At 50.6% G+C, this 144,179-nt stretch overlaps 2 protein-coding genes across 3 annotated transcripts; one reads left to right on the forward strand and one right to left on the reverse strand.

The window, feature by feature from the left end:
* Window positions 1-6,843: 6,843 nt before the first annotated feature.
* LOC144733352 (metalloprotease TIKI1-like) lies at window positions 6,844-94,496 on the forward strand. Of its 2 annotated transcripts, none has more exons than XM_078615213.1 (9): window positions 6,844-9,483; window positions 12,327-12,590; window positions 15,289-15,472; window positions 16,312-16,451; window positions 37,425-37,604; window positions 63,996-64,179; window positions 89,676-89,766; window positions 91,938-92,327; window positions 92,759-94,496. In XM_078615213.1, the coding sequence occupies exons 1-9, from the start codon at window positions 9,397-9,399 to the stop codon at window positions 93,003-93,005; spliced, it is 1,767 nt and encodes a 588-aa protein (XP_078471339.1). In that variant the 5' UTR covers window positions 6,844-9,396; the 3' UTR covers window positions 93,006-94,496. The 2 variants fall into 2 exon arrangements, with proteins under 2 accessions (XP_078471339.1, XP_078471340.1); XM_078615214.1 differs by having other exon boundaries at window positions 63,999-64,179.
* Window positions 94,497-107,921: 13,425 nt separating this feature from the next.
* On the reverse strand, window positions 107,922-120,354 carry LOC144733412 (sphingosine 1-phosphate receptor 5-like). The gene is made up of 4 exons (XM_078615322.1): window positions 119,817-120,354; window positions 110,220-111,051; window positions 109,971-110,071; window positions 107,922-108,342 (listed from the first exon to the last, which is right to left on the reverse strand). Exons 2-4 carry the CDS (start codon window positions 111,039-111,041, stop codon window positions 107,922-107,924), a joined length of 1,344 nt encoding a protein of 447 aa, XP_078471448.1. The 5' UTR covers window positions 111,042-111,051; window positions 119,817-120,354.
* Window positions 120,355-144,179: the final 23,825 nt, after the last annotated feature.

The following is a 144,179-nucleotide window of genomic DNA, read 5'->3' on the forward strand; positions in this document are numbered from 1 at the left end:
CACCGCCACTTAGTGGCGAATGGCGGTTGTTGTTGTTGTTGGTGAAGGCGAGTGGTGGCATTGTCCATTCACGTGGCACTCTCAGTACTCGCCTGATAACATTCACCTTCCACCGACAGTGGCGTGAGCAGGCAATTGCAGGGCTGCGCCTCTATCTGCATCACGTGCTGAGGCTGAGACGAAAATCCCGCTGAGCGGTGCAAAGCGCTCGCGTCCAAAGAGAACGGCCCGCGAAAGTGGATGTCACAGAGCGGCATCTGAGATATTCTCGGTTGCCCTATGCGTCACACAAAACAAAACATAGAACCCCCGTATAGCCTGCAATAGACAGCTGGGGCAAGTGCTGTTATCGAGCACCTCTGAAAGCCGGCACGGCTCAAGAAGGGGTGGGTGGCCATCAACACGCCCGGCCGCCTTTATCTCCCCAGTGACGATGTTTACACACCGCACCAGGTACTCATTTGAGCCTGAGTCGACCTAGGGGAGGCCCAGGACCGGATTAGGTAATCGTAACTGGCAGTGTCCGTGAGCCGGAATCGAACTCGTGTCGCAAGGTTCGTAGCGCAGCGCGCTAACAGCGACACTACCGCTCCCCACAATATGCACCACACAACAACAACCACCCTTCGACACAAAGTGGCGGTGACGTCACCACGACGACTGTGCCAGGCTAGGGACACGTTGAGGCCACGTGAAGTGTCGAACGCCCGCCGGCAGGAGGTCACGGGGCAGACCCAGGTGCCATGGGTTGCCTGACTGAGATGACCGGCTGATGCACCACCTGTGCCCCTACACACAGAGGAAAGCAAGCGTTGTTCGAGAGAAGCGAGCTCATTGTGAGCACGCACCTTTACGTAATGTTTTGCATCAATAAACACGCAACAACAACAACCAAATAACTGATGAGCTGTATTCCTCCGTGTCAATGCAAAACGATATTCCCTCTGCGCGTATCGCGTTCTTACCCCAGGCTATCAACACACACGCGGACCTTTCTGGAGACAAAGACAACAGCAAAACCGCTCACTAAATTGATGGTGGCGGTGATAACTTCATTGCCTTTGGGAGGGGGTGGGGGGTGAGTTTGAGTGTCTGCCCGACTGATGGATTGATACGCGAGACACACTACACTACACCTCCCAGGTGAAACGTTACGCTCAGTAAGAGAACAAGGGGGGTGGGTGGGGGGGCTGGTGGGTTGGGTGGGGAGGTGAACAAAGATTAAACACGCGACATTCCACCTGGGCGAGGCCGAGCCACCTCGTAGCCGGGGTTGATGGTGGTGGTGGCTGTTTGCTGTACGTGGTGTGGAGCGGTAGCGTAGTGGTCAGCGCCAAGGGTGGCAGAGTCGGGTTTTTTACAATCGGGTTTAATTGTCTTCTTATTTTAAACCCGATCATCTGAGATTGGGAGAAATCCGGTTTAATTGGTTCTAATTGCAGAACCGCACTTCGCCAACTTCTCAACGATGGGCTTCATCCATTCCAAGCTAAGAACTCACTGGCGCCCACGATCGTGGAGGAGAAGCTCGTGTTCATCAAGACCAACCTGCCCGCCGCATTCTACGATTACCCCGTGCCCGACGCCCCCCCCCCCCCCCCGAGTACGATAGCAGCACCGACGAGGAAGCAGCCTAAGCCTTGGATCAGAGTTTCGTATTCATTAAACCAGGTTTTAATTCCCCGAAATCGGGTTTAATTGTATTAAAGAAGAAACCCGATGCCTGCCGCTGGAAAAATCGGGTTTTTTACACCCATGGTCAGCGCGCTTGGCGCTGTGAACCCGGCGACCCGAGTGAACGTCGCCGCTAGAGAGACAAAGGCGCTCGGGTGTGGTGTGACGTCACTGGCCTGCATTAGTACTCATCGCTAACAGCACTTGCCCCAAACAAAGGTTAAAGGCTATACGGGGGATATTTGTCTTTGCCTGTCTGTGGGAGCGGCAGTGCAGTGGTTATCGCGCTGCGCTACGAACCCGGCGACCCGAGCTCGACGATTATCTGAACCGGTGCTGGGCCTCCCCTAGATCGACTCAGCCTAAAATGAGCACCTGGTTCAGCGTGTAAAAAGATTTCCACTGGGGAGACAAAGGCGGTCGGGTGTGGTGCTGGCCACCCACCCCTCGTGTGCCGTGGCGGCCTTCATAGGTGCTGCTCGCTAACAGCACTTGCCCCTACAGTCTGTTAAGGTTATAGGGGGGATCTTTGTCTTTGTTGTGTGTGTGGGGGGGGGGGTAGTGGCGCAGCGGTTAGCGCTGTGCTGCGCTACGAACTCGATTACCTCTCACTACCAACCATCGGCGACCGATACACGGGAGATCTTTGATCACCACACGAATGTCCAGAAACTCTTCCCGTGTGGAGTGAAGGGGGTGCCCATATCGCTGCCTCGCCAGGAGAAGGCGGCACAGCAAAGTGTGGACTAATCTCCATCTGTTCAACACTCCCTCTCTTCATGTAGGCGTCAAGGAAAATTCAAAACCATTTCCATTGCCCCACTAATATTCTTGGATCTTTCGGTAAAGTCACGTAGAAGGGAAATAATAAAATAATAAAAATACAAAAAAATGAAATGTTTAATTATTTTATTATTTCCCTTCTACGTGACTTTACCGAAAGATCCAAGAACATGAATCCCTGCAGTCACGAAAGCTTTAAATCGAAACCCCACTAATGTCAAATAGTTCATCGTTGGAAATTCACTGTTTGTTGGGCCACGTAAAGAAATTGGATTCGCTGAATGTTACGCCAACGTCAAACGATACGTCTCGCGTGGGCTCATGGTCTAACAAACGACAGATGCGTTCTTGTTGTTGTTGTTGCTGATGACGTTACGTTGTTGCTGATGTTACAGAGACGCGGTGAGAGACACGGACAGAGAGACACACACACACGGGGAGACAGGGACACGGGCAGACACAGACAGACGGAGACAGAGACACGGAGAGATGGAGGCAGTTGTGCCACGTGGTATAGGCGAGTGGTCACATTGACCAATGACACCCTCACCACTCACCTGACACCCTCACCACTCACCTGACACTCTCAACACTCACCCGCCACTCACCTGGCACTCGCCGAATTAATTTTAAAACTAAGCTTCATTTTAAACTGAAATGAATCATGCAAAGAAAAACGATTGTTAGCGATCAATTAATTTGGGGGGGGGGGGGGATCACAAGACACCTGGACTACCCTGTAGATTTTCATCCACCGTGATCTATCCAGACAGACGCCTCCCCAAGCCACTGCCACCCATCCCTCGGCTCGTGCGCACGAGCCGATCTTACGGTTCCATCTCCGCGGAGGACGTCCCACCCAGGGAGCGTTCTCTCCGTTGACTGTCAATCCGTCGCCGGGCTTGACCAGCGGCCGTGATCCTCATGGGGTCCACGCAATACAGGAGGCAAGGAGACCCGTCAAGCCACGCAGACTGATGGGGCAAGTGTTGGTGTGAACCGCACCGTGCCCGGCCGCCTTTGTCTCCCCCAGTGCTGTGGTTTAACACCGTAACCAGTTACTCATTTAAGGCTGAGTTGACATCGATGAAGGCCTAAGGGGCAGATTCAAGTTATGATTCGCCGCTGATGATGACCGCGGGCGTGCTAACGAAGCAGAGCCGTCTCTAGGCGACAGCGAATTCGAGGCGTTCGCCCTGGGCCCCGCACCCGGCGGCCCTGCGAACAACAACAACAACAACTGCGCCACCGCTCCCCCGACACACACACATCAAACGCACACAGAGACGTCTGTTCTGATTGTGTGCTGGACTTCATCAGAGGCGCGGGGCAAGGATAGCAAGACGGCTTCCTGAACGAGCGGTGGACTTTCGACGTTATCATGACGGGGAGCGCGCTGTCCGTAAAGCAGCATCAGCAAACGAGTGATGTCAGGGCCGGTACTGGGCCTCCCCTAGATCCACTCAGCCTCAAATTAGTACCTTGGTGTGATGTGTAAACAATCGCTACTCGGGAGACAAAGGCGGTCGGGCGTGGCGCTGGCCACCCACCCCTTCGTATGTGCCGTGCCGGCCTTCATAGGTGCTGCTCGCTAACAGCACTTGCCCCAACAGTCTGTTAAGGCTACACGGGGGATCTTCGTCTTTGTGTGTTTGTATATCATTGCGTGGGCGTGCGTTCGTGGGAGTGGATAGGAGTGTGTGAATGTGTCTCATTTCGTGTGTGTGTATGTGTGTGTATGTGTGTCTCTATGTGTGTGTCTCATTTCGTGTGTGTGTATGTGTGTGTATGTATGTCATTTTTTTCATCTTTGTATGTGTGTCATTGCGTGTGTGTGTATGTGTGTCTGTAAGTGTGTGTGTGTATGTCTGTATGTATGTGTATGTGTGTGTCATTGCGTGTGTGTGTGTATGTGTGTCTCTATGTGTGTGTGTGTATGTGTGTATGTGTGTGCATGTGTGTGTATGTGTGTATGTGTGTGTCTGTATGTGTGTCTGTATGTGTGTGTATGTCTCTATGTGTGTGTGTGTATGTGTGTGTGTCTGTGTGTGTGTGTCTGTATGTGTATGTGTGTATGTGTGTATGTGTGTGTCTGTATGTGTGTCTGTATGTGTGTGTATGTCTCTATGTGTGTGTGTGTGTATGTTCTGTATGTGTGTATGTGTGTCTGTATGTGTGTGTATGTCTCTATGTGTGTGTGTGTATGTGTGTGTGTCTGTGTGTGTGTGTATGTATGTATGTATGTGTGTATGTATGTATGTATGTGTGTATGTGTATGTGTGTGTGTCTGTGTGTGTGTGTCTGTATGTGTATGCGTGTATGTCTGTGTGTGTGTGTCTGTATGTGTATGTGTGTATGTGTGTGTATGTCTCTATGTGTGTATGTGTGTGTGTCTGTGTGTGTGTGTCTGTGTGTGTATGTGTGTATGTGTGTGTGTGCCGTGCGGGCATTCATCGGTGCTCGCTCAAACCACTTTCGCCGAGATTCTTTGAAGGCTATACGGGGGTCTTTGTCTTTGTGTGCTCGTACTTGTATCTGCATGGAGAGCGGTGGTGCAGTGGTGAGCGCGCTGCGCTACGAATCCGCAAGACCCGAAATTGAGTCCCGCTCACGGCCAATACGAGCGACGATTATCTGCACCGGTCCTGGGCCTCCCCTGGGTAGCCTCAGCCTCAAATGAGTACCTGGTGCGGTGTGTAGCAAACATCGCCACTGGGGAGACAAAAGCGGTGGGGCGTGGTGCTGGCCACCCATCCCGTCTGGTGCCGTGACGGCCTTCATGAGGTGCTCCCTAAGAGCACTTGCCCTCACAGTCTGTCGAGGCTACACGGGGCATCTTTGTCTTTGTCCTCGTGTGTCAACGAGGAGCGGCGGCGTCGTGGTCAGCGCACTGGGCGAGGAGCCCTTCGACCCGAATCTGATTCCCGCTCACGATTATTCGAACCGATCCTTTAGGTCAACTCAGCCCTGAACGAGTACCAGGAGAAACATGTTGCGTAACTTCAGCACTAGGGGGGGGGGGGAGACAAAGGCGGCCGGGCGTGGTGACTGTGCCCCCCCCGCCCCTCGTCCGCCGTGTCGGCCTTCACGGGGTTGCTCACTAACAGCACTTGCCCCGATCACCCGTTCAGGCTACACGGGGTGATCGATGTCTTTTGTCAGTGGTATGTCGGTGTGTCAGTGTGTCGTTGTGTTAGTGTGTCAGTGTGTCAGTGTGTCGGTGTGTCGGTGTGTCAGTGTGTCGTTGTGTTAGTGTGTCAGTGTGTCAGTGTGTCGGTGTGTGTGTCAGTGTGTCGTTGTGTTAGTGTGTCAGTGTGTGTGTCAGTGTGTCAGTGTGTCGGTGTGTGTGTCGGTGTGTCAGTGTGTCGGTGTGTCAGTGTGTCAGTGTGTGTGTCAGTGTGTCAGTGTGTGTGTCGGTGTGTCAGTGTGTCGGTGTGTGTGTCAGTGTGTGTGTCGGTGTGTCAGTGTGTCAGTGTGTGTGTCAGTGTGTGTGTCGGTGTGTCAGTGTCGTTGTGTTAGTGTGTCAGTGTGTGTGTCAGTGTGTGTGTCAGTGTGTCAGTGTGTCGGTGTGTCAGTGTGTCAGTGTGTCGGTGTGTCAGTGTGTGTGTCAGTGTGTGTGTCAGTGTGTCAGTGTGTCGGTGTGTCAGTGTGTCGGTGTGTGTGTCAGTGTGTCAGTGTGTCGGTGTGTCAGTGTGTCAGTGTGTGTCAGTGTGTCAGTGTGTCGGTGTGTCAGTGTGTCAGTGTGTGTGTGTCAGTGTGTGTGTCGGTGTGTCGGTGTCAGTGTGTCAGTGTGTCGGTGTGTGTGTCAGTGTGTGTGTCGGTGTGTCAGTGTGTCAGTGTGTGTCAGTGTGTCAGTGTGTGTATCAGTGTGTGTGTTGGTGTGTCGGTGTGTCAGTGTGTCAGTGTGTCGGTGTGTCGGTGTGTGTGTCAGTGTGTGTGTGGGTGTGTCAGTGTGTCAGTGTGTGTGTCGGTGTGTCAGTGTGTGTGTCAGTGTGTGTGTTAGTGTGTCAGTGTGTCGGTGTGTCAGTGTGTCGGTGTGTGTGTCAGTGTGTCGGTGTGTCGGTGTGTCAGTGTGTGTGTCAGTGTGTGTGTCGGTGTGTCAGTGTGTGTCAGTGTGTCAGTGTGTGTGTCAGTGTGTGTGTTGGTGTGTCGGTGTGTGTGTTGGTGTGTGTGTTGGTGTGTCGGTGTGTCAGTGTGTCGGTGTGTGTGTCAGTGTGTGTGTCGGTGTGTGTGTCGGTGTGTCAGTGTGTGTGTCAGTGTGTGTGTCAGTTTGTTAGTGTGTCGGTGTGTCAGTGTGCCAGTGTGTGTGTCAGTGTGTGTGTCAGTGTGTCAGTGTGTCGGCGGGCGTGTGGGAGTGGGAGTGTCGGTGTGTCAGTGCGCGCGCGTGCGTCCGTGCGTCTCATTCACAGCGCGCTCCGAGAGCACGCAGCCACTTGCGTGCTTGTTGCACCCTGCGTGTCCGTCTGTCCGTCTGCCTGCGTGTGTGTGTGTGTCTATCGTTGTGCATGTGCTTGATGTGTGTGTGTGTCCATCGTTGTGTATGTGCGTGTGTGTGTCCATCAGGCCGTTGCGTGTCTCTGTACAAGACGCACCGTGAAGCTGGCTGACTGGTTGAGCTGCTGCTGCTGTTGCTGCGGCTGCTGTGGTTGCCGGCGATAAGTTGCAAACGCGAGACGCGGAAAAACTCAGAAGAGCAGCAAGTCCAACAAGAACTACAACAACGACAACAACAACAACACAAATATCCTGACAGCAAGCCACCGTCGGCGACAAGACGAAGACAAACTGGGACGAGAGAGGCGAGATGATCAAACTCTGAGCCACAGCAGCGAAGAAACTGATGACGAGACGGCGATAGGAGAAAGGAAACGAGACGCAGGGAAGTGGATCTTGTGTTGCTACACGCGTGTGTATTCAGTGTAACATTAAGGGAATACAATTTTTACTCGCTTTTTTTGTTATTCTTCCGGCACGCTGCGATGAGTAGGTAGGGCTGGCTTGGAGGTACGTTTGGGATTTGTCGGCGTAAGGCACTACCACTGCGACCGTGCCAATATAATTCCCGGAACGCACTTTTCCAGGTGCAATTGAGCAACTGTGTATTATAATTGAAGGGTAAATGACTCACGGCGAGACCACTGATGGATAGCGACAGTGGTTGAATGAATGAATGAGTGGTCAGAATCAGTGTGATTGTCAACATAGATCGTTTTTTGACAGATTGAATGGTATTTTTCGTTCTCCACTATCGGATGCTTTGTTATCGATGTTATATACATTATAAAATAGTTTTTTTTCTAAAGACAAGTCTTCGGGATATTTAATAACAGTGAACGCTCAAATGAAACACGTGTCCACTTTGCAGTAGATGGCGCATTTGATGAGCAGTCGTATTAATGATGACGATGACGGCGACGATTCGAATTGATGTGGTGCCCGTTAGTTATTAGCGTACGAAAGTAACTTTTGGTCTCGAACTTCTGCGTCTGTGCGATGCGGCCTTCTCGTTCCGGCCTTCGCTGGGGGGTAGGCTTCAGATGACGTTCAGCAATCGAACCCGCGGAAGGCGTCAACAGCAAGCACACACGTTGAACTTCTTTCACACCGTACTTAGGCAATCGTGCAAATCGGAGGTGCGGGACCTCTCTGCTGCAGCGAAGTCTCGAGAGCGATATCTGCTCGAGTGCGTGGTGGGGTCTTCTCCGTGAACATCAAGGACCGATATCATTGGCTCTCGTTGAAACGTGTCCGACCGAACGGGTTTTGCCCGAGGTGTATACGCATTGCGAAGATTGCCATCGTGCCTCGAAGAGGATGGAGTTCGAGTCACACGCTGATAACAAACTCATCTGTCGATTGATCCATCTATCTATCTAATCCTCCATCGATAATAACATCGATCTCGCTATCCATTCATTCATATAGCCAGCCCTTTATCCAGCCATATATAATATACATATCACCATCCAACTATCGTTTTATCCATATAGCTATCTCAATAGACACCTATTCATTTATCTAGCCATCTATCTATCTATCTGTCTAATCCTCCATCCATAATAACATCGATCTCGCAATCCATCCATTAATTCATATCGCCAGACATCTATCCAGCCATATATAATATGCATATCGCCATCCAACGATCGAGTTATCCATCTATCTAGCCATCCATTATTTCATCTCGCCATCCATCCATTCATCCATACATACTTCTGTCGACAATTCAACCATCCTTGTTTCCTCCATTCAAATCCTCTGACTTCACCTGCGACTCAAGTGCAGCTCCGAGATTTTTTTTTGTTCATGAAAACAAAACGCACACGACTGGACACAGCACTGCGTGTTGAGCACGCATACACACGCACACACACGCACGCACACGCACACACACGCACACACACACGCACGCACACGCACGCGCACACACACACACACGCGCGCACACACAGCCACAAACCCACACACCCACACGCACACACACACGCACACACACACACGCGCACACACAGCCACACAGCCACACTCCCACACATACACACGTACACACACACACACGCACGTGCGTCCGAAGAAGTTGAATGAAGAGCCAAAGTGCGCGGAATGAATTAACACGAGCGGGCAGGCGCTGCGTGTAAAACTCTGGAATACTTCACGTGACCGGCGAGACGTGCCATGAACCTATAATCGAATCTACGATGGATAACAAATATAATTAGCGGTTAAAATACACATATATATAATATATATGAAGAACCAGTAATTTACTGGAGAAGACCACATTTGGAAGATTTCAATGCATGGACATTTCATTCATGTAAATCTCACTGAACATTTGCGATAGATACGTTCATATTTCGTCGTCCTTGCTGTTGAGCAGATGATAGACTTCGGTTGACATCGCCACACCTACAGCCAAGCGAGTGTGAGACGTGAGAAATGAGCACGTTACTCCTCGTACTCATCGCCTCGTGGGCCTGCGTCCTGGTGCCAACCGTGCAAGACTCATGCCCGGCGCCGTCGAATGTAAGTTTGTGTGTGTGCGTGGTCGGTAGCGTAGTGTGTGTGTGCGGGGTGGAAACATCGCCACTGGGGAGACAAAGGCGGTCGGGCGTGGTGCTGGCTACCCACCCCCTCCTGTACCGTTCCGGCCGTAATGGGTGCTGCTCGCTAACAGCACTTGCCCCAACAGTCTGTTAAGACTATACGGGGGATCTTTGTCTCTTTGTAGTGTGTGTGTGTGTGCGGTAGTATAGTGGTTGGCGCGCTGCGCTACGAACCCGGCGACCCGAGTTCGATTCCCGCTCACGGCCAACACCCAGTGACGATTATTTGAACCGGTCCTTGGCCTCGCCTACGTCGACTCAGCCAAAAAATGAGTACCTGGTGCGGTATGTAAACATCGCCACTGGGGAGACAAAGGCGGTCGGGCGTGGTGCTGGTCACCCACCGCCTCGTGTGCCGTGCCGGCCTTAATAGGTGCTCGCTAGCAGCACTTGCCCCAACAGTCTGTTAAGGCTACACGGGGGATCTTTGCTGTAGCACAGGGTCCGGATTACACCGACAGGCGATTACTAAGGCACTTCGTATTTTCTAAGGCCCTCCTTGAGATCCGTCGCTTCACGTTGGAGTGCCAGCTTCTCTTCATCTTCTTGTTGTTTCGTACGGCTGCCGACGTAGATGCAGGCCAAGCAACGACGACACTTTCACGTGCAGGTGGTCAAGCCAGACAACCGCGTCGTCACAGCGGTGATGTCTCCACTTGTGCGGGTCGGGGCATTGCGTCGTTAGCATTTGTTCGAGTGTGTTCTGGATGGGCGACGGTAACGTGGTCATCGAGAATTTATTCGCCTGTGAATTAGGACGACAACATTCACGCCTTTGCTTCAGATCAGGAGATCTTTTTATTACGTACCTAAGAAATAGTTGTAGCGAGTGCGTTATGTTTGATGAGCGTACGGCGCGAAAGAAGTTCTACATACATAATCTTGAGTCGAATACATTTGTTAATTTTACGTAGGTTAATGGATAAATGTTTGATGAGTTATTTTTTGTTTGTTTACACCACTCTGCTGTATGTAGTGAATACTTAGATCCCTCTCTTCCATTAGCCTTAGGCCTCTCATACAACCTTAACCTGGCCCTGACCCCCACATGAGCCCTTTCATCATCAATCCACTGCTGGATGAGAGCCTCCCCGTGCCGTGAGAATTGTGGGTGCGGTGGGGGATTATTTTTTATCTAAAAAAATAATATTATTATATTATCACGCTTATCAAGGGAACGCCTGAGTCTCAAGACGTTTTCAGGAGCAAACAACTGATGTGCTCATGGTCGTTGCTACGTTGGCAGTGGTGCACGAGGCACCGATAACGCGACACATTCGTCTGTAACATTGATTTAAAGATTAAATAAATAAATACAGGAACAGACGGAAAATTGGGCAATATGCTTCATTATTCGTAGTGATATTTCTAGTGAGGTGAAGAAGGGTCATTGCCCGAAACGTCGTTCCTGTTGAGTCTATGTTCCTCTATTCCAGGGAAGGTCCTGGCAAGGTTTTAGTAGTAGCAGCGGAGCGATGTTGCTGCTGCGTCTTATCTCAATTGAGTAGTGTACAGTGTCAATTCTCGACATTAGTATGTCTTGCCCATGAACCAGTTACGCGTTGAGTAATGTATTTGTTTTTTTATCATCCGGGGTTATTTGACCATACTTCACCACGCTGGTCAGTGCGGTGTGGCATCGCGTGCTTTCAGATGCGCATCTGCGGCCGTCTGGAACGCTCTTCCGATATCAGGAAGCCACTGGAGCGATGCACTTTTAAATCATCAGCGAGATTGAGAAACTCATTTCTTGAGAACTGATTTCTGTGTTTGGTTTGTTGTCCACCCCCTACACCTCCGATTACCACGGTTTAGCTACGTACGTACGGGTAAGATCGCGTAGAAGATTCGTCATGAGACCCGGGGAGGCGTTCCTTATAAAATAAATAGAGTTTAGTTGCTGAATATGGGATGCCACGGTGGCGAGATTATAACAACCTCGCCTGGGATACAGGAGGTCGTTGGTTCGATCCCGACGCTGACGCTTGTTTCTTTTGGGAGTTTGCGTGTCTCTCTCTCCACGTGGTCGCATGGATGTTTTCCTCGGGACCTCCGGTTTTTCCCTTCCACGTGAAGAATCAATGTGCGTTCAGAGCATTTGGCTGCTATACATTTCCACACAATGACAAACCTACTTTGTTGAGCTATCATTAGTGATAGTCAGCTCGCTTCTGAAAAAAAGCTACAAAGCTCAGGGGGCCTTACCTTGTAAAATAAATATAGTTTAGTTGATAACTTAAATAGGCTATTGGCATGCACGCATACGATGTTAAAGATGATTTAGCCACCCGCTGCGACGATCTAATAGATGCTTGCACCACACACTGCTACTATCTACCGCTGCTTCCGCCACGCACACTACCATCTTAAAGACGTGTTTGCCACGGTCGTACTACTGCTGGCATCTAACAGGTTTGATCGTATGTTGAACTTCTTTCGCACCGCACATAGTCAACCGTGGATCTAATCGGACGTGCGGAGTGTCAGTGCGTGTCAAACGCGCGAGAGCAGAAATGCTCGACACGCAGCCCGACAGCTTCCGAAAATCCGCTCTCGGAGAATATTTTCGTACTTTGCCCACGGGGCTCAGCCCCGTCCAACGTCTGTTTCACCTCTGTTCCATCTCCGTCCCACCCTCCGTTCAATCTCCATCCCACCCTCCGTTCCACCTCCATTTACCTCCGTTCAACCTCCGTCCACCTCCATCCACCTCCGTTCCACCCTCCACTCTGTCGCGCCCACCGCCGCCGCCGCCTCCGCCAGGTGTCGCGGATGAACTCGTACCTGTGGAGCGTGTCACGGCACCCGCCCGCGTACCTCTTCGGCACCATCCACGTTCCCTACACGCGCGTCTGGGACTACGTGGCGCTTAATGCCAAGCGCGCCTTCTCCTCCAGCGAGCGCGTCTATCTTGAGCTCGACCTCTCCGACCCTCACACCGTCTCCGAGCTGGGCCGCTGCCAGCTGCTGCCCCGCGGGCAGAGCCTGCCCTCCCTGCTGCCCCGGGAGCTCTACCTGCGTCTGAAGGTGACGGCCGCCGCCGGGTAGTTACTGGGCAACGTCGTGTGACACGCGCGTTCTTGTTGTCGTTGTTGTCGTCGTTGCTAAATTGTGCCCGTTGAGGTTTTGTCTGCAGCGTCGGCATTGAAATCGTTGCAAATCGCATCGCTCGCAATCGCCGAGGTACATCGAATGATCTGGAAAGCAGCAGCCGGTGAGCCGGTTGCTACCAACAATTTCCCAAGCTCTGCAGTCCTCTATCTCTATATGAAAGTGTTATCGGCCAATTGTATGTATGTATGTATGTTGAACTTCTTTTGCACCGTACGTAGCCAACTGCGCTAATCGGAGGTGTGGGGGAAGGACAACAACAAACTAAACACAACGATTAGTTCTAAAGAGACGAGTTTTCAATCTAGATTTAAAAGTGCACAGCTCCAGTGGCTTCGTAATCTCGGGAGGGAGAGCGCGTTCCAGACGGCCGCAGAAGCGCATCCGACAGCGGGTGATGCGGCGACCGTCTTTGTTCGATGGCCAGACAAAAGCCGCTGCTGCTGTAAGGATGGCCGGAGTTTGCGTGATGGTTGATGTTCCACTGGTACATCCGAGCCATGCCACCACAGGGCCAGCACGGGACCAGTTTTTTCTTCCACTGGAAATTTCACCGAGCCGAGCTGGAAATACATTAAAACCTGTCTCGGGGGGGGGGGGGGGGGGGGGGGGGTGGCAAGCTGGGCTAGGCTCAGGGATAATGACGCGTTGGTCACGTGTGAAGAGTTGGGGCAGTACGCAACTCGAGACGCAGACTCACCGCGTCATTATGCATGCGTTGTGACAGCATGAGCTAGCACTTGCAGGGCTGCCCCTTCACCTCTTATTAAGGTGGGGGGGGGGGGCAGTTGGCGTTCAGGAGGGGAGGGGTGGGGGCCAGTTGGGCTGCTGCCTTAAACCCTCCACTGCTTGGCAGACTCGGGTGAGCGGGGAAGGGACATCAGTTAACTTTGCCCCCTACTGAGCTCTATAGCTTTTTTTCACAAGCGACCTGGCCACAAATGATTGCTCAGCCAAGTGGCTCATCATCGTGTGGGAATTTAGAGCAGCCGAACACTCGAAACGCGTAATGCCGATTCTTAAATGTGGAGAGAAAAACCAGAGGGCCTCGAGAAAAATCCACGCGACCACGGCGAGAGAGAGAGAGACACGCAAACTCCAAATATACAGCAGGCGTCAGGTTCGGGATTGAACCCACGACCTCCTGCATACCAGGCGAGGTAGTTAACATCTCGTCACCGTGGATAGGTAGGGGCGGGGGAAAGATTCAATAGACGTAGTGTTTCGATTGAAAGCTTTCGTGACTGCAGGGATCCATAGTCTTGGTTCTTTCGGTAAAGTCACGTAGAAGGGAAATATTTAAATAATAAAAACAAAACAATAAAATTCTCACGACGTTTCGATTGCAACAGAAGCAATCATCATCAGGTGTGAAAACCACTTTTTATAATTTTCTTGCCGTGGTTTTCACACCTGATTAATCGTAAAAAGTTTTACGATTTACTATCGTGAATCTATACCTCTTGAAACTGACACAACATCGATTTTACGTGAAAAGGGTCGGACAGACAAATTTTGGGAGGGACACTGGTGCAGGGGGTGAGGAGGCTGCATTGTCGACCAGGGTGGCTTTGGATAAGTTTACACTCAGCCGATGAGAGGACGGGTTATGTAGCCCGACCATGGCTATGTTACAAGGGGGATCCGTGGTGTGCGTTTGTTACCTTGACCCTCCACCGTAACGTTGTTGTTGCGTTATCGTTGTCAGTTTAACGCATAGGCGTTTGACGACCAACAATAATCCATACTCGCCTGATGAAGCTGGTTGCAATAGTCAGGAAAACGTCGTACTTTAATTGTAAATGTTGTGATGGTTTACTCTCCAGCACACCGGTGTCAGGAAGTAGTAACTAACGTTTTGTTTACGTGACAAACCTTTAACTGTATCTAACTATTTTATTTTAGCAGGTAAGGCCCACTGAGCTATATAGCTCTTATTCAGAAGCGACCTGGCCACAGATGATAGCTCAACGAAGTGGCTTATCACGTGGACATGTATTGCAGCCAAATGATCTAAATGCGTGGATGTTGATGCTAAATGTGGAGTGAAAACCGGAGGACCCGGAGAAAAATCCACGCGACCACGCGGAGAGAGAGACACACAACCTTCAAATATACAGCAGGCGTAAAGGTTGGGATCGTACCCACGACCTCCTGCGTACCAGGCGAGGTAGTTAACATCTCCCAGCCACCGCGGCTCCCTTACTAATTGGCTGTGCCGGGTGCTGGCGGGTGTAACGACGCAACTCTATTCACGCGATCTCTAAACGAACAACACAAACACTTCACAATGCTTATTGTTACTCTTTGTTTTTTTCGGTAAAGTCACGTAGGTAAAAAATAAAATAAATGAAAACTCAATTTATTTCATTTCTTTTTTTACCTACGTGACTTCACCGAAAAAACCAAAGAGTATGAATCCTTGCAGTCACGAAAGCTTCAAATCTAGAATGAATGGTTATTGTTGTTGTCGCCATTGTTGTTGTCGCCATTGTTGTTGTCGCCATTGTTGTTGTCGCCATTGTTGTTGTCGCCATTGTTGTTGTCGCCATTGTTGTTGTCGCCATTGTTGTTGTCGCCATTGTTGTTGTCGCCATTGTTGTTGTCGTCATAGCGTCACCTGGCGTACGTGAGACGGCGGCTGCTGGGATGGGGGTCTCGGGAGGGGGGCAGTCGCAGGAGGGACCCCCTCCTCGTGAGCCTCTCGGGCGGCGAGTGGCGTCGCAAGCGCCCCATCTGGCTCCTCCTGCTGCTGCCCTGGCTCAGTGAGGCGGCCCTCAGAGCCTCGGCACGGGAAGGTGAGGCGGTGGACATTCCACATTGCTGTGGTGGGGCCAGCGCAGGCGAGGGGAGGGGGTGGGGAGTGGGGTGGGGGGCGCCGTTTGAATCGACACGTTGGCGCGTGACGTCAGCGGCGCGGTTCGGCTGTTGCAGTGGAAAAAACAACAGTTTGACACCGTGCTGTGCTGGCACGCCACGGCCCCTGGCACAGTTCAGTGGAAAAGAGGTATTCAAGGCCATCGCGGGGGGAATTTTTGTGGTTGTGTCTGTGTGTGTGTCTGTGTGTGTGTGTCTGTGTGTGTGTGTCTGTGTGTGTGTCTGTGTGTCTGTGTGTGTGTGTCTGTGTGTGTGTCTGTGTGTGTGCGTGTGTGTCTGTGTGTCTGTGTGTCTGTGTGTGTGTCTGTGTGTGTGTGTCTGTGTGTGTGTGTCTGCGTGTGTGTTTGTGTGTGTGTGTCTGTGTGTGTGTCTGTGTGTGTGTCTGTGTGTCTGTGTGTGTGTGTCTGTGTGTGTCTGTGTGTGTCTGTGTGTCTGTGTGTGTGTGTCTGTGTGTGTGTCTGTGTGTCTGTTTGTGTGGGGAACGGTGGGGTAGTGGTTAACGCGCTGCGTTACCAACCCGCCAGCCCGAGTTTGATTCCCGCTCACGGCCAACACCGGTGACGATTATCTGAATCGGTCCTGGGCCTCCCCAAGGTCGACTCAGCCTAAAAAAATAGTACCTGAGACAAAGGCGACGCGGGCGTGGTGCTGGCCACCCACCCCCTGCCGGCCTTTATAGGTGCTGCCCACGAACAGCACTTGCCCCGACACTCTCTCGTTTAAGGCTATACGGGGGATCTTTGTCTTTGTGGATGAGGAGGAGGTGGAGGAGGGAGTCACTCGCCCCCTCTGCTGGACGTGCACCTGGCGCGCGAGGCCGCGCGCGCGCGCAAACACCTGGGCGCCGTGGAGCTCGTCCACGAGCAGTGCGCGCCGCTCAACCGCCTGAGCACCGCGCAGGTGAGCGGTGACGCACACACACACACAGGTGACACACACACACAGGTGACACACACAGGTGACACACACACACAGGTGACACACACAGGTGACACACACACACACAGGTGACACACGCACACAGGTGACACACACACACACAGGTGACACACACACAGGTGACACACGCAGGTGACACACACACATAGGGAACACACACACACACACAGGTGACACACACACAGGTGACACACACACACAGGTGACACACACAGGTGACGCACACACACACACAGGTGACACACGCACACAGGTGACACACACACACGCAGGTGACACACACACACAGGTGACACACGCAGGTGACACACACACAGGTGACACACACACACACAGGTGACACACACACACAGGTGACACACACATACAGGTGACAAACACACAGGTGACACACACACACAGGTGACACACACACAGGTGACACACGCAGGTGACACACACACACAGGTGACACACACACACACAGGTGACACACACACAGGTGACACACACAGGTGACACACACACACAGGTGACACACACAGGTGACACACACACACACACAGGTGACACACACACACAGGTGACACACACACAGGTGACACACACACAGGTGACACACAGGTGACACACACACAGGTGACACACACACACACAGGTGACACACACACACATACACACACAGGTGACACACACAGATACACACACAGGTGACACAGACACACAGGTGGGCAGTGACACACACACACACAGGTGATACACACACACACAGGTGATACACACACACACACAGGTAACACACACACACGCAGGTGACACACACACACATACACACACAGGTGACACACACAGATACACACACAGGTGACACAGACACACAGGTGGGCAGTGACACACACACACACAGGTGATACACACACACAGGTAACACACACACACGCAGGTGACACACACACACATACACACACAGGTGACACACACACACAGGTGGGCGTGGTGACACACACACACTCACACACACAGGTGACACACACACACACAGGTGACACACACACAGGTGACACACACACACAGGTGAAACACACACACACAGGTGACACACACACAGGTGACACACACACACACACAGGTGAAACACACACACACAGGTGACACACACACAGGTGACACACACACAGGTGGGCAGTGACACACACACACACAGGTGAGCAGTGACACACACACAGGTGAGGGTGGTGACACACACACAGCAGAGATCGTGACATGCACACAGAGGCGAGAAGTGACACACACAGGAGGGAGAGTGACTTATGAGGAGCAAGATAAACAACGAGTTTTTTGTGTTCTGAATTTCAGACATTTGCATCATCTGTCTTTGTGCCAACAAAATTACCTCACCCGACAGCACGTGACGCACACTTTTGGCGGGAAAACCACGGCAGCGACGTCACACTGTCGATAGAATCCGAACAACAACAACAACACGCAATCCAAGATCATCCGTGCCCGTGCCAGATTTGTTTTTTATTTGTTTCAGAGTAGTCTCGATTCAGAATATCAGAATCGGAATATTGATTTATACTTGAGAAATCCGATGAGCTATGAAGCGCTTTTTTTTACAGATGCCCAGATGGCATCCCTGTCAACCCCTTATCAGTGCCCTACTTTATTACAGACCAATTCATACCTCATTGGCCACCCCGTGCCCCTTATGAATCTCAACGTTCACCCTACAAAGTCTCCATCACAGGGGAGAAACACAAACAAATAGACAACAAAAATGTTGCCATATTGAAACGGCTGTACGCCGTGTGGAGCTGAAAACTCAATTTCCCTGTACTAAGAATACGCGGTAAAGCGTGTGGGTTGACAAGTATGATAGTGTAGTGTGTAGTGTAGTGTAGGGTAAACCGTGATGGGTTGACACGGTATGATAGTGTAGTGTGTAGTGTAGGGTAGACCGTGTGGGTTGACACGGTATGATAGTGTAGTGTGTAGTGTAGGGTAGACAGTGTGGGTTGACACGGTATGGTAGTGTAGTGTATAGTGTAGGGTAAACCGTGATGGGTTGACACGGTATGATAGTGTAGTGTGTAGTGTAGGGTAGACCGTGATGGGTTGACACGGTATGATAGTGTAGTGTGTAGTGTAGGGTAGACCGTGATGGGTTGACACGGTATGGTAGTGTAGTGTGTAGTGTAGGGTAAACCGTGATGGGTTGACACGGTATGATAGTGTAGTGTGTAGTGTAGGGTAGACCGTGTGGGTTGACACGGTATGATAGTGTAGTGTGTAGTGTAGGGTAGACAGTGTGGGTTGACACGGTATGGTAGTGTAGTGTATAGTGTAGGGTAGACCGTGATGGGTTGACACGGTATGATAGTGTAGTGTGTAGTGTAGGGTAGACAGTGTGGGTTGACACGGTATGGTAGTGTAGTGTATAGTGTAGGGTAGACCGTGTGGGTTGACACGGTATGATAGTGTAGTGTATAGTGTAGGGTAAACCGTGATGGGTTGACACGGTATGATAGTGTAGTATGTAGTGTAGGGTAGACCGTGTGGGTTGACACGGTATGATAGTGTAGTGTATAGTGTAGGGTAAACCGTGATGGGTTGACACGTTATGGTAGTGTAGTGTATAGTGTAGGGTAAACCGTGATGGGTTGACACGGTATGGTAGTGTAGTGTATAGTGTAGGGTAGACCGTGTGGGTTGACACGGTATGGTAGTGTAGTGTATAGTGTAGGGTAGACCGTGATGGGTTTACACGGTATGGTAGTGTAGTGTATAGTGTAGGGTAGACCGTGTGGGTTGACACGGTATGGTAGTGTAGTGTATAGTGTAGGGTAGACCGTGTGGGTTGACACGGTATGGTAGTGTAGTGTATAGTGTAGGGTAAACCGTGATGGGTTTACACGGTATGATAGTGTAGTGTATAGTGTAGGGTAGACCGTGTGGGTTGACATGGTATGATAGTGTAGTGTGTCAGTGGCGGCTCCTGCAAAATCTCTCAGGGGGGGCAAATGTCTGGATGATTGATAAGGATAAAGTTCACCCATGCAATGGATAAATTAACAGCTTAAGCATGTAAAGGCAACTTCACTTCTTTAATATTAATGACAAATAACGTGAATCTTGCAATACATCTTGTTTGTTTCTATACTCACTATTATTACAATCCACTCAGTTTCTTTTTTTAAAGATTCCACTAGATGGCGACAAGTAATTTTGTTGACTGAAACGTGCTTACGTATGATGACGTAAGCACGTTAGTGCGAGCCCTCCCGGAAGCCATAGAGATTGCATTGCAGCGCCCGCCCTTCGAAAAAAAACATATTTGAATGTAAGTCTATGGGACCACATGGGGCGATTCTCAACCGGAGTGAAATCGCCCAAAAAGAGGCGGTACTCCACAGAACGTGACATGACGCTGATTGGACTATATCCAGAGGCACAGTAACGGCTAGCATAGCTCTGTGGTTGAATGAGATTGTTAATGTGATTGAAAAAGTCCCTTTCACACATTGGTGGTGCGTCACCCAATCGCCCTAATGAAGAAACCGCCCCTGTAGTGTGTAGTGTAGGGTAGACCGTGCTGGGTTGACATGGTATGGTAGTGTAGTGTATAGTGTAGGTTAAACCGTGGTGGGTTGACACGGTATGATGGTGTAGTGTATAGTGTAGGGTAAACCGTGATGGGTTGACACGGTATGGTAGTGAGTGTATAGTGTAGGGTAGACCGTGATGGGTTGACACGGTATGATGGTGTAGTGTATAGTGTAGAGTAAACCGTGATGGGTTGACACGGTATGATGGTGTAGTGTATAGTGTAGGGTAAACCGTGATGGGTTGACACGGTATGATATTATAGTGTATAGTGTAGGGTAAACCATGATGGGTTGACACGGTATGATAGTGAGTGTATAGTGTAGGGTAAACCGTGATGGGTTGACACGGTATGATAGTGTAGTGTATAGTGTAGGGTAAACCGTGATGGGTTGACACGGTATGAAATTATAGTGTATAGTGTAGGGTACACCGTGATGGGTTGACACGGTATGGTAGTGTAGTGTGTAGTGTAGGGTAAACCGTGATGGGTTGACACGGTATGGTAGTGTAGTGTATAGTGTAGGGTAATCCGTGATGGGTTGGCACGGTATGATAGTGTAGTGTATAGTGTAGGGTAAACCTTGATGGGTTGACACGGTATGGTAGTGTAGTGTGTAGTGTAGGGTAGACCGTGATGGGTTGACACGGTATGGTAGTGAGTGTATAGTGTAGGGTAGACCGAGATGGGTTGACACGGTATGGTAGTGTAGTGTGTAGTGCAGGGCAAACCGTGATGGGTTGACACGGTATGGTAGTGTAGTGTGTAGTGTAGGGTAAACCGTGATGGGTTGACACGGTATGGTAGTGTAGTGTGTAGTGCAGGGCAAACCGTGATGGGTTGACACGGTATGGTAGTGTAGTGTATAGTGTAGGGTAAACTTTGATGGGTTGACACGGTTTGATAGTGTAGTGTGTAGTGTAGGGTAAACCGTGATGGGTTGACACGGTATGGTAGTGTAGTGTGTAGTGCAGGGCAAACCATCATGGGTTGGCACGGTATGGTAGTGTAGTGTGTAGTGCAGGGCAAACCATCATGGGTTGGCACGGTATGGTAGTGTAGTGTGTAGTGTAGGGCAAACCATGATGGGTTGGCACGGTATGGTAGTGTAGTGTGTAGTGTAGGGTAAACCATGATGGGTTGACACGGTATGGTAGTGTAGTGTGTAGTGCAGGGTAAACCGTGATGGGTTGACACGGTATGATAGTGTAGTGTGTAGTGTAGGGTAAACCGTGATGGGTTGGCACGGTATGGTAGTGTAGTGTATAGTGTCGGGTAAACCGTGATGGGTTGACACGGTATGATAGTGTAGTGTATAGTGTAGGGTAAACCGTGATGGGTTGACACGGTATGATAGTGTAGTGTATAGTGTAGGGTAAACCGTGATGGGTTGACACGTTATGGTAGTGTAGTGTGTAGTGTAGGGTAACCCGTGATGGGTTGACACGGTATGATAGTGTAGTGTGTAGTGTAGGGTAAACCGTGATGGGGTGACACGGTATGATAGTGTAGTGTATAGTGTAGGGTAAACCGTGATGGGTTGACACGGTATGGTAGTGTAGTGTGTAGTGTAGGGTAAACCGTGTTGGGTTGACACGGTATGATAGTGTAGTGTGTAGTGTAGGGTAAACCGTGATGGGTTGACACGGTATGGTAGTGTAGTGTGTAGTGTAGGGTAAACCGTGATGGGTTGACACGGTATGATAGTGTAGTGTATAGTGTAGGGTAAACCGTGATGGGTTGACACGGTATGATAGTGTGGTGTGTAGTGTAGGGTAAACCGTGATGGGTTGACACGGTATGGTAGTGTAGTGTGTAGTGCAGGGTAAACCGTGATGGGTTGACACGGTATGATAGTGTAGTGTGTAGTGTAGGGTAAACCGTGATGGGTTGGCACGGTATGGTAGTGTAGTGTATAGTGTCGGGTAAACCGTGATGGGTTGACACGGTATGATAGTGTAGTGTAGAGTGTAGGGTAAACCGTGATGGGTTGACACGGTATGATAGTGTAGTGTATAGTGTAGGGTAAACCGTGATGGGTTGACACGGTATGGTAGTGTAGTGTGTAGTGTAGGGTAACCCGTGATGGGTTGACACGGTATGATAGTGTAGTGTGTAGTGTAGGGTAAACCGTGATGGGTTGACACGGTATGATAGTGTAGTGTATAGTGTAGGGTAAACCGTGATGGGTTGACACGGTATGGTAGTGTAGTGTGTAGTGTAGGGTAAACCGTGATGGGTTGACACGGTATGATAGTGTAGTGTGTAGTGTAGGGTAAACCGTGATGGGTTGACACGGTATGGTAGTGTAGTGTGTAGTGTAGGGTAAACCGTGATGGGTTGACACGGTATGATAGTGTAGTGTATAGTGTAGGGTAAACCGTGATGGGTTGACACGGTATGATAGTGTGGTGTGTAGTGTAGGGTAAACCGTGATGGGTTGACACGGTATGATAGTGCAGTGTGTAGTGTAGGGTAAACCGTGATGGGTTGACACGGTATGATAGTGTAGTGTGTAGTGTAGGGTAAACCGTGATGGGTTGACACGGTATGATAGTGTAGTGTATAGTGTAGGGTAAACCGTGATGGGTTGGCACGGTATGATAGTGTAGTTTATAGTGTAGGGTAAACCGTGATGGGTTGACACGGTATGATAGTGTAGTGTATAGTGTAGGGTAAACCGTGATGGGTTGACACGGTATGATAGTGTAGTGTATTGTGCAGGGTAAACCGTGATGGGTTGAAACGGTATGATAGTGTAGTGTATAGTGTAGGGTAAACTGTGATGGGTTGGCACGGTATGATAGTGTAGTGTGTAGTGTAGGGTAAACCGTGATGGGTTGACACGGTATGATAGTGTAGTGTATAGTGTAGGGTAAACCGTGATGGGTTGGCACGGTATGATAGTGTAGTGTATAGTGTAGGGTAAAGCGTAATGGGTTGACACGGTATGGTAGTGTAGTGTGTAGTGTAGGGTAAACCGTGATGGGTTGGCACGGTATGATAGTGTAGTGTATAGTGTAGGGTAAACCGTGATGGGTTGACACGGTATGATAGTGTAGTGTATAGTGTAGGGTAAACCGTGATGGGTTGACACGGTATGATATTGTAGTGTATAGTGTAGGGTAAACCGTGATGGGTTGACACGGTATGATAGTGTAGTGTATAGTGTAGGGTAAACCGTGATGGGTTGACACGGTATGATAGTGTAGTGTATAGTGTAGGGTAAACCGTGATGGGTTTGCACGGTATGATAGTGTAGTGTATAGTGTAGGGTAAAGCGTGATGGGTTGACACGGTATGGTAGTGTAGTGTATAGTGTAGGGTAAACCGTGATGGGTTGACACGGTATGATAGTGCAGTGTATAGTGTAGGGTAAACCGTGATGGGTTGACACGGTATGATAGTGTAGTGTATAGTGTAGGTTAAACCGTGATGGGTTGACATGGTATGGTAGTGTAGTGTATAGTGTAGGTTAAACCGTGATGGGTTGACACGGTATGATAGTGTAGTTTATAGTGTAGGGTAAACCGTGATGGGTTGACACGGTATGGTAGTGTAGTGTGTAGTGTAGGGTAAACCGTGATGGGTTGACACGGTATGATAGTGTAGTGTATAGTGTAGGGTAAACCGTGTGGGTTAACACGTATGATAGTGTAGTGTGTAGTGTAGGGTAAACCGTGATGGGTTGACACGGTATGGTAGTGTAGTGTATAGTGTAGGGTAAACCGTGATGGGTTGACACGGTATGGTAGTGTAGTGTATAGTGTAGGTTAAACCGTGATGGGTTGACACGGTGTGGTAGTGTAGTGTATAGTGTAGGGTAAACCGTGTGGGTTGACACGGTATGATAGTGTAGTGTGTAGTGTAGGGTAAACCGTGATGGGTTGACACGGTATGGTAGTGTCGTGTATAGTGTAGGGTAAACCGTGATGGGTTGACACGGTATGGTAGTGTAGTGTATAGTGTAGGTTAAACCATGATGGGTTGACACGGTATGATAGTGAGTGTATAGTGTAGGGTAAACCGTGATGGGTTGACACGGTATGGTAGTGTAGTGTATAGTGTAGGGTAAACCGTGATGGGTTGACACGGTATGGTAGTGTAGTGTATAGTGTAGGGTAAACCGTGTGGGTTGACAGGGTATGATAGTGTAGTGCATAGTGTAGGGTAAAGCGTGATGGGTTGACAGCTATGAGATGAATCAGGTGTGTGTGTGTCTGGGTGTGTCAGTGAGGTGACAGCGTGCTTTTGTGACGAAGAGTCTGTTCCGTGCGACGATGGTTGTAAGGATTACCATTTAGATATGAATATAATATTAAATAAAATAAAAATCCCACTGTAAATATTTTGAAATAAATTTGCATTCGTTTACTATTTTTACATTTCTGACATTTTTTTAAAATCGAATATTTATTTTGAGAGCAAGTTTTGAAATAAAATAGTTTTGACTTGGTTAGAATACCAAAGCGATTTTGGCCGTGCGCGAATATGTGTGTGTGTGCTCGTGTGAGTGTGTGTGAATGTGCGTTAGTGTGTGTGTGAGTGTTTGTTCGTGTGAGTGTGTGAATCTGTGTGTGTGTTAGTGTCGTTGCGTGTGCTCGCTAACAGCACCAGTGGCGATTATCAAACACCAGTGACGATTATCTGAACCGGTCCCGGGGCCTCCCCTAGGTCGACTCAGCCTCAAATGAGTACCTGGTGCGGTGTGTAAACATCGCCACTGGGGAGACAAATGCGGCCGGGCGTGGTGCTGGCCACCCACTCGCTCATGTGCCGTGCCGGCCTTGAATAGGTGCTCGCGAACAACACTTGCCCCTACAGTCTTTTAAGGCTACACGGGGGATTTGTGTCTTTGTGTATTTAGGTGAATCAGTGTGGATGTGTATACATGTTGCCTGTGTGTTTATGTGCGCATGTCTGTGTGTTTATGCGCACGGGCTCGCGCGTGTTTGTGTGTGTACGTCTTCGTTTGTATAAACGTAGCGAAATGGTTGGCGCACTGCACCGCCAATCTCGTGACGCGAGTTGGATTCCTGCTCGTGATCAATGTCAGTGACGAATATCTCTGCCGGTCCTGAGTCTCCCAGAACTGCATGGCCTAAGGTGTTAACATCATCACTGGGGAGACAAAGGCGGCCAGGCAGGGTGCTGGCCACTAACCCCCCCCCCCACCGCGTGCGTCATTCCGGCCTTGAAATTGCTGGCCGAACAGCACTTTGCCCCAACTCTGTTGAAGTCTATCTGGGGGTTCTTTGCCTTTTCATTTGCGCGTGCATATAAGTGCGTGCATGTGCTTGTGAGTGCGTACACAGTGGGGAGCGGTAGTGCCGCTGCGATACGAATCCGGTGACCAGAGTTCGATTCCCGCTCACGGCCAACACCGGTGACGATGATCTGAACCGCCGGTCACGGGCCTCTCCTAGGTCGACTCAGCCTCAAATGAGTACCTGGTGCGCTGTGTAAACATCGCCATTTGTGGTGTGGTGCTGGCCACCCCACATCCTCACGTGCTCGCTAACGGCACTTGCCCCAGCAGTCCGTTCAGGCTATACGGGGCATCTTTGTCTCGTTGTGTATATACAGCGTGTGTACGCATGTAAGGACGTGTGTGCGCATATATGGATTGGGCGTGCACGGCGTGATTGCGCGTACGCGTGTGTTTGTGTTCTGTGTAGAGTCAGCGTGCGTGTGTGTTTGTCTAGCATGTGCCTCATGGCTAGACGTGTCAAGAAACGTGTGTCGACAAAATCTGTCACTCGACGTACAAACACGCGCTCGTTCACCGTGCGATTCCAAGATCCGCTGCGCCAACCGGTGTAAATATTCGTATTCTTCTTCGACTAAGCCAGAAGCCTCATGGCTGCACGTGGTCCGAATAGAGATTCGTAGACTTCCACATAGAACGCGCAGATTTCAGAATCAGAATATGTATTTGTACCGGAGGAATCCGATGAGCTATGAAGCTCTTTTTTGCACGGGGTCGACCGTGACGTTTGGTCGAGCACCAATTGAGACGAGGCTCAAAAGAAAGCTGCTTCTGGTGTGGACCAATCAGCTTCAAGGACAATGCATATATATTATCAGTGTGTTTTTGTTTGCATTTTGACTGCAAGTATTGTGCTTAATGCAGACATTAATCCTCGTAAAAAAGTTTCAGTTTTGTTGCCAGAAAAAGGGGAAAAACCGTATTATTATATTTTGGTACTGGCAAAGGAGGTCTAATGATGATGAACTGGCTTGTCTTGTGGAAATGTATAAGCCCATAGCCTCACATAGAGGCATGTGCATCATATGCGCGTTTATGATCCACAGACTTTCAAAGAGACCCATAGATCCATTTATTGAATGGGGTTCACTGCTCAGATTTTCCCTGAACATTGCACGTCTATTCTGTGCCTCTTCTCGAGCCACGCACAATTATCCTTAAGAAAGAGATGCAAAGACTGCCACGCAGAACCCACAGACGTACACAGATACCTATTGACTCACAGAGATGCCCATAGACTCACATTCACTTACATGGTCCATAAACTCACGAAGAGGCCCATATACCTACATAGACTCACGCTGAGACCCACACACTCATAAGTCATGTTACTGCATCTTGTAGAAATGGCCAGTGCTGTAGGGTGGACACGTCTTGAGATTAAAAAAATAGAATTGGGACATGTCGTGGGAAGAACAATATCTCACCATAGCGGAAGAGGAAAGCAGCACTTTTAAACGCAACCTGCAGTATTAGTATTATTACTGCTACTGCTGCTACTACAGGTGCCCCCTTTCTCCGTGTGCGGCAGTAGTAGATGCGTTCCAAAAAGAGGGGCGCACAAAGCGAAAGCGCGTGAGACAGCTGTTTGCCGAGTAGCGCCTTCAAGACAAAGACAAATGTCCCCCAGACTGTTGGGGAAAGTGCTGTTAGCGAGCAGCGCCTATGAAGGGCGGCACAATGGGGCGGGTGTCCAGCACCACGCCCGGCCGCCTTTGTCTTCCCAGTGGCGACCTAGGGGATGCCCCAGGGCCGGTTCGGATAATTGTCAATGGTGTTGGCTGTGAGCGGGAATCGAAATCGGATCGCCAGGTTCGTAGCGCAGCACGCTAACCGCTACACACACGACCGCATAGCTGCATACAGGTATAGTGAATGCTGGGTAGAAATAGATCTGCCGCATTTACGCGAAATCACACAAACCAAACCCGCATAAAGCGAGGGAAAACCTGCATTGCGTAACGCGCAGCAACAATGGAATTGTAAAGACTTAGGGACTTCCTTCCCTGGACAACAGATGCCTCCTCAACAAGAGGACGATCCTGGGGAAAAAAACCAGGACAGGCGGTAATTGTTTTCACGCGAAGTGGCGAAGGGTGTGTGTGGGGGGGAGGTGCAGCCGGAACCATGCATCACCGCCTTTGTCTCCCCCAATGCTGATGTTCACACACACAGCATCGGGGAGACACAGGACATACATAGAGAAGCCCACGGAAAATATGTGTTGTTGTTGTTGTCATTTGCGCTCCTGCACCGCTGCCAATGCAGCGTGGGCCAAATCAACTGTTCGAGAGAGGAGACGCAGGGGAAGTTGTTGTTCGGATCGAGCACTCGGCGGCGATGTTGACCGTGACCGGCAAATTGAACTAAGTTCACCGGGTTCATCGTCGTGGTGCGCTAACCGCGGCCCGACCAAGGGCGTGGTGCCGGCCACACCACCCCCTCGTGTGCCGCGCCGGCCTTCATCGGTGCGACTCGCTAACAGCACTTGCCCCAACAGTCTGTTGAGGCTATACGGGGGACCTCTGTCTCGTCTTTGTATTAGTGTGTACATGCGTGCACGTGCGTGTGTGTGTGTGTTTATATTAGTATGTGGGGAGCGGTGGTGTAGTGGTTAGCGCAGTCCGAGTTCGATTCCCGCTCAAGGCCAACACCAATGACGATTATTTGAACCGGTCCTGGGCCTCCTCTAGGTCGACTCAGCCCCAAATGACTACCTGGTGTGATGTGTACACATCGCGACTAGGGAGACAAAGGCGGTCGGGCGTGGTGCTGGCCACCCACCCCCCTGTACACCGTTCCGGTCTTCATAGGTGCTACTCGCAAACAGCACTTGCCCAACAGTATGTTAAGGCTTTACGGGGGACCTTTGTCTTTGTTTACATGAGTATGTATGCAGAGTATGCGTATGCGTGTGTGCGCCGTCTCTACAGACTGTCTGTTTTTTTGTGGTAATTTTTTGTGTGTTACCTCCTCCGTCTTTTTTGGACCCAGAAGCAGTTTGGTCCCAGCCCCTCTCTCTCTCTCTCTCCATGCTTTCATTTCCTGCGTTTCCCAAACTTCGCTAACTGGATACATCCACAGTCAACGCACGTGCACGCACACAACGACCACCCATTATAATTACAGTGCAGCAGCGTAAAGGCTGAGGCGACCTGGGGGTGGCCCAGGACAGTTTGGGACCCATACTCTTAGGTTTTTTCGGTAAAGTCACGTAGGTAAAAAATAAATAATAAAAATAATAGAAAAAATAGCATTTTATTTCTATTATATATATTTTTTATTTCTATTATTTCTTCTATTTTTATTATTATTTATTTGTATTATTTATTTTTTACCTACGTGACTTTACCGAATAAAACCTAACAGTATGAATCCTTGCAGTCACGAAAGCTTCAAATCTAGTTTGGGACCCGTCCTTTGCCGGTCCGATTTCTAAAGTTTTTGGCCGACACTTTGACCAATTTGTCCGGTTATCATTATGGCAAGTAACTCATTCTCATTTCTATATTTAAAAAAAATACATTTTATCCCAATTGTGCTTTGTTTCGAGACTACGCATCTCCTAGGATCTCTCACAGTTCACTGCAACCCTTCGACCCCACGGAAGCATATGTCACAGAGTGACCTCTGAGACCACTTCACATGACCTCTAGCAAGCACTTTTCTCTACTCGCTCTGCACGCGACAGTAATCTTCGTCGCGTCACAGTCAGAGCAACGTTTGAACATCCCAGAGCTGAGATTAAGAGAAATTAACTAGAGAACCAGATTTTTTGTTGTTGTTGTTAAAGTTATTGATGACTCGGCTTAATTTCGAACTCTGGGTTTTCGGGAAAGCGTCGCACCTCGGCATTTGACGTCGCAGTCATCTGCGTGTCCTCATCAAAGATGGGTTAGCTTACAAACACACAATGTGACCGGTATTGGGCAAATATCCCAATGCTAAAACATGTTATCTGCAAATTTCTCGATTGGGATCACACAGCAGCATCGCCTCCGATTGTGAAAACCTGGCAGGATCCTCTTGAACAAGAGTATTGAGACTCACTGAGGCTTTCCTGGATTAAATACGCTAAATAATGATTACAATTAATGAAATACTCTCAATATAAATATATCTGATAACCGTAAGTTTAGTCACACGGTTGTTTGCACCACAATCACACACACCAACAAGAACCGCCATTCGCAACTAAGTGGCGGTGACTTAACTACGGCGCTTGTGCCAGGCTACGTGCACTTTAAGGTCACGTGAAGTGTCGAACACCCGCTTGGCAGTAGGTCTTGGGACAGACCCAGGTGCCATGGGTCGACTGACTGAGATGACTCGCAGATGCACCAGCTGTGCCCCGACACACCACCACCGCACACACCACTACTGCACACGCACACACCACTACCGTACAAACAAACAACCACCACGCACATACCAAAGACAAAGATCACCCGTCTAGCCTTAACATACTTTTAGGGCAAGTGCTGTCAGCGAAGAACCTATTATATTAACACAGCTCACAAAGAACTAATTTCAGGCTGAGTCGACTTAGGTGAGGCCCAGGACTGGGTAATATAATCGTCATTGGTGTTGGTCGTGAATGAGAATCGAACTCGGGTCACCGGGGTTCGTAGCGAAGCGTGCGCCACCGCTGCCCACAGACAGATAGACAGACAAAGATCCCCCGCGTAGCCTTTCACGGGCTGTTGGGCAAAGTTCCGTTAGCGAGCACCTATTAAGCCCGGCGTGGCACGCGAAGGGGTGGTGTGGCCAATACTTTACTGGGCTGCCTTAAGTGTCTGCAGTTGCCGATGCTTGCACAACATACCACGGTACTAATTTAAGGCCAAGTTGACCTAGAGGGGACCTATGGCAGTCTCAGATACTTGGTGATGCGGCATTGGCAGTGGTCCATTAACACATAACAGAAGTCTCGGCATATTCGTCAGTAACCACCGTGGCCTTAAAAGGACATTACATCAAAGGCGAAGTTTCAGGCAAGGCCCCTTTAATGCACATTACACGCAACGTTTCGGGCAATTGCCCTTATTTTCACTGATATTTTAAACAATTATTTTTACGAGGTAAGGCCCACTGAGCTATGTAGCTCTTTTTTCACCTGGTCACAAATGATAAGCTCCATAAAGTAGCTTATTATCGTGTGGAAAAAATGTGTATAGCAGCCAAATTCTTTAAACGCACGTTGATTAAAAGTGTGGAGGGGAAAAACAAGGAGGACTTCGAGAAAAATCCACGCGACCACGAGGAGAACACACAAACTCAAAATATACAGGCGTTAAGGTCGACCTCCTGTATACCTGGCGAGGTAGTTAACATTTCACCACACTGGCATATACACATTGATGTGCATCATGGCCAGGAATCGAACTCAGGTGGCCTGCATCGTAGTGCAATGTGTTGAGGCAATGGCACCGCTAACGCATGCACACGTATGCACGTCCACGCGCGCGTAAAACTATTTTCACGCGTGGACGAACGCACTGTTGTTTTTATAGTGTTCCTGGACTTGTGACTAAAGTCGGCAGTTAAATCCATGCGTGCGCGTGTATGTGTGTCCTCACACTTTTGAAAAGTCAATGTTATTGGAAAAAGATTTAAGCAACTGTAAATCTAATGCCTCCTCCTCCTCATGCCCTCCCAGTCATTTCCAAAACCACGTAATTCCCACTCTCCCAACCAACCCCCCCTCCCCCAGCTCTTCCCACAAACCTTCCACGCACCCAAGCCCAGCAAAGCCACCATCGCCATCAGCCAATGGTCAATCCGGCCACGAAGCTCTGCCCGAGCCACCACGCTCCCATCTCCGTGCTATACTGAACCCTCATTTGACTGCCACTCCGTCGCTAGCCTCACCCAAGCGACTATCATCCCGTTTTAGCCATGACGTGTCCTATCCAAGCGCGCGCAAATTTTTTTTTAGTAACAGTCAATAAATTATACTCACGTCTCCGAACTCGTATTTGTTCTATAATCCAAGCGCTCATCTCCCTGTCTCTCCGTGTCCTTCCCAGCGTGCATCCCTCCACGCTTCTTTGCCCATTTTCCAGTTTTTGTTCCATTCATCAATGACCCTGTTCACAGGGGGGGGGGGGGGGGGGGGAGCGGGGGGGGGGGGGGGCTTGAGCCCCCCCCTTCCCCTCTTATTATTGGAAAGTAAAAAAAACCCACAGGTGCATTAGTCAATACCAAAAGCGAGAATGCGTCGTTACTCATTCTCATTCGCGTTAAACATTTGCTTTACGTTTGTGTAACATTGACTGCGCCACACTCCCTCCAGCCCCACCCACGATGTTTCTGTATTTAATTTAGCCCCCCCCCCCGCTTCTGTTAAACAACATCGCACTCCGGCGATGCTTAATAGGCGCTCGCTAACGTCTCCTTTCTTACCCAAGGACAAACGTCAAAGTCTTCGTCTATTCTCCGTGTCCATGCGTACCGTGTCCATGGGTACAATGTCCACGCGTATCGTGCCGTGTCCATGCGTACCGTGTCCTTGCCTACCGTGTCTATGCGTACGTGCCGTGCCCGCACGCCCTCATCGATAAAACACCAACGCATACCTAACAAACAAAAAAACCATGCAAGTTACGAATTCGTTTGTCGAGAAAAGAAGATAGTTTTATACCCCCCCCCTTCTTTAAACAAGATCACACTCCCGGGATGCTTCATAGGGCGCTCGCTAAAGCCCCCCTCCTTTCCCAAGGACGCGCGTCAACTCTTCGCCTGTTCCAGATTTGAAGCTTTCGTGACTGCAAAGATTCATACTCTTTAGTTTTTTCGGTAAAGTCACGTAGGTAAAAAAAAATCAATAATAAAAATGAAAATAACTAAATTAAATCACGACGTTTCGGGCGCATGGCCTACTGCTGATGCAAACAGTCTGCTGATTAGCAGTAGGCCATGCTTTACCACCAGATGACGGACGCTTGTGTTGCGCCTTCATCGATAAAATACAAACGTATGGCCACCGTACCTGAACAAACAAAAAAAAGAACGACCCATAACAAAAACCAACCCCACATGTAACGGATTCAGTTGTATCTTGATTTGAAGCTTTCGTGACTGCAAGAATCCATGCTCTTTGGTTCTTTCGGTAAAGTCACGTGGGTAGAAGAAAAAAAAACAATAGATCACGACGTTTCGATCGCAACACAAGCGACCGTAACGAATTCAGTCGGTCGCTTGCTGTTGCGATCGAAACTTCGTGATCTATTTTTTTTCTACCTACGCGACTTTTCCGAAAGAACCAGAACTAACTTTGTCTCTAAAAAAAACGCATTTTGGTTGAGGTTGCGCTCACGCGTTGGAGTGAGCGGGTCGATTGAGGGTCATGGCGAAGCGCTGTGAATCTCGACGCATCGTGGCATTGTGTGCGTGGGGGGGTCTCGCATCGAGGCGCCGTTTAGACGTTGTTTAGACATCGTTTAGGTGTTAATCTTGCCCAAGTTGTACCGCGCGTCTCCCACTCTCGCTCTCTCTCTCTCTGTATCTCTCTCACGCGCGCACCCCGAGTGTGTGTGTCCCCATATCTCTCTGACATTCTCTGTAACCCTTGACACTGCTGCTCTCTCTCTCTCTCTCGTGCGCTATCGCTCCCAGGCTCGTCATTCTTCCTGTCCAATTATTCTTGTATTTATTGTCGCTTTCATGTAAGTGTGTGCATGTGTGTTTGTCTATACTTCCACGTCCATCTATCCAGCTACCTTTCCACTCAATTGTCCATCAATGTATTCTGTGTGTGCATGCACGTTTTTCCTACCTGTTTATCTATCTGACCGTAAAGCCATCAATCAGTTAATACATCCGTGTTTCTGCAAGTCTGTCCGTTGATACGTTTGTCCACACCGGCTTGTTGCGTGTGTCTGCCTGATCATCAACCTTTCCTCCATCCCTCTGTTGGAATGTCTGTCTGTCGTCTGTCCATTTGTCTCTTGCTCTGTCCGCCTGCGCGTCCGTCCGTCTGCTCATCCGTAGCCCTCGTCCATTCCATTTGCCCACGTGCGTGTCCATCTCTCCGGCCCCGCGCGTCCGCCCCATCCGCCCCTGCGGGCTCTCCCAACGTGTCGCGCGCCGCTACCCGCCGCCTCTCCCGTTGCCTCTCTCCCTTTCTCTCCCTTTCTCTCCCCTCCCTTTGAGCTCCATAGTAACCGCACTCAAAGGCTTCGAAGAGCCATCTGCTCCCGACTTCAAACGCGCAACCCTGACCTCCAGCCTGCCCTGCCTCTCCTTTCAATCTCCCTCTCTCTCCCCACCCCACCGCCGGCCTCCCCCTTTCGCCCCTTCGCCTCACTCCCCATGCGCCCCCCTCCCGTCCTACAGGGAGCCGTTCCGCCTGGAGTGTTACAACAAAGCGATTGCCTATCAAGTTCCAGCCATTTCCCATCACGTCCCATAAATTTCCCGTGCGGTTCCACGCATTAGCCTTAAAGTTCCATAAATTATCGCTCAAGTTCCCGAGGTGCCCGGCGGTCACGTGCCAAGCGGATTGTCACATCCGCAGGATCGCGAGAGGTAGTGGGGCGGCTTGCGGAAGGCCTTCATCCAGCAGTGGATTGGCCATGGCTGATGATGATGATAATTAACTATCTGTAAATTAGGCGTTCAATTTTAGAAATGATGCATCTCTTTTCCCATATATCACTTGTGAATTTTCAGAAGTTACTCCACGAATTCTACAAATTGCTGATCAGATTTAAGAAATTAATGATCACACCATTAAAAAACTGGTCATTAAAGTCCATATTTTTTCCGCCAAGTTGGGTGGATTATTCATCGTACCCAATACATTATTGATTATGCTTCGGATATCATCATCATTCGGCAAGTAAAAAAAACAATCTCAGCAAGTTTCAGATATTATCGATCAAATTCACGAAAATACCTTTGGTGGCTATTCACTTGGCCGGTAACCCAGCGCTGCCGAGGCAGCGAGAGTTGATGGATTACCGCACACAAATGTTGTGAAACTCCCTTCTACGCGTGGGCATCGAGGAGGAGCCATACCCTGGCATGGAACGGACGAAATAGCGAGTGTGGCTTAATATCATCTGCCCCCATCTCAATTGGATAAAAGTGCTGCCCCTGTGGGTTATTTCCATGCCCTCTGATTCTCTCCCACATGTATAAACACTCATTAACCCTTTCCCGTTTCCAAGACGACTGCAAGTTGCAGGGTGGCGTCTCGTTCACCGCTGAATCTCAAGCGGGTTCAGTGTTAAATGTATTGAGAGAGAAGCTTAGCGGCGTTGTTTTTAAATATGTTGTACTCACCGCAGAGAACTGTAGCGGCACGACCGCACTCTACGATAGCTGGCACCAAACTGTGCCACATGCCCTCCCGCGTGGCCTTGTGGAAGCCTTGGTACCAATAAAGTGATTCTACTTGAGTTTTTCTTCTGGTTCCGTTCTGATGACTTACACGTACGTCATCACAAAGGCTTAGGCGGATAACACCTTCATATATAGAAAACCGTAGAGCTTGGGCAATTGCTGGTATCAGCTTTTCGTGTGGCTGCCTTCCCACTTGCATGTGGTTCATCGCGGCTCTGAGTCGTACTCTCTCTCTTCGAAAGAACGCTTTCCAGTGAATATTTTAAATTATTATAAGACAACTTCATAAAAGAGTGTATATAGTTGCGTGTTTAAACACTCATGAATTGGCTGAAAAGGTCTTAATATGAAAACATACAACGCAGAACTTGAAATTATTCTAAAATTAGTCTGTGGTAGTAATAATACTAATTATTATTTGACTTCTATACATCACCCATTACATTTAATAAAATTGCCGACCATGTAGTGCACATTACCGACGATGTTTCAGACATTATCTGTTCGCCGAGAAAAAAATTGGCGACGCATATGCAGAAACTAAGGATCGCATCAAGAATTCACAGCTTGAAATTTGGTGGTTCACTAAAGTTGGCCAAATGTCATCTCTGAGAATAAAAACATATTTTATTGACGACGAACATTCGTAGCCAGAACATATTTGTTCAAGGTCGTACCCGGAGCGCGGACGAAGAGGCCAACCTAAGGCACTCGCAAGTGATTCAGTGACGTCATCGTCCGAGGTGGCCACGTGACACGGCGTGGTGCACCGTGAGCTGCAGCGATTGGAGCGGAGCTATCTTCGTCACGTGGCATGACACAATTGGAACGTAATTTAGAAACAGAATCCCCCCCCCAAAAGTTCCATAAACTACTTAGAAAGTTCCATAAAAAATATCTAAGTTATATATAAAATATATATGAATGCCTTTTGGATTGTAAACATGTTTCCGAAATTAATAGGCAAGGCGTTTGGTTAAATACTGGCTTTTGATTGAAAGCTTTCGTGACTGCAAGGATTCATATTCTTGGTTCGTTCGGTAAAGTCACGTAGAAGGGAAATAATAAAATAATATAAATATAAAGCATTGTTTTATATTTGTATTATTGTTTTATATTTGTATTATTTTATTATTTCCCTTCTACGTGACTTTACCGAAAGAACCAAGAATATAAATACTGGCTGACAAAATCGGTCCAGAGTTTAACGTCTTTTGCACCAACTCTGCAGATATTGTGCACTTCCCCGAAGGCATTGTGACTGATGTGATGTGTCAAGAAATACTCTTATGTTGTGTGGAGGAACATATTTTAAGTTTAATGAATCCCCAATGAGGTATCGAAATGTATCCATCAGTCTCCACGAGTTCGTGACAAAGCTGCAGAAACTAGCCATTAGGTTTAAAATAATTGCCAATCAAGTTCCAGATATTAATGATCCACGTGAAAAATTGTCCGTTGAGTTCAGGAGATGTACGATCTGATCCTTAAACGGAATCATTCGTTCTCTAAATTGCCCGTTTATTTATCAAAAAAAATTCCATTAATTTATATAGAGGTTAATCAAGTTCCATGCACGAACCATCATGTTTAAAAAAGTAACATTGTTTTGTTCAGAATATGCAGTACCTTCACATTTCAGAATAATGCTGGTCACTTCACCCACTTGGAGAGCTTCAGAGCCTCAAGACTCATTTCCAGGAGGGTGCTGCTACGTTGCGATGTCTGGCCATGAATGCCATGATATTGTCAGGTCGGCTTCTCGTTGTAGGAAACCAGAGAAAGCCCACCACGGCATAGCAGGGGGTGACACTCACCCCCCACATCTACAACACCTGGCAAAGCCATGGTGGTCGCTCACATACAAAGTCACACATCGGCTCAGTCAAGCAGGGGCATATTGCAGTTCGTCAAGATCCCTCGCTGAGGTATCGAGAATTTTGTCACGAGGGTCCCGCCAAGTTTTCGCCCTAGGGGAGAGGGGGCCATGATTGCTCTGTGTTCGATAGTTTTTCATATTGAGGGGATGATTTTGTTTTTCGAATTTGGCCAATATTGGACCGCGACGCAGGCACGCTCATGGCCCAACTCTCGCCAATGACGTCACGGTAATCTATCAACGCCCGCCGTGCAGTATTAACTATGGCGGCCGCTGGCTTCTAATTCGTGAACCTCTCTGCAAGACCACTGTGTGCCCTACGCGGCACACATGTCATTAAAATGTGTAAGCTAAAACTATTTCAAACGTAAGTGTTTTATTATATTTGACCAGCTAAGGCCAACAATTGATAGCTCAATGAAGTCGTTCACAAAGTGGAAATGTATAGCAGCCAAATACTCTAAACGCGTGATGTTGATTCTAAACCTGGAGGGGGGGGGGGAAACCGCAGGAGCCGGAGAAAAATCGACGCGACCACGGGGAGAACGTCCAAACTCCAAATATACAGCAGCAGGCGTCAGGGTCGGGATCGAACCCACGACCTCCTGTATACCAGGCGAGGGAGTTAACATCTAGCCACCGTGGCGCACATTCACATACCAACGTACACATTACAAATGTAATTACGTTTGTTTAAATGTAAATGGGAGCCAGAATTGCGAGATGTTAACTCCCTCGCCCGGTATCCAGCACCTCGTGGGTTCGATCCCGACCAAGGCAATTGCTGTAAAACAAAAAGCAAAGTTGTTGTTTTTGTCATTTGCGTTTTGCCCCACCTCTCCGCGTGAGCAGGTGGTGTTTGCACTCAATCAGTCGCTGTCGCAACACGAGAGCGTACGGGGCCTTTGGGAAGCGCGGGGAGGAGTGGGGGGCCCCTGGGAGGAGCCCCCCACTCCGAGCACGGAGCAGCTCATCCAGCACTACAACTGCGGTGACCTCACGGCTTTCGTGTTCGGGCAAAACGCCTCGCAGGTACCGAGATACACACACGCACGCGCACTAAAGACAAAGACCCCCCGTATAGCCTTGAACACCACACTGTTGGGGCAAGTGATGTTAGCGAGCACTTCTGAAGGCCTGCACGGCACACGAGGGGGTGGGTGGCCAGCACCACGCCCGACCGCCTTTGTCTCCCCAGTGGCGATGTTTACACACCGCACCAGGTGCTAATTTGAGGCTGAGTCGACCTTGGGGAGGCCCAGGACCGGTTCAGATAATCGTCACCGCTTCTCACACACGACGCGTGCGCGTGTGTGTGTGACAACTACATACACACACGTACACACACGTACACACAGACGCAGATACGCATTTAGACACACTCCATTATCAATACCCAGCCATTCGCCACAAAGTGACGGTGACGTCACCACGGCGCCTGTGCCAGGCCAGGTGCACTTTGAGGCCACCACGTGAAGTGTCGAAGACTCGCTGCTGACAGGAAGGCCCAGCAGGTGCCATGGGTTGGCTGACTCAGATGACCGCTAGATGCACCAGCAGCTGTATCCCCCCTACTGTGCCAACTCGCTGCATTTGAAGCATGCACGCACGCCCATCGAGAGATGAAAGCCGGTGACAATCGGATGACTTTGCCGGTTATGAAAGCGTGCTTTTCACAGCCAGGGCTCGAACCCAGGCTCCCTCGGCAGCGTTGGCTCGGTTGCTCCAACGCGGGCCATCACGAGCCCTCCGAACCAATAGGCCGTGTCCCTCTCCCCCCCTCCTCTACTTGGCTCGTATTCAAAATCGCACACCGCTGGGAGGAACATTTTTGAGTCACCTTTGGGGGCCTTGTTATTGTTTCGCTTTGGGCGTTTTATTGCTCGGGCCTCCGAAGTGCCTCGTCGCGGCTCTCAGGCGCACGCGGTCGTGACGCGCCGTGGACGTGCGATGATGGTCGCGATCGTGCGAGCAGATGCGATGGTCGGTGCAGGCGATGGATGGGGGGGGGGGGGTCAGGAAATCCAGTGGTTTTATATGAAGTGAGCTTTGAGCCAAGTGGATGATGGTGGGATCCCGGGCACCTGAGTTCGATTCCAGGCCACGGCTTATGGCAGCGGCGAGCGGTATCTGAACCGGTTATTCGTCGCCCTTGTTCGCCGATCCGGCGTTGACCAGCGTGGGGAAGTATGGTCAAGCACCCCCTCACCCCCCGCCCCTCCCCATTACTGTTATGGTACGGAAATGTGTTTATTCAGAAGTTGCTTCACATTCGGCTCATTATTCTTTTCATCCACATTTTCGTTTTTTTACTCGGGATAGTTTCAAGTTTATTTTGTTTAAGCAGGCGGTGAGAATGTAGGAGGCTTCATTTGCGAGAGTCACTTAGGTCACTGAAACGACAAAAGACAAAACGAACCAAATGAAACACAGCAATGAAGCAAAGAAAAAAAAAGTGAGAACACTCGCAGCGACCCACTTGCTGTGCTGCCATCTCCTGCCGCGTCAGGCGCCACGTGGTGAGATGTGGTGAGATGTTGACTCGCTCGCCTGGTGTGCAGGAGGTCGTGGGGGTACAGGTGGCAGGGGGTTGAGAGACAGGGGGCGGGGGGTGGGGGACAGGGGGTGAGGGGACAGGGCGGTGGGGGGACAGGGGGTGGGGGACAGGGGGTGAGAGGACAGGGGGTGGGGAATAGGGGGGTGGGGGGACAGGGGGTGGGGGGTGGGGCACAGGGCGGTGGGGGGACAGGGGGTGGGGGACAGGGGGGTGGGGGACAGGGGGGTGGGGGGACCGGGGGTGGGGGACAGGGGGGTGGGTGGGGGCTTCCACAGGCTTGGGCCCAGATATCCACAAGAGATGCCCCCCCCCGGGGTGAGTTGGCTGGGGGAAGCCGCGCGCTGCGCAGTGCCGTGTTTGTTTGGGACTCTGTCCTGGCGCCGACGCAACACAAGCAAACATCGCAGGGAGACAGACGGGCGGTGGGCGACAGGGTGACGGGAAGACATAAAACACACATGACGTTCACACGCAGCAGCGTGTGTGCGATGCTGCGTGTGTCTGTGTCCACTAGGCAGTTGGAGGCAGTCGCCGTCCAACAACACCGATCGGAGCCCCGCGGGCGGATAAAACACGGCGAGTTGGCACAGTGGGGGGGTCACGGCCGGTCCATCTGCCGGTCATCTCAGTCAGTCAAGCCCATGGCACCTGGGTCCATCCCGTGACCTCCTGCCAGGGAGCCTTGCACACGTCACGTGGCCTCAAAGTGCACAGGTGCCTTGGTGACGTCACCTTCATTTAGTGGCGAATTGTCGGTGTTGTTGTTGTCGTTGTGTGTGTGTGTAAGGGTGGTGGGGCGGTGGCGTAGTGGTTCGGGCACTGCGATACGAACCCGGCTACCATCGTTCGATTCCCGCTCACAGTCAAATACAGCGGCGAATGTTTGGTGTGTAAACGTCAGAACTGGGGGAGACAAAGGCGGCCGGGAGTGGTGTTGGCCACCCATCCCTCGTGTGCCAAGCCAGCCTTCATTGGTGCTGGCTAGCAGCACTTGCCCCAATGGTCCGTTGATGGTTACAAGGGGGATCTTTGCTTTTGTATTTGTATGCCTGTGTGTCAATGAGGAGCGGTGGTGCAGTGGTCAGCGCACCGCGCTACGAACCCACCCGCCCACCCGAATCTGATTCCCGTTCACGGCGCAGCATCGGCGACGAAAATCTGAACCGATCCTCTTGGTCAACTCCGCCTTAAGACGGGTACAAGGTGTGGCGTGAGAAAAGAACAACCTCCCGCGTTGTGCGTGTGCGTGTTGATGCGTGTGAGAAGTGAGCACGCCGATTTCAGATATATGGAACCGGTCCTGGGGCCTCCTCTAGGTTAACTCAACCGTACAAATTAATCACACTTTGTGCGGTGTGCTAACATCGACAACATAGGGGCATGAACGCAGCAGGCATGGTGCCTGCCCCAAACACTTTCCCGATCTTAAATTTCGATTTAAAGCTTTCGTGACTGCAGGGATTCATCTTCTTGGTTCTTTCGGTAAAGTCACGTAGAAGGGAAATAATAAAATAATAAAAAACATGATAAAATAATTCTCACGACGTTTCGGCCACAACGCAAGCAGCCGTCCTCAGGTGAAGAAACAGGTCTGTCAGAAAGACAGCGTCTGAATGCTGTCTTTCTTATTTTATTATTTCCCTTCTACGTGACTTTACCGAAAGAACCAAGAAGAGGACCTTCCCGATCCTCTGTTGCGGCCTTCATAGGTGATCGCTGACAGTACTTGCCCGACCAGCGTGCGTGGGCTCCAGGGGGTTTTCTGTCTTTAGTTTGGATGCGTGTGTGGGGTGGCCATCGTTCCATTTTTGCCGGATCCTTCACTGAATGGTCAATTATATGTCTGTGACTGGCATATGTGCTCGTCTAGTCCAGTGTTTATCGAGTCCATTAGTTTTCTAGTCCAGTGTTGACGTCTGATACTGGTAGGAACCTCCTGGTTACACCAGCCCACAGGGGATTATTGTGTCCGTCCGTCCGTCGTGCATCCAAAAATGGGAGGGGTGGGGCTGGGTGGGGAGGGTGGGGAGGGGCTGGGTGGGGAGGGTGGGGCTGGGTGGGGGTGGGAGGGGTGGGGCCGGGTGGGGAGGGGCTGGTCACCCCGTGGTGTCCTTATAAAACTGAACGTTTAACCTACTCACGCCGGCTTGTGCCCGCCCTCACAGTCGGCCATATTTGCGGAATACACCACGCCGCCGTTGACCCTGGCCATTGACCGAGCAACTCAACGTTCCTACCAGCTCCCTCCGCAGGAATGTGTTAACTGCGGTGTAGCGCGTTTTATCCTTTCTCTCAGTCCGTCCATTGGTCCGTTCTTTCATCTCTCCATCCGTGCTTCGTATTTGCTCCTCCATCCATTCGTTGAACCGGTTATCCGTACGTCTCTCTTATGTTTATTTCCGAGCGCTTGTCCCACGAAGTGGGGTGGGGGTCCTTTTTGGGGAGCGGCGGTGCAGCGGTTAGCGCGCGGCGCTACGAACCCTTAAACCCCAGTTTGATTCCCCCTTTGCGGCCAACACCAGTGACGATTATCTGAACCAGTCCTGGTCCTCCCCTAAGTGGACTCAGCCTCTAAATGAGCACCTGGTTTGGTGTGTAAAGACAACCGCGTGTGGCGTTGGCCGCACTTTTCCTGACTTACCTTTCCTACACTTTACAACTCCGATCGTGTTCTTGTATTCTTGTTGTTGCTGTAACTTTCTGAGCCACCCCAACTAAACATCCGTGGAAAAAGAGCTTCACAGACCGTCGGATTTCTCCACGATAAATAGACAACTCCGACTCTGAGGTACTGCGCCGCATGTCTCGATCCCAAGTAACTGAACTCTTGTGCTGGACGCCAATCGGTGTGTCGTATCTGTCCATCCATAAATCCGTCCAGTTATTCACCTGGCTCCCGTCCCGTCCACACACCCAATCGTCTGTTCCATCTGCCTGCGTCTTCCTGTTCATCTCTTGCCGTGAGATTTATCTCCTGTCACGAACGGCGAGCGGGTTAGTGATGGGGTTTCACGCATTGCGCGCCGTTTATTAAATCCATGCACAAAGTATGTTCGAACACATTTTTCACGTTAACACATAAACGCTTGTATATGTGCCCTGTGTGTGTATGACGCGCGCGTGTGTGTGTGTGTGAGGAGCGGCGGTGCAGCGGTTAGCGCACAGCGATAAAAACCTGGCGACCTCGGTTCGATTCCCAACATCTCTGGGCAGTGATGTCTCAAACAGAACCTTCGCCCCCCTAAGGTCTGAGTAGTTTGTGCAGCGTGCAAACAGCGGCACTGGGGATATAAAGGTGGTCAGGTACGGGCCTACTGACAACGCCACAATCGTGTCGGCTTCAATAGGTGCTCGCTAACAGCACTTGCCCCTACGGTCTATGCAACTTTTCGCGGGGATACCTTGTGTCTTGTGCGTGTATGTGCGTGTATGTGCATGTGTGTGCGTGTGCGTGCGTGTATGTGCGTGTGTGTGTGCGTGTGTGTATGTGAGTGTGCGTGTGTGTGCGTGTGTGTGCGTGCGTGTGCGTGCGTGTATGTGCGTGTGTGTGCGCGTGCGTTCTTGGGAGTGGTTCACGCACTGCGCTACGAATCCCGACTTATCCCGGGATCGACTACCGTCCCAGGTGAACAACGCGATATGAGAATCTTTCCTTAGTTTGACTCGGCCGAAAATGATTGCACGGTTGGATGTTCATGGACAACATTACCAAGTTGGGGGGCGGGCGGGGCGGGGGGGGACAAAGGGCCCCGTGGCATCTCTGCCATTTGGCACGCACCATCACGCCCCCCCCCCCCAACCCTTAATAGGTGCTCGCAAACAGCACGCGGTTGCCAGCGCGCCAGCGCCCGGCGAGCGAGGCTATCGTCAGTGGGTGGATGTGTCCGTGGGAGTGCCGGCGTGCTGTGTATCATTACAGCAGCGTTACGACGCGGCGAATTCCATTCCTGCGTAGCATCACGGGGGGGGGTGGGTCGCGGCGGGGGAGAGGGGTGATCTCTGTATCAGGCAGGGGGCCGCGCCAAGGTCAACTTGGCGTCCAAAAAAATTAGTACCTTTCTCGAGTCGAGTGGAACTAAACTATGACAAACTAGCAACAAAACTGACACCTTTTTTTACAAGGAGTCATGTTTGCATAGACCACAATACCTGCAGTCATAATGCAAACAAAAACATAGCTCTGATAATGTATGCATTGTCCTTATCAGAGTTATGTTTTTTTGCATTATGACTGCAGGTATTGTGGTCTATGCAAACATGACTCCTTGTAAAAAAAGGTGTCAGTTTTGTTGCCAGATAAAAGTGTAAAAAAACAATTATCACATTTTTTATTGGCAAATGAGGTTCCATTGGTATGACAAACTAAACACTTTTAAAAAAATGTTGTTACCAGGGTAAGTCCCACTGAGCTCCACAGCTCGTTTTCTCAGAAGCAGCGACCTGGGCTGCCACACGTGACAGAGCCCATCCGAGTGGCTCGTCACCACGTGGACATTGACAGCAGCCGCGTGCTCCAAACGCGTGACGTCGATCGTGAATGTTGACCGGCTCAGCCAGGTGGCCAATCACAGCACGGCGACAAACCGATGACGTTAGGCAGCAGGGTGGTGGTGGTGGTGGTGGCGCAGTGGCAATGGGGCCGTCCATAAATGACGTCACGCACCTGGGGGGGGGGGGGGGTCAGGCATTTGTGACGATGTGTGACGAAGGGGGGGGGGGGGGGTTGAGAAATGTGACGTCACATCAAAATGCGCAACTTTAAATAAATATAGACAACACGTTCTACTTAATTAAATTAACTTTAAAATACATATTTTTCCTACAACATCAGAGTGCGGCGCCACATTAAATACGCACTACAATGACAATAGTTTAAAGTGATTTGAAGCATTTGAAGCATGTTTTTTTTTTGGGGGGGGGGGCAGAGCTTTGTGACGTCATATTTGAGGGGGGGGGGTCTGACTTTTTGTGACGTCGTGTGATGATGGGGAGGGGGGGGGGGTCAAAAATCGCGTGACGTCATTTATGGACGGCCCCAATGCTTGTGCATCACACAGCAAGAAGCGTCGGGGTTTTGGTACCACACTCAGGCGCTGTTCTGTGCGCGTTTTGTGTGTTCCTCCAACTCATCTGCATAGGGATTTTTTTCCCGCATTCTTCACGTTTTTTTTTTCACCCTTAAATAAAAAAAACCAAACGGAGTATAAACTCGCATCGGCCAAACATCTCAATGTAAAAGCAGCGTGTCAATTGGGATGACGCACGTGGGGGGGGGGAACAACATCGCTCCGGATTGACGTAACTTGGCAGGAGCCGGCAAGAAAACGGCGTTTTCAGCCTTTCCTGGGTAAATAAGCGAACTAATTATATAATAATTATTATTATTATCACTTTTTAATGGATAAGCACCCTAACCTGCTCTCCTCCATAATGCAGGTTTTTTTGGGGTTAGATCGCGTAAATATATCAATGTGTCGTTAAACCCGCCACCACCCGACACAGCCAATTAGTAAGGGTTGTCACGTAAACAGAACGTGGCCAATTCGTCACGAGTACAGCACTAGTGTGTAGTGTAGTGTATAGTGTAGTGTATAGTAGTGTAGTTTATAGTGTAGTGTATAGTAGTGTAGTGTATAATGTAGTGTATAGTGTAGTGTATAGTATTGTAGTGTATAATGTAGTGTATAGTGTAGTGTATAGTATTGTAGTGTATAATGTAGTGTATAGTGTAGTATACTAGTACAGCAAACCGGTGTGTTGGAGAACCAAGCCACAACCATTTACAATCTGAGTACGACGTTTCGTCAGTAATTACAACTACCTTCATCAGGCGACAGCCTGTATTATGGATGATAAACTGCTCTCCTCTGCCGTGTTTATTTCATAACTTGAGTCCCGGTTCCACGCGCGGTTCACGCAACTCGGCTGCGCCTCCCAGCCGGGTCCCTTGCCGACAGACGTCTTACATCGGGGTCGGCGCGACTTGTCGGGCGAGTCTCCTCGTTGAAGCGAGGGCGCAAAGAAGGTCGAATGACGTTGACTTGTAACGCGGAGAGCGAGAGAGAGCGAGAGAGAGACGTTTGACCTTTAAACAACTTTTATTGCCGCCAGCAGTAACAGCACTGGAGGCGATTCTGATACGAAATACACAAAGTCACCAGCAACACAAATAACAAACGCACAACACGAAATAAAAGTCACGTGGTGGTGATGGTGGTGTTCATCGCGCGCGCCACGGCGACGAGCGAGCGCTACAGAAGGTGAACACGAGGGTGCCGTCCACGCTGGTACAGAGGGCTTTTCCGCCCCTCCCCCCAACGTTCGAAGAAGACGCGCACATCACCGACATGTGTGTGGTACATGGCGTGCTCCAGCCAGAGCCGCGCCTTGAGCAGGCCCCTGAACACCGGAAAAGCACAGAGCCGTCAGTGTCACCTTGCAGCATCTTTTCATCGTTCAGATCACAGACGAATTTGTGGGTGTACAGAACGAGCAGAGAGCGAGAGAGCGAGCGAGACTCGGAGGCACGACGAGGGTACGACAGACGAGCAGCAAGGCAGCAGCATTCATGCAGCGAGCCGGTGCCAACAATTCCTCAAGCTCTGCTGTCCCCTATATATACATTCGGATGTTCTCATCAAACACACAACCGGTGTGCTGAAGTGGTCACTAATTGCCACGTTTTGTTTTAGGTGCTCGCTAACAGCAATTGATATAATCCGACCACACACATGCACACACACACACCTTGGAAGGTTGCATCACCGGCTTACATTGCTCATAAGTTATTGTTTGCGAGTTTGTAAGTGAACCCAGTGATCTCAGTTAAATTCCCGGCCACGGCTAACATCGGCGGCGAGTGATATCCCAACCGGTCTTGCCCGCCCCCAAATCATCGACCCGCACTGACCAGCGTGAAGAGGTATTGCAAAACAACCCACCATCGCCCGGCGGGTTAGCATGGAGAGTCCGTCCTCATCCAGCAGTGGAGTAACTCAGAGACAATTAATAACGACGGCAATGGTGATCATCACGTGCCATTCGAGGCTGCCAAAGTGGCGGTGTTAACCGCCGGACTTGCGATCCGGAGGGTCGCCGATTCGATTCGATCTCCCCCCGGCACGGAAGTTGAAACAACGGCGGAGGGGGGGGGGGAGTTTTTTTTCATCCCACAGCCTCTGTACACCCCAGCGGTGTAAAACATGTTTCAGCAGGTCGCGTGCAATGCAGTAAAGTGTGGGTGCTGCTGCCTTTTTCAAAGGGTGTCTGGCCAGCGTGGTAGAAGTGGGGCTAAAAATACCATCGGGTGTTTAGGGGCAATGGATCTTTACTCGGGGTGCAAGCACGCCCTGGGGGTGCGAGATGCCCTCCCTGGGGGTGCGAGACGTGGCCAGATCTTTTTAGAAGGAAAATCATCGAAGACACAAATTAAGCACGGGCACGAAAGTACGACTACTTTGAGAATAGGGGTTTCCCCCTTTTTTTCTGGTAACAAAACTGAAACCTTTTAGCAGGGAATCATGTCTGCATTAACCACAATACTTGTGGTCAGAATGCAAACAAAACACTGATAATATATGAATTGTCTGTTAAACTGATTGGTCCACACCATCTTTTGAGCCTCGTCTCAAACGGTGTTAGACCAGAGGACGCCAAAAGGCGTACAGCACAAAGACAATGTACTATCAGAGTAATGAGAGCTCGGGGTGAGCAGCTACAAGGAATCCTGTCTGCATTAGAGTATGTTTTTTGTTTGCATTCTGACCACAAGTATTGTGGTTAATGTAGACATGATTCCTTGTTAAAAGGTTTCAGTTTTGTTGCCAGAAAAAAAGGGGAAAACTCTATTCTCATATTTTGGTACTGGTGTAGGGTTGTTACGGGAGGGCTGTAGGTGCATGGGATCCAACGGGTAACAAACACAGTGGGCGGAGCTCCGGGAGTACACGGGGGGGGGGTGCCCGCAGCGACGTCCGCATCAGGCAGCCTGGGGGGTTGTGATCCTGACGGGGGGTATAAAGGGGGAGGACAGAGAGAGCTCGTGGCTCAGTCTGGGAACGAAGGAGGAAGAAGGAAGATCTTCTAGTTAGAAGCCCTGGACTCCCCTCGACGCCGCCCTTGTAAGGGCTGCGGAGGATCGAGCCAGAGGCGTGGTTCCGTGAACCAGGGTCAGTACCCTGGGACTCCGGAGACCGTAGCCCGACTCACCAGTGTCGGGCCAGTTAGCCTCCCCTAGCCCGTTAGTGGAGGACTTGGGAGTAGGTCAGGATTAGCTAGGGGGTATCCCCAGTTATCCGGGTGAGGGGGCCGCTACCCCCTCTAGTGCTGTCCTGTACCGACAACTTGTAATAAAGATACGTGTGCCTCAACCTGGGTGTCCAGCGTACTTACCGGTACTTCACTGGCAAAGGAGGTCCCATGATACAACTACTTTGTTTCATCAAACCCTATGTATTAATTATCATTACATTTTATTACGATCGAGAATCAAAGGAGTGCAAGGCTGCAGTATAAGTTAAGAACCACTGGTCTGGGGGCTCTCTATAGCTCTCTCTTGCGTGTTCCCTACCGCGGGCACCGGCATTAGCCTGCATTTGCAAGGCTGCACCTTTATAGACCACCAAAGACAAATATCCCCATATTATAGCCTTAACGGACTGTTGGGTCAAATGCTGTTAGCGAGCACTTATGAAGGCCGGCACGGCACACGAGGGGGCGGGTGGCCCACTCCACGCTCGGCCGCCTTTGTCTCCCTAGCGGTGATGCCTACACACCGCACCAGCTACTCATTTGAGGCTAAATCGACCTAGGGGAGTAGGCCCCTGACCGCTTCAGAAAATCGTCACCGGTATTAGCCGTGAGCGGGATTCGAACCCGGGTCACGGGGTTCCGTAGCGCTAACCGCCGCACCACCGCCCCCCACATATACACCGCCGTTGTTACATAGATGCCATATACATCGCTGCCTTGAAAAATGGATCAACACTTCATTGCCCCGTCTCGCACTCAATCTGTCATAATCCGCAGCGCAGGTGTTTGTAATGAATCGGTGGTGGAGGGGGGGGGGTCGCTGTAGTGCCCAGGGGAATGTTCCCTTCGCGGCTTTAATCTTCGCCCAGCAGCGCCGCCGGAGGTCCCTCGAGACCCGGGGCACAGAGACGCGCTGGGGGGAGTTGGCGAGTCGGGGGCTTCACGTTCCCAGTGCTTGTTGGGGTTACACCACAGATCCACACGGAGCCCGGTACCTGCTCATGATACCACATGAGTGTCATTGAGGTGGCTTTAGATAACGGGTCTCTGTGAGAGTTACGTGTAGCTAACCTATCTCTCTGGGAGATACTTATCGCTAGCAGATAGCTCTGAGAGTTACTTATAGCTCACACATCTATATGATAGTTACTTATAGCTAACACATCTCTATTAGAGTTACTTAAAGCTAACAGGTATCTATGAAAGTTACTAAGAGCTAACACATCTGTGTGAAAGTTACTTATCGTTAGCAGATAGCTCTGAGAGTCACTTAGAGCTAACAGGTCTCTGTGTGAGTCACTTAGAGCTCACAGGTCTCTGTGTGAGTCACTTAGAGCTGACAGGTCTCTGTGTGAGTCACTTAGAGCTCACAGGTCTCTGTGTGAGTCACTTAGAGCTCACATGTCTTTGTGTGAGTCACTTAGAGCTGACAGGTCTCTGTGTGAGTCACTTAGAGCTGACAGGTCTCTGTGTGATTCACTTAGAGCTCACAGGTCTCTGTGTGAGTCACTTAGAGCTCACAGGTCTCTGTGTGAGTCACTTAGAGCTCACAGGTCTCTGTGTGAGTCACTTAGAGCTGACAGGTCTCTGTGTGAGTCACTTAGAGCTGACAGGTCTCTGTGTGAGTCACTTAGAGCTGACAGGTCTCTGTGTGAGTCACTTAGAGCTCACAGGTCTCTGTGTGAGTCACTTAGAGCTCGCAGGTCTCTGTGTGAGTCACTTAGAGCTGACAGGTCTCTGTGTGAGTCACTTAGAGCTGACAGGTCTCTGTGTGAGTCACTTAGAGCTCACAGGTCTCTGTGTGAGTCACTTAGAGCTCACAGGTCTCTGTGAGAGTCACTTAGAGCTCACAGGTCTCTGTGTGAGTCACTTAGAGCTCACAAGTCTCTGTGTGAGTCACTTAGAGCTGGCAGGTCTCTGTGAGAGTCACTTAGAGCTCACAGGTCTCTGTGTGAGTCACTTAGAGTTGACAGGTCTCTGTGTGAGTCACTTAGAGCTGACAGGTCTCTGTGAGAGTCACTTAGAGCTCACAGGTCTCTGTGTGAGTCACTTAGAGCTCACAGGTCTCTGTGAGAGTCACTTAGAGCTGACAGGTCTCTGTGTGAGTCACTTAGAGCTCACAGGTCTCTGTGTGAGTCACTTAGAGTTGACAGGTCTCTGTATGAGTCACTTAGAGCTGACAGGTCTCTGTATGAGTCACTTAGAGCTGACAGGTCTTTGTGTGAGTCACTTAGAGCTGACAGGTCTCTGTGTGAGTCACTTAGAGCTGACAGGTCTCTGTGTGAGTCACTTAGAGCTCACAGGTCTTTGTGTGAGTCACTTAGAGCTGACAGGTCTCTGTGTGAGTCACTTAGAGCTGACAGGCCTCTGTGTGAGTCACTTAGAGCTCACAGGTCTCTGTGTGAGTCACTTAGAGCTCACAGGTCTCTGTGTGAGTCACTTAGAGCTCACAGGTCTCTGTGTGAGTCACTTAGAGCTCACAGGTCTCTGTGAGAGTCACTTAGAGCTCACAGATCTCTGTGTGAGTCACTTAGAGCTGACAGGTCTCTGTGTGAGTTACTAAGAGCTCACAGGTCTCTGTGAGAGTCACTTAGAGCTCACAGGTCTCTGTGTGAGTCACTTAGAGCTCACAGGTCTCTGTGAGAGTCACTTAGAGCTCACAGGTCTCTGTGAGAGTCACTTAGAGCTAACAGGTCTCTGTGTGAGTCACTTAGAGCTCACAGGTCTCTGTGTGAGTCACTTAGAGCTCACAGGTCTCTGTGTGAGTCACTTAGAGCTAACAGGTCTCTGTGTGATCACTTAGAGCTCACAGGTCTCTGTGAGAGTCACTTAGAGCTCACAGGTCTCTGTGTGAGTCACTTAGAGCTGACAGGTCTCTGTGAGAATCACTTAGAGCTCGCAGGTCTCTGTGTGAGTCACTTAGAGCTGACAGGTCTCTGTGTGAGTCACTTAGAGCTGACAGGTCTCTGTGTGAGTCACTTAGAGCTCACAGGTCTCTGTGTGAGTCACTTAGAGCTCACAGGTCTCTGTGAGAGTCACTTAGAGCTCACAGGTCTCTGTGTGAGTCACTTAGAGCTCACAAGTCTCTGTGTGAGTCACTTAGAGCTGGCAGGTCTCTGTGAGAGTCACTTAGAGCTCACAGGTCTCTGTGTGAGTCACTTAGAGTTGACAGGTCTCTGTGTGAGTCACTTAGAGCTGACAGGTCTCTGTGAGAGTCACTTAGAGCTCACAGGTCTCTGTGTGAGTCACTTAGAGCTCACAGGTCTCTGTGAGAGTCACTTAGAGCTGACAGGTCTCTGTGTGAGTCACTTAGAGCTCACAGGTCTCTGTGTGAGTCACTTAGAGTTGACAGGTCTCTGTATGAGTCACTTAGAGCTGACAGGTCTCTGTATGAGTCACTTAGAGCTGACAGGTCTTTGTGTGAGTCACTTAGAGCTGACAGGTCTCTGTGTGAGTCACTTAGAGCTGACAGGTCTCTGTGTGAGTCACTTAGAGCTCACAGGTCTTTGTGTGAGTCACTTAGAGCTGACAGGTCTCTGTGTGAGTCACTTAGAGCTGACAGGCCTCTGTGTGAGTCACTTAGAGCTCACAGGTCTCTGTGTGAGTCACTTAGAGCTCACAGGTCTCTGTGTGAGTCACTTAGAGCTCACAGGTCTCTGTGTGAGTCACTTAGAGCTCACAGGTCTCTGTGAGAGTCACTTAGAGCTCACAGGTCTCTGTGTGAGTCACTTAGAGCTCACAGGTCTCTGTGAGAGTCACTTAGAGCTCACAGGTCTCTGTGAGAGTCACTTAGAGCTAACAGGTCTCTGTGTGAGTCACTTAGAGCTCACAGGTCTCTGTGTGAGTCACTTAGAGCTCACAGGTCTCTGTGTGAGTCACTTAGAGCTAACAGGTCTCTGTGTGATCACTTAGAGCTCACAGGTCTCTGTGAGAGTCACTTAGAGCTCACAGGTCTCTGTGTGAGTCACTTAGAGCTGACAGGTCTCTGTGAGAATCACTTAGAGCTCACAGGTCTCTGTGTGAGTCACTTAGAGCTCACAGGTCTCTGTGTGAGTCACTTAGAGCTGACAGGTCTCTGTGTGAGTCACTTAGAGCTGACAGGTCTCTGTGTGAGTCACTTAGAGCTGACAGGTCTCTGTGAGAGTCACTTAGAGCTGACAGGTCTCTGTGTGAGTCACTTAGAGCTCACAGGTCTCTGTGTGAGTCACTTAGAGCTGACAGGTCTCTGTGCGAGTCACTTAGAGCTGACAGGTCTCTGTGTGAGTCACTTAGAGCTCACAGGTCTCTGTGTGAGTCACTTAGAGCTCACAGGTCTCTGTGTGAGTCACTTAGAGCTCACAGGTCTCTGTGAGAGTCACTTAGAGCTCACAGATCTCTGTGTGAGTCACTTAGAGCTGACAGGTCTCTGTGTGAGTTACTAAGAGCTCACAGGTCTCTGTGAGAGTCACTTAGAGCTCACAGGTCTCTGTGTGAGTCACTTAGAGCTCACAGGTCTCTGTGAGAGTCACTTAGAGCTCACAGGTCTCTGTGAGAGTCACTTAGAGCTAACAGGTCTCTGTGTGAGTCACTTAGAGCTCACAGGTCTCTGTGTGAGTCACTTAGAGCTCACAGGTCTCTGTGTGAGTCACTTAGAGCTAACAGGTCTCTGTGTGATCACTTAGAGCTCACAGGTCTCTGTGAGAGTCACTTAGAGCTCACAGGTCTCTGTGTGAGTCACTTAGAGCTGACAGGTCTCTGTGAGAATCACTTAGAGCTCGCAGGTCTCTGTGTGAGTCACTTAGAGCTGACAGGTCTCTGTGTGAGTCACTTAGAGCTGACAGGTCTCTGTGTGAGTCACTTAGAGCTCACAGGTCTCTGTGTGAGTCACTTAGAGCTCACAGGTCTCTGTGAGAGTCACTTAGAGCTCACAGGTCTCTGTGTGAGTCACTTAGAGCTCACAAGTCTCTGTGTGAGTCACTTAGAGCTGGCAGGTCTCTGTGAGAGTCACTTAGAGCTCACAGGTCTCTGTGTGAGTCACTTAGAGTTGACAGGTCTCTGTGTGTGTCACTTAGAGCTGACAGGTCTCTGTGAGAGTCACTTAGAGCTCACAGGTCTCTGTGTGAGTCACTTAGAGCTCACAGGTCTCTGTGAGAGTCACTTAGAGCTGACAGGTCTCTGTGTGAGTCACTTAGAGCTCACAGGTCTCTGTGTGAGTCACTTAGAGTTGACAGGTCTCTGTATGAGTCACTTAGAGCTGACAGGTCGCTGTGTGAGTCACTTAGAGCTCACAGGTCTTTGTGTGAGTCACTTAGAGCTGACAGGTCTCTGTGTGAGTCACTTAGAGCTGACAGGCCTCTGTGTGAGTCACTTAGAGCTCACAGGTCTCTGTGTGAGTCACTTAGAGCTCACAGGTCTCTGTGTGAGTCACTTAGAGCTCACAGGTCTCTGTGTGAGTCACTTAGAGCTCACAGGTCTCTGTGAGAGTCACTTAGAGCTCACAGATCTCTGTGTGAGTCACTTAGAGCTGACAGGTCTCTGTGTGAGTTACTAATAGCTCACAGGTCTCTGTGAGAGTCACTTAGAGCTCACAGGTCTCTGTGTGAGTCACTTAGAGCTCACAGGTCTCTGTGAGAGTCACTTAGAGCTCACAGGTCTCTGTGAGAGTCACTTAGAGCTAACAGGTCTCTGTGTGAGTCACTTAGAGCTCACAGGTCTCTGTGTGAGTCACTTAGAGCTCACAGGTCTCTGTGTGAGTCACTTAGAGCTAACAGGTCTCTGTGTGATCACTTAGAGCTCACAGGTCTCTGTGAGAGTCACTTAGAGCTCACAGGTCTCTGTGTGAGTCACTTAGAGCTGACAGGTCTCTGTGAGAATCACTTAGAGCTCACAGGTCTCTGTGTGAGTCACTTAGAGCTCACAGGTCTCTGTGTGAGTCACTTAGAGCTGACAGGTCTCTGTGTGAGTCACTTAGAGCTGACAGGTCTCTGTGTGAGTCACTTAGAGCTGACAGGTCTCTGTGAGAGTCACTTAGAGCTGACAGGTCTCTGTGTGAGTCACTTAGAGCTCACAGGTCTCTGTGTGAGTCACTTAGAGCTGACAGGTCTCTGTGCGAGTCACTTAGAGCTGACAGGTCTCTGTGTGAGTCACTTAGAGCTCACAGGTCTCTGTGTGAGTCACTTAGAGCTGACAGGTCTCTGTGCGAGTCACTTAGAGCTGACAGGTCTCTGTGTAAGTCACTTAGAGCTGACAGGTCTCTGTGCGAGTCACTTAGAGCTGACAGGTCTCTGTGTAAGTCACTTAGAGCTGACAGGTCTCTGTGAGAGTCACTTAGAGCTGACAGGTCTCTGTGTAAGTCACTTAGAGCTGACAGGTCTCTGTGTAAGTCACTTAGAGCTGACAGGTCTCTGTGCGAGTCACTTAGAGCTGACATGTCTCTGTGTACGTCACTTAGAGCTGACAGGTCTCTGTGTGCGTCACTTAGAGCTGACAGGTCTCTGTGTGCGTCACTTAGAGCTCACAGGTCTCTGTGTAAGTCACTTAGAGCTGACAGGTCTCTGTGTAAGTCACTTAGAGCTGACAGGTCTCTGTGCGAGTCACTTAGAGCTGACATGTCTCTGTGTGAGTCACTTAGAGCTGACAGGTCTCTGTGTGAGTCACTTAGAGCTGACAGGTCTCTGTGAGAGTCACTTAGAGCTGACAGGTCTCTGTGAGAGTCACTTAGAGCTCACAGGTCTCTGTGTGAGTCACTTAGAGCTCACAGGTCTCTGTGTGCGTCACTTAGAGCTGACATGTCTCTGTGTGAGTCAATAAGAGCTGACAGGTCTCTGTGTGAGTCACTTAGAGCTGACAGGTCTCTGTGTGAGTCACTTAGAGCTGACAGTTCTCTGTGTGAGTCACTTAGAGCTGACAGGTCTCTGTGTGAGTCAGTTAGAGCTCACAGGTCTCTGTGAGAGTCACTTAGAGCTCACAGGTCTCTGTGTGAGTCACTTAGAGCTGACAGGTCTCTGTGAGAGTCACTTAGAGCTGACAGGTCTCTGTGTGAGTCACTTAGAGCTCACAGGTATCTGTGTGAGTCACTTAGAGCTCACAGGTATCTGTGAGAGTCACTTAGAGCTGACAGGTCTCTCTGAGAGTCACTTAGAGCTCACAGGTCTCTGTTTGAGTGACTTAGAGCTCACAGGTCTCTGTGAGAGTCACTTAGAGCTCACAGGTCTCTGTGTGAGTCACTTAGAGCTCACAGGTCTCTGTGAGAGTCACTTAGAGCTGACAGGTCTCTGTGTGAGTCACTTAGAGCTCACATGTCTCTGTGAGAGTCACTTAGAGCTAACACTTCTCTGTGAAAGTTACGAATAGCTAAGACATCTGTATGAAAGTTACTTATAGCCAACCGTTCTTTGTGGGAGTTACTTGGAGCTAGCATATCTATATTAGAGTCAATTAGAGCATAAATATCGCTGTGAGAATGACTTATAGCTAACACGTCTCTGTGGAATTTATAGCTAACATATCTCTGTGAGGTTTATATTTAACAGATGTCTATGAGAGTTACTTAAAGCTAACATATAGCTGTGAGAGTTACTTAGAGCTAACAGGTACCGTGAGGGAAAAAAAGTATTTGATCCCCTGCTGATTTTGTACGTTTGCCCACTGACAACGAAATGATCAGTCTATAATTGTAATGGTAGGTTTATTTGAACAGTGAGAGACAGAATAACAACAACAAAATCCAGAAAAACGCATGTCAGAAATGTTATAAATTGATTTGCATTTTAATGAGGGAAATAAGTATTTGATCCCCTCTCAATCAGAAAGATTTCTGGCTCCCAGGTGTCTTTTATACAGGTAACGAGCTGAGGTTAGGAACACACTCTTAAAGGGAGTGCTCCTAATCTCAGCTTGTTACCGTATGAAAGACACCTGTTCACAGAAGCAATCAATCAATCAGATTCCAAATGTTCCATCATGGCCAAGACCAAAGAGCTCTCCAAGGATGTCAGGGACAATATTGTAGACCTACACAAGGCTGGAATGGGCTACTAGACCATTGCCAAGCAGATTAGTGAGAAGGTGACAACAGTTGGTGCGATTATTCGCAAATGGAAGAAACACAAAAGAACTGTCAATCTTCCTCGGCAAGATCTCACCTCGTGGAGTTGCAATGATCATGAGAACGGTGAGGAATCAGCCCAGAACTACACGGGATGATCTTGTCAATGATCTCAAGGCAGCTGGGACCATAGTCACCAAGAAAACAGTTGGTAACACACTACGCCGTGAAGGACTGAAATCCTGCAGCGCCTGCAAGGTCCCCCTGCTCAAGAAAGCACATATACATGCCCGTCTGAAGTTTGCCAATGAACATCTGAATTATTCAGAGGACAACTGGGTGAAAGTGTTGTGGTCAGATGAGACCAAAATGGAGCTCTTTGGCATCAACTCAACTCGCCGTGTTTGGAGGAGGAGGAATGCTGCCTATGACCCCAAGAACACCATCCCCACCGTCAAACATGGAGGTGGAAACAGTATGCTTTGGGGGTGTTTTTCTGCTAAGGGGACAGGACAACTTCACGGGATGATGGACGGGGCCATGTACCGTCAAATTTTGGGTGAGAACCTCCTTCCATCAGCCAGGGCATTGAAAATGGGTCGTGGATGGGTATTCCAGCATGACAATGACCCAAAACACACGGCCGAGGCAACAAAGGAGTGGCTCAAGAAGAAGCACATTAAGGTCCTGGAGTGGCCTAGCCAGTCTCCAGACCTTAATCCCATAGAAAATCTGTGGAGGGAGCTGAAGGTTCGAGTTGCCAAACGTCAGCCTCGAAACCTTAATGACTTGGAGAAGATCTGCAAAGAGGAGTGGGACAAAATCACTCCTGAGATGTGTGCAAACCTGGTGGCCAACTACAAGAAACGTCTGACCTCTGTGATTGCCAACAAGGGTTTTGCCACAAAGTACTAAGTCATGTTTTGCAGAGGGGGGCAAATACTTATTTCCCTCATTAAAATGCAAATCAATTTATAACATTTTTGACATGCGTTTTTCTGGATTTTGTTGTTGTTAATCTGTCTCTCACTGTTCAAATAAACCTACCATTAAACTTATAGACTGATCCTTTATTTGTCAGTGGGCAAACGTACAAAATCAGCAGGGGATCAAATACTTTTTTCCCTCACTGTATCTTGTGAGAGTGAATGGAGGCCGCTTTGGAGGAGCAATTTCGCACCGTAGAGGTTGGATTTGTCCCACAAGCCACTCCTTCCTCGTTGTTTACTGGGGTAGGTGATGGGTGAACGGACAAGCAGAGGTTGCACGATCTAAATTACACGGCACGCGGTTACTCAACAATTTGTATTTTTCAACAATTTGCTCCGGTTAATTTGTGAAATGAATGTGCTAATCGCTCTCGCCACGGTAATCTGTTGAGCCGAACTAACGCGGAACCCCTGGACTATGATTCCATAATTGTGATACGTCTGACACGGCAGCGAGCCCGCTGTGCGTTCAGAGGTTCCGTCATTGGCACAAGCGGCATTGTCACCGCCCTGGTCTCAGGAGAGGAACTCCCCGACTCGAACACACGGGCGTTTGTCTCCGGGAATTCTTTTGACAACTCCCTCTTTTCGGTGGTTTCCAGAGGTTCACATTTTTTTGAACACCGGTTTCTTTTTTAACTAAAATATTCTGCGTGTCGATTTTTAACACGCCCGTCTTTTATTTTCCAAACGATCTTTTTTTTAACTAAAATATTCTGTCGGTCGATTAGTCATGATGGTTCAAATTGAACAGTTTTACATTTCGGATTTTGATGATTTTTTTTCAGGCGAATAATTTCTGAGTGGGCCCTCATTGAGGGGATGGAGCGATTAATTCAGCTCGTACGCAGGCTGCTGGGTACATTTGTGACGTCGCAGGAGCTTGACAGATAAGCCGTCATCCAGCAGTGGATTATTCATGGCTGCTGCTGATGATAATGAGGACGGTGCATCACGTGAGCTTGTGATCGGGATCACGTGGTGATAGCGTGTAACGACGTCATCAGCATGGCGGACAGATGGACAGGCGAGGCAGGCAGGTAGACACATCGATGGGCAGACAGACATACGGATGGAAAGGGGAGGCAGACAGACAGAGGCAGACGGACAGACGAACATCAACGCTTTAATCTGTGGGACCATTTTTGCCGGTATCAAAGTTTGAAAAATAGGAAAAGGTTGTACTCTTTCTGGCAATAAAACCGATGGTTAGATGTTTAAACACTGCTCAAGCCGAGCTTTGTACATGCTCTGAAACTTGCATTGTCGTTGTAGTGTTCGCCTTTTGGAGTTCTGTTGTGTTACACTGGTGAGACAATGCTATAAAGGAGGTTGTCTCTGGCGTAGGCTAATGAGTTTCAAAGACAATGCATACATTAGCACAGCATGTTCGTTTGCATGTTCGCCACAAGTACGTGTGGTTAATGCAGACTTGATGCCTTGCAAACGTTTTCTATTTGGCGTTTGAACATCTGAACACCTCCTGCGTCATTGCCAGAAAGGGGAAAAAAAAACCTATAAATTTTTTTGAACAAGGTCCCATAGACACCGAGAAGAAAGTTGACTTCCTCCTCCGACTACTTACAAAGGGAACCTCTTAAATCACTGCTAATATTTGACCTCTGCCAGCGTGCGTACGTGAGAGCGTGCGCGTGTGTGCACATCCTTGAACGAGTCCTTCCCAGATGTGCCGGACTTCAACGCCGAGCGCTGACCGTGTCAACAGGCCACACTTCACCCCCCCCCCACCCCGGAGTGATGGGAGTAATGAACCCTGAACAAGACTTTGCCTGACGCTGTCCCATCCATCACGCGCAAAGCCCACGATTCGGCACGCTGACCTCGTTTTGTCCGAACCGCGCACATTTCGCCCTTGCTCAGACGTTCGGTAGCATCGCCACTCGTCTCGCTGTGTGTCTGTGTGTGTTTTTGTGTGTGTGTCTGGGGAGCGATAGTGTAGTGGTTAGCGCGCTGCGCTATGAACCAGGCGACACAGGTTCGATTCCTGCTCACGGCCAACACCAGTGACGATTATCTGAACCGGTCCCGGGCCCTCCCCTAAGTCGACTCAGCCTCAAATGAGTACCTGGTGCGGTGTGTAAACATCGCCACTAGGGAGATAAACATTGCCACTAGGGAGACAAAGGCGGTCGGGCGTGGTGCTGGCCACCCACCCCCTCGTGTGCCGTTCCGGCCTTCATAGGTGCTCGCTAACAGCACTTGCCCCAACAGTCTGTTCCAGGCTATATGGGGATCTTTATCTTTGTCTTGTCTGTGTGTTAGTGCAAGTGGGGAGCGGTGGTGCGGCGGTTAGCGCGCTGCGCTACGAACCCGGCGAACCCGAGTTCGATTCGCGCTCACGGCCAACACCAGTGACGGATTATCTGAACCAGTCCTGCGCCTCGCCTAGGTCGACTCAGCCTCAAATGAGTAGCTGGTGCGGTGTGTAAACATCGCCACTGGGGGAGACAAAGGCGGCCGGGCGTGGTGCTGGCCACCCACCTCGCGTGCCGTGCCGGCCTTCATAGGTGCTCGCTAACAGCACACTGCCACTTGCCCCAGCAGCCTTTTAAAGGCTACACGGGGAAGAATACTGAAAATCTTTTGTTATTTTTGTGCATCCGTGCGTGCGCGTCGGTTGTCTGTGTTTATCGACAATTTTTCGAACATTCCGACAGGCCATTATGAACGGTGTGTGTTTGTGTGTGTGAGAAAGATTGTCTCTTCCCCGAGTGCTCTGTGTTTGCTAACGTATTATCTGACCACATGCCGGTGGTGATCTTGTTGTCCGTGTATTTGTTCATCTGCTGTACTGTGTCCGTACGTCTGTGTGTGTGTGTGTTGGTAGTGGGTAACCCGGCCACCTGAGTTCAATTCCCGCTCACGGCCAACACCAGTGACGATTATCTGAACCGGTCCTGGGCCTCTCGTTGGTCGACTCAGCCTCAAAATGAGTACCTAGTTCTGTGTGTAAACATCGCAACTAGGGAGACAAAGGCGGTCGGGTGTGGTGCTGGCCACCCACCCCTCCTGTGTCGTGCCGGCCTTCATAGGTGCTCGCTAACAGCACTTGCCCCAACAGTCTGTTTAGGCTATACGGGGGATCTTTGTCTTTGTTTGCTGGTTGAGCCGAGTTCAATTCCCGCTCACGGCCAACAACACCAGTAACGATGAACTGAAGCGGTCCTGGACCTCCTCCCCTAGGTCGACTCAGCCTAAAACAAGCAACTGGTGTGGTGTGTAAACATCACCCACTGGGGAGACAAAGGCGGCCGGGCGTGGTGTTGACCAAAGTCGCTCGCGAACAGCACTGTCCCCGACAGCGTGCTCAGGCTAAACGGGGGGGGGGGGCATCTTTCTCTTAAAAAATCTATTAATTTCTCCATCCGTGTACGAATTATAGTCACCTGCTCATCGATCTCTAAATAGCTTAATCCGCTTTGTCAGCGCGTCCATCTGTCCTTCTCTCCGCACGTCCCATCCACGTGCACCCCCGTGAGCCCGCAACCCTCCCCCCCCGGCCCCCCACGCCACCCCTCCACCACCACCACCACCACCGCCGCCGACGCCGCCGCCACCTCGCCCGCATGTGGAAGATGCGTTGCTAGCAAACATCTTGAACGCGCCACTCTTCGGGCCTCGCGCAAAACAGCAACCGTCTCAATTTTTTTCGCGAAATTTATTTATTCAAAGGCCCTCTCGCGTGACTCAAACCGACCCAGCCAGCCAGCCGCCCCACCCACCCACCAATCCTCCCACCCTCTCATGCCCCCCCCAACCACCCACCCACCACCACCCCCGCTTCTCCTCACCCATCCTCGGAAACCCACCCACGTATCGACACACGTGCCCTAATTTCACCCTGAATTTCAGCTCATTGCTCCCAATCCAATTAACGCAGCGTTGCGGTTCTCCCTCGACGAATAATTCCATTAGTTCTTTATTCACAAACTCCCCCCCCCCCGCCGCCGCCTCCCCCGTCGAACTCTGGTCCATTGTGGTTGCCATTGTTTAAGTTTCCTTTTCACTTTCATGCCACTTCTCCCCTAATTCCAGTCGGCGGCTGAAAGGAGCGGTGGGCTCGGCGGTTAGCGCCGGCGCTTGCATTGCGCCGCGGGGCGGAACCGAGGCTCCCGGTGGGTTCTGATTCTGATCCTGGAGTTCTCGGGCCGCGGCGAACGCGAGCGGCGGGTTAACCTGCGCTTTCGTGGGGGTTTATCGGCCACGATGTCCGACGTTTCGCTCCGCGTTGCCCGGGGCCTTCTCCCGCGAAAACCGCCGTGCGGTTGTCAGTGGCGAGTGATGTCCGACCCCCACTCCCCGTCCTGGTGAAGTATGGTCAAATAACTGGTGACCGACACTGCCTGGGGAGGCCTCCATTCACCAGTGAATTGACAAAGTGCTGAACATCATCACCTCTTCCTCCCTCCTCCTCCTCGCAGAAATGTTTCATTTTAAATTTTGTTCCACGGCATCTACACAATGACCCGTTTGACCCGGGACTGGAACCCCCAGTATCTTGGGAGGTTTTGGCTCAGTTCCTGACACACGCGTAAACATTCTGGCAGGGCAGCTTCCCAGGAACAAGCATCCACGAGACTTTCTTTTTTCATTTCCCAGGGTCTCAATCACATTCAGACGGTCAGTCCGTGTCTCTCTCCCGCACAGGAGGGAATCGCTCAGGAGAGTTTGGCTTCTTGCCCCGACACTGACAATCAGCCCCCACCGAGACAGCGCCCGTCTGACCGTTTCGCAATGTTAACACGTCAAGAGTAGGGCCTACGTGTCAGCCGGTTCTCAAAATATATCTCGCACCCGGCACACCACATCAATTGTCCGGTGTCCGTCTCTGGCGCTGTGGCTTTGGCCGCTACGAGTCACTTGCCACCTATTCCAGTCTACTAGAAAACATTGTCACATGCGGCATCCAGGCTGACTGTGGCTATCGCGAGTCACGTGTTGCCTGCTCCGGTATGCACGTTGAACTTCCTTCGCACCGTACGTAGCCAAGCGAGCTAATCGGGAGCTGAGCAAATGAAGCACCGCTGGTCGAGAGGTTCGTGAGGTGCTTTTGATGCAAGGTCGGTGGATCACGTGGAGATATGCGCCACGCTTCCAAATTCAATGTCACGTGGTTCAGGTTGATTGACGATCCAGCGCTGGGTGATTCACTCCGCTCGATCAACGGCAGCCGCTCGCTTCCTTCATCTCTCTTCCGTCGCTACTCACCGCGATAAACTTACCGTGCACTTCGCTCGTTAGTTACCCCACATTCCAACGGGTGGAGTGGTGGCAGCGGTCAGCGACGACACCTGCGGAAACTAGCGTGGTGAAGTATGGTCAAACAGCCGCTCACGGCGAGATAGGGCACGGAGAGGTCATCATCCAATCTAGATTTAGGTCATCCAGCAGTGGATCGACAAGGATGGGGGAGGTTGCGGGCGGGGGGGGGGCTGTACATTGCGCGTGAATTTCTCACTCGATAGTTTTTTCCGGAATGTTGCTGGACTGCCTTGGATGAGCGATCATCGGCGTAAGGCACTACCACTGGAGTACAAGGTCAGGCTTTCCATCGCAAATACTTTCACTCCACGAGGACTAAATAAGGCGAGATGAATGTGGCGTAGCCAACATAATTCCTGGAACAGAAAATGAAAGCCCTCGATACATGCAAGCGCATGCGTACACCAACACCAGCACCAGCAGCAGCAGCTGGCAATGCGATACAATAGAGAGAAAAAGCGAGCTGCTCAATACAGTTCCCGAAGGCGCTCCTAGGGGCGTGGAGCGGAACGTCGGACATCGTGCCGAACGACGCGCGGTGACAACACGCAACCACGCAACGCTACGATTTGGCTCGTACTTTTTTTTGGGTGTCCGCTGCTGTGGGGTGCAGATTCTCAGACTGCGAGTCTCTCATGCTGCCTTTGTTTACATCTTAAGCCCCCCCTCCCTCCCTCCCCAATCAATCATTCTCTCTCTCTCTGCGGTGGAGCGTTCGCTCGCTCGCTCGCTCTGTGTGTGCGAGGGCTCTGGGGGTCAGCCCTGTCTGTGTGTGACCTGCGACTCTCTGTGTGTGTGTGTGTGCATGCGCAAAGCCTTCGTTAGCCCAGCGGCATCCCGGCCCACGCACCGACACAACATCCACCATCTGTTGCTGACTGCGCTCGGCGTCTGTGTGTCCGTGCGTGGCGTAGCGGTCCGAACTTTGGCGACCCCGGGTTCGAATCCTGCTCCCGGCCAGCACCAGTGACGATTATTTGAAACCGCTCCTGGACCCACCCCTAGGTCGACTCAACCTCAAATGAGTACCTGGTGTGGTGTGTAAACATCGGCAATAGAGCGAGGTGCTGGACACCCACCCGCTCGTGTGCCGTGCTGGCCTTCAAAGGGGCTCGCTAACAGAACTTGCCCCAACATTCTGTACAGGCTACATGGGGGAGCTTTGCTTCGTCTGTCTTCAGATCAGTCGAGCGCCGTTTTATTTTCTTCGGCTGTGTAACGGCGTGTGGAAGCTGCCTACCCTATTGCTCCCCCAATATTTAAATATGCTCAAAATGTCCCCCCCCCAATATATTGCTATAAAATAGATTTCTGTATATATATGATTGTGGTTATGGTTGTACTTATTAATCCCTAATCTCTGCCATTACATACAATGAAACAAGAAAAGGTAAAAAAGAAAAAAACAGAGCAATGTAATACAATACACTATTAGACATTTATTGTAAAAAATAAGTAAAAAGTCCATCCTATGTGTTAGTTTTTTATATTTTAGGCAGGAAATGAGTTTTCAAATTCAGATTTTTTTTCTGGGGAGGACCCCCTGAAAGATTTGGTCCCCCCCAATGTTGACTCCATGGCTACGGCCTTGCTCCACATGAAGCCCCGGGTCTTCTCGGCCACAGGGTTGTGCCCTCCTTTCTCTACGCTTGCGAAACGTGGAACCCCTCCGAATGAACATCTGCACCGGCTCTGAAACATTAAAAACTGCCTGCCTTACGATCCGCCCTGACTTTCACCAGACTGGCATGTGTGAGGAGCTCACACATCCTTAAAAGACACCTGGACACAATCCTATCAGCGAGCTCCTCCGGCAGCCGAGGCTGCATTGGTTGGTGCCATGTCACCTACATGCCCAGCCACTGCATGCCCAAGCAGCTTCCGTTTGACCAGATAGAGGGGGCTCAACGGGCTAGAGGAGATATGGACTGATGTGGTACAGGAGGATGTGGAGTTGAGTGGAATTGCCGATGGCTGGTACCAGCAGTGTCAAGATCGGCTCGTGAAGGACGCTGCTGCTGCTACTGGGCAATTGGAGGCAGTAGCCCTCCAGCAACAACGGAGGGCAGAGGAGTGATGCTCACAACGACGAGCGGAACGCCGTGCGCCCAACACACTGCAAGGTGGCACAAGTGGTGAGCACCAGGTGTCTTAGTCGAACCATGACACCTGAGTCTGTCCTGTGACCTGTCAGCGAGTCTTCCACACGTCACCTGATAGCCTCAAAGTGCACCTAGCCTGGCACAAGCTCTGCGGCGACATCGCTCAGCAACGAGTGGTAAATGGCGACTGCTGCTGTTGTTGTTGTTGTTGTGAAGCAGGCGGGGGAGGAGGAAGTGGTGGAGGAAGACGCGCAGCAGCAGGAGGAGGACGTGTCGGCACAGACCGAGCGCTACTTCCGCACGGAGCTCATCCAGAAGCGCAACGAGCGTATGGGGCGACGCGTGGCGGCCCTCCTGCACGCTCACCCCTCCTCCACCCTCTTCTTCGCCTTCGGGGCAGGTACGTGCTGGTCAGTCGGGGTGCAGGCGGTGCAACTGCACCCCCCCCTCCCCCAACCGGGCTGGTGGGGCCCAGGTAACAAGGGTGGCACAGTCGGGTGTTTTACAATCGGGTTTAATTGTCTTTTTTATATTAAACCCGATCATCTGAGATTGGGGGAAATCCGGTTTCATTGGTTCAAAAAATAAAAAAATCCGATGCCTGCCGCTGGAAAATCGGGGTTTTTTCCACCCATGCCAGGTAATGGTTGCCACCTGCCCTGGTTTGCCCAGTATTGACGACGGGTCAGATACCCGCACGGCCGTCCCGGTTAATATAAACTAAGCCTAACAAGTTTTAATCTTGATTTGAAGCTTTCGTGACTGTAGCAAAACCATACTCTTTGGTTCTTTCGGTAAAGTCACGTAGGTATAAAATCAAATAAATCACGACGTTTCGGGCGCAACACAAGCGTCCGTCATCAGGTGAGAAAGCATGGTCTGCTGCTGATGCAGACTGTTTCAAAAGGTTTGAAATGGGTGTAGCCCAAGGGTCATAAAGAAGTGGGCGGGGCTAGTGATGTTAATGTGAAAGATTAGCATGTAACTGTAAGCTAGGAAAGCGGCCTCCTCGACGAGGGCACGGAAGTGGCTATGTTAACGTGAGAGATTAGCATGATGTTAATGTGAGAGATTAGCATGATGTTAATGTGAGAGATTAGCATGATGTTAATGTGGGAGATTAGCATGATGTTAATGTGAGAGATTAGCATGATGTTAACGTGAGAGATTAGCATGATGTTAATGTGAGAGATTAGCATGATGTTAATGTGAGAGATTAGCATGGTGTTAATGTGAGAGATTAGCATGATGTTAATGTGAGAGATTAGCATGATGTTAATGTGAGAGATTAGCATGATGTTAATGTGAGAGATTAGCATGATGTTAATGTGAGAGATTAGCATGATGTTAACGTGAGAGATTAGCATGGTGTTAATGTGAGAGATTAGCATGGTGTTAATGTGAGAGATTAGCATGTGTTAATGTGAGAGATTAGCATGGTGTTAATGTGAGAGATTAGCGTGGTGTTAATGTGAGAGATTAGCGTGGTGTTAATGTGAGAGATTAGCATGATGTTAATGTGAGAGATTAGCGTGGTGTTAATGTGAGAGATTAGCATGATGTTAATGTGAGAGATTAGCATGATGTTAATGTGAGAGATTAGCATGGTGTTAATGTGAGAGATTAGCATGATGTTAATGTTTTATTTCACCAGGCAAGGCCCACTGAGCTATTTAGCTCTTTTTCAGATGCCACCTGGTTATCAGAAATGATTGTTCAACGAAGTGGCTTGTCGCGTGGACACGTATGGCAGACAAATGTTCTAAGCACGTGGCGTTGATTCGAAATGTGGAGGGAAAAATCGGAGGATCCGGAGATAAAAATCCACGCGACCACAGGGAGAACGTGCAGAGTGTAAATATAAAGGCGTCGTGGTTAGGATGGAACCCAAGACCTCCTGTATACCAGGCGAGGCAGTGCACATCTAGCTACCGTGCTGCGCTTTGTGGGTGCAAAAGATAATTGGATTATATATACTGGCGGAGCCAGTGGGGGTGGCACGTGCCCCCCCCCCCAATGATCCGATCGAAATTCATAATTTCGATCGGATCATTGGGGTTTATTAGTAATAAATCGGCATTTTGCGACCCCCACTGCCACCGTGTAGCATGTTATTACGTGCCAGGGACTCTATGAGATTACAGGACAATAGTCTGAGTCCATAATTGGCAATAAGTAACGGCAAAGCGGTTATGAGTGACTCACATAATTGTGCGGAGTTGCGTATACAGCACACGACTTTGCTGAAGGCATCAACACCTTCAGCGAGCGCAATGCCGATCACACCACGCGGTTCGAATTCGATCCTCGATCGACGGCTGCGGCATCGCGGCACACGCGTCGAATAAAAAGCAAGGGACAAGTCATTACTTACTAACAATTCCTCACTTACTAACAACTCCTCTATCATTTCTCATTGTTGGAGGGATTGCCCCCCCTACCTGAACATCCTGGCTCCGCCATTGGTTATGAACATTATATTTATAAAAAAGAAAATACAATTAAGGAAAAGTTTTTTCCAGAGCATTTAGGTGGGACTCATCTGTTAAAATAAAATTTTGCTCTCAAGGTGTTTTGCTAAGGGTGACATACAAAGCGGTAGTATCGCGTTCGAAATGCAGTATTGTTCAGACTATGAGACACACTCTTCTCTGCGTTCTGCAGAAAAGTATGGAGTTGCATATGAACACATTCCTGCGGAGGGAGCTGGTAGGAACGTTGGGTTGCTCGGTCAATGGCCAGGGTCAACGGCGGCGTGGTGTATTCCGAAAATATGCCCGACTGTGAGGGCGGGCACAAGCCGGCGTGAGTAGGTTAAACGTTGAGATTTATAAGGGCACCACGGGGTGACCAGCCCCTCCCCACCCAGCCCCACGCCACGTCCAAAATCGCGTGACGTCATTTATGGACGGCCCCTAGGTAGACTCAGCCTTAAATGGTGTAACGTGGTGCAGAATGTAAACATCGGCAACTCTGGCCACCCATCCCCTCGCGCGCCACTCCGGCCACGCGTGTACGTTGGAACTTCTGTCGCACCGTACGTAGACCGCCGTGCTGACGGGCGGCCTTCGTAGGCGATGTCCGGCAGCGTTCGCCCCCCCGCCGGTTCTGTCGAGGACGCGGGGTGCGACGTCGGCACGCGGCTCTCGAAGCGCCGCGCGCGTGACGTCGTTCGTCATGCAGCAACGTCTCGGATTCACGCGCACACACACTCACACACAGTGTGTGTGAGTGTGTGTGCGTGAATCACACACACCGTGTGTGAGTGTGCGTGTGAATCACGCACACTCACACAGTGTGTGTGAGCATTGCGGCTCTCTCGATGGCGCTTGTTGTTGTTGTCTTGTTGGTGTCTTGTTGTTGTCTTGTTGTCTTGTTGTTGTTGTCTTGTTGTTGTCTTGTTGTTGTCTTGTTGTTGTTGTCGTCGTGTTGTTGTCTTGTTGTTGTCTTGTTGTTGTTGTCGTCGTGTTGTTGTCGTGTTGTTGTCTTGTTGTTGTTGTCTTGTTGTTGTTGTCTTGTTGTCTTGTTGTTGTTGTCTTGTTGTTGTCTTGTTGTTGTCTTGGTTGCCGACTCGTGGTTTAGGGGAGGGGGGGGTCTTTGTACTCGCGTGCAACCGGGGGTGGGGGGTGAGCGTTCGACGCTGGGGGGGGGGGGGGGGGGGGGAGGCCCCCCCCCCCATTCTCACCCCCTCGTGCCCGGGCCGACGCCGAGCCACGCTCCGCTCGCAGGCGACAAGCAGGAGGGGTGGGGGTGGGGGGTTCGTCACGGCGTGCTCCGCTTCTGTCTCACGCTCGAAACAAACAAACAAATACATAAATAAACGACACCAGCGAAAGTTTTTTGGGGGGGCAGGACCCTCGCCAAAAAAAACTAATCTTGGGATTCAGAATCGGAATCTTTACTTAGGCTGTGGAGAAATCCGATGAGCCATGAAGCTCTTTCTCACAGATGTCCAGGTACGGGCCGAGACTCTCCTGCCGCAGAACCTACGATGAGCACGCTTGGCTACGTACGGTGCGAAAGAAGTTCAACATCGATACGTAAATGCAGCACCTCCGATTAGCACGGTTAACTACGTACGGTGCGAAAAAAGTTCAAAATCGATACCTAAATACAGCACCTTTGATAGGCACGGCTGGCCACGTACGGTGCGAAAGAAGTTCAACGTATCCGCGCACATCACGAAGTGAGCACGCCTCAGATGTCATTCATGGGCTTCGTACGTGGCGCATCGTGGGCACGCGTTTCAAGAAGGGGCCCTGTATACTCACATTCCAACACGACAGATATTTTTCTTACCCCCCCTCCTCATCCACATCCCCCACCACCACCACCCACCCACCACCACCGCCTGCTTAAGGAAAACAAACGTCGGAATTCTAACGCCGCGCGAGAGGACGTATCATCGGCACGGCGTACAGAGGGGATGGGTGGCTGGGGAACGCGACCAGCGGGTTGTGTAATGTTGGTGGGGTTCGGTGTGGGGGGGGGGTGGAAGAGTGGAGCTCGCCCCCCCCCCATCACCCCCCCCCCCCCCTCCTTCTACTATTCGCATGGTTTAGTAGTAGAACACAAAGGGGTTAGTCACGACAGGCCTCTGCAGCCAAGCCCAGGATTTTCTGTTTTGTTGTTGGAGCGAGCGCCCTTTAAAGGGCGCCTCGGCGCGTGATTCGAGCGCTTGCGAACCGCGCCCCTGACGTTGATCGAGCGCGCTGAAAATCGGGTGAGAGGAAAAAAAAAATTAACGAAAAAAAAAGTTCGTTGTTTTAGGCCGAGGCAACCTAGGGGGTGGCCAAGCAATGTTGCGTTCTGATTCAGCTTTTGGCGGCTCAATTTGTTGTTTGTGTGTGTGGACCGTGGCCAGGATTTGGATTCGATTATACCGTCCTCGTAGAGTCGTGGGTTGCTACCAACAATCGACACATCGGTTCCCCCGTACGTAGTCTTGGCCACCGATCCTACATTGACATGCAAATTTCATCTCTAGCCCCGCCCACTGACCCTTGGGCTACAACCCATCTCAAACCTTTAGAACTCCCTGCCCTAGGAGCGCTCCCACCATGTATTTATTCCTGCCTCAGCAGCTCCCGCTATATTTTTCACCTGACGACGATTGCTTGTGTTGCGATCGAAACGTCGTGATATCGATTTTTTTTTATATCTACGTGGCTTTACCGAAAGACCCACAGAATATGAATTCCTGCAGTCACGAAAGCTTTAAGTCAACATTTAAGTCAAAATTCCCCCGTAGAAAGTCGTATAGGCCCACAGAGGGCTGTTAGCAAGCGCCTATTAAGGCCGGTGTGGTACGTGAGTGGTTGGTCCGGTGTAACCAGAACCACATGTGCCCGGTCTTCCTCTGTCGCTGCATTCGTGATGCTGGCCAAACGAAACCAGGTACACATTTGAGGCTGATGCAACCTAGGGGAGGCCCAGCACATATGAAGGTATTCGTCACTGGTGTTGGTGGTACGTGAGCTAGGAATCGAACTCAGGTCGCCGGGTTCATATTGCTGTACGCCACAGCTCCTCAAAAAGTGCTGTTAGCGAGCACCTATTAAGGCCGGCACGGCACACGAGGGCGTGAGTGGCCAACACCACGCCCGACCGCCTTTCTCTCCCCAGTGGCGATGTTTACCCACCGCACCAGGTACTCATTTGAGTCTGAGTCGACCTAGGGGAGGGACACCCAGGACCGGTTCAGATAATCCCGACTGGCATTGGTACCGTGAGCTGGGAATCGAACTCGGGTCGCCGGATTCGTAGCGCAGCTCCCCGCAAGCGCTCTCAGGCACAAGACAAACAAACACAAGCTCATGAAGACAAAGATCCCCCGTGTAGCCTTAACAGCCTGTTGGGGCAAGTGCTGTTAGCGAGCACCTACGAAGGCCGGCACGGCACACGAGGGCGTGAGTGGCCAACACCACACCCGGCCGCCTTTATCTCCCCATTGGCGATGTTTACACACCGCACCAGGTACTAATTTGAGTCTGAGTCGACCTAGGGGAGGGACACCCAGGATCGGTTCAGATAATCCCGACTGGCGTTGGTATCCGTGAGCTGGGAATCGAACTCGGCTCGCCCAGGCGTTTGGCGGCAGCGCGATCACCGCTGCGTTATCGCTCCGAACACGCACACTCGGGCGCAGAACAAAAGACGAACACACGCACACTGAGACATCTCTTTTATCTTTACAGCAACATAAATTTCCCACCTGCCTTGAAAAGAAAGAAGGAAGAAAAAAATATCCCCTAACCTGTTGAGTCCCCAGAAATAACAATGATAACTTTCACAAAGAAAAAAGAAAGACTGGCACAGATTTAACTTCAAAAACGTAACAGAACTTAAACAAAAAAATAACAAAGACAAATATCCCCCTCATAGCCCTCACATGCCGTTGGGTAAAGTGCCTTCGGCGAGCAACTACGAAGGCTGGCACGTCGCACGAGGGGGTGGTGTGGCCAGCACCACGCCCAGCCGCCTTTGTCTCCCCACTGCACCCTAGGTACTAACTTAAGGCCGAGTAGACCTCGGAGAAGCCCAGGTCCTGTTCAAATATGCACCACGGAAGTTGGGCTTGAGCGGAAAGCGAACTCAGGTCACCGCTACATCGCTGCGCCCCAAACAAACAGCACAACAACAACAACCTCCATGCGCCTGCTAAGTGGCGGTGACGTCCCCACGGCGCTCGTGCCAGGCTATGTGCACGAACGCACGCGACAGACCCAGGTGCCAGGGGTTTGCAAAGAGCACGAGACGAATTGCAAAAATCCCCCGTATAGCCTGAACATACTGTAGGGGCAAGTGCTGTTAGCGAGCAGCACCTATGAAGGCCGGCACGGCACACGAGGGGGTGGGTGGCCAGCACCACGCCCAACCGCATTTGTCTCCCAAGTGGCGATGTTTACACACCGTAACAGGTACTTATTTGAGGCTGAGTTGACTTAGGGGAGACCCATGACCGGTTCAGATAATCGTCACTGGCGTTGGCCGTGAGCGGGAATCGAACTCGTGTCGCCGGGTTCGTAGCGCAGCGCGCTAACCGCTGCACCACCGCTCCCCACAAATAGCAACAACAACATCAACAACAACCGCCATTCGCCACTAAGTGGCGGTGACGTCACCACGGCGTTTGTACCAGGCTACGTGCATGTTAAGGCCACGTGAAGTGTCGAACGCCCGCTGGCAGAAGGTCACGGGACAGACCCAGGTGCCATGGGTCGACTGATTTAGATGACTGGCCGATGCACCACCTGTGCCCCCTACTGTGTCAACAAATATCACACACAAGGATACGCACGTGCGCAGGTCCTGATTAAGTTTTAAGTTTGAGGGGGGCGAGGCTGTTATAGATTTTTGGGAGGGGGGGGGGCTTTGTATATTTAATTCCTTGCCCTTATAGCTTTACCACCACCCACGAAAGACGCCAAACGGCTCATCGCCTTCGTTATTTCACTTACTAGGGTCATTATTTTTATTTGAAACGTGAAATTCGAATGGAGACAACGCAGAGTGACCGCGGCACGGCGATACAAGCCGCAGGTGATTTAGCAAACGGAGGTATCGCATCGTCACACCGTGAACTTATTCCAATTTGAGACACACGGCGGCCCGAAATACACACGGTGATTACTTCAGGTTCTTTTTTTTTCTTTCAAAGTCACCAAATTAGCTGGCTGAATTCGTCGTTGTGCAAGAACACTGGCGTTGCGTTTGAGTGATTGTTAAGCTATGCATATTTTTTGGAAGCATCCTCTCAAACTACGAAGATGCTGCTACTGCGGAGTTTTAGTCAATAAGTAATATCATTGTTTTAAAACACGCTTTTATGAACTGTACTAGTAATGGCAGAACTCCACGATTCCAGGAAGTGGCCCCGAAGCTTGCCACAACGTAAGGGGCCGTGGCCAAATACAGCCAACGTCAGTTGAGCGTGGACAATTAGACCCAAGCCGAAACATAACATATAAAAAAGAATGTTGAAAAATATTTGTATTTTATTTTAATGATAAAATATAGTATTGTCATCAGTATGACATAAGTATACCAAGTTTGCAGTCGAGACCACATTGGGAAGTGGGTTAAAATTGAGTTACAATATTTGAGGATACGACAACAACAGACAGAGTGAGTTAATAGAAAGCGTGTAAAAAGATTGTTTAATTTTTTTTATGATATAATATAGTATTGTCATCAGTATGACATAAGTATACCAAGTTTGCAGTCGATACCACATTGGGAAGTGGCTTAAAATTGAGTTACAAGGTTTTTTGAGGATACGACAACAGACGGAGTGAGTTAAATAAAAGCGTGTAAACATGTTTAAAAATATATATTCTAATTTTTAATGATATGATATAGTCTTGTCATCAAATAAGACGTAAGTATACCAAGTTTGCAGTCGAGACCACATAGGGAAGTGGGTTAAAATTGAGTTACAAGATTTGAGGATACAACGACAACAGCAACAACAACAACAGACAGAGTGAGTTAAAAGAAAGCGTTTAATAAAAAAAAGCGTAGACTCGCGTACCAGAGCCCCCCGGTTCGATTCCATCTCCCGCCGCGGCAGTCGAGGCTACTGGCAAAGGTTTTTTTTCTCTTTCAAATCTCCCTCCTCTGTCCACCCAAGTGGCACACGAAAGTTCGATCGGCAGGTCGCGTGCGTCTCGAACGGCTCTCGTGACCCTGCGGTGACGTGGGGCGAGACGTACACCGATATATAGATATATACAAAGACAAAGATCCCCCATATAGCCTTGACAGACTGTAGGGGCAAGTGCTGTTAGCGAGCACCTATGAAGGCCGCAACGGTACACGAGGGGGTGGGTGGCCAGCACTACACCCGACCGCCTTTGTCTCCCTAGTGGTGATGTTTACACACCGCACCAGGTACTCATTTGAGGCTGAGTCGACCTAGGGGAGGCCCAGGACCGGTTCAGATAATCGTCACTGGTGTTGGCCGTGAGCGGGAATCGAACTCGGGTCGCCGGGTTCATAGCGCAGCGCGCTAACCGCTACACTATCGTATATATATACACACACACGTACAAACAACAACAACAACAACCGCCATTCGCCACTAAGTGGCGGTGACGTCACCACGACGCTTGTGCCAGGCCATGTGCACCTTGAGGCCACGTGAAGTGTCGAACGCCCGCTGGCAGGAGGTCACGGGGCAGACCCAGCAGGTGCCACGGGTCGACTGACTGAGATGACCGAGATGACTGGCTGCTGATGCACCACCTGTGCCCCCTGCTGTGCCAACTTGCTGCGCTTTATCCACCCGGCGCTCCGCTCGTTGTTGTGAGCGTCGCACACACACACGCACACTCAACATTCCCTTGCAGCCGCTGTGTTAACCTGAGTGCACACGGGGCGACGAGTCAACAGGCGAGCCGCTCGATAAGTCCCCGACAACGCCACGGCCCCCTTTCTCGCACAGAGGAGGGTTTTTTTTCAATCCTCTTTCCTTTCCCTTCTTTCTCCGCCACCGCCGCTTTAAGCGATGCTCGTTGTTATTCTTGCGACCGGGGGGGGTGGGTCTGACTGGGTGGGTGGATGGGTGGCTGGGTGGGTGGCTGGGTGGGTGGCTGGGTGGGTGGGTGGCTGGATGGGTGGCTGGCTGGGTGGCTGGCTAGATGGGTGGGTGGCTGACTGACTGGGTGGATGGGTGGCTGGGTGGGTGGCTGGGTGGGTGGGTGGCTGGGTGGGTGGGTGGCTGGCTGGGTGGGTGGCTGACTGGGTGGGTGGCTGGGTGGGTGGCTGGCTGGGTGGGTGGCTGGGTGGTTGCGCGCCAGGAATTCGCGACACGATGTTCAGTCCCCATTTGCGTTGCCACCTTCACGTCGTCTTCGCGGGGCACGGCAAGGTTCAGCGCTAATAGGGGTGGGGGGGTGGGGGGAGGGGGGCGGGGGGGAGGGGGGAGGGGGGTTGGGGGAGGGGGGGTTAGGGGCTCTTCGACGACGATGATCAATGGTAAAATGTGTTTTTTTTCTCTCTCTCTCCTCGTTTTGTTACCTTAAAGCCATCCGCGGATAACAGCGCCACGGCCGTGGGAGGCCTTTTTTTGCGGAGTAGCCGATAACGAAGAGAGACGCCGCTTACGGACCGCCCGTCCGAATTAATGTGTCGAGTGCATCCGCTTCGAACGCCTCCACCCTGGCTCCCTCCCTCCATCCCACCCCTCCTCCAGCCAAGGTGGATGCCTTAAAACATTTGTTTTTATTACACGCTTTTATTTAACTTTGTTGTTGTTGCCGTACCCTCAAATCTTGTCACTCAATGTTAACCCACTTCCCAATGTGGTATCGACTGCAAACTTGGTATACTTATGCCATACCGATGACAGTGTTTCGAAACCGGTTCAGCGTTGTCTAAAAACACAAACGCTGCTGGACAATATTATCGAGGGAAGTCAATAGGCTGATGGACCGAAGCAAAATGTTTTTTTTTTACGCGTGGAAAAAACAGCACGGAGTCCCGCTTTCATCATAGCAGAGTGAAAGCTGTTATTTATGTACGCGTGGTAATAGCCCTGTCTGTTTAGATAGCATGCTTTCAGCAAGTGCAGACAACGAGCGGGTGATTTGTGCCTCTGAACGGTGCGGGCAACCCAAGGACGTGTCATCGCGGGCGAGTCGGGGAAAGGGAAAACAGAGACATTTGGATGAATGGAGCAAAGAGCCATCTGTGGGGTGACCAGCTGAGCCTCATGCGTTGCCTGATCTTGAAAAATGCCAAACATAATTGAGACGCGAAGTTGTTGTGAGCTGCAGTGGGGTGAGTCGGTGAGCGGGTGAGTCGGTGAGCGGGTGAGTGAGTGTGTGAGTGAGTGTGTGAGTGAGTGCGTGGGTGAGTGAGTGCGTGGGTGAGTGTGTGGGTGAGTGAGTGTGTGAGTGAGTGTGTGGGTGAGTGAGTGTGTGAGTGAGTGTGTGAGTGGGTGGGTGAGTGTATGAGTGAGTGCGTGGGTGAGTGAGTGCGTGGGTGAGTGAGTGAGTGTGTGAGTGGGTGGGTGAGTGAGTGAGTGTGTGAGTGAGTGTGTGAGTGAGTGGGTGTGTGAGTGTGTGAGTGGGTGAGTGGGTGGGTGAGTAAGCGGGTGAGTGGGTGTGTGAGTGAGTGTGTGAGTGAGTGGATGTGTGAGTGAGTGCGTGGGTGAGTGAGTGTGTGAGTGAGTGCGTGGGTGAGTGGGTGGGTGGGTGAGTGAGCGGGTGAGTGGGTGTGTGAGTGAGTGTGTGAGTGAGTGCGTGAGTGAGTGCGTGTGTGAGTGAGTGAGTGAGTGGGTGAGTGTGTGAGTGAGTGAGTGTGTGAGTGAGTGCGTGTGTGAGTGAGTGTGTGAGTGAGTGGGTGGGTGAGTGAGTGTGTGAGTGAGTGTGTGAGTGAGTGCGTGGGTGAGTGTGTGAGTGTGTGAGTGAGTGTGTGAGTGTGTGGGTGAGTGAGTGAGTGTGTGAGTGAGTGTGTGAGTGAGTGCGTGGGTGAGTGTGTGAGTGAGTGTGTGAGTGAGTGTGTGAGTGAGTGGGTGTGTGAGTGAGTGTGTGAGTGAGTGTGTGAGTGAGTGTGTGAGTGTGTGAGTGCCTGTGTGAGTGAGTGTGTGAGTGAGTGTGTGAGTGAGTGTGTGAGTGAGTGTGTGAGTGGGTGAGAGAGCGTGGGTCAGGTGTGCTATAGTGACTTGCAGCGTGGCGGGTGAACACAGCGGTGGATGGGAGGACGAGACACTCGGTGCCTGGGTGACCCACGTTCTCTCAACGTGGTTTTGATGAGGAATGAACGAGTGAAGTTCACGGAATGATTAACCAAGTTAGTAGCGATAGAACAGCGACAGGGAGCCGACTGATCTCCGGTGAGTGGATTCGAAGATCCGGCATCTCAGCGATGGACGCGGCATTTATATAAGTTTTAATACCGTTTATTTTAAAATAAATATAATTTGCTTGTGGCTTGCAAACGGTCTGCTGGCGTTATATACAAGAGCTCTGATTTATTGGTTGGTGCGGTGGGGGGGGGCATGATGGTGGGGGGGGGGGGGAACTTGGGGGGTTGGGGACTTGGGTGGGGGGGGGCTTGGGGGGCTCGGGAGGGGGGGGGGCTCGGGGAGGGGGGGGGTCGTGTTTTCCTAAGCGCCCGCCTTCAAACGGCGAAACTCGCGCGCGTAATTGCACATGAAAGGAATTCCCAGCTCATCCCGTGCAGCCAGCTTGCACGCTTGTCTGCAGGCTATCGTGACCCCCCCACCTTGCCCCACCGCGTCCCACTGCCTCCACTCCGCCACCTCCTCACCAACTCCTCCTCACCAACTCCTCCTCACCAACTCCTCACCACCAACTCCTCACCACCACCGTCACCCCAGCCCGCACCACCACCACCAACTCCTCACCATATCCCACACCACCATCATCACCTCTTCACGACCTCCTCACGACCTCCTTCCCCTCAGCCACCAACATCTCACCATGGCCTCCACCACCCCCTCCCCCTGCCACCATTCCCTCCTCACCGCCGCCACTCAACACCAACCACCAACTCTTAACCTTCTCCTCCCCCTCCCCACCACCATCACCTCCCCACCACCACCACCACCTCCACACCACCATCACCTCCTCACCACCATCACCTCCCCACCACCACCCACCTCCCCACCACCATCACCTCCCCACCACCACCACCACCTCCACACCACCATCACCTCCTCACCACCATCACCTCCCCACCACCATCACCTCCTCACCTCCCCACCACCATCACCTCCTCACCTCCCAACCACCATCACCTCCCCACCACCACCACCTCACCTCCCACCACCATCACCTCCTCACCACCATCACCTCCCCACCACCATCACCTCCTCACCACCATCACCTCCCCACCACCATCACCTCCTCACCTCCCCACCACCATCACCTCCCCACCACCATCACCTCCCCACCACCATCACCTCACCACCACCACCACCTCCCCACCACCATCACCTCCCCACCACCATCACCTCACCACCACCACCACCACCTCCCCACCACCATCACCTCCCCACCACCATCATCTCCCCACCACCATCACCTCCCCACCACCATCACCTCCCCACCACCATCACCTCCCCACCACCATCACCTCCCCACCACCACCACCACCATCACCTCCTCACCTCCCCACCACCATCACCTCCCCACAACCATCACCTCCCCACCACCATCACCTCCACACCACCATCACCTCCCCACCACCATCACCTCCCCACCACCACCACCATCACCTCCTCACCTCCCCAACACCATCACCTCCCCACCACCATCACCTCCCCACCACCACCACCATCACCTCCTCACCTCCACACCACCATCACCTCCCCACCACCATCACCTCCCCACCACCATCACCTCCACACCACCATCACCTCCCCACCACCATCACCTCCCCACCACCATCACCTCCTCACCTCCCCACCACCATCACCTCCCCACCACCATCACCTCCCCACCACCATCACCTCCCCACTACCACCACCATCACCTCCTCACCTCCCCACCACCATCACCTCCCCACCACCATCACCTCCACACCACCATCACCTCCCCACCACCATCACCTCCTCACCTCCCCACCACCATCACCTCCCCACCACCATCACCTCCCCACCACTATCACCTCACCACCACCACCACCACCTCCCCACCACCATCACCTCCCCACCACCATCACCTCACCACCACCACCACATCCCCACCACCATCACCTCCCCACCACCATCATCTCCCCACCACCATCACCTCCCCACCACCATCACCTCCCCACCACCATCACCTCCCCACCACCATCACCTCCCCACCACCACTACCATCACCTCCTCACCTCCCCACCACCATCACCTCCCCACAACCATCACCTCCCCACCACCATCACCTCCACACCACCATCACCTCCCCACCACCATCACCTCCCCACCACCACCACCATCACCTCCTCACCTCCCCACCACCATCACCTCCCCACCACCATCACCTCCCCACCACCACCACCATCACCTCCTCACCTCCACACCACCATCACCTCCCCACCACCATCACCTCCCCACCACCATCACCCTCCACACCACCATCACCTCCCCACCACCATCACCTCCCCACCACCATCACCTCCTCACCTCCCCACCACCATCACCTCCCCACCACCATCACCTCCCCACCACCATCACCTCCCCACCACCACCAGCATCACCTCCTCACCTCCCCACCACCATCACCTCCCCACCACCATCACCTCCACACCACCATCACCTCCCCACCACCATCACCTCCTCACCTCCCCACCACCATCACCTCCCCACCACCATCACCTCCCCACCACCATCACCTCACCACCACCACCACCTCCCCACCACCATCACCTCCCCACCACCATCACCTCACCACCACCACCACCTCCCCACCACCATCACCTCCCCACCACCATCATCTCCCCACCACCATCACCTCCCCACCACCATCACCTCCCCACCACCATCACCTCCCCACCACCATCACCTCCCCACCATCACCACCATCACCTCCTCACCTCCCCACCACCATCACCTCCCCACAACCATCACCTCCCCACCACCATCACCTCCACACCACCATCACCTCCCCACCACCATCACCTCCCCACCACCACCACCATCACCTCCTCACCTCCCCACCACCATCACCTCCCCACCACCATCACCTCCCCACCACCACCACCATCACCTCCTCACCTCCACACCACCATCACCTCCCCATCACCATCACCTCCCCACCACCATCACCTCCACACCACCATCACCTCCCCACCACCATCACCTCCCCACCACCATCACCTCCTCACCTCCTCACCACCACCACCTCCCCACCACCATCACCTCCCCACCACCATCACGTCCCCACCACCATCACCTCCCCACCACCATCATCTGGAGTTCTGGTGATAATGGAATGGACGTCCGGCACGTTCTGTGCGATCTTCTCATGCTCATGCAGGAGGGCAAAATCACTCGCAAACTTAGCAGGGTCGGACCTAGACAGTGATGGGTGACCAGACAAACACAAAGACAAAGATGCCCCGGGTAGCCTTAACAGGCTGTTGGGGCTTTGCTGCGTCGTAGGCAGTACAGCGAGACTTGATGACTGGGCGAGTGTGGAGAGCCAGGTCAGTTGGTGAGTGTTGGGGGTCGGGTGAGTTGATGATTGGTAGGTGTCGATTTAAAGCTTTCGTGACTGCAGGGATTCATCTTCTTGGTTCTTTCGGTAAAGTCACGTAGAAGGGAAGTAATAAAATAATAAAAATAAAACATAATAAAATAAAATGATTCTCACTATTTATTTTATTATGTTTTATTTTTATTATTTTATTACTTCCCTTCTACGTGACTTTACCGAAAGAACCAAGAAGATTGGTAGGTGCTGATGGTCAGGTGACTCGATTAGTGGTGAGCGATGGAGCGTGAGGTGAGGTGATGGCTCGTGAATGGAAAGTGTCCGGTGAGTGGTGAATGTCGGACGAGAGTCGGGTTGAGCGTAATGTGAGCGTCACGTCAGCTCGTCCATAGGAAGGGCTGCCCACGGTTATACTCGGGGCTCTGTTACTCACTGCATACTCACCGAGTCTCAGACTGTGAATGGCGCGTGGCTACGTAGCCAAAGTAGTAAGCTAAATGTTGTATTTTACCAGTTAAAGCCCACTGAGCTAGAAACTAAACAATTAACTCAATTTGGATTTAAAGCTTTCGTGACTGTAGGGATTCATATTCTTGGTTGTTTCGGTAAAGTCACGTAGAAGGGAAATAATAAAATAATATAAATATAAAACTATTACAATTCTCTCGACGTTTCGACTGACGATTGCTTGTGTTGCAGTCGAAACGTCGTGAGCATTTTTATTGTTTTATATTGATATTATTTTATTATTTCCCTTCTACGTGACTTTACCGAAAGAACCAAGAAAATGAGCAAAATAGTTCTAGATTTGAAGTTTTCGTGACCGCAAGGATCCATAACTCTTTGATTTTTCGGTAAAGTCACGTAGGTGAAAAAAGAAAACAAATAAATTAAATCACGACGTTTCGGAGGCAACACAAGCTTCCGTATTCAAGCCGGAGTCACGAAAGCTTCAAAATCAAGAATGAACTAATCTTTTATTTTACCCGGTAAACCCCACTGAGTTATACAGTTCTTTTTCAGAAGCGACCTGGCCACACATGATAGACCAACGAAGCGGCTTAGCGTCGTGTGGAAATTTCTAGCAGGCAAAATACACTCGGCACACATTTATAAATGTGGAGGGTAAAAACCGGAGGAACTTGGGGGTATGGGATCGAACCCACGATCTCCTCCATGGCACCCACGGCACCCAACTGGTTCTGCCGGGTCTGTAAAATATCTCATAGGTTACCGATCTGGACAGACCTGGTTGATGTTAGGACCTCTCTGGTTATTTCGTATTACTTGATTACACACTGTTTTAACCAGGAAAGCCTCACAAATGTGTGTGTGTGTGCTAGCATTTCATCCAGCAATGCTACCTATTGTGTGTTGACGGCCTGCCCTCTGTCACTGCACTGACCAGGACCCCTCGCCTGAAACGTTAGCCCTTAACTACGTTACGTTTGAACCTCTGGTTCCAGTTTCAAGGCGGCGGTATCGTCAGGGGATGCTTCTCCCAGAACACTTGGGGCATTTACCTCCACGGCTGATGGGTGGTGTGGTGGTGGTGGGGGTGGTCGCAAGCAAAGGCAAAAATTGTCGGCTCAGAAAGTGGATCGACTCTTGGGGCCTGGTGGCTGGTTGTTATCAGGCTAACAGCCCCGGCAGGCCGGACACAGGCTGACCAGTCGGAGTGCACTCGATACCCTCTGTGTGTGTGTGTCTGTGTGTGTGGGGAGTGGTGGGGTAGCGGTTAGCGCGCTGCGTTACGAACCTGGCGACCCGGGTTTGATTCTCGCTCACGGCCAACACCAATGACGATTATTTGAAACAATACTGGGCCTCCCCTAGGTCGACTCAGCCTCAAACGAGTACCTTGTGCGGTGTGACAACATTGCCACGAGGGAGACAAAGGCGGCCGGGCGTGGCGTTGGCCACCCACCCCCTCGTGCGCCGTGCCGGCCTTCATATATGCTCGCTAACAGCACTTGCCCCAACAGTCTGCTCAGGCTATACGGGGATCTTTGTCTTTGCTTGGGGGGAGGGCAGAGGAGCGACGCTCCCAACAAAGTTCTCGGAGCGCCGGGCGGCTCAAACGCAGCGAGTTGGCACAGCAGAGGGCCACAGGTGGTGCATCCGCCGGTCAACTCAGCCGGTCAACTCAGTCGGTCAAGCCGTGGCACCTGGATCTGTCCCGTGACCTCCTGCCAGCGGGCGTTCTACACTTCACGTGGCCTCAACGTGCACGTAGCCTGGCACGAGCGCCGTGGTGACGTCACCACCACTTAATAACGAATGGCGGTTGTTGTTGTTGTTGGGGAGAGGTGGCGCAGCGGTTAGTGCACTGCACTACGAATCCGAGTTCGATTCCCGATCACAGTCACCAACACCAGTTACAATTATGCGAACCGGTCCTGGGCCTCCCCTAGGTCGACCCAGCCTAAAATTATTACCTCGTGCGGTGTGCAAACGTTACCAGTGGGGAGACAAAGGCGGCCGGCCGTGGTGCTGGCCTCTCCCACCTCCTCGTGTGCCGTGCCGGCCTTCATAGGTGCTGCTGCTCGCTAGCAGCACTTGCCCCAAAAGTCTGTTCAGGCTATACGGGGGATCTTTGTCTTGTGGCAATGTGTGGCTGCCTGCCAATGCCATCTGAAAGTCCTGTAAGAAAACTCGTTTCCCCGCCAAGTGACAGCTGATAGAAAGTTGAGAAAGAGTGATGCAAATGCAATTATAAGTTTAAAAAAGCAATATATTTATAACAACGACATTATCAGCTCTGGGGGTGCGGCATTCGGTCAGGGGAGGCCCCAGTATTTGATTTGTCTCGCAGGGTCGCACCCAGAGGCGATTCGAAATCTCGCGGCTCCTCCTGCCCTAATCACATCGTCGCTACGCGCACGGTCTCGAACCAGGGGCGGTTTCTTCATTAGGGCGATTGGGCGACGCACCACCAATGTCATTCAACCACAGAGTCACGCTAGCCGTCACTGTGCCTCTGGATATAGTCCAATCAGCGTCATGTCACGTTCTGTGGAGTACCGCCTCTTTTTGGGCGATTTCACTACGGCTGAGAATCGCCCCGAGTGGTCCCATAGACTTACATTCAAAGATGTTTTTATTCGAACGGGGGGCGCTGCAATGCATTCTCTATGGCTTCCGGGAGGGCTCGCACTAACGTGCTTACGTCATCATACGTAAGCACGTTTCATCCAACAATATAATTTATCGCCACCTAGTGGAATTTTTAATAAAAGAAACTTGAGTGGATTGTATTAATAGTGAGTATAGAAACAAACAAGATGTATTGTAAGAGTCACTTTATTTTTCATTAATATTAAAGAAGTGAAGTTGCCTTTACATGCTTAAGCTGTTAATTTATCCATTGCATGGGTGGACCTTATCCTTATCAATCATCCAGACATTTTCCCCCCCTGAGAGATTTTGCAGGAGCCGCCACTGTCTCGAACATTTAACACTGTAGGGGCTTTCCGTTTTTAATATTTGTTTTAGTATTTAATCTTGTTTTGAAGCTTTCGTGACTGCAGGAATCCATATTCTTTGGTTCTTTCGGTAAAGTCACGTAGGTAGAAATAAAATAAAATACGACGTTTCGATCGCAACACAAGCAATCGTCATCAGGTGGGACTACTTCAGCAGTTTTTTATTGCTGTGGTTGTCCCACCTGATGACGATTGCTTGTGTTGCGATCGAAACGTCGTATTTTATTTTATTTCTACCTACGTGACTTTACCGAAAGAACCAAAGCAGATTTTTAGTATTTTTTTCCGCACTGTTGAAAACAAATCTCATGGTGATTGTCAAGGGGGGCCCAACTCGTAGCTTTGGCCACCAGAGGGAGGGTGGGGGGCAGAGGTCGCAAACGGCTTTTGATTCCTTACCCGTACCCATACCCGGCCGCACCAGGGTCGCAAATGGGTACCCGTACCCGGCCGGGTACAGGTAGCCGTATCCTACCCATACCCTACCCGAAATGAGTGACAAACGGTGACTCACCAGTGACTCACGGCCTACCCGAACACCCGTACCCGGCCGCACCAGGATCGCAAACGGCTACCAGTACCCGTACCCGGCTGGGTACGGGTAGCCGGGTTTCGGGTAGGGTACGGGTATTGGGTACCCGGTTGCGACCTCTGGTGGGGGGGTGTGGGGCAAGGCACCCCCTGCACGTCCCACGCTGCGGGCTGTACCACGTGGAGTCGGGGTGGAGCACTGACCCAGTTGTTCCTCGTCGCCCGAGTTTCGCTCAACTTGCGCCCACGGCCGTCATCAGTGGCGAGCGACGTCTCAATCGGTCGTGGGCACCGCCCCTGACGAGTCCTCGGTGGAGCACGGGCAGACAACCCGCGGCACGGGGTAGGCCATCAATCAGTGGTGTGGTTTGCTAAGGGTATTATTAGTATTGTTATCATGAGTGTGTAGGCGGTGCTACTGCGTCGATGTGAGTGGGGGGGGGGGGGTCTGCACGGCTCCAGTTTCAGTCCTGGCACTGGGGGCTCGTGCCAGCCACACCACGCCAGCCAGTCACAGCTGATTGGGTCCCTGCTCTGCTTAAGCTCAAGCACAAGCGGGATGACCTCCAGCCTCGCCCTCGCTGGCCTCACGCTCCCCCTCGCTCTCGACTCTTTAACCCCCTGGCCGCACTTGCGATCTCTCTCACCCCCCCCCTCTCTCTCTCACCCCCCCCTCTCTCTCTCATCCCCCTCACCCCCCTCTCTCTCACCTCCCCCCCCCCTCTCCCCCTAAGCTTTCCTTTGTGGCTGGCTCCCACCAAAGCGAAATATCCCCCAGTATAGCCTGAACAGGCTGTTGGGGCAGATGTTGTTAGCGAGCACCTATGAAGGCCGGCACGGCACACGAGGGGCTGGGTGGCCAGCACCACTCCCAACCGCCTTTGTCTCCACAGTGGCGATGTTTACACAGGTACTCATTTGCGGCTGAGTCTACCTAGGGGAGGCCCGGGACCGGTTCAGATAATCGTCACTGATGTTGGCAGTGAGCGGGAATCGAACTGGAGCCTCGCCGGTTGGCCAACACCACGCCCGGCCGCCTTTGTCTCCCTAGTGGCGATGTTTACACACCGCACCAGGTACTCATTTTATGCTGAGTAGAACGAGGGGAGGCCCAGGGCCGATTTTGATAATCGTCGTTGGTGTTGGCAGTAAGCGGGAATCGAACTCGGGTCGCCGGGTTCGTAGTGCAGCGTAGCGCTAACCACTACCCCACCGCTCCCCACGACCACCAACACCGACCCACCACCACCACCACCAACAGCTTCTCCCTCTCTCTCTCTCTCGTGACCCGGCAGACCCATGGACCCTCATGCGCTGTCTTGCGTTTCCCCAATCACTCCACCCATCACTCCCATTACCACCACGTGTATGTGTGCGTGTGTGTCTGTGTATTTAGTGGGGAGCGGTTGTGCAGCGGTTAGCAGTACGCCCGGCGAGACTCCAGTTCGATTCCCGCTCACTGCCAACACCGGTGACGATTATCTGAATCGGTCTCGGGCCTCCCCTAGGTCGACTCAGCCGCAAATGAGAACCTGCTGCGGTTTGTAAACATCGTCACTGGGGAGACAAAGGCGGTTGGGAGTGGTGATGGCCACCCACCCCCTCGTGTGCCGTGCCGGCCTTCATCAGATGCTCGTTAACAGAACCTGCCCCGAAAGTCTGTTTAGGCGAAACGGCGGATCTTTGTCTTTACAAGAGTGACTTCATGTTCACAGCACGTGTCTGCCTGCGTGTCTGTGCATCTTTGTATTTTCCTCTGTGTTTGCCCGTATGTCTGTCTGTGTGTCCGCTTGCCTGTCTGCCTCTGTGTTTGCCTATGTCTCATGAATTCCGTGTGTCTGTGAATGTCTGCCTTGCCAATCCTCGTATGTCTGTCGTTTCCTTTGTCCGCCGGTGTGTTTGTGTTTCCGTTTGTTTGTATATCTGTCTGTCTGTGTATGTCACTGCAATAGGTTGGCTGCATGCCTATCGTTGTCAGAGTGTTGGTGTGTCTGTGTGTCTGTCTGTGTCAGAGTGTTGGTGTGTCTGTCTGTGTCAGGGTGTTGGTGTGTCTGTGTGTCTGTCTGTGTCAGAGTGTTGGTGTGTCTGTGTGTCTGTCTGTGTCAGAGTGTTGGTGTATCTGTGTGTCTGTCTGTGTCAGAGTGTTGGTGTGTCTGTGTGTCTGTCTGTGTCAGGGCGTTGGTGTGTCTGTGTGTCTATCTGTGTGAGAGTGTTGGTGTGTCTGTGTGCCTGTCTGTGTCAGAGTGTTGGTGTGTCTGTGTGTCTGTCTGTGTCAGGGTGTTGGTGTGTCTGTGTGTTTGTCTGTGTCAGAGTGTTGGTGTGTCTGTGTGTCTATCTGTGTCAGAGTGTTGGTGTGTCTGTGTGTCTCTCTTTGGATCTGTCTGTCTGTGCGTCTGCGTGTGTGTTTGACGTCAGTCTGGCTTGGTAAAGATATGCCGGTGTGTCTGTGTGTCTGTCGATGTTTGTCTTTGCCTGTCGGTGTGTCTGTGTGTTTGTCTTCACCCGAGTCTGCCTGCCTCCCTGCCTGTGTGCCAGTCTCTGTTGTGGCGTTCTCTCTTACCTCCCTCTCCATCCCTGGCCCATGTACATGCCCCCCCTCTCTCTCTCTCTAAACTAAAACGATTTATTTATATTTTACCAGGTAAGGCCCACTGATCTACACAGCTCTTTTTCAGAAGCGACCTCGCCCACAAATGATAGCTCAACGAAGTGGCTTATCATGATGTGGACATTTATAGCAGACAAATACTTTGCACACGTGTCGATTTTGAATGCGGAGGGGGGAAAAACCGGAGGATCCGGAGAAAAATCCACACGAGATCGAACCCACGACCTCCTCCATACCGGGCGAGGTTGTTAACATCCTACCATAAAAAGGCTGATTGACTGAACGAATTACGTTCAGCACGCCTGACTCTCCCTGCTGATGAGGCTGATGGACTGAACAAGCACTACATTTCCATGGGCCTCCAAATACACAGCGGGCGGTCGGGGCCGGTATCGAAACCCACGACCTCCTGCATACCAGGCGAGGTGGTGAACATCTCACCACCATCAATGCCCTCTCCGTCTCTCCGTGTCGCGGTGCTGCGGCTAAACGCGGCACAAAGGCACCGCCAACGGGGAGGCTGGGCAGTTGTGGGGGGGGCAGAGGGGGGGGGGGCTGGGGTGGAGGAGGGGGCGGAGGGGGGGTGGAAGAGGGGGCGGAGGAGAGGGAGGGGAGGGAGGTTTTCAAACCCCGGAGACTAAGAGGGAGGAGTTGTCACGCCTTCGTTAACATGAATAGGGGGGGGGGGGGTCAGCGGGAACAGAGGAGGATACGGGAGGGGGGAGCTGAAGGGGGATGGAAGGGGGGCCTTGCCTCGACTTCAAAAACACTCGGCCCCCCACCACCAAGACCCGTGGGAGCATCTGAGATGAGATGAGAGTGATGACGATGGTGACGACGACGACGCTCATGAGATTGTGAATTGATGAGATTTTGTACTTACAGTGATTTACGGCGGTTGTTGGGACGTGTCATTCATTGTGGGTCGTCTACCCAGAGAGATGGAGCGATGCTATGAACGCGCGTGCAAGCGCTGCGTGGACGATTATCCTCGCAGAGCCGTGGATTGATCGTGGCTGGCGATTATAAAAGTTGCATCGTAAATGTCTGTAGCCTCTGGCAATGATGTAATTTTTTTGATCGAGAGCCCTTTTACGGAGGGCCATCTCAGAGCACTTCGCATGCAATGGGCGTCTTACGTCTCTCAACACATTTGTGAAGGGGGCACCCCCGGTGACAGCTGTCCCGGTGTGACACAGGGTGACTCAGCACTTGTTCTGCAAGCGGGCATCGGTCTGCCAGTCTGGGGGGCGATAAGTGTTGCTGTGATGATGATTGTTGTTATGATGATTGCTGCTATGATGATGATTGTTGATGATTGTTGCTATGATGATTATTGCTATGATGATGATTGTTGATGACTGTTGCTATGAAGATGATTCTTGATGATTGTTGCTATGGTGATTGTTGTTATGATGATTATTGCTATGATGATGATTGTTGATGAATGTTGCTATGATGATGATTGTTGATGACTGTTGCTATGATGATTGTTGCTATGATGATTGTTGCTATGATGATTGTTGATGACTGTTGCTATGATGATTGTTGCTATGATGATTGTTGCTATGATGATGATTGTTGATGATTGTTGCTATGATGATGACTGTTGCTATGGTGATTGTTGTTATGATGATTATTGCTATGATGATGATTGTTGATGATTGTTGCTATGATGATGACTGTTGCTATGGTGATTGTTGCTATGATGATTGTTGCTATGATGATGATTGTTGATGATTGTTGCTATGATGATAACTGTTGCTATGGTGATTGTTGTTATGATGATTGTTGCTATGATGATGATTGTTGATGACTGTTGCTATGATGATTGTTGCTTTGGTGATTGTTGATGATTGTTGCTATGATACTCTATGGTTCTTTCGGTAAAGTCACGTAGGTAGAAAAATAATAGATCACGACGTTTCGATCGCCACACAAGCAATCGTCTTCACCTGAAGACTATCGTCTCTCCTCCGCTTGCGTGGCCATCGAAACGTCGTGATCTATTATTATATTTTCTTCTACCTACGTGACTTTACCGAAAGAACCAAAAAGTATGGATTCCTGCAGTAACGAAAGCTTCAAATCAAGATTGTTGCTATGATGATGATCGCTGATAATTGTTGCTATGATGATGATCGCTGATAATTGTTGCTATGATGATGATCGCTGATGATTGTTGCTGCCACGATGATGATTATTGCTGCGTGCAATCCCAATTGAGTAATTTAAAATTGTGGCCGATTCGGACCGTAACGCCGGTACACAGCAAGCTACTCTTGCACAACGACGTGACGAGATCTTTCACGCCCACACTGTGTAGCTGACGGCATGCAATGTGTGGTGGGTTCACCCGCAGTAATAACCAGGGTGGCCAGCTGGATTCGAACCACATTTAGGATTAACATGCGTTTAGATTATTTTGATTATTTTGCTGCTATAAACGTCCACGTGATAAGCCACTGTCATCTTTGGCCAGGTCGCTTCCGAAAAAGAAGCTAATAGCTCAGTGGGCCTTACCTGGTCAGATAGAAACAATAGTTTAGTTTTATTTGTATTTATTTAAGTGATTTTCTTACCTTTCTTATAACTGGACATCTGCGAAAAAGAGCTCCATAGCTCATCGGATTCCTCCTCCAGCCTAGATACACATTCCGATTCTGATTGTGAACCGCGAACCTCTGCGACAAGCGGCTGGTTGCCACCACCACCAGCGGGAAAGCGTCTGATCTCATCAGATCTCGAAAGCGAAGGAGGATTTTGAAGCCCGGTTTGCACTCGGGATGGGCAGCAAGAGCCGATGTTGTGCTGCACTGATATGCTCCCACGTGGTGTGTTAAGCTCAAACTCACAACACCCCTCCCCCCCCCCCCATGACGGACACAGCATCGGGAGGGCCTTCATCCGGCAGTGGATTGAGAGGAATCTAAGTTTATCGTTATTTATTATGATGAATACGACGACAATTTTAACCGTAATCAAATTATTGATGATAATGTATATTTCGATTTAAAGCTTGCGTGACTGCAGGGATTCATATTCTTGGTTCTTTCGGTAAAGTCATCACGTAGAAGGGAAATATTAAAATAAGAAAACAAATTCTCACGACGTTTCGACTGCAACACAAGCAATGGTCATCAGGTGTGAAAACCACAACAATAATTTTTGTTTTTTAAGTGGCGGGTTTCACACCTGATGATGACTGCTGGTGTTGCAGTCGAAACGTCGTGATAATTTAATTGTTGTATTTTTATTATTTTATTATTTCCCTTCTACGTGACTTTACCAAAAGAACCAAGAATATGATAATGTATATTTCTATGATGAAGTCCTTTTGCACCGTACGTAGCCAACCGTGCTAATTGGAGGTGCGTGGGAAGGACAACAAACTAAACACACAAAGCAGTTCTAAAGGAACGAGTTTTCAACCTGGATGGTTTAATAGTGCATAGCTCCAGTGGCTTCCTAATATTGGAAGGAAGAGCGTTCCAGACGGCCGTAGAAGTGCATCTGAAAGCGCCCCGATGCGGCGACTGCCATTCTTCGATGGCCGGCCAAAATCCGCCACTGCTGCGAGGATTATTTATACTCCTCGACGATTATGAAGTCAAAGTATCGCTCTCCGACCGGACGTTTAGAGTCCAGCTTGGTCACACTCCAAACAATTACAAAGACAAAACCTCTTGCGCAAAGACACCCGAGTATCATTTATGTTTTGTTGCAAAATAATAAATAAAGACAATTTTGAGTTTTGCCACAGCTGTCATTTACATCGAGCTGAATGACAGCGCTTCCAGTACACTTGCTTTTTAAAGGGCGCCGCAGTGGTAAGATGTTAACTACCTCGCTTGGTATACAGGAGGTCGTGGATTCGATCCTGACCCTGACGCCTGCTGTATATTTTGAGTTTCCATGGCCACGTGGATTTTTCTCCGGGTCCTCTGGTTTTTCCCTCCACATTTAGAAACGTGCGTTCACAGTATTTGGCTGCTGCAAGGATGACCGGAGTTCGCGTGACGGTGTATGCTCTTTGACGATGATGATGATGACGATGATGATGATGGTGTCTACGTTAAATGATCTCTTTCCATTTCCTCCTTTGAAGGACACTTTTTGGGGAAGAATTCCATTATCGATGTTTTGCGGCGAGAAGGTTTCCACGTGACACACACCCCTGCCAGCCAGCCCATCGGAAGGTAAACTCCGCGTCTGCCCATCGTTTTACATTTCAGGGCTGCAACTGCTCGCTCACGCCACTGCTGCCAGAAGGACCTCCACTCCAGCGAGCTCTGGAGATTCTCTCTATACGATATTTGGCTTAATATTCCACGTTGGGCAGGGGTCTTGGAAGAGGTCGGAATACCCACTCTTCACGCCAAAACGTTCATGACCTGCAAAATTGACAAACCGTGGCGTACCCACGTGTACAGCCGGGTGGACAGAGGCGGGCCGGGCGATTTAGGAAACTTTCACCGTTGTTCCAATTGCCTCGTCAAGAGATACAATTCAATGGCGTGACATCTGCATTTGGCGTCTTTCGAAAATAGCCTGACAGTTCATCGGATTCCTCCAGGATAAATAAAGACTCTGATTCTGGATCGCAAGTTCAGTGTGGGGCATCCCCCAGCACCTGTATCGAGTGTAGGCGCCAGAGAATCACGCCCCGATTGAGGCCTCAGGTCGATCTATGGGTCTATGGGTCTCCGTGAGTCTACGGCAGGTGTTGGCCCCACGCCGTCGAGTTTGCCCCTACCAGGCGATGAGGGCCCAAGAGGCCGCCGTTGGGGCCTTGCTGGCGAGAGTGACCCGGGGCCGTTACTCTTGCCAGAGAGGGCCTACAGCGATTGCCGCCACGTTTAGTTTGATGTCTTTCTCGAGCACCTCCGCTCAGCGACAGAAGTTCAACATCTGTTGCAAGCGAAAAGAAAGTACCCGTGAGTTCTGCAAGGAGCCTAGTGTATATATATATACAGTCGAACCCCTCTTAACGACGTTAATTGGTTCCATGAAAGCAGTCGTTAAGTGATGTGGTCGTTAAGCGAGTACAGGATTATTAAATATTACAAATTACAATTCCTTATAGGGGAAACGCATACTAATTAACTGATTACTAACGTAGCATATAATTACAATAACACACATTACAACTCATTACTAATCATAACAATTGACTGATTACCAATCTATTATATCATTATAATACCCCTCCCCCCACCCCGCCTGAAATCGTCGCACCTGATGAGTTCATTGATGACGTCACCCTGCTGTTGCTCTATTTAAGACCGGGAGCAGGTGGAGGACTTCACCATTCTGTCGAATTGCCCGATGATGCTGGATGTAATGACCAGCAAAACGCCGGTGGGCTAAAGTAGTGAACTATTTGTCTTTTGTCAACGTGACACTTATTTGCTGATTGGCCGTGTCGGGTGGTGGAGGGTTACGACACATTTATAAATAACGCGATCTAACCCAAAAAGTTTATTATGAATCATATTGGTCGCGAAAGCCTACGTGTTAAACTGATAAAGGCTTAATTCGTTCCAATAGCATCGAAAGTAACCCTTTTTCACCTAAAAACATACTTTTTTGATATTTCAACAATGGGTATTAATATATGAATATATAAGTAACATTATGAGCACATAATATTAAAGGAAACATTGTTAATAAATGCATTAATACTTACTGTTCCAACAACAGCCCGTCGTTAACGGGGGAATGGTTGGTAAGCGAACATATTGGGCTCTATGGAGGCCTATCATTAAGCGATTCGTCGTGAACAGGGGTGGTGGCTCAGAGGGCTTCTCCTGTATTAACAGTTTTTGCCACAGTGCAGGAGACGTTCATTATTCTTCGCTACTGTGAGAGTACGTCCTACGTTATGCCCCTTCCATAGAGCTGCGTGTGGTGCATTAAAGGGACGCATGGGGCCCGGTAGAGACGCCAGTTGGCCACCGCTGTATTACGAGTCTCAATGTGAGTCTGTGGGACTCGGTGAGCCTAGAGGTCTCTACGTGAGTCTGTGAGTCTTTGTAAGCGTCTAAGACGAGATGGTTGGAGACTGTCAGGGAAGATCTTCTGTGCAGCAACAACAACAGCACAATTTCTCGTAGGGTAGCCAGCATTGGTGGCGATGACGTCTTGGTCTTCATGCACCCATTGTCTAATCATCATCATCATCACGATCCATTGGCAGATGGCCCGTAGGTGTCCACTGCACATTTATTCTTCTTCTGTCGCCCCAGACCCTCCCTCATTTTCATCCAGGCTTGGGACTGGTCTCAGACATCCACTGGATGGTGGACCCCCCCAATGCGGAGTTACCTCATTCCTCTTCAACCCACCCCCCTCCCCCAAAACTCCGCAGCAACGAAGACCTGGATCCCGACTTCTTCCGCGGCATTCCCAAGTCGAGCTCCGAGTGGAACGGGCAGGAGCATTCATCGGCGATCCGGGACCCCTTCCTGCTGAGCTGGGCTCCGCCGGGACCTCCTCCCGCCCCCCTCGGTCCGTCCTTTCAACCTGCCCGTGCGCCGGGGGGCGGCAAAATATCCAGCGGCGCCGGTGGCCACCGACAGGAGACGGCCTCGCGGAGACCCCAGCGACAGCACCACCAACACCGCCATCATCGTCAGCAGCATCACCAACGGCAGCAGCAGCATCGTCGGGAGAAGAAACGGCGGAGGCAGCAGCAGCAGCTGCTGCGAAAGAAGCAGCAGAGGAAATTCAGCGACCTGTGGGTGCGGTTGTACGACAGGTGAGGAGTCCCGTTCAGGACGTTGGTTAGGGACACGTGACGGGTGGCGTAGAGGCCGGAGACGGTGGGATAAAGACCTATATCGATAAGACCTGTATCCCACCGCGAAGATCCTGGGTTCCAATCCAGGCTTGGTCCACCTGTGATTAAACCGGGTTCTCAAGTGCATCGAGGTGATGGTCTCAGCCCTGCCATTAGTTATTTTATTTTCTTCCAATTCCATTCCGATGACGTACATGTACACATACGCATGTTTTGATGACATATACGCACGTGAGTGTACGTCATCGGAACATTAAATAACGTGTATGTTCGTCACGCAATGGTAAAGTGTCGATTGTCTCTACCCCCTCTCCACTTCCCTCCATCCCTCACTCCGCAACCGCACCACCCCTTGATTTCCTCTCTTTCCTTATCTCGCTCTCTCCCAGCACCGCCAGTCCCCCCCCGGGGATGCTCGCTGCACTCCCGAGCGACGAGCCGCCGCCGCCGGCGTCGCCGCTCACCCCGCGGGGTCATTGCACCGCCCGGCACCGAGGAGGAGCGCACGGAGCAGCGCCGCCCACGCCCGCCGTGGTCGTCGCTGCGTCCCGGTCGCTGCCCGACCAACGAGTCCGCACCCTCGGCCTGCTCGCCTCGACGAGCCTGCCCCTCGCCTGGACACTTTTGCTGTATTGATAATAATGAGAGTCGTAGTTGGTGGTAGTGGTAGTAAACAAAGCCACACTGCCCACAAGCCACAAGCTTTCAGGTTTTCCGAATTAGTTATGGAGAAGCTAAAGGTGCAGCCCCTGCAATTGCTCACTCACGTCACTGCTGGTGGGTGGGGAGGGGGGGGGTCTTCACTTGAGGGAGCGCAAGAGAGGCTGGGACCTAAACCATCACACGAACTCCGGTGGTCATCCTCGCAGCAGCAGCAGCGGCGGCAGCGGTGGCTTTCGGCTGGCCATCGAGCAAAGACGGTCACTGCATTGCACGCTTTCAGATGCGCTTCTGCGGCCGTCTGGAACGCTCTTCCTTCCGATATTAGGAAGCCACTGGAGCTATGCAACTTGTAAATCGTCATCCAGATTGAAAACGAATTTCTTTAGAACTGCTTTTTGTGCTTAGTTTGTTCTCCTTCCCCCGCACCTCAGATGAGCATGGTTGGCTACGTAAGGTGCGAAAGAAGTTCAACAACCACACGAAGTTCAACAACATGCATACTCTAGCGGGATTTTGGTCTACTCTTCCATGTTGGCCAGACGTGTTGGAAGATGTGGGCGAACCAAAACACGTTCTCACCACCACTGGCGACCTGCATGGCTGGCTTGCGTACGGTGCAAAAGAAGTTCAACATACGGTACATACTACATGGACTCGTTTTGACTCTTTTGTAGGGTTTGTCACCTTTAAAGGTACAACAACAACAACGAACGTGGGCCACATCACGGCAAGACAAAAAAATATCTCGTAATAGCGGAAGACGGAGCACTGCCTGAATTGTCTTGAGTGGTTCATTGTCTTGAGTGGTTCATTGTTCTGAGAGGTCCATTGTCTTGAGAGGTTCATTGTCTTGAGTGGTTCATTGTCTTGAGAGGTTCATTGTCTTGAGAGGTTAATTGTTTTGAGAGGTCCATTGTCTTGAGAGGTCCATTGTCTTGAGAGGTCCATTGTCTTGAGTGGTTCATTGTCTTGAGTGGTTCATTGTTCTGAGAGGTTCATTGTCTTGAGAGGTCCATTGTCTTGAGAGGTCCATTGTCTTGAGAGGTTCATTGTCTTGATAGGTCCATTGTCTTGAGAGGTCCATTGTCTTGAGTGGTTCATTGTCTTGAGAGGTTCATTGTCTTGAGAGGTTCATTGTCTTGAGAGGTCCATTATCTTGAGAGGTCCATTGTCTTGAGAGGTCCATTGTCTTGAGTGGTTCATTGTTCTGAGAGGTTCATTGTTTTCAGAGGTCCATTGTGTTGAGTGGTTCATTGCCTTGAGTGGTTCATTATTCTGAGTGGTGCATTGTCTTGAGTGGTTCATTGTTCTGAGTGGTGTATTACTGCTGTTGTTATTATTCTTATTATTGCGCGACTGTGCTGGCAAGACTGACTGATCTTCGAGAACAGCTACTAACCTCATCGACAAGAGGACGATCACTGGGAATAAAACCAGGAGAGGGTGGGTGACCTCTGCTCGTCACATGGCTCGCGCCGTCTTGGGCTCCGTCGTTTTTCCCGAGACGTGTTTTTTACTTTCTGAAGGGCAGCGGCGATGGCGCTGCAAAGGCGCGTAGATCGACACGGTTTGTTGCTGTTGTTGTTGTTCCATCGAATTCAGAGGCGGGCTTTAGAGACACGGCGACGATGGGATCCCAATAATAACCGGAACAATGCTTCTCAGGCAATGGTCGAGAGCAGCCGTCGCCGCGAATGTAAATACGACGGCCTGCACGTTGCCTTCCCGGAGAACAACGCGTGGTGGACACAACGATGACGTTATAAATGAGTAATATATAATGTGGGGGGGGGGGGGCGGTGAAAGTGCGGACCCGCGATGACACGTGAGATGAGTACCCAGGCCCGAACAGAGACTGGGCAGCGTTTAGAAGCATCCAGCGGCATCCAGCCTCCTGCGCGCGGCGACGGAGCTCCGTTCGCTCGGTCGCGTCCTATCCGATTGGCGTCTGCGTTACGACAAAAACTAAAACGTTTTCCCTTTGATACATTCATTGCGTCGTAGCTAATTGGCTTCGTGAAAACCACGACGCGCGTCTTCGGAGAGCAGTCTCTACCGTGCCGTGGACTGACGAGTGGATGAGGGCGCAGCCCTGCAAGTGCTTTGCTCGCGTCACTGCTGGCGGAAGGGGCCTCCACTATGAGGCAGCTCTCGAGAGCCACGATTGTCGAGGCCGTTTTTGGCCTACTCTTCCGTACCGGCCGGATGCCTCGGAAGACGCCACCGAACGATTAGGAGGTTGAGCATCCAGTCCACCAACGCTGGCCGGACCGTGGGATTTTGAGAAAACGTTCAACCACTGCCTCAACTGCTCGTGCGGGAACGACAGAGGCGTTTTAAACACAACTGGAATCGAAGCGCAGTGCTGCCCGCTGGTGCGACTTCAACTTGTAAGAGACCGAGAACGACCCAGATGCCCGGCACACCCCTTGAAGACACGCTTGTCAATATTGAAACAAGAAAATACAGCCCCCTTATCAATACACTGCTGAATGGCGGCCTGCCTCCCCTGTGCAACGTCCGTAGTTGGGGGGGGGGGGTTGTTTGACCGGACCTTACCAGTGCGGGACCATTTGAGATGTCGCTCGCCACGGGCGACGGCCGTGGCTTCGAAAACCGCCGCGCCACCGCACCGCCCTTTGTTAGGACGCGGATCATCTGAAATCACCGTGGAAGACAGTCATCAATCGTGGCCATTCTCTCGACAATTTTGTTTTTGTAACGCTGGGCAAAGGTGGGTGGACAAGGGTGGGGGTGGGGGGGATTTAAAGATATTTGACCATTTAACGGCCGAGAAATGTGATAGAAGATGGAACCTCTGCATCGCGAGTCCGGTACGCGCGATGAATCGTTACGCCAATGCAGCATACGCAGCGGTTATTGTTGTTTGTTTGTTGTTGGTGTTCGTTTTTGTCAGTTCGCACCGCTGGAGAAAAAACGCCCCCCCCCAATTCTATCCCAACCCCGGCATCTTCACCCCTCGCCCCCTCCAACCGCTTTCGTTCACTCTGTGATGTATTTTCTTATACAATTTTTAACCAGGCAAGGCCCCCCCTGAGCGACGTTCGATCTCCGTTGTCACGAAGCGACCCTGGCCCTCACAAACGACAACTCGACCAAGTGGCCGATCGTCGCGTGTGCGGAAATGTACAGCAGCCGGAAAAAAAAAAAGAACCATCCTGAGCAGCAGCCAAATGTCTCCCGCTGTCTTCCTTCCGCTCCAACTCGACTTCTCTCGGTTTCCACTCGGCAGTTAATTTTCTGTCTCTCGTCAGCTGTTCCCGTGACGCGTTCCGCCCCATTACCGCCCGATTTCCTTTGCCGCAACTGCGGCGGCATCACCGTTGACCTCCTGCTCTTTCCATTTGTGTGGGTTTTTTTCATTTCTTAAACCCATCTCTGCGATGCATTCCCAACACACTCGGCGAAAGTCAAAACGATGCCCCGCTCGAATAGACAAGCAGATAAACAACATCTCCTTCCCACATATTTTGTCCCTCCCCGTGAGAAGTAAAGCGTGTATTTTGAACGTAACCCATCGGCCTCACGGCTGCCCCGTGGGAGTGCGTCATTTCAACGGCGCCGACTCAGCCACGAGCAACGAGGCAACGTTTACAGGCCCGAGGTAGCGGTGGAAATTCCACATTCCTATGACGGGCGGGCGGGCACGAGGGGGGTGGGTGAGTCACTTCTCCACAAATTCGGTACTCATTTTATCAACCCTGGACGGATGTTGGGCCGAGTCAACTCCCTGCCAGGATTTGAACTCGCAACCTTCTGACTGTGAGCCGCGCTCGCTGCAGCGGAGAGCCACAGATAAATAGGTGGCGTCACGGTGGCGAGATGTTAACTACCTCGCCTGGTGCACAGGAGGTCGTGGGTTCGAACCCAATCCTGACGCCTGCTGTACCCAAAACCTGACGCCTGCTGTATATTTGGAGTTTGCGTTTCTCTCTCTCTTATCATCAGGGTGTCGAGATGTTAACTACCTCGCCTGGTACACAGGAGGTCGTGGGTTCGAACCCAATCCTGCCGCCTGCTGTATATGTGGAGTTTTCGTCTCTTCTTCTCCCCGTGGTGGTCGCGTGGATTATTTTTCCTCCGGGCTCCTCCGGGATGTTCCACCTCCCACATTTGAAATCGACAGCGCGCATTGTAAGAGCAATTTGGCTGCCGCGAATGTCCACGAAGCCGACGCTGTCATTTCTGATAGGTCGCTTCTGACAAAAGAGGCTTCGGAGCTCAGTTGGGGGCCTTACTTGGTAAAAAAATTTAACTTGGCAACACAACTTGTGAAGTGTCGGACGAACCAACCGGTGCATTTTTTTTTTGGCTGAGCGCTGGCTGCCTTGTCAAGCTTCGAGTTGCGAGCGGCGAGGGTGCGTGCCAGCCCGACGTGCTGCGAACGAGCCGGGGTCACGAGGGCTCGGGGTCTTTTGTTCGCGCGGGTTTCAACGCTTTGTTGCCGAGAGAGAGAGGGAACGGCTGACCTTACTTCACAACGACCCCCCCCCCCCCCACTGCTCCTCCCCCCCCCCCACCATGTATCCCTCCCCCCCACGTCTCCCCCCCCCCCCCCCATGTCCCCCCCATTACGTCCCCCACCACGTCTCCTCCCCCCACGTCTCCCCCCCCCCCCAACGTCTCCCCCCCCCCCAGGTCTCCCCCCCTTCACGTCTCCCCCCCCCCACGCCTCCTCCCCCCACGCCACGTCTCCTTCCTCCCCACCCACGTCTCCTCTTCCCCCCCCCGCAGCTCCCCTCCCGACCACGTCTCCCCCCCCACATCTCCTCCCACCCCACCACGTCTCTTCCCCCCCCCCCCACGTCTCCTCCCCCCCACTACAACGTCTCCCCCCCAACACGTCTCCCCCCCCAACGTCTCCTCCCCCTCCGCTACGTCTCTTTTCTCCCCCACCCCACGTCTCCTCCCCCGGCTCTCACAGGGAGGGAGACGCAGAGCGGTCACAGAGTGGCGCCTTTTCATTCGAGATGAGAGAGAACGACGCATTGTTGTGAATTCTATCGGGAGCCAGCGGTGGCCCACGCTTAAGGCGTGAGCGGGAAGAAAAAAAAAACACCACAAACCGAAGGCTCGAAGGCCCCCAAGAAGGCCGAAGGGGAAGCTTTTATTCATGGACAACACAGCAACAACAACAACAAAACTGAATGAAAAAAAAGCTCAGGTCACTCTTGCTCATGAGACTGGCATTCCTGTCTCCCTTGAGTCCTCGCCTGGTTCAATGACATCAAAGATGATGGGTTCCAGAACCGAATAAATGTAACGAGTTGATTGACGTGGCAAGACAATTGATATATCTTGTCCCGATGTTGTCTTGCGTCCGTTCTTTCGTCTCACTCCGTCTCTACGCTTCTCTACGATTATCTTGTCTCTTGTCCATGTTCTCTTTCGTCACCAGCATATCGGGAATTTAAAGATGAAAGACCGCGTTTTGATATAAGTCGGCTAAATGACTACACTTATATAAATACATAAAATGTCTGCTTATTCACTGTGTTCTAAATACGTATATTGATGAAAAGGGTGGGGATGTGTAAACATTTGTGCTGGTCTTAAGTTGGATATATATTTTAAAGTAAATATATGTGTTTAGCCATTAAACCACATTTTCGGTTGTCTTTTTTTTCTGGTAATAAGAGGACTTGTTTGAGCGAAAACAGCATGTTAAAATGTCTATGGCTCACAGGTAAGTCAGTCTAAAGAGACCAGTCTGTCCGTCTGTGGTCTAGAAGCCCCATCAGAGACCAGTCTGTCCGCCTGTGGTTTAGAGGCCCCATCAGAGACCAGTCTGTCAGTGTTGTACAAACACTCCAGCAGGTTCACCGGTTGCAGCAGATGGAATTGGTTCACAGCAGGGAGAGTGCACTTCAAGGCTGCCGCGCTGCTGAATGCTGCTGCTGCTGCGCTGGCAGAGAGTGACGGTATCGCAATGAGAAGGCCCTCTAACCCGCTCTCACGGTGCCCAAGTGCGTGGGTGCGTGTGTGGGTGGGTGGGTGGCTTCACGCGGTCCTTACCATCATCATCATCATCCGAGCACGGACATTAATTTGCATTCGTAAACATTTTTTTCTTCCCTCCTGCTCCGCTTCTGCCTCTTTTTTGCCTTGAAGCCACGGCGGCTCAACCGTTCTGCGAATGTTTACAACTCTCTCGGAAGCATTTATTGGCGTACGCGCTCCGTAAAACAAATAAACATAATGCGTTTACTAAGGGAGAGAGAAAAAAGAAAGAGCTTTAAACAGACACACTGGTGCACTTGTGTATTTTAAGCTCTTAAAGTAGTTTTTTTTAAAATACATATCACAGTTGCTGAACGCAGCCCCTTCTACCCCTCCCCCATCCCCTCCAAAATACCTCAAACGCCGAACGGCCAGCAACAAGGAGCACCATTAAAGTTGAAAGAGACAAAGAGTTCGTTGGTGTTTTGTATTGAGTAGGCTTCTACGTATTTGTGGAACAGAGACGGATTGATGGCGATGGGAGGAGAGAATTCCAAGGTGGAGCATTACGAGAACAGATGCAGACAGAGAAGTTAGGTGAGGTGCAGTGTAGGGGGGTGGCTGGGTGAGTGAGTGCGTCGGTGAGTGGATGGGTGGGTGAGTGCATCGTTGTGGGGAGCGGAGGCGCAGTTGTTAGCGCCCTATGCCACGAACCCGGCGACCCGGGTTTGATTTCTCAACACCAATGACGATAATCTGAACCGGTCCTGGGCCTCCCCTAGGTCAACTCAGCATAAAACAAGTACCTGCTGCGCTATATGAAAATTACCACTAAGGAGACAACGGCGGTGAGGCGTGGTGCTGGCCACCCACCCTCTTGTGAACCATGCCGGCCTTCATTACGTGTTACTTGCTAATAGCACTTGTCTCAACGTTCTGTTGAGACTATACGGGGGATCTTTGTCTTTGTGTATCGTTGTGGCGTGCAGTGTTGTTGTTGGTGGTGGTTGAACAGAATGTGGACGAGACGAAACATTCAGTGTCTGGTAGATTGAATCCTCAACATGGGTGCAGGAATCGACGAGTGAAATGCACGTGAAAAGCAACCACTGTAGAAGCGATAGAAGAGCGACGGAGGAGACGAGTGAGCGTGCTGCAAAAGCAAAGGACGGGCAGATGATGCAGCATTAAAACATCAATCAGTGAAGAAACGAATTAAGTGGGGTTGCAGCTTGGAACGTCGCGAGGAAGAACCCAGTGGCGTAGTGGCTACATTCTCAGCTCAGCAATCGGTCAGATGGGGCCCCCCAAAATTTGATTTGTCTCGCGCGGCCACGCACTAAGTCTTATTACACTGGTCAACAACAAAAACAACTTTTTTTTCTGGCCTGGACTTTTGCAGCTGTTTTAGACTAATTTCTGGGTGCTGATTCCAAATCTGATCTCAGGTTTGCTCTATCACATCTCATTTTATGCTATCGGCATACCCCATTTTCATTGATTTTACCCGAAATTAACTCTATCACTTATGATTGCAAGTTGTTGCGAGTCAGTGACTGCTTTAGTGTTAAAATATGGTGCTTTATTTTTAGGACAGTGCGTTTATAATATCATTTTATGTAGATATCCACGTGTATTTAATTTTTTCTTCTGCAGTTTTTATTGAAAATACAATATTTGATATCTCAAAAAACCTGATGTGATAGACAAAAACCGATGCCAGATTTAAAATCGGCACCCCACAATTACCTTATAACCATTGGAATACCTTGTGTCAGAAAAAGTGTGTTGACCAGTGTTATCAATCGCAGCTCTTCTTACCCGGATCGCATCGTCGTCGTTACGCTCACGGTCTCGAACATTTAACGCTGTAGGGGGCGCTCCGTCTTGCAGCCGCTACAGCTCCGTAGTTGCCCCCCGTTGCGACATTACGTTACGGCGCTAATGGAATTAAAATGAAACGTGGAACGTGAACGAAAGCATTTCCATAAGAAAATAAACCGCGTTTTAAATACGTGTTTTTTTACACTGTTGTTCAAAACAAATCTCATGGTGGTTGTCAAGGTGGGGGGGGGGGGGCATCTCGTATGTTTGGCCACGGGGGGGAAAGGGGGGCAAGGCACCCCCTGCCGGCCCCTCACGCTCGTTACGCTGCTGGAGCTCAAGGGAATGGAACGCATCCTGGTGGGCGTCTTGCTGAGCGTGGAGACGGAGCAATGAAATCTGCTCCACCGCGGGTCTCGACGTGGACAATCGTGGCGGCTGGAGGGGCAAGGGATTGTGGATGGGCAGGGTGGAGGGGGGGGGGGCTTCATCCAGCAGTGGATTCAACCAGTGCCGGATTATCCTAGTAGCAAAAGTAGCCACATGTGTAGTAGCTACATGTTTAGTAGCTACATGTTTAGTAGCTACATGTTTAGTAGCTACATACTTAATTTGGAGCTTTCGTGACTGCAGGAATTACTCTTTGGTTCTTTCGGTAAAGTCACGTATCAAGAGAAAATAATAAATTAAATACTAGCATAGAACCAAAGAGTAGTAGCTACATGTTTAGTAGCTACATGTTTAGTAGCTACATGTTTAGTAGCTACATGTTTAGTAGCTACATGTGTAGTAGATACTACATGTGTAGTAGCTACTACACGTGTAATAGCTACTACACGTGTAATAGCTACTACACGTGTAGTAGCTACATGTGTAGTAGCTACATATGTAGTAGTAGCTACATAGCTACATGTGTAGTAGCTACGGGCCCCGCACTTTCAAGGGCCCCGCGCTAAATGCTTTCAAGCTATCAATTCCGGTTCAGTGATTCTGCACTTGCTCTATTACTATAGTACTATACCGCCTTCAACGACTGGGTGTTTAAGGTTATAGATTTGTCGTATTATCTGGGCTGTATAGCAAATGAAAAAAAAATGCAATTACTTTACATTGCAAGTTAATAGAATTGTGTTTTAATATGTTCGTGTTTTTTTATTTTATTTAGGGCCCCTTTATAACATTTGCTACAGGCCCCGCACTCGCTTCATCGGGCGCTGGATTCAACACGAAGTGCCGATGATGTCAAAGTGAAGCAAATTTGCGTTTCGCCCAAAAAAAACCGGGATCGTCAATTCCGCCGGTCGTAGAGTTTGTGTATTTTTTCTACGGGAGCAGCTATTTACGACAGGAACTGCGCAAATTAACGTTCGCAAATTCATGACGTAAACATGCGATCGCGTGCCACGACAGCCAACCGGTTTAAAAGGCTGGGAGCGAGCCGGGCGTTGGGTCGGAAATTGGCCGAGAAATTCCGAAAACCCCGCAGCGCCAGGGGATCGCGCGCCGCCTAGCGGAGACATTCGGAGTGTGCGAGGCGGTGGGAGGAATCGGAATCTTCATTAATCGTGGAGGAATCCGAAGCGCTATGAAGTTCTTCTTCACAGATTTGACCACCACCACCATCAGCACCCACCACCACCACCACCCACCACCACCCACCACCACAACGCCACCACCACCCACCAACACCCACCAACACCCACCACCACCACCCACCACCACCACCCACCACCACCACCCACCACCACCACCACCACCACCCACCACCACAACGCCACCACCACCACCCCCCACCCACCACCCACCACCACCCACCCACCACCACCACCTTCCCGGAGAGTCGGGCAGAGGTATTGGGGACGAATGAGTGGAGTCTATTCGGAGTGTGAGGACAGAAACACTCGTGCCCCCGCGTGTGTTACGTAACGCGTTCCACCAGCGTTTGCCTTCGGAAGTCTTTAATGACACGAACGGAAGTGGCGACCCACACGCAATACTGTGCAATGCTCTCCACGAACATTAGAAGCACACTACATAAACACTTCATACACAAACGACATACACACGACATACTCTATACGCACACACATGACATACGTACGACATTCACATTGCGCCCTGTGGTTCACAAATCGCCCTGTGTTTGAGAATGATCTCCAGGCTAGCCGTTCTATGCAGTGCCCGTAAACCCTCAATTCCCACGTGACGTGCCACCACTTGGCTGCTGCTGCTGCTGCATGGAGGCAATGTTGAACTTCTTTCGCAACGTACGTAGCCAACCTTGCTAATCGGAGGTGCTGCTGCTGCCGCTGCCTTTCCGCTCCTCTATGGCTCCTCGCATCTCGGAGAATAAAGGGGTCGTCCATAAATGACGTCACGCGAGTTTGTACGATTTTTGACCCCCCCCCCTCGTCACACGGCGTCACAAAAAGTCAGAGGCCTCCCTCAAATATGACGTCACGAAGCTCTGCCCCCCCCCAAAATAAATAAAACATGCTTCAAATCGCTTTAAACTATTGTCATTGTAGTGCGTATTTAATGTGCCGCTGCACTCTGATGTTGTAGGAGAAAACATTTATTAAAAAGTATATTTAATTAAGTAGAACCTGTTGTCTACATTTATTTAAAGTTGCGCATTTTGATGTGACGTCACATTTCTCAAACCCCCCCCCCCTCCTCGTCACACATCGTCACAAATGTCTGACCCCCCCCCCACCTAGATGCGTGACGTCATTTATGGACGGCCCCTAATCGTCCGGCGAGCGACGTGTTACAGACTTGAAATCATTCAAGGCACGCCTCAATCAGCGCGACCCCCTGTAGAACGCCGATTCGTTATAGCGCTCTTAGTCCTGGAGATTTTGTTTTTACAAATTTAAAAAAATATATATATATACATTTATTACCATACTCTTTGGTTCTTTCGGTAAAGACACGTCGGTAGCAATAAAATAAAATAAATCACTACCTGACATTTATTACCGGTGAGAACACGCGGTGGTACTGGCCAAGGAAATGTTCTCGCCCACGTAATTTGCTCAGCCAATAAGAACGACACACGATCTCAGCCAATCAGACCCCACCAACCCATCATTCGCTCAGCCAATGAAAACGACGCACGCTCTCAGCCAATCAGACCTCACCCCCCATCATTCGCTCAGCCAATGAAAACGACGCACGCTCTCAGCCAATCAGACCTCACCCCCATCATTCGCTCAGCCAATGAAAACGACGCACGCTCTCAGCCAATCAGACCTCACCCCCATCATTCGCTCAGCCAATGAGAACAACGCACGCTCTCAGCCAGCCAGACCTAACCCCCCCATCATTCGCTCAGCCAATGAGAACGACGCCTCTTCCCAGCCAAACAGACCCCGCCCACTACAATTCGATCATCACGAATCGTGATGACAAGTCGATTAAATCTTGATCCGAAGCTTTCGTGACTGTAGGATTCCATTCTCTTTGGTTCTTTCGGTAAAGTCACGTAGGTAGAGAATTAAAATAAAACAAATTAATGTTTTTTCCAAGTTTTATTTTATTTCTACCTACGTGACTGTACCGAAAGAACCAAAGAAGTCGATTAAAATTGATTTATTTCGCCAGGCGAGAAATCACGCGGACATTTATCCCGCGAGTGCCTCGCCAACACCACCACCATGGAGCCTCATCTCTGAGAATGACGCAGATTGGGAGAGCGCCAGCCCCTCCATCCTCCTCTACCACCGCTGCCTTTGAGTACAGTACATAACACAGTACATAGGATGAGTACAGTACATAGTATGATGTTATAATACATTATTGAAACAATTTTTTTTTTTATTAAACTCAACTTTTTATTTTAACTAAGTAAGGCCAACTGAGCTATAAAGATATTTTTTTCATAAGGGGCCATCCATAAATGACGTCACGCAATTTTGGACGATTTTTTACCCCCCCCCCCCTCATCACACGGCGTTACAAAAAGTCAGACCCCCTCTCAAATATTACGTCACAAAGCTCTGCCCCTCCAAAAAAAATAAAACATGCTTCAAATCGCTTTCAGCTATTGCCATTGTAGTGCGTATTTAATGTGGCGCTACACTCTGATGTTGTAGGAGAAAACATTTATTAAAAAGTCAATTTAATTAAATAGAACGTGTTGTCTATATTCATTTAAAGTTGCGCATTTTGATGTGACGTCACATTTCTCAAACACCCCCCCCCCCCCTAGTCACACATCGTCACAAATGTCTGACCATCCCCCCTAGGTGCGTGACGTCATTTATGGACGGCCCCTAAGCGACCTCGCCACAAATGATAGTCCAGTGAAGTGGCTTATCATATGGAAATGTATAGCAGCCAAATATTCTAAACGAATGTTTCTAAATGTGGAGGGAAAAATCGGAGGACTCGGGGGAAAATCCACGCAACCACGGGGCGAGAGAGACACGCAAACTCCAAATATACAGCAGCAGGCGTCGGGGGTCGGGATCGAACCCACGACCTCCTGTAGACCAGGCGAGGAAGTTAACATCTCGACACCAAGGCGCCCATTTTTTTATTACACGCTTTTATTTAACTCACTCTGTTGTTGTTGTTGTTGTCGTATCCTCAAATTTTGTAACTCAATTTTAACCCACTTCCCAATGTGGTATCGACTGCAAACTTGGTATACTCATGTCATACTGATAACAATACTATATTCTATATATATATAAAAAATATTTTTAAACATTCATTTTTATATGTTATGTTTCGGCTTGGGTCTTATTGTCCACGCTCAACTGACGTTGGCTGTAAATCACCACGGCCCCTTACGTTATGGCAAGCCTCGGGGCCACTTCCTGGAGTCGTGGAGTTCTGCCATTACGAGTACGGTACATTTCATTAAAGCGTGTTTAAAAAAGGTATTTTTTAATATTACTTATTTTATTTGTTTTCTTAATGAAATGTTTACCGCCTGCATTATTAGAGCCATTACCGATACCCCAATGAAGCATTCATATATTGCTTGTAGGAAATAAATTACTCGGTGGGGAACGCATCCCCATATATACAATGGTATAATGACCCCTTTTTGCGCCGATTCGATTTTTTTTCTGCTTGCGCTTAGTCACATAAAGATGTTTTCTTGTTCATGTTTTTCTTTTTTGTTTGTTGCGGTTGCACCCGATTTAAGAGCCGAATGGCTTACAGGGCTATACCAAATAAATGAAAACTTCAAATGAAATGAAAACTTCAAGATTAGCGCCGCTCGCTTAACGTACCTTGAGCGCTAAGCATGGTCTTGCCTGTATTGTGGTCACTTGTGAAGAAGCCTTTCGCTCTCACTGGCCGACAGCATGGCCAAGTGGTCTCTCTCACCGTTGCATGCTGGCGTTTGACAACATTGTCATTAGGTGGCAATGTTCAGCCGATGGTTTTTGTTGCAGAAAACAACTTAGAAATGTATGCAGATTTCACAAAGGGCTTTGCAAACTCTCAAATGCCCCGATGGGGAAGATGTTCGGCTGGAGACGGAGCGATGAGACCGATGACCGAACTTTGCACAAACGCGAACATGGGGGAGAAAATGGGGGGCCGATATCTCAGTGGGTAAAACAATGAAATCCACGCTCGGGTCATAAAATCGTATTATTTAAGAAATGTGGTGGTCCATGATACACAACACTACACATTTACGAAGCGTTTCATTGCCTTGTGGTCTGCAATGCAATACGGTACAGTACTGTGGCGGTAGTGGTGAGAAGTAGTGGTGACTGCAAGAAGGGACCAGGGAGCGATTCCTGACTCTGACCCATTTCTGCGCGCAGTTTGTATGGTTTATTTATGTTCTGCTAATGCGGCTACGCACGTTGCCCCAGCGTCTTCCGAGCATGCGCCGATGGAGAAGTGCTCATCGTCCCAGCCAAGCGTCGCGTCCCCTGTGAGTCACGGTGGCTAGGAGATGTTAACTCCCTCGACAGGTATGTAGGAGGTCGTGGGTTCGATCCCGATCCTGACGCCTGCTGTATATTTTGAGTTTGCGTCTCTCTCTCTCTCTGTCTCTACCCACGGTCACGTGGATTTTTTCTCCGGATCCTCTGGTTATTCTCTCCCACATTTACAATCAGCATCACGCATAATAATAGATTTTTTACCCTTTTTTCTGGCAACAAAACTGACACCTTTTTTGAAGGAATCATGTTTGCATTAACCACAATACCTGCGGTCAAAATGCAAACAAAAAACACAACTTTGATAATGTATGCATTGTCCTTGAAATTGATTGGTCCACACCAGAGACAGCTTTTCTTAGAGCCCAGTCTCACATGGTGTTGGACCAGATGACGCCAAAAGGCGCACAACTCAAAGACAACGCACTATCACAGTATGAGGGCTCAGGGTAAGAAAAAAGTGTAAAACAACTATTATTATATTTTGCTACTGGCAAAGGAGGCCTTATGATGTTAAAGCATCACGCGTTTGAGAGTATTTAGCTGCTAGAAATGTCCTCGTGATGACGCATGTCACTTCTGAAAAAAAGAAGCTACATAGCTCAGTGGGGCCTTTACCTGGTAAAATAAGTACAAAAATTAAAACAGTTTGGAGTCTCGGCCGCCGTGATGGTGATCACCTGCTCATCATTTCACCGGCTCAATGGCCTCGCTTCCCGGCATCTCCCCGCTCGCTCGCCGACAGCGTGCGGCCGATGAAAGGGCGGCGATCTGAGATTCAGGTTCTCCGTGGAGTAATAATGATGATGACAATGACGACGATGCAAATTATTTCTAACGCGCGCACGTTTTTGCTAACGAAAATCGAGAACTCGGGAAGGCGCGAGGCAGTTGAGAGCCACTCAGTTACTCTGTCCGGGAGTTGGTGAAATTGCAGGTACACCACTCACCCATCAACTCACTCACTCACCCATGGCCATTCACTCACCCACTCACTAATCTACCTACTAACTTACCTACCCATTTATTTACCTACTCATCCACTCACTCGCTCACTCACCCATTCACACACACCCCTTACTTACTCACCCACCCATATATTCACTCACTCATCTACCCACTAACTCACCGACCCATTTATTCACCTACTCATTCACCCATCCACTCATCACCCCCCCCCCCGTCCTCACGCCACGCTCGCGCTCGGCCGCCACGGCCCAGCGGGGGAGCTGGCCCCCCCGCCGCCCACGGGGCTCGCGGAGTCGCTGTACGATCGGCTGTACATGGCTCCGGACCGCCGCCCCCTCGGCCCGCGTCCCCCGTCGTCGCCGGCGCTGCTGCCCCCGGCGCCGTCTCCCCCGACCGCGGCGCCCCCGGCCCCTTCCTCGCCGCCGCCGTCGTCCCGGCAGCGGCACCAGCGCCGCCACCAGCGCCGCCGCCTGTGCCGCCAGCGCCGGCCGATCAGCGGCGTCGCCTCCAGCAGCCGCAGCAGGGCCCGGCGCAGCTCGCGGCTGCCCAGCGCGCACACCGCGGGGTTCAGCGCCGACTGCAGCAGCGCCGGCAGCAGGAACCAGCGCTCCTTGAGCAGCAGCGGGCAGCGCTGGGCGCTGCCACACGCCGCGTCCATCACGAAGAGCACGAAGAGCGGCGCCCAGCACGCCGTGAAGACGCACAGCACCGCCGAGACGGTGCGCAGCAGGGACAGCGAGCGCAGGCTCGACGAGCGGCGCTGACGCTGCTGCTGCTGCTGCTGTTGCTGCTGCTGCTGCTGCTGCTGCTGGTCCTGTTGCCGCTGCTGCTGGTGCTGCTGCTGTTGCTGCTGTTGCTGCTGTTGCTGCTGGTCCTGTTGCTGTTGCTGGTGCTGCTGCTGTTGCTGCTGTTGCTGCTGCTGTTGCTGCTGCTGCTCTTGCTGCAGCTGTTGCTTCTGGTGCTGCTGCAGGTGCTGCTGGTGCTGTTGCAGGCGCTGCTGATGCTGCTGCAGGCGCTGCTGGTGCTGCTGCTGCAGGTGTTGATGGTGCTGAGGAGCGGGAGGAGATGGCGGCGAAGGTGGAGGAATGGTGGAGAAGTCGCCAGCCGCTGGTTGAGGAGGTGGCGATGGTTGTGGTGTCGTCGTCCGGACTGTGAGTGCGCGCCGTGTATCCTCAGCATATCGCAGAAGTTTTGTGGTGCCCTCCCGTGCTGTCCTACAACGTCTGGAGCCACGACCGCCAACACCAGCGGCACCACCTCCAGCACGACCATCACCACCACCAGCACCAGCACTACAACCACCAGCACGACCGCCACCACCAGCGGCACCATTCCCAACACGACCATCACCACCACCAGCACCACATCCACCAGCATGACCAACACCACCAGCGGCACCACCTCCAGCACGACCACCACCACCACCACCAGCGGCACAACTACCACCAGCATCGGCATAACAACCACCACCACTTGCCCAACCTCCAGCACGGCCAACACCAGCACCACGACCACTCGTAGCAGCATAACCACCAGCACCAGCAGTAGCAGCATAACGACCACCAGCACGACCACAACCGCCACCGCCAGCACCACCAACACGACCACCACCAACACCACCGCTATCACTACCAGCACGACCACCACCAGCACGACCACCACCAACACCACCACCACCACCAACACCACCACTATCACTAGCAGCACGACCACCACCAACACCAGCACGACCACCACCAACACCACCACCACCAACACCACCACTATCACTAGCAGCACGACCACCACCAACACCAGCACGACCACCACCAACACCACCACCACCAACACCACCACTATCACTAGCAGCACGACCACAACCAACGGCAGCACGACCACCACCGACACCACCACCACCACCACTATCACTAGCAGCACGAACACCACCACTATCACTAGCAGCGCGACCACAACCAACACCAGCGCGACCACCACCGACACCACCACGACCACCACCACCACTATCACTAGCAGCACGACCACCACCACCACCACCACTATCACGACCACCACCACCACCACCACCACCACTTTCACTAGCAGCACGACCACTAACACCAGCACGACCACCACCGACACCACCGCTGTCACTAGCAGCATGATCATCATGATCATCAGCAGCAGATTTGGCAGCAGCAGGAGTCGTAGACGACGACGACGCGGCGACGTCGCTGCATTTCCGCCAGCGCCTGAGCTCGGGCTGCTCCTTCAGCAAAGCGTTCCGGACGCGACAGAGCGGCGGAGGAAGAGGAGCAGCAGCAGCAGCAGCAGCAGCCGGTGCCGGCAAAGGAACTTGGTGGTGGTGATGTCCCCCGGGGGAAGGAGCCCCTGGGCCACTCACCCCATTGGCGGCGCCCCAGCGCCTCCCAGACGACCTCTCGGCGTCGCAGCTCCTCGTGGAGGCGCGGGCGCTGCCCTCCCTCATCAACAACATCCCCCGCCAGTGCTCCACCCCCCCTCCCCCTACCTCCCTCACCGCCGCGACCACCACCGCCACCGCCGCTCCTCCGATACCTCCTCGTCCGCTGCCGCCGCCTCGTCCACCGCCGCCCCGGCCGTCGCTTGCCAGTCCCGACCTGGGGTGGAGCTCTCTCCTGGTGGCGCGTCGCGCCAGCCGGGCCCTCACCCTGCAGTAGATGCGCGCATACAGCCCCGCGATGGCCACGAGCGCCGCGGTGAGCAGCGAGCCGCAGAACAGCAGGTAGGAGCGCGCGTGCAGGGGCAGCACGGCGGAGCACGTGGGCAGCGCTCCCAGGCAGTTCCAGCCCATCGAGGGCAGCGCGCCGAGCAGCAGCGCCAGGGCCCAGCACGCCGCCGGGGCCAGGAGCGACGCGGCCCCGCCCGCGGCCTTGCCGCCAGAGGCTGCGGGCGGCAAGGACGAGGGCCTGAGGCGCGCCATGGTGACGTGGCGCTCGAGCGCGACGGCGAGCAGCGTGAAGACGGAGGCCGCCAGCGCCACCAGGACGCTGCCCTCGCGCGCGAACCACAGCGCCGGCGTGAGGCCCCGGGGGGTCGCGCCGCCCGACAGGAGCACGTTGGCGCAGAAGGTGGCGCCGGCCAGCAGGTCGCAGAGGGCGAGGTTGGCGAGGAGGGCGAAGGCCGGCGTGTGCAGGCGGCGGCGCGACGCGATCGACGCCAGCACCAGCGAGTTGGCGGCGATCACGAGGCCACAGACGGCGAGCAGCAAGGCCCCCGCCGCGCCGAGGCCCCGCGAGGAGGCCGGCCGGCCCAGCTTGCCCGTGTAGTTGTAGTGCACGCGCACCAGGCCCGCATCCCAGTAGGGGCCCGCGTCCGCCATTTTGTTGAGTCTGCGCGGGATAAGGGTGGAGGAGGGGGGCGGTTTTGGGAAGTTGCCGTCATTGGTATGATTTCACGGTGGCAGTGGTTGGTGGTGTCGGTGGTAGTGGTGGCGGTGGTGGTGTCAGTGTCCGGTAAAAAGCAACCCCGTATTTCCTTGGTGGTCCTGGACAGTAATGCTGTGGTGGATGTGAGCAATGCCATGGGGGGAAAGGCCAGTTCGAATCAGCTATACTCCTCATGGTGCTTATAGCCACCGTAGCGGGCCAAATGGGGTCTCTGGATGGGCGCAAAGGGCTGGTAACCCTCCACCTTCAAGTTAACTACGTGTAAAAAATGTACTAAGCTTGTGCCAGTGGCACAGGGGGGACAGGCTTCTATGACGTCTCCTGGCCAAACCCCATTGGACAGAGCCAGGAGACTGAATCCTTACCCTCGGGGCTCCTCCAGAAATGATTAAATGTCACTGTGAGTGGCCACGTGGAATGTTTGAATGCTTACTGCGGAGGAGAGGCTGCCACTCCTTTGTCGGGAGCTGGACTGGTACCGTCTGAATCTCTGCAGGATCCAGGAGGTCTGGTGGACTGATGAGGATTGGTGGTGGTGGTTGCTTATGGCCCCAGGAATGCAGGCAAGGCCGATGAGTTAGATGCCTTCTATGACCTGTCACAGGTGCTAGCTAAAGTGGCCCCTCGGGAGAGAGTTATCCTGTTGGGTGACTTTAATTCCCAAGTGGGTTATGATGTTGGCACCTGGACTTGAGTGATTGGAAGGCATGGGGCAGATCAGCTCAATAACATCAAGGGTAGGAGGCTGCTATACTTCTGTGCAACCTATGGGCTTGTAATCACCAACACGCTGTTCTATCATCGGCGCATCCACACAATATCATGGATGCATGCCGGGTACAAGTAAGAACATCTGCTGGACTATATAGTGATGGAACAGCAGATGCGGGCCCATGCCTTTGACAGCAGGACCTACCGTGGAGCTGATCTGCCCACTGACCATCGGCTTGTCATCTATAGGATGTACCTGCCCTTCTTCCACTTCGGTGGTGGGTGTCCATCTAGGACCCCATTCAAATCCACAGTGGCATGGTCTCAGCTGATGAAAGTTTCAATCGAGAATTTAATTACCACTTGCAGCTGGTGTTGGCATTGCACCCCCCTCCTGCTGATGCCAAGGAGAAATGGGCAAGGTTTAGGATTGTGGCTCATGCAGCTCCAATGGCTGCTTTGGGTACACGGTCCAGACCTCCCCAGAGATCCTGGCTGATGGAGGAGGTGTTCAGGCTGGCTGAGTAAAGGCGACAGGCCCACTTTCATCGTCCACAACATTCCACGTCAGAGAATGAGGAGGCTTACCGCAGCCTTCGCTCAGAGGTTCGGAGAGCCTTGCAGCACTGCAAGGATTAGTGGTGGTCGCGGGTTACTGAGGAGATGGAGTCTTCCTCAGTAGTCCGCGATCGCAAATCACTCTTTAACACCATCAAAAAGTAACTTGCAGTGCCACACATATCACCATCCTTATTGGAATTATAGGTGAGCCGATCTCCAACTCTCAGGAACAGATTTGTAGATTTGCTGAGCATTTCTATGAGGTCTTGGAGGAGGGGAAATCCCTCAGCCTGGAAAACATCATGGGGCACAGTGGGGATGACCCTGCTGAGGCTGCCATGCCTCAAATATTTGAAAAAGTAGTCACCCCCCGTGAGTGGCTGGCTGAAGTACCATCTGTTGAGGAAGTACGGAAGGCGATCCAGTCTTAGACCAGGAAAGCGCCGGACAGAGATGATCTCTAAACAAAATGCTGAGGGAGGGTGGCATTTGTGTGCAGACTTCCCGAAACGACATCATAGCGGTCTGGACCACGGGATGGGTTCCGCAAGATTGGGAGGATACCCTGGTGACTGTAACAACTACAGGACAGGGGCATCTCCTCCTCAGTGTGCCGGGAAAGGTCCTGGCAAGATTTTTTAGCATCGCCTTGCCAGGCATGCTGAGGAGAGGCTTGCGGAGCCCCAATGTGGTTTCGACCAGGGCAAATGGTGGTTGTTGTTGTCGGTGGTGGTGGTGATGTTGGTGATGGTCATGTTGGTGCTGGCGGTGGTGGCAACGGTGGTGGTGCGGGTTTGTGGTGTCAGTGGTGATGTCGAAGGTTGCAGTGGTGGTGTTGGTGGTTTCAGCTCATGGTGGGGGTGATTTTGACATTTGTGGTGATATTGGTGGTATATTTGGAAGGGAACAATTTATTGGCGATGCTTGCGTTGACAGTGTGGTCGTTTCCTGAAACTTTCTTATTATATATTTACATTTTACATCCCTCATCTCACCAGTCCACTATCTCCTGTCTACATCTCCCTAATCTCACCACTCCACTATCTCCTGTTTACATCTCCCTCATCTCACCACTCCACTATCTCCGGTTTACATCTCCCGCATATCACTATTCCACTATCTCCTGTTTACATCTCTTTCATCTCACCAATCCACTATCTCCTGTCTACATCTCCCTCATCTCACCACTCCACTATTTCCTGTTTACATCTCCCTCATCTCACCACTCCACTATCTCCTGTTTACATCTCCCTCATCTCACCACTCCACTATCTCCTGTTTACATCTCCCTCATCTCACCAATCCACTATCTCCTGTCTACATCTCCCTCATCTCACCACTCCACTATCTCCTGTTTACATCTCTCATCTCACCACTCCACTATCTCCTGTTTACATCTCTCATCTCACCACTCCACTATCTCCTGTTTACATCTCCCTCATCTCACCACTCCACTATCTCCTGTTTACATCTCTCATCTCACCACTCCACTATCTCCTGTCTACATCTCCCTCATCTCACCACTCCACTATCTCCTGTTTACATCTCCCTCATCTCACCACTCCACTATCTCCTGTTTACATCTCCCTCATCTCACCACTCCACTATCTCCTGTTTACATCTCCCTCATCTCACCACTCCACTCTCTCCTGTTTACATCTCTCATCTCACCACTCCATTATCTCCTGTTTACATCTCCCTCATCTCACCACTCCACTATCTCCTGTTTACATCTCCCTCATCTCACCACTCCACTATCTCCTGTCTACATCTCCCTCATCTCACCACTCCACTATCTCCTGTCTACATCTCCCTCATCTCACCATTACACTATCTCCTGTTTAGATCTCTCATCTCACCACTCCACTCTCTCCTGTTTACATCTCTCATCTCACCACTCCACTATCTCCTGTTTACATCTCTCATCTCACTACATCTCCTCTGCCCATCTCGCTCGGAATGTCGACATTTAAGTCCCCAGTGATCGACCACCACCACTGGGCATAGGGGACCCGTACAAAGATAAAGACGCCCCGTAGAGTCCACATATACCGTCGGGGGCAAGTGCTCTTTGCGTGCACCTATTAAGTCTGACACGGCGCCACACAACCACGCCCGGCCGCCTTTGTCTCCCCAATTTTCACACACCGCACCTCGGAAAGGCCCAGAACCGGTTCGGACAATTGTCACGAACGTTGACCGTGTGCGGGAATGGAACTCGTGTCGCCGGGTTCGTTGCTTAGTGCCCTAGCCACTGCACAAGCACTCCCCGAGACCAGAGATTCCGCCCCGGAGGGTGGGTGGCCAGAACCATGTCCCCGGCCGCCTTTGTCCCCTCGGTGGCGATGTTTAAACGCCGCAGCAGGAACTCAACGACATCCTGAATTGACCTAAAGATGAGCGAGGACCACGATCGGTTCAGATAATTACACTGGTCATCAAAAAAAAAAATAATTCTGGCCTGGACGTTTGCAACTGTTTTAGACTAATTTCAGGGTGCTGTTTCCAAATCTGATCTCAGATTTGCTCTATCACATCTCATTTTTATGCTATCGGCATACCCCATTTTCATTGATTTTACCCGAAATTAACTCTGTCACTTATGAATGCAAGTTGTTGCGAGTCAGTGACCACTTTAGTGTTAAAATATGATGCTGTATTTTTAGGATAGTGTGTTTATAATATAATTTTATGTAGATATCCACATTTATTTAATATTTTTCTTCTGCAGTTTTTATTGAAAATGCAACATTTGATATCTCAAAAAACCTGATGTAATAGACAAACACTGATGCCAGATTTTGGAATCAGCACCCCAACATTACCTTAAAACCGTTGGAATACCTTGTGCCAGAAAAAGTGTGTTGACCAGTGTAATCGTCGGTGGTGGTGGTGGTGGTTGTCGTCGTGAGCAGGAATTGAACTCGGGCGACCGGGCGACTTAATCTCGCAAATATCGTTCCCCGTGCAGAACCCACGTACGCACTCAATGCGGTAGGTCCTTGTTTAACGCGGGAGTACAGTGGATGCGTTCCTGAAAAAATAGCGCGTGCAGAGAAAAAAAAACTCCATTAAGCGAAAACAATTTCGCCACGAATAATGTAACAATGAAGTCTGGCGAGATACGACCTAGTGCTACTACTTGTACACACGCACGCACACGCCGTGAGAGGGTAAGCCGCCGTGTTACCGTATCATTCCGCGTTGCTCTACTCGTAGTGCTCAGCGCAGCTCAAGAAAGTAGTTCCTTGTCGATGGCTGAGACACCGCGTAGTGACGGGGCACGCGTTACGCGTTATAACAGCGTGCGTTGTGCGAAGTAGTTCTCTCGCGTTACAGCGGAAATGCATCGTACTTTTAGTTTCTTTTCGGTAAAGTCACGTAGGTAATTTTTTAAATAAATTTAAATTAAAACAACTAAATTAAATCACGACGTTTCGGAAGCAACACAAGCCTCCGTATTCAGGTGGAACCGCCACGGCAAAATTGCTGTAGTGATAAAGAGAGCTGTTTAGAGAACCGTGATTATATCGGGTAAGAGAGGGGGGGGGGGGGCCAAGGAGTCAAGGGGGGGGGATTAGCTGATTAATAGTTAAGATCAGGGTAAGTGTAAGAGAAGTGAGGGTAGCCTGGGCTGACACATCATTGGGGTGCGGATATTATGGAGGGTGAGTGTGGGGGCGAGGTGTGGGCTGGGAGGTGCGCATGGAGTTCAAACTGAAGCTTTATGATGCAGGGGGCGGAAGTTGAGGTGGTTGATAAGAAAGCGAAGTTAAGCCGATTAATGGAATCCTTTGTTATGCTGCAGGGGAGTAAATTAGAGTTGCTAGGGAGCTAAGCGGAACATTTCCAAGTAATGAGAGTAAGCAGGGCTTGGAGTCAAATTTCTTAGTGATGGTAGTGTGTGAAGCTGGGAGTAAAAGACTGGGAATATGGATATGAATATGAACATAAACTAGCTGCTAAAGTTTAACTTGTTTAATGACATCCTTCCAATGATTGCTCAATTTGAATCCATCCTCTCGGTTGAACTTATGTCTATGTTTGTATATCTGGATGGCTTCATGGACAAATTTTTGGTAGTAACCAGGAGGCTTGCAGAGTACTTTGGTATCGGAGAACACAATATCAGGAGAACCCACAGTGTTGTAACAGTGGTCAGCTACGGCCGAAGAATTCGTCCTACCGTGTTTCAGATCTGACTTGTGCTCGCGAATGCGGTCAGGAATATGTCATTTCGTTTCCCCGATATAACAATCCCCACAGATGCAACTCAGTTTGTAGACTCCTGGGTACTGTACGTCAGGAATGACATCCTTTACGGATGGGATCAGATCACGGATTTTGTGTACTGTACTGAATCGGACCTGGATCTTGTGTTTGCTTAGAATTTTGGAAATCTTTTTGGTAACGCCTGCTATGTATGGCAACGCAATGATTTTGATCGGAGTCTCAGGGGGTTGCTTCTCCAGAGCTTGGCGGATAGTACGGTCCGAGTATCCATTCATCTTGAGGGCCAGGTGTACATGTTCTAATTCACTGGCCAGGTGGTGTTGGTCAGAGATGCAGTGGGCCCTATGGTATAGTGTTTTGATGAGGGAATTATTTTGTGGCGGATGGCGGTGGGAATCAGGCTTGAGATAGGAATATGTATGGCTGGCCTTCCTGTAGACAGAATGTCCCAAAGAGCCATTTTTTGGCAAACACAAGATCCAGGTCCGATTCAGTACAGTACACAAAATCCGTGATCTGATCCCATCCGTAAAGGATGTCATTCCTGACTTACAGTACCCTGGTGTCTACAAACTGAGTTGCACCTGTGGTGACTGTTATATCGGGGAAACGAAACGACATATTCCTGACCGCATTCGCGAGCACAAGTCAGATTTGAAACACGGCAGGACGAATTCTTCGGCCGTAGCTGACCACTGTTACGACACTGCGGGCTCTCATGATATTGTGTTCTCCGATACCAAAGTACTCTGCAAGCCTCCTGGATACTACCAAAGATTTGTCCATGAAGCCATCCAGATGTACAAACATAGACATAAGTTCAACCGAGAGGATGGATTCAAATTGAGCAATCATTGGAAAAATGTCATTAATCAAGTTAAACTTTAGCTGCCTCGCAGTTTACTGCAAGGCCGCTAGTTTATATTCATATCCATATTCCAGCCTTTTACTGCCAGCTTGACACACTACCATCACTAAGAAATTTGACTCCAAGCCCTGCTTACTCCCATCACTTGGAAATTTGCCGCTCGTTGTTTCGAGCGTGCAAGCTTAGCTCCCTAGCAACCCTAGCTTAGCTCCCTAGCAACTCTAATTTACTCCCCTGCAGCATAACAAAGGATGCCATTAATCGCCTTAACTTCGCTCTCTTATCAACCAGCTCAACTTCCGCCCCCTGCATCATAAAGCTTCAGTTTGAACTCCATGCGCACCTCCCAGCCCACACCCCGCCCCCACACTCACCCTCCCTAATATCCGGACCCCAATGTTGTGTCTGCCCAGGCTACCTCACTTCTCTTACACTTACCCTTATCTTAACTATTAATCAGCTACCCCCCCCTCCACTCCTTGGCTCTCCACCCCCCTCTTACCCCATATAATCACCGTTCTCTAAACAGCTCTCTTTATCACTACAGCAATTTTTATGTGGCGGTTCCACCTGAAGACGGAGGCTTGTGTTGCTTACGAAACGTCGTGATTTAATTTAGTTGTTTTCATTTTAATTTATTTTATTTTTCACCTACGTGATTTTACCGAATAAAACAAAAAGTATGGATCCTTGCAATCACGAAAACTTCCAATCTTGAACGAAAACGCATTGTAGCGTGAACACCGCCACGCGTTTATAAGCGAGTAATCGCCGTAACAACCGTCAAATTGTCTCTGGAAGTGATCCGTGCGTTGTCGAAGGCTCCTTTCCATTTTATCTTTGCGAATTAAAAAAAAACAGTGGCAATGTCTCCAACAGAGACGATGCGAGTTTCGCCAAGACGATGTTTCCCACCGTTTCATTTTCTCAAGGATGTGAAATAATATATTCATTTGCGGAGTTTCCCGATCCGGCGACCGGGTCACTTTGGCACAGCAGAGCGAACATCAGAACAGCCTCCAGGAAACCCACCTTGTATTCGGGAAAGATGAAGGTCAAGGACAGGGGCTAGCGAGTGACGATGCGGCCGCTGCTGCCGCTGTTAAAGCAGTGCGAACTGGGCGCCAAGGGCGTTGGATGAGAACAGCTGATGAGAGACAGAGAGACGAAAGTCACGTGCAGAACCCTGGGAGCAAGAGGGCAGGTGGAAAGCAGAGGGGGGGGGGGCAGCGAGAGAGAGAGAGAGAGGGCAGCAGCAGGATAGGGACGACATCGCAAAGTTTCGGAGGCCGTGCCCGAATAGGAGCGGCTGGGGGAACGGAGGGAATGGAAGAAAATCCGGGAGGCTTTTGCCCATCAGTGGGAAGTTGCAGACTGTCAACAACAACGGGATCTGGGCATCAGTGAGAAGTTGCAGACTGTCAACAACAACAACAACAACGAGATATGGCCATCAGTGAGAAGTTGCAGACTGTCAACAACAACAACGAGATATGGCCATCAGTGAGAAGTTGCAGACTGTCAACAACAACAACGAGATATGGCCATCAGTGAGAAGTTGCAGCCTGTCAACAACAACAACAACAACGGGATGTGGGCATCAGTGAGAAGTTGAAGACTGTCAACAACAACAACAACGACACCTGGGCATCAGTGAGAAGTTGCAGACTGTCAACAACAACAACAACGAGATCTGGCCATCAGTGAGAAGTTGCAGCCTGTCAACAACAACAACAACGGGATCTGGGCATCAGTGAGAAGTTGCAGACTGTCAACAACAACAACGAGATATGGCCATCAGTGAGAAGTTGCAGCCTGTCAACAACAACAACAACGAGATCTGGCCCTGAGAAAGTCTCCCGGATCAAACGAGCACGGCGGTGGGGATGGGGAATCCAGCATCACCGGCGGCCCTGAGACAAGTGTGGAAATTCCACATTTCTATGGCAAGGGGTGGTGGTGTTGGTGTGCTTACTTAGTCTCTCCGTAGCACCACCACCAACAACCTCAACACAACCAACTGACATTCGTCCAGACCGTTAGGTTCTTTCGGTAAAGTCACGTAGGTAAAATAATAATAATGATAATAAAATAAAATGAAAATTAATGATAAGAACTAAATTAAAGTAATTTTACTGGAGCAGTTACACCTGATGACGGAGGCTTGTAATGCTTCCGAAACGTCGAGATTTAATTTAGTTATTTTCATTTATTATTGTATTTTATTTTTTACCTACGTGACTTTACCGAAAGAACCTAAGAGTATGAATCCTTGCAGTCACGAAAGCTTCAAGCCTAGAATTGACATTCGTCCGGACCGCGAGACGCACCTTACCCGGGATCAAGGCGAGTTTCCGAGTGGGTGCCGAGCAAGCCCGACTGCCAGTGGCCTGGCAATCTTCATGGGCAAAAGCGTGCTGCGTGATGCCGCCGCCGCTGCTGCTGCTTCTGCGTCGGTGGTGAGTGGATGGTTGGTGGTGGTGGTGGTGCAGAAGCGCGAACAGCAACAAATTCCAACACGACACATTCGTCGTCAGTGAGAAAAGTAAACAGGATTTCAAGAGAGGCGACGCTTCGGGGCGAAAGGGCCCCGGTTCTGACTTGTGTTCAGCAAGATGCCTTTGCAGTCACCGAGCGGTTCGGACACTTGATGCGTGCGTAAAAGGGTGCTGTTTAGAAGGGCGTTGAGAATGGTTGGCAGAGTTGGTCGGTGGCGATAGTGTGTGTGACCCTGTGTGTGTCTGTGTGTGTGTCTGTGTGTGTGCGTGGGCGGGAGGGGAAGTGGGTGGAGAATGACAGAGCGAGAGAGCGGCAGTGTAGCGGTTAGCGCGCGCTGCGCTACGAACCCGTCCACCCGAGTTCCAATCCTGTTCACCGCCACCAACACCGGTGACGACGATCTGAACCGGTCCTGGACATTCCCCTTGGTCGACTCAGCCTTAAATGAGTACCTGGTGCGATGCGTAATCATCATCATCACTGGGGGAGACAAAGGCGGCCGGGCTTGGTTCTGGCTTTCTTCATAGGTGCTCGCCAACAGCATTTGCCCCAAAAGTCTGCGAAGGCTCCACGCAGGGGGGAGAATCTTCGTGTTTTATTGTTATCCCGGGAGGAGAAGGCGCGTTGCATGGCTTCACGCGGCAAGGTCACGTGTCCCCCAAATAAATAAATAAGTCGAAACGCTTCGGGGATGTTCTCCCTGGAGCCTTGAGCGATGTAAATTGCGCACACACGCGGCTTGGTAATTAAATTGCTTAGAAGTTATTTTCAAAGGGGCGGGTACTTACGTTTGAGCACGATCACTACGGGATTAAAAATAATAATTAATTCCATGCCCATTTTTGCCAGATCATATTAATTTAATCACCCCACCACCATCACCACTAATGAACACTTTAACAACGTGTATTACTGCTTCAGTGCACGCAGCGAGGGATATTGGTAGCATCTACAACCTACACTATTGAACTATTTTTTGTATTTAATTTTACCAGGTAAAGCCCAATGAGCTAGAAAGCTCTTCAAATTTAAGCTCAGCGAAGTGGATTGTGATCACATGGAATTGTTTACAGCAGGCAAATACTCTAAACACGTGTTTCTCAACGTGCAGGGAAAAACCCGAGGACCCGGAGAAAAATCCACGCGACCACGGGGAGAGCACGCAAACTCGAAATATACAGCAGCAGGCGTCAGGGTCGGGATCGAGCCCACGACCTCCTGCGTACCAGGCGAGGTAGTTAACATCTCGCCACAGTGGCGCCCATACCATGGGTTTGCTTGGTTAAAGGGGCAAACACGAAGCCCCTGTAGTCGGATAAAAAAAAATATTCGTCAGCATTTCTCACAATGGCATTTCAGGGATGAGTAATTTATCTAACGCAAAAGTCATTTTTGTAACCAAACGGAGATTTCCGCTGTGTCACAGTGTTGAATAATGGTCAGACGACCGGCTTGGTGAAGAATGATCAAACGACCATCACGACCGAAATGTGAATCTAAGACCTATCGTCTTTTGCGACCAATACATGGATTTTTTTGGGGGTCATATCCGTGCGAGTAAAATGTGTGTCGTTGCACCTTCCTCCACCCGACGGAATTCTGGCAAGTATCCTGATGATGCCAGCGAAGCATCTGCACCCCACTTAGTGAGGATCGCTCTCCAACACAAAGGGTTGGTGGCAGCTGAAGCAGTCCACTTCTTCTTGCGTATGGCTGCTGTTGTAGATGCAGAACAACAGCTACAATTACACATGCAGGTGGTCAAGCCAGATAACCACATCAGGAGCAAGCCGAGTAGTCTCTCGCTGTGTCGTCTCCTTTGTATTTGTGGATCGGGGCATTGCGTCGTTATCTGTTGTATGGACTGTTCTGGATGCTGAAGCAGTAATACATTGGGCCACGTTTTTTATCACGTGGCAACTTTACAAACTCGCTATTAGCGCGGACTCCAAAAATATCGAATATGAATTACGATACCTGCCGATACTGCTGAAGCTTGCACCGTTTTAACTGCCGCGCCGGCAGATCGAACCAGCAGCCTCTGGATTGCAAGTGCAGTGTGCTGATCATTAACACCGCGACAGAATCCTTCCAAACCCAATGTATAATCGTATTGAAACTGGCCTAAACGTGGCGAGACTACGTTACATTAGCGGCTTGCTTCAAAAGAGTACGCACGCTGCAGAAATCAAACTTGCTGTCCGATCACCTCCTGGTGTTCTCAAGGCGGGGTGGGGGGGGGGGAATGTGACAAGCAGGTGTAGGAGAAAAAAAAACCTGACCCCGCAACACGTAAAGGGGATCTTGTGTGTCCTCGCAGACTGCGTTAAATTAAGACAACGAGCGAGACGGCACGAAGCACCGCTTTGTGTACGTGTTCCGTACGGGGTAGGGGGTGGGGTGGAGGGACCACGCAGAGATGGAGCAATTAAATCAACTCACTGGACTGGCACCGCTGAGATTTCCCCGGGTTGGAATTCTTGAAGGCGTTTGTGATTAAACCGGGTTCATGGTTTTAGTCAAATCACCAGCGACTTAGAGACCCGTCCACTGACCCAGAGACCCATAGACTCACGCTGAGACTGGACTTCTGATTAATCCAAGTTCTTTAGTGAGTTGATGGCCTCACCCGGTCACCAAAATCAATCAATCACTTTCAATGTTCTGCGCTAAATTTGGAAAAAATTTAAAAAGAATCCACCTCTGAGAATTCTCAAGATCGGCTCGACAACCAAACGATGCGCCCTCACTACCTTTCGTGGTGGTGAGGCGAGGAGTAAGAACGGTGCTCCACTTGGGATCGAGATTGAATCACGGGTGACCACTGGTTGTGAGCCGAACCTTAGAATTCTCAGCGTTGGCATCTCGGCGCTTTGACCGCTGGGGCACGTGGCCACAACTTGGGGTCATTATTTTTTGTTAAACCGAACGAACATTGCCCTGTTAGGAAACGTCATGAATAGCTGCTGCCAATACCCTTTCTCTTCGTGGAGTGGAGCTTCTGAAAATAATATCGCTTTCGTGCAGAGAGTTGATAAACAAAAAAAACACAGCTGCATTAAAGATGACGTGGTACATTTTTCATTTCTGGCCTTCGTCCCGTGACCTTTCACTATGTTTTATTAACCTGCAATTGGTTGCATAATTTCGCAAAAGCAATAAACTTGTTTTTTTTAATGAACGTGATTAAAAAAATGAAAACCAATATAAATACAACACGCACACACTAATCCACGCTTGACATTCATAATGAAGTAATGAAGAATAATAATTGACATTGGTAAGGCGCATTTCATCCGCAGATGCAAATGCGCCACTGTGTATGGCAACGTATGTTGAACTTCTTTCGCACCGTACGTAGCCAACCATGCCCGTCGGAGGTGTAGGGGGGAAAGGACAACAAACTAAACGCAAACAGCAGTTCGAAACAAAATTAGTTTTCAATCTAAGTACACAGCCAGAACTCGGCGGCGGGTTAAAGGTCAGTTTATGGAGCCGAGTTTCTCCAGGCAGACTTAATTCTAGCGAACGACCCCGTCTTATTACAAAACTCGCAGAGCGCTACAATTGCTTGGGAGCTGCGCGGTTGCTAAACCCCGATCAGCCCAGGAAATTAGCCTTGAGCTCGGGACTGCGTTTAGCACAAAGTGGTACTAATTTTATCCGCTCGTGGAATGATGGGCCGAGAGTCAAGCTCACTCACTGCGAAACCAGGGCTCGAATTCGCGACCTTTCGACTGCGAGCCACTTGCTGACCCGGCGAACGTGGGACGTACCAACGACTCGCTACCCGATCGGCGTTGGCCACAAATTTGCATGTTGACTGGAGAGCCACCTGGCAGTGTTTAGAGACGGGGGTTTACAGAAAGGCAAATGGACCGTGGAGTTGGGAGACACAATGTGGTCTAATGGTGAGCGCATGCCTCTCCTTTCTTTTGCTGACTCGAAACTGTTTAAAACTAAACTATTTATTTGACCAGGTAAGGCCCTCTGTGCTATATGTCGCTTTTTTTCAGAAGCGCCCTGGCCACAAATGATAGCTCAACGAAGTGGCTGATCGTCACGTGGAAAGTTATTGCAGCCAAATGCTCTAAAATAGCTGCCAAATACTCGATTTCTAAATGTGGAGGGAAAAACCGAAATACCCCAATAAATATCCACGCGGCCACAGGGAGAGAGAGGACATGCAGACCCCAAATATACAGCAGGCGTCAGGGTTGGGATTGAACCCACGACTACCCGTGTACCAGGCGAGGTAGTAAACATCTCGCCACCGTGGCGCCCAACTGAGCCAATGGACATTCTCAGGATGAGATTGGCATCGTAATTGCAGGAGGCACATGACCGACCTCCCTTGGGATGGTGTTCAGAGACTGGCCTCATAGCCTCCCCTCCCTCCCACATTCTTAGCTCTTGTCAACACACACAGTTTGGGTTGTGTGAGTGCGATTAAGTGGGGCAGCAGCGAGGGGCATGGTTAGTAGCGCGCCGTGCTACGAGATCGACTAACGGAGTTTAATTTCCAACTCGCAGCCAATGTCTTCCACGTTTCACGCGTCTCAGTGGGTTTACTTAACTCCCCCTAGTTCAACGAATAAGCCGTTGTTTTCCCTGCACCTCCGATTAGCATGGTTGGCTACAAACGGAATGCGTCCAACATACGTGGGTCAAAGAAACCGACGAATTGACTTGTCGTGCTTGTCATCGAGGCTGCAGTCAGATCGCTACACCTAGAAACTTGGGCGGAGATCATCGTGGTGCCGGCTGTGTGTCTGACAGAGTCATCTGGGCGCCGTGATGGCGAGATGTTATCTTCTTCTTGGTTCTTTCGGTAAAGTCACGTAGAAGGGAAATAATAAAATAATAAAAATAAAACATAAAATACAATTCTCATGACGTTTCGGCCACAACTCAAGCAGCCGTCCTCAGGTGAAGAACAGGTCTGTCGGAAAGACAGCGTCTGAATGAACACCACCAATACCTGTTCTTCACCTGAGGACGGCTGCTTGCGTTGTGGCCGAAACGTCGTGAGAATTGTATTTTATTATATGAGATTTTTATTATTTTATTATTTCTCTTCTACGTGACTTTACCGAAAGAACCAAGAAGATGAATCCCTGCGGTCACGAAAGCTTTAAATCTAGATGTTATCTCTCTCGCCTGGTACACAGGAGGTCGTGGGTCCGATCCAGACCCAGACAACTGGATATTCGGTGTTTGCATGTCTACCCCCCCCCCCCCCCCCCGTGGTCGTGTGGATTTTTCTCTGGGTCCTCTGGTTTTTCCCCTCCACGTTCTCGAGTATTTGGCTGCTATATATCTCCGCGTGATGAAAAGCCACTTCGTTGAGATATCACGTGAGATAGCCAGGTCAGTTTCTGACAAAATCAACTCACAGCTCAGTGGACGTTACCTGGTCAAACAAGAACAAAAATGCTCATCGTGGCTCTCTTAGTCACCTGGCTCACCTCGTGCCAAAGTCGCAGGGTGGCGCAGTGGTCGTTAAGACTCGTGCCGCACTGCAAGAAATGGCATTGCTCTTCGATGCCCCCTACTAGCGCGGCACTATTCTGCGTGGAGTTGTGTTGGTGCTCTCTCTCTCTCGTTCTGTGTGAGTTTCCCCGAAGGTTGGCCGGTTTTTTTCCTCCTGCCATAGCAAAGCTTTAAAGAAGAAAACGAAGTCGCACGGGCGTTACCGCCGATTGGACCAAAAACCATCCCGATGCCCGCAAAAATCCACGCGATTGGGGAGCGCACACACACACACGGCAAGCAGCAGCAGCAGCGGTAGTGACATCGCTCCCGACTGGGCGTCATGAGCCTCCTGAAAAAAAAGGTGCATCAGCATCTCGGCCACACTCGTGCGTCCGGGTGTGATCCGCACCGCCCGCCCGCCCGTCTGCCTGCCAACCCGCGGGAAGGTGTCGTGCGGAGTTTACGATCGCCCGCTGCCACCGCAACGAGCGGCAATGCGCAAGAAGCCCGGAGGAGGGGAAGGTGGATCGTTACGAGACAACAGCCTCGTGCGCGAACTCGCCACTGCGATGGCGTAGACCGCACGGGTACAGGCAATTACGAGCGGAGGTTGAACAGCACGTAATGACGGGCTTGCATAAACACACGCACACACATTCCACTCGAGTAGAATATGACAATAATAATGAAAAAATTGTCGCAAGTAATGATTTTTTAAAGGGCCCCTTGTGAAGCCACTGTTGGATGATGCCCACCTCCTTTCCGATGCCAGGTCGGTCAAGGGGATCGTTCGATCATAACTCACCGTGCTGGTCCGTGCATGGTGTATGGGTTCCCAGCGCACTGCGCTAACCACTGCGCCACCACTCCACCCCAAATTAAACATCTATTTAAAATATACACCGTGAATATTTATTTATTTACAATGCATGTTAAAGAAACAGTTGAGTGCGGCGGGGGGGGGGGGGTGCATATTAGAATCTAGAGAATTGCGTTGTGTCCTCCAGAAGAAGTGTTCTCACCTTAACGTATATTCACAGAGCGCCTGAGCTGTTGTTCAATCATCCTCAACACGTGAGTACGCAGAGCATAGGAGACAGCCTCTTGGGCCGGTCAGAAACACCTTGCAGAAGGTCTCTCTCCTCGCTCGACGTCTGCCTGCTGCCCATGTTAAAACGGCGCGTGCACAATCACCGCGTGGAAGATGGCTGTCCGTAGCATCGTATTCACCCCGTAACATTCGCGATGATCCGATCAGGAGGTTTTTTTTTACGCGATGAGCTGCATTGGCTACCTACTAAAATACAGGATTGTGTAACACATTGTCCTGCGGAGGGAGCTGGTAGGAACGTTGGGTTGCTCGGTCAATGGCCAGGATCAACGGCGGCGTGGTGTATTCCGCAAATATGCCCGACTGTGAGGGCGGGCACAAGCCGGCGTGAGTAGGTTAAACGTTGAGTTTTATAAGGGCACCATGGGGTGACCAGCGCCTCCCCACCCAGCCCCACCCCTCCCACCCCACACTCAGCCCCACACAGCCCGTCCCCACCCAGCCCCTCCCCACCCTCACCACCCAGCCCCACCCACCCTCCCCATCCAGCCCCTCCCCTCCCCACCCTCCCCTCCCCACCCAGCCCCTCCCTCCCCACCCAGCCCCTCCCTGCACGACGGACGGACGGACACAATAATCCCCTGTGGGCTGGTGTAACCAGGAGGTTCTTACCAGTATAATCCAGAGCAGTGTTCTTCACGAATTTTCAGAGCGGGGCGGGGTGGGCGCTATCACCGATAAGACATCATCACTGTGAAGGCCGCCATACATTGGAAACCATTGGTGGGTTTGACAGCAGCACGATGATGATGATGATTGTGGGGGGGGGGGGGGTGTTTTAATATGTGTGTCTTGTCGCGGTTGGGGGGGGTGCACGTCAGGGGCCGCACGAAGGGCCACCAGGGTCCGCTAGTGGCCCGCGGGCCTTGCAATGGAGACCGCTGAACCAGACAATGCGATATAGGCGGCGTTTAATCTCGGGTTGTATGAGTCTGGAACGCCGTTATGTTTGTCACGCCACATCCAACTGAGCCTGTTTTTCGGACTATAGGAATATAGCGTCCAATAATGCAGGATTATTATGCATGGACGTAGCTTGTACTCTCGTGGTAGTGCCTTACGCCGTTCATGGCTACTCAAAGGCAGCCTATAGCAGCGTTCTGGAAAACATTGAGTGAGGATGTAATGCCTGTGTGTGTGTGTAGCGGTAAGCGTGCTGCATTACGAACCTGGCGACCAGGGTTCGATTCTCGCTCACGGTCAACATCAGTGATGATTACGTCAACCTTAAATGAGTACCTGGTGTGATGTTTAAACATTGCCACTATGGAGACAAAGGCGGCCGGGTTAGGTGCTGGCCACCAAACGCCTCGTGCGCCATGCCACTCTTAATAGGTTCTCGCTAACAGCACTTGCCCCAACAGTCTGTTCCATGCCACACGGGGGATCGTTGTCTTTGCGTGTATTTATTAATCATATATATATACACACACATGGCTGATGGTGCTGTAGTAGCAGCTCGCTGGAACAGAAAGTACAAAGCGTTTCTTCTCTCCACTACAAACCGGAGGCTCTGCTCTTATCTTGGCGTGGCTCAGGAAGTGGACGCTTAGTCCGATGTGCGCGGCTCTGGGACGCAAAGCCAAACAAGGGTGTTTCTGCAATACGCGCGTTGGGTTTACGAATATATATATAGAGTGATGTATAAATATGTTGTTATTTTTATTTGCCCCAATATTTAACCTTTAGCTGCTATCGGCGCCGCGTTCGTCACGAGAAGAGGAATCCATCCGATCTCTCGCCCGTCTCCCTGCTGGGGAACGGCCCGCGGAAGTGTATGTTGCAGAGCTACCTCTGAGGTGCCTTCAATGAAACTATAATTTTATTTGATCAGATAAGGCCCCACTGAGCTATGCGCTTTTTCAGAAGCGATATGGCCACAAATGATAGCTCAACGAAAGTGGCTTATCGCGTGGAAATGTATAGCAGCCAAATACTCTAAATGTACCTTTCTAAATGTGGAGGGGAAAACCGGAGAACCAGGAAAAAAGTCCACGGTGAAAGAGACAAGCAAACTCCACATATACAGCAGGCGTCAGGGTCGGGATCGAACCCACAACCTCCTCCATACTCGGCGAGGTATTTAACATCTCGCCACCGTGGACTTTTGACCCCTTGGGTGCACGCGGTTTGAGAGTCCTGGCAAGAGCGTCGGCGCTTTCAAAGAGCACAGGCGGACGCAGCGAGCGGGAGCTGTCACGGTTTTTTTTCAGTGACGTGAGACATATATGATGAGCTGGCGAGTTTGTGTCAAACAAGTGCAAACCCGCACTATTAACCCGGCCCACCTGAGTTCGTTTCCCAGCTGCGGTTAATTATATCGGCAAGTGTGTGATATCTGAACAAGACCTGGGTGCCTGTCCCCATCGTCACCAGCCCCCCCCCCCCCACAGCCCCAAAGTCTGACACGGCATGGAGAGGCTTCCATCCAGCAGTGTATTGAGCAAGGCGTGTAGTAACTATTGTTATGAATGTGGTAAGATCACAAAGGTGAGTGTTGGCGAAAGAGGTCGCACACTGGACTATGAAGCCAGCCATCAGAGTTAATTCCCAGCCAAGCTTAATAGCAGCGGTTTGGGGAGGCCTTTATCTAGCAGTGGACTGGACAACGTCCGTAGTTAATTTTACTCTTAATTTCAGACGGAAAGGAATAATACAAAAATTAGAACGTTGAATCATTATGATAATAATTTATTATTCTCTCGTCCCCGTGAGAAACAGAATTAGTATCAAGGCACTTTGCATGAAGTTCTTGCATATGAGGATGTTTGGCCAATTTTCATTTTGATTGTTTGGGGATCCAAAATTCCCCGGACAAAATCCAGAGTTCCTGGAAAAAACCCAGAATTCCCAGAGAAAACCAAGAATTCCCGGAGAAACCACAGAATTATGTGGTTTAAACCTAGAATTCCCGGAGAATACCCATAATTCCCAGAGAAACCCTAGAGTTCCTTGAGTTTCCGGAGAAAACCCATAATTTTCGGAGAAAATCCATAGTTCCTGGAGAAACCCCAGAGTTCCCGGAGGAAACCCAGAACTCTCGGGGAATATACATAGTTCCCAAATAAAACCCACAATTCCCAGACAAAAAACCCACATTTCCCGGATAAAACTCTGAGTTTCTGGAGAAAATCCAGAATTCCCGGAGAAAATCTATAGTTTCCGGAGAAAACACAATTCGCCGACACTCCCGAGTTCCTGCAGAAAAGCCAGAATTCCCAGAGAAACTAGAGAGAGAGAGCAACCCCAGAGTTTCTGGAGAAAACCCAGAATTCCCAGAGAAACCCCAACATTCCCAGAAAAAAACCCAGAATTCTGAGAGAAAACCAAGAATTCGCAGAGAAAACCCTGAAATCCCAGATAAAACCCAAAAGTTCCTGGAGAAAACCCCAAATTCTCAGAGAAGACCCAGAATTCCCAGAGACAACCCAGAATTCCCAGAGAAAACCCAAAAACAGAATTCCTGGAGAAAACCCTGAGTTCACGGAGAAAACCCAGAATTCTCGGAGAAAATCCATAGTTTCCGGCAAAAACACAGAATTCCCAGATACACCCCAGAGTTCTAGGAGAAAACCCACAATTCCCGAGAAAACCCAGAATTCCTAGAGAAAACCCAGAATTCCCAGAGAACGCCAAGAATTCGCAGAGAAAACCCAGAATTCCCAGATAAAACCCAACGTTCTCAGAGAAAACCCAGAGTTCCTTTAGAAAACTTCACGGACAGGAGGAATAACACTCAAAACGGCCAGCAGCTCTACCCACCACACAGCTACCCTGTCTCTCCATCTTTGCGCGATCCACCAACCATCCATTATAATGACGTTTTTGTTTGGGAGCAACTGATGCATTTACTCCGCTGCCGTGCCCCTTCCCGTGCCCAGAGGTGCCGGGGGTGTTTTGAATTCTCGGCAATCTCAACCATTTCCTTGTTTGTTTATTAACATGTTCAAGCTGAGGTGGGAGGGGGGGGAATGCATGCGGGCCAAATCGTTTGCAGTCCCCGTCGCGTGCGGTCTGTTCCGCGGCCGTTTTGACAAAGCAAGGACAACACGGGGCCCCCTTTGTTGGTCCACCATGAACTGTGTCAAAGCCAGCGGAGCGGTGGCGCCGTGGTCAGCGCACCAAGCTGTTAAGTCGGCGGTAATCGAGTGAATTGGATTTCCAACCGCGGCCAACGTCGGTGACGAGAAAATCTCCGAATCTGTGCTGGGGACCCTCCACTTCACCAACCCCCCCCCCCACCTTCCCCACCCCACTTACTGACCAGAGTGAAGTATAGTCAAGCGACCCGCATGACCAACAATCCCAAGTTATATTTCCGAGAGCGGCTATCATCAGTGGGCGAGTAATAGCTGGGCCGGTCCTCCTTCACCAACCCACACTCCGCCTTTGGCTGCATCTCAATCGTCAGTCGGCTTTTGTAGGCCTTCATCCAGCAGTGGATTGACAGGAGCGCGGTCAAATGGATGGCGTTACTTCTAGCACCATGGCCTCTCCTTCAACCGACTGAAAGAAGCCGCTGTGCGGGCAAAGTCAGCGATTGAACTTCAGATGAATAAAACTGTAAACATAAACTATTTTTTATTATTTCATTATACCAGGGAAGGTCTGCTGAGCTGATACAGGTAGTCCTCTACTTACGACGGAGATGTGTTACGACGACCCCATCGTAAGTAAAAAATTATCGTAAGTCGAAGATGGCCTAGCCTACCCAGGAGTCTTAAAGAATGGTGATAATTTAGCAAAACAGCGGTTTACAGTACCGTACTGTATAAACTATATACAGTGCTGTATGTATTTATTAATTACAATACTGTATTGCACAGTAAAATGTTAAGTAAAAAAACAAGGTACATTCTTAGCCTACCTATATGAACTGCAATTTAATAGAAAGTTTTTTCAGGAAACAATTCTATCTGCTATATAAAAAAAAAAACTTTTAACATGCATTGAACGTATCGTTGTAACCCTGAAATGAAATCGCTAAAGCTACGTATCATACATAGAACGAATCGTAACGTATCATATTGTACTGTACTCACCAAGATTCTATCCGTCGTAGCGCTATCGCCATCGTAAGATCGAATTATCGTAAGTCGGACTATCGTAACTCGGGGACTATCGTAACTCGGGGACTATCGTAACTCGGGGACTATCGTAACTCGGGGACTACCGTAACTCGAGGACTATCTGTATAGCTATTTTTCAGACGCCACCTGGTCGCTCAACGAAGTGGCTTATCACGTGAAAATGTGGATGGAAAAACCGAAGGGCCTGGAGAAAAATCCACGCGACCACTGGGAGAGGGAGAGAGACACGCAAACTTCAAATATACAGCAGCAGGCGTCAGGGTCGGGATCAAAACCACGACCTCCGGCATGCCAGGCGAGGTAGTTAACATCTCGCCACCGTGAAACGCCCCTGGGCATCAATAATATCAATACCCCTTGCGCATCAATGAGAGGCTAAGAGACTTAGAGGCCCAGGCACTCTGTATACACCAGGGACGTGCGGTCAGGGGAGGCAGGGGAGGCAGAGCCTCACGTGCCATACTACAATGAAAATAGCTGTTACAAAAAGTAAAAAAAGAATAATCAAATAAATATTAATTTATTTCCACTGATCTGTGTTATAAATGTAATTTCTGTACGATTCCAATGATTTTTATTGCCAAAATCGCCAAATTTGAAGAGCTCCGCTGCAAATACAGGAAAAGACGAGAGGTGAGGCAGCGACGAGCTCAGCCTCCCCTCTGATTGTGCAACCCCTCAGAAACTGGATGGAGCGCGGGCAATACGCGCGTGCCTGTTACTATCTCAGTATGTCACCAATGTGATGTTTGTAGACCCCTTCATTTCATGTCCTCGTCTTCCATACTCCAGGTAGCTTACTTCACGCGTGTGTATAAAGATATTTAGGCTCGCTGGTCTCGTCATGAAACTGCAATGAAAAAGCACCAGGGGAGGCAGCTATCACATCTGCCTCACTGAGGGGGACGTGTCTAACACGCCCCCCTCAATGAGGACACGCCCCCTCTGAGGCCACGCCCCCCTCAACGAGGACACGCCCCCCTCAGAGTATGAATCTGGCTCTGACACGAGCCAGTGCCTCCTCAGCCATTGACCTGCACCTGGTATGCGTGAACAAGCAAAGACAAAGTATCCCTCGTATAGCCTCAACAGGCTGTAGGGGCAAGTGCTCTTAGCGGCACGGCACACGAGGCGATGGTGTGGCCGGAATCACGGCCAATGCTGATGTGTACACACTGCACCAGCTGCTCATTTGAGGTGAGCTCGGCACGAACAATTGCCCAAGGGGCCGTCCATAAATGACGTCACGCACCTAGGGGGGGGGGGGGGGTCAGACATTTGTGACGATGTGTGACGATGGGGGGGGGGTTGAGAAATATGACGTAACATCAAAATGCGCAACTTTAAATAAATATAGACAACACGTTCTACTTAATTAAATAGACTTTTTAATAAATGTTTTCTCCTACAACATCAAAGTGCAGCGCCACATTAAATACGCACTACAATGACAATAGTTTAAAGCGACTTGAAACATGTTTTATTGGGGGGGGGAGCAAAGCTTTGTGACGTCATATTTGAGGGGGGGGGGGTCGGACTTTTTGTGACGCCGTGTGACGATGGGGGGGGGGGGTCAAAAATCGTTCAAAATCGCGTGACGTCATTTATGGACGGCCCCCAACCTCTGCGGTCCCCTATCTGTTGTGGGGGGGGGGGAAGAACGGAGGTTCGCTTTGTCCCTCACATGACGAATCGCGGGTGTATAAAATAAATGTCATCATTTTAAATCTTAATTCTAAACTCCTGAAAATAAACGAATGCAGGTGTCCAATTCGGGAGGGCGTTGCCCCCCCCCCCCGTGCCTCCCCCCCCCATGGTTAATGTGTAATCGGTCAACGAATGATTGTTTATAAATGTGAGGAAACCGGAGTGCCCGGTGGAAACCCGTGCGTGCGAGGGAGACACGCTCTATCCCATGCAGCCGTCTGCTGACGAGCCAGGGCACGGCTTCTCGACGGGACGAGGGACTCGTTGCGTCCGTGACGTCTGTGACGGTGTTCTTCACTCGTTTTCAGAGGAGGCCACGTTCGCCGGTAAGACATCATCAGTGTGAGGGCCGCCACGCATTTGAAACCATTGGGGGTTGACAGCAGCATGATGATGGGGTGGGTGGGGGGTGGGGGGTGTTTTCACTCGTTGTGTATTGTCAGGGGCCGCGGGCCTTGCGATGTTGGACACCGATCTGTGCGGTGATCCACCAACCCTCGCTGCTGCTGCCTCCACAGCGCTGGATCTCAAGCAGCCACGCGCAGCAGCCTCGCCAAGAGTGGCTTCTGCCAGCAGCGGCAGTGAGCAAGCAATTTCAGGGCTGCACCTTTGCCGACTCTTGCACGGATCGACAACCAAAAAGCCTCCCAGTATTTCAAGGGCCGCAATGCGAGCGGTAAAGATGGAGACGGCGGTGTGACGTCACGAGACGTCGGTGTGACGTCACAAGACAGTTCTTCATCGGTCGCAAGCGGCTGCGGAGTCACAGGCTGCCCATGGTGAACTCGACTTTCAAGGTGAACTGGACTCTCATGGTAAACTGGACTTCCATGGTGAACTCGACTTTCAAGGTGAACTGGACTCCCATGGTAACCTGGACTTCCATGGTGAACTCGACTTTCAAGGTGAACTGGACTCTCATGGTAAACTGGACTTCCATGGTGAACTCGACTTTCAAGGTGAACTGGACTCCCATGGTAACCTGGACTTCCATGGTGAACTCGACTTTCAAGGTGAACTGGACTCTCATGGTAAACTGGACTTCCATGGTGAACTCGACTTTCAAGGTGAACTGGACTCCCATGGTAACCTGGACTTCCATGGTGAACTCGACTTTCAAGGTGAACTGGACTCTCATGGTAAACTGGACTTCCATGGTAAACTCGACTTTCAAGGTGAACTGGACTCCCATGGTAACCTGGACTTCGATCGATGAATTGAACTTCCATGGTATACTGGACTTTCAAGGTGAACTGGACTTCCATCGATGAATTGGATTTTCCATGGTGAACTCGACTTTCAATGTGAACTGGACTCCCATGGTAACCTGGACTTCCATCGATGAATTGGACTTCCACGGTAAACTGGACTCCCATGGTTTACTGGACTTCCATCGATGAATTGGACTTCCATGGTAAACTGGACTTTCAAGGTGAACTGGACTTCCATGGGAAACTTAACTTCCATGGATGAACTGGACTTCCATCGATGAACTGGACTTCCATGGTGAATTGGACTTCCATGGTAAACTGGACTTCCATGGTCCAGGGGTCGGCAACCAAAATAACAAGAAAAGCCATTTTTTTTCTTTTCGAATTTCCAGAGCCGCCACTGCAGTCCTTCTAGAGCCGCATGCGGCTTCGGAGCCGCGCGTTGCCGAGCCTCGGGGGGACTCGTGAATTGCAGCGCTGACGCAGAGGCGAGTTGTGACCGGCAGGCGGCGCTATGGCCACGTCTGATGACGGAACCAGGGTACGCGCCATGCCACGTCTCAAGCAAGACACGCACACGTGTGTGAACAAACAAACCACACGGCCATTTGTGGCATATGCAACATGAACGAATCTACGAGTATCTCCTGAAGAAGTCCATTGTGGTCCCCTTGTTGTAGATCAACCATCGAACACATTTGAGCGAATGTGACCGAACAGCTGACAGCAGTGATTGACAATTGTGGACAGGTTTCATCACCGTTAGGACTTATCAGCAGAGTATAGTCACCGATGCGCACTGCTGCTCGGAATCTGCGTCTGAAAACCATGTATGTTGCGTCCCCACATCCACCACTATAGGTGGGGCTCATATTCTATGAACCTAGAACAAGTTCGGCTAATGTCAAAGCAAATCAAATCTGTAAATGAAGAGAACACCCATCATTGTAACAGAGTTATGGTTCAGGGTGGAAATCCGTGAGACTAGTTTGCATGTGCACACAAATGGATGTGTGATTATTCCGTGGTGAAAAATCCCCGTATGTTGCGTGGATTTTTTTCACCGGGTCCTCCGGTTTTTCATTGCACAATTAGAATACTGATAATTGGGTTTTTACCCTTATATCTGGCAACAAAACTGACACCTTTGTTGCCAGATATAAGGGTAAGAAACCAATTACTGGCAAATGAAGTTCCCATGGTGTAAATTAGAATACTCTCATATACGCGCACAACTTGATCTATCTGTGATGAACGCTGCACGTCCCGTCGTTTTCCTGCAGGGGGCGCTGCAAACCAACGCGCCCCCTGCATGAACGACGGAGGCGCAGGGACAGACGTTCGATGACGTTGGAATCGATCTGCAGGCGGCGGTCTTCTCGCACGGCCAGCAGCTCCGTGTCGCCTGATCTCGATCCCGCAATCCCAAACGGGTGAAAGTCCGCATCGAGCCGAACCCCCAGCAAGGCCGTCTACTTAACGACGAGAGAAAATTCACACGAAATGTCCTTTTCAATGAAGTCTTCCAGATGTAAAATGATATAAGCTTTTAATGTAGAAATACGATCATCTAATTCAAAACATAATACAACTCAAAGATGTTTCATTTAAAAATTTGCGTGAATGCGTCGTTCGTGTGCAAATTTGTTCACTACATCATGTGGTGATTTACATTTTAAATCAGCACATGATAAGCCACACTATAAATTTCCACATTATGATAAGCCACATCGTTAGCTATCATTTGTAGCCAGGTCGCATCAGAAAAATAGCTCAGTGTGCCTTTCCCGGTAAAATTAAATGGTTTCGTTTTATTCTGTTGATGGAATTGTTTCATTATTTACAGATTTGATTTTTGTTATGTTTACTAATCTGCACTTCATCAAGTCCCGTGCTAAAATATATTGTGGGTCTACAGTGGCCACGTGTTGATTCAAAGCCATTGTTTTGTTTCGCATTCTTAGTACTCTAAGTGATTCCTCTACTTACGAACATTCGACTTACCAACTTTCAGAGATACGAACAAACCTGTCTGTATGTCCAGTTGCCTCTTTGGACTAAGAGCCGTAAGTTCAACCGCCGCGCAATAGATGGGGGTGGGGGCATCTACATCTGCAGAACGTGAAGAACCTGTGGCATCTGCATCTACAGAACATGAATAACCTGTGGTATCCACATCTACAGGAGATTATACATCTTTAAAAGCCATTCCCTGTGTTTAGTGCACACGCCGTACACCATGTTTGGAATAGACAGGCGTAAAGTTGGACTTACGAACAAATCGACTTATGAACAGATCTCAGGAACCGAACTTGTTCGTAAGTAGAGGAGTATCTGTACTCTATTTAGTATGCGGCGTCCATCTCAACTGCGTTAATTGTCTCGTTCGTAAGTATTCCTTTTCCCAAACATTAAAATGCATAAACTTATCTCTCTGCATAGCGCAACTTAATTATTAGCGTCGTTTTTGAGAATATAAGCAACAAAATAAATATGCAGACAATCACTACGGCTCCTTCACGTATCTATCTGTACCTCCACGTTGACAATTATTCAAAACTTTGTTTGAAACATCCTTTCAGCCACACAGCTTTCCTTCAAGGAGTACAGCATCGATGCCGTACAAGCAAACTCTGGATCGGTTTCGACATTCAGTGTTTCATCGGCAAAGTTAGGCTCGCTTTTACATCAGTGCCGGTGTTGAAATTCCACATCCCTATGGTGCGCGACAGCCCATCTGTAGGACTACTGTTGGCTTCGCCACAAAGTGGTACCTATGTTATCGACCCAAGAGCGACAACGATGATGATGATGAGCTGGCTCGACTGCCACAACCAGGATTTCAATTCACAACCTTTGGATTTCGAGTCGCTCATTCTTTCTGCTGAGCCATCGTAAAAGGGTTAAATTGATGGGGGGGGGGGGGTAGAATGAGGGGGGGATTGGGGGGGGTACAAACAGGTTGGGTGAGAGCGGAGGCGGTTAGCTGTCCGTGTAATGTTTTGCTCACATGGAGTTTGATGGGACAGAGTGGGTGGTGCATTTCATCGGAATGGACGGGGAGCAGAAATTCGGCCGTTTTCAAAGTGATGGATTGCCATCGCCGAGAAGGCGTCCGTCAATAGCACGGCGTCTGCAGTTGCCGCACCGTCGGCGTATGTTCGTCCCTGTTGCTGGAGAATTAAAGGTGTCATCAAGCAGCCGAGATGGTTTATGCTCCTTGACCAGATCAGGGTGTGTGAGTTTGTGTGTAAAGTAGTGGAGTGGTGAGCGGTGGTGTAGCGGTTAGCGCGCTGCGCTACGAACCTGGCCAGCCGAGTTCGATTCCCGCTCACGGCCAACATCACTGACGAATATATGAACCGGTCGTGGGCCTCCCTTAGGTCGACTCAGCCTCAAATGAGTACTTGGTGCAATGCGCAAACTTCGCCACTGGGGAGACAAAGGCGGTCGAGCGTGCTGCTGGCCACCCACCCCCTCGTGTACCGCGCCGGCCTTTATTGGTGCTAGCTAACAGCACTTGCCCCTACAGTCCTTTTCAGGCTATAAGGGGGATCTTTGTCTGTGTACCGGCACATCAGATTGGTACAGACACTTACTTTACGTGTCTATACCAATCTTCTATCGCAAACGTACGAAGTCAATCGTGCTAATCAGAGTTGCGGGGGAAGGACAACGAACTAAAACACAAAAAGCAATGTGTCCATTCTTGATTTGAAGCTTTCGTGACTGCAGGAATCCATGCTCTTTGGTTCTTTCGGTAAAGTCACGTAGAAGTGAAATAATAAAATAATAAAAAATAAACTATACACTCCCACAGACTGCTGTGGATTTCACACCTAATGATAATTGCTTGTGTTGTAGTCGAAACGTCGTGAGAACTTTTATTGTTTTCTATTAGTTTTATTTTATTATTTCCCTTCTACGTGACTTTACCGAAAAAAAACAAGAATATGAATCCCTGCAGTCACGAAAGCGTTAAATTAAAAGCAATGTGTTCATTGTCTGATATTGGCCCCGGCCGGGAATTCAATCCAGGTGACCGGGGAGAGGGGTGGAGGGGCACTCGGCACACCGCCTCGTATCTGGTTTATCACGTGAAGGGCAGTTCCACAATTTGGGAGGCATGCGGGTAATTATTTGTATAATCATGAAGTGTCACCGGGCTGATACCATCGGCTCACAGCCGTTTTGAACCCGGTTTAATCAAAGTCTATGTCAGTGTGTGGGTCTGTGGGAGTGTAGTCGGTCTCTATGCGAGTCAATGGGTCTCTTGCTGCCCTTGAGAACTTAGTTTAACCACAGGATGGATTGGAACCGAGGGATCATCGGCGCTTAAACCTCAGCGCCAATTCCGATTGAGCGTTTAACGTTCGAACAACTTCGTTGGGATGTCCCTTTCACAAAAGAAGCCCCATTTTGCGTTTCACATCGTTAACACTGACGCAGAAAATATCTCATCCCCTCCATGTGCTCGATCCTTCGTTTAAACACTCGCAGACACGGCGCATTCAGAATAATATATTTTAAAGGCCATATATTACGTCGGGCGTGCGAGTGATTACGATAAGATGTTTTAAATGTAGTCATGTAAAGGGGGGAGGTAATAATATAAATCTTGATCCTCAACCGCGCTTCTGCGGTGTTCCACTACATTTTGACACGAATGCCCCCACGGTGGCGAGGTGTTAACTACCTCGCCTGGTACACACGAGGTCGTGGCTTTGACCCAGACCCTAACGTCTGCTGTGTATTTGGAGTTTGCATGTCTCCATGGTCGCGTGGATTTTTCTCCGGGTCATCCGGTTGTTCACTCCACATTTATAATCGACGGACGTTTAGAGTGTTTGGCCACTTTAAATTTCCACGCGATAAGCCGCTTTATTGAGCTATTATTTGTGGCCAGGTCGCTTCTGAAAAATATCTATATAGCTCAGCAGGCCTTACCTGGTAAAAAAAAACAGTTAATTGTTTAGTTTTTTTAAATATTGCTTAAAATATATGTTTTTGTTGGCCTGGCAACTAAGCTCATCCCTAACATATGGGAGTTGTCAACCGCTTAAGCCTCATTCCCTAACCCCAAGAGTAATCAAAGGATATCAAAAACGAAAAGATGCCTGTCATTTTAGGCACGGATATTCTCTAAGAATAAACATTCGGGCCAAGGTCATTTTAATGGCAGTAAATTAAAATAATTAGTGAATGCACACACACTACCGGTAAATGTATATATATATAAAAATCATCATTCAATAGCTGTCCTCCAAAATGAATCTGTACAAATTGGCTGTGTTCTAATGGTATTTCAATGGCTAATTAGGCCATTTATGATCAATGGGCTATGACTTCCATTTGGCAGGATGAATGGCTTAAATTAATGGTACGAGTTGGTGACTCACAACCCCAGCCTTCTGGCTGCGGCCCCGTGTGCTTACAGGTGCGGGGTTGGTGGGTCTCTTGCGGATCTCCAACGCACGCTCATGGAACAATGAGGGCCCTGTTCAGAGTCCCGGGCTCAGCTCTCCGGCGTGGCCTCCAACGCGGTTTGGCCTACCTCAGGCTTGAGCCACGTGGTTGGCACGTGAGCGGCTCATCCAAGAACCCATGGCTCATTGTGCAAGTGCCAGAGCCAAACTTCAGGCCAGCCGCGACTGAGAACAACAACAAACAACCACCACCACCGCACGGACCCATGTGTGTTGTGTAACGACGCTTGGGCCGATGGTTATAACGGCAGGGACACCATCACACTTCGGAAACTGGGGTTGCCCGACTTAGCCGAAGGCTGCCACGTGGTTTTAGGTTACATTTGCCATCGCTAACAGCTGATTGCCACACCGCGTGTCATACGCTTCTGCTAATCCTTATTGGATGTGTCTGAAGGAAACTGAACTAAAACTACCAACAGGGACTATAACACGGACAGGCCTCGCTTAGTGCTCAAGATGCGTTCCCGGGAGAGGTGAGCGCTAATCGGATCAGCGCACAAAGGGGTCGTTACACCGTTGACCACGGTGTGAGGGGTCGTCCATAAATGACGTCACGCGATTTTGGACGATTTTTGACCCCCCCCCCTTCGTCACACGGCGTCACAAAGAGTCAGACCCCCCCCCCCCTCAAATATGACGTCACAAAGCTCTGCCCCCCCCCCCCCCCCCAAAAAAAAAACATGCTTCAAATCGCTTTAAACTATTGTTATTGTAGTGCGCATTTAATGTGGCGCTGCACTCTGATGTTGTAGGAGAAACATTTATTAAAACGTCTATTTAATTAAGTAGAAAGTGTTGTTTATATTTATTTAAAGGTTGCGCATTTTGATGTGACGTCACATTTGTCAAACGCCCCCCCCCCATCGTCACACATCGTCACAAATGTCTGACCCCCCACCCCCCTAGGTGCGTGACGTCATTTATGGACGGCCCCTAATTACGTCACCACAATCGCAGTCATCATCATGCAACAATAGCAGACACACCTGCAAGACTCGTGGTCTTGCAGGTGATGTCTTTAACTGACCGGTATTCGCGTTTCACATTCACGATGTTGACTCACGGGAGAATGATCTGTCCCTGACAGGATATGAAGGCAAAGGCAATTTTAGTGACGCTTCTCATTTAGCCCTGACACATAAAGACAAACACACACACGCACGTGCATGCTCACATCAAGACAAAGATCCCCCGTGTAGCCTTAACAGACAGTTTGGGCAAGTGCTGTTAGCGAGCACCTATGAATGCCGGCACGGCACACGAGGGGATGGTTGGGCCAGCACCACGCCCGGCCGCCTTTGTCTCCCCAGTGACGATGTTTACACACCGCACCAGGTACTCATTTGAGGCTGAGTCGACCTAGGGGAGGCCCCTGACCTCTTCATATAATCGTCACTGGCGTTGACCGTGATCGGGAATCGGACTCGTACCGCTCCACACACACACACATCGACACACACACACACATCGACACACACACACACACACGTGCACACTCACGATGTCACGACCCCGAGGACAGAAGTCACGTGGCTCGCGCACCGTGACACGGGATTTGTGTCGGACCGCTTTTCTTTCCTCCTTTCGTTTTGATCATTGGTGCCGAGGGGTTAAGGGTTTCAAAACCCCGACGAACCGTCGACTGGAAGGTGACGACAGTCCTCGCCCTCGGGCACTCGGTTGGAAACACGACGTTATCATTACCGCGAATTATTTGGCGATGCTGCTGCTGCTGCTGCGTTTTGGCGGTTGTGCACTAAGTAGGATGAACACACACACAGCCACCATACTCGACACGCGTTCGTCAATGACACCTTGTCCCCGCACAAAATTATCACACACAACAGGTAACGTCACAGTTCACTGTTTCATTGCTTTATTTTGGTGATTTCGAAAAGTTTACTGGTTTGGCCACGTTTGTTTGTTGTAGTACGGAGTAAGACTGATGGCCTTAATATAAGTTGTCTTGTGGTTGTTGTTGTTGTTGTTTGACTTGCATCCCACTGGGATTTTTGCACACAGCGTTGGTGTACGGTGTTTTTTTCTGTAATATTTTGCTGTCTTTTCTTGGATTTTCTGTTTGCACTTAGTCACATATTCACTTTAAGATGTTTTCTTGTTCATGTTTTTGTTTGTTGCGGTTACATTCTAATAAATGAACTTGAACTTGAACGTTTTGGGTAATGGTCCATCTTTACGGAGAAGGGCCATTGCCCGAAACGTCGCCGTTTGGGCATTTTTATTATTTAAGGGCCACAGTGTTATTGGCGGGTCAATTGGATAAATAAATGTATCAATGTAACAAAAGAGAAGGGAAGTGAATAATAAGCGAATACATTGGCGTGTCGATTTAATACAGAGGAGGGACAACGCCGCTGTGGTTGCGATGGTTTAACACATGGAGGTTTCCAGCTCAGTCTCCTAACCAGCGTGGTGAAGTATGGTCAAACAAACGCCCACGCAGCCCCCCCCCCCGCCCTCCCCCGAGATAAAACTAAAACTATATTTTTTTTTTCCAGGTAAGGCTGCGCTGAGTCTATATAGCTCTTTTTCAGAAGCGACCTGGCCGTCACAAAGGAAGGCTCAAGGAAGTTGCTCACCGTGTGGAAATTTACAGCAGCCAAATCCTCTCAGCGCGTGTTTGTAAATGTGAAGAGAAAAATCGGAGGAACCGGAGAAAAATCCACGCGGCCACGGGGAGAACACGCAAACTCCAAATATACAGCAGGCGTCAGGGTCGGGATCGAGCCCACGACTTCCTGTATACCAGGAGAGGAAGTTAACATCTCGCCACCGTGGCACCCTGGGGGGGCCCTCATCTGGCAGTGGATTGATAAAAGGGGCTGGACATGCGCAAACTAATGAAGCGCTGTACAGGAAGTATACCGAACGCCGGTACAGCAGAAAAAACATAGCAGGGAAAGGCACAAGATCGTGCCCTGCCTTTGATTGGCGTGCCCTGTACATTTTCATAAGCCGGGGCAATCTCTGCAACAGTGATTTTGTGAACGGTGGAAAAGTTGAACACATAAAAGACCGAACGGGCAAAAGTGCAGGATGACCTGCACTTTCATGTTTTTGTTTCCCTTTGCCCCGAAAGTGTATTTGCATAGCCGGTGTCAACTCAACAGGGGCGTTTGTGTGTTGCAATTACTTCGGTGCGAGACACCGAGACGTTTTTTGGTAACGTGCCGAGTCTCTCTGGAGTCGACGTATACGAATGTTGAATGACAACGTGTTTGTGTGTAGAGAAGGAGAGAGGGGGAGGGAGCGGTGGTGTAGCGGTTAGCGCTACGCTGCGCTGTGAACCCGGCGACCCGAGTTCGATTCCCACTCACGGCCAACACCAGCGACGATTATTTCAACCGGTCTTGGGCCTCCCCTAGGTTCGACTCAGCCAAAAAGAGCACCTGCTGTGGTGTGTAAACATCGCCACTGGGGGAGACAAAGGCGGTCGGGCGTGGTGCTGGCCCCCCTCGTGTGCCGTTTCGGCCTTCATCGGTGCTTGATATCAGCACTTGCCCCAACAGTCTGCTAAGGTTATACGGGGGATTTTTGTCTTTGTCTTGTCGAGAACAAGAGTGGATTGATACAAGGGGCTGTAAGCACTGGGAAGGCAGGTGCGACGTGAGTGAGAACTGCGGAGTGGGTGCCGAGATGACTGCCCGGGCAGCATTGAGTTGAGAAAGATGAACAGCAGCAGGGCGGCTGACCCCACGTCAGTTGGGGGAGATGCCAAGGAGAGGAGGAGGAGGTGGTGTAGGGCTTTTTTTAGTGAGCGCTGATGCAATTAGGGTAATGCTGTCTCGGTGTTTACATTTGGTGCGTGCATGATTAACGCGCTTGATTTTTGCTTCATGCTCGCTGCGTTGGCGCCGTCTTGTGTGTTTTTTACACCGATTAATCAAAGCGTCAACAAATGCACGGCGTGTAATTATAATGACCAGGAGGTGACATCTTTAAGTAAAATGGCAATTACTGGCCCACATTTTTCTCACATTTATTTTGAAAGTGATTGAAGACAAGGGCCCTGCATTGGCACCTATTCGTGGAACTGCAGATGCTTTTTTTCTATTGTTCTTTACATAATGCGCTTTGTGCTTTTTATACGGTGTT

Source organism: Lampetra planeri, chromosome 46 (assembly GCF_965212315.1).
Source record: "Lampetra planeri chromosome 46, kcLamPlan1.2.h2, whole genome shotgun sequence".
NCBI classification, from domain to species: domain Eukaryota; kingdom Metazoa; phylum Chordata; class Hyperoartia; order Petromyzontiformes; family Petromyzontidae; genus Lampetra; species Lampetra planeri.

Coding starts and splice junctions, on each gene's coding strand:
- LOC144733352 (XM_078615213.1), top strand. CDS start 9,397: ATGAGCACGTTACTCCTCGTACTCATCGCCTCGTGGGCCTGCGTCCTG. Junction 9,484..12,326: donor CATGCCCGGCGCCGTCGAAT/GTAAGTTTGTGT, acceptor CGCCTCCGCCAG/GTGTCGCGGATGAACTCGTA. Junction 64,180..89,675: donor CTTCTTCGCCTTCGGGGCAG/GTACGTGCTGGT, acceptor CCTCCTTTGAAG/GACACTTTTTGGGGAAGAAT.
- LOC144733412 (XM_078615322.1), bottom strand. CDS start 111,041: ATGGCGGACGCGGGCCCCTACTGGGATGCGGGCCTGGTGCGCGTGCAC. Junction 110,072..110,219: donor TGGCGGTGGTGGTCGCGGCG/GTGAGGGAGGTA, acceptor TGAGTGGCCCAG/GGGCTCCTTCCCCCGGGGGA. Junction 108,343..109,970: donor TTCCTCCGCCGCTCTGTCGC/GTCCGGAACGCT, acceptor GGCGTGTGGCAG/CGCCCAGCGCTGCCCGCTGC.